This window comes from Castor canadensis, chromosome 9 (genome assembly GCF_047511655.1).
Source record: "Castor canadensis chromosome 9, mCasCan1.hap1v2, whole genome shotgun sequence".
Classification (NCBI taxonomy): domain Eukaryota; kingdom Metazoa; phylum Chordata; class Mammalia; order Rodentia; family Castoridae; genus Castor; species Castor canadensis.
Genome location: NC_133394.1, coordinates 135,194,443 through 135,338,621, shown reverse-complemented (window position 1 = coordinate 135,338,621; position 144,179 = coordinate 135,194,443). Strand labels below are relative to the sequence as shown.

Below are 144,179 nucleotides of genomic sequence, written 5' to 3'. Positions count from 1 at the left end.
TCCGGTGGCTGAGCAGGAGAATCACAAGTTCAAGGTCAGCCTGGGCTATATAGTGAGTTTGAGGCCACTCTGGGATATATAGCAAAATCCTATCTCAAAAAATAATAATCTTCTTGCATTTCCTTTAGTTGAGTGGTTCTTTGAACAGAGAACCAGGCTCTTGTTGTAAGAAGCAGGCAAGCTCTGATACAGTCTCCCAAATGCCCTATGACCCCAGGGGACAGGAGGAGGAGGGGACAGCCCTGGAGAGATGAGAGTTACAGTGACACAACTGGAGATGGATTATGTTTCCTGCTGACTGGGGAGTGGGGGAGTTCCTGGGCACCCAGACTGTCCAGGGCTCCCTCACCCAATCCAGGGAGCCCAGGCTGGCTAATAAACTGACACCCTGCAGTGTGAAGATGCAAACCTACGCTTTCTCAGAAGATGTGTTTTGGAGTGATGGAAAGGTCTGGACCAGATGGAGCTGGCAGTTGTACAACATGGTGAGTACACTGAAAGCTGCTGAATTTTTCACCTTAAAATAGTAGTCTCTTCTCTTCCACAGTTGAGCCAGTGTGATATAGAAGGGTAGAGAGAGATGGAAGCAGAGGACAGACAGAGGTCTTCAGCTTCCCATGTGTCTTTCCTGGCCAATAGTTTAGAACTCCTTTCAAATCAGTGGGTTAATGTAACGAGACGAGGTGACATCAGGTTGGTCCCAGTCTGGTACTTGGGATTAATGTATCGTGAAAAGGATAAAGGATATGGATGAGGCCACTCAGAAAGTCAGTAGTGTTGGGGTGCCAGTCAGTCAGCTGGGTTTGAGTGGACTGTCTGTTTGTCCAGCTCTGACTTTCTGGCCACTTGCCCCGACTCCTGCCCCAGTCCAGGGAGAAATTGTGTGCAGAACAGTGGGATTGGGAATTTTGGAACAGCAGGATGTGAGTTTTAACTCTGGATCTGCCACTATCTGTGAGATATGGGTCAAGTTATTTGACCTCTTGGAGCCTCAGTTTCCCCAGATGCAAAATGGGGACTGTGTAGCTACTCAGGATGAATGGCTAAACGGGGTAGTGTTTGCAAGCTCTGGCAGGTAGATTCCACCTAAGTTTGTCAGTCGTACATTAGTTTAGTGTGTCTTTATTTGGGTGGGGATTGTGTTGGGGTTTGAACCCAGGGCTCATGCTTGTGAGAAAGTACTCTACTGCTTGAGCCATGCCCCCACTCTTTTTACTAGAGATAGGGTCATGCTTTTTGATCAGGTTGAGATGTTATCTTGCTAACTACTTGCCTGGGCTGGCCTCAAACCACAATCCTACCAATCTCAGCTTTCCAAGTTGCCAGGATTATAGGCGTGAGCCACTGGCACCTGACAAGTGTGCCTTTTTTTTTCTGCCCCAAATGAAGGATTGTTGATTTTTATAATCTTAACAGAAATGGAAGAAGTGATTATATTAGAACTTTATTTTTGTGGTACTGGGGTTTGAACTCAGAACCTCATTAGAACTTTTAGAGGACGCTTTCTAGTGGATTTCTCAGGCAAAATAAAGAAAGCACTCCTAATGACCTAGATACACAGAGCATCACCATACGTGTAGTCCTGCTTCCCGTGGACTGACTCACACATTCCTGCTCTGCAAAGCAGGACCCACTGCCACCTCAGTTCTACAGATGGGGACACCCTCATATTGCCTAGAGAGTAGGTTTACCTTCCTACCCCTGCCGCAATGTTTGTTTGTTGAAGAGCCCATTTGTCCCTCTCCTGAATTTTTGAAGAATAAGTTACTGAAGTGAGCTTCCCATAACATCAAATGAATGACATGAAAGTGAAAATTTCAGTAGTATATTCACAATGCTGTGCAAACGCCACCTCTCCTAGATCCAAACACTCCCACCCTCCAAAGTGGACCCCTTTACCCATTAAGCAGCATCCCCCACACCTCTTCAGACCCTAAGACCACCAGTCTGTCTTCTGTCTCTATGGATTCGTCTATTTGGAATCCATATTCGTCTTGTATATAAATGGAAAGATAAAATGCAGCACTTGTTTCTGTGTTTTTCCCCTCTGCATAAGGTTTTCTAGGTTCCTCACATTGTAGCACATGTCACCATGTCTTTAAGGCCAAATAAACACTCCATTGAATATGGCAAGCACAACTGAGTCATCCATTTATCAGCTGGTGGACATCTGGGCTGTTTGCACCCCTTGGTTGTTGTGAGCCATTCTGCCCTGAACACGTAATGGTTCTCAACTCTTTTGAGCATACACGGAGGAGTGGAATTGTAGGGTCATACAGTAATTCCACATGTAATGTTTTGAGGAGCCACCAATCTGCTCCCCACAGAGATCGACCCACTTTACATTTCACCAGTAATGTGTGAGGGGTCCGGTTTCTCCACATTCTTACCAACGCTTGTGATTTTCTTTTCTTTTTTAAAAAGTCTAATCCTAACGGGGAGGGAGTGGATGCTCACTGTGGCTTGTGCCCTAATGGCTAACGCCCTTCAACTTCCTCTTCTCCTGACCTGGTTGGCCATTTGTGGGTCTCCTGTGGAGAACGCTATGCAAGTCCCATGCCTATTTTTTAGGTTGGGGTGTGTCTCAGTCTGCTTTGTGTTGCTGTCACAGCAGGCACAGACTGAGCAACTTCCAAAGGTAATGATTTATTTGGTTCAGGGTGCTGGACACTGGGACAGCATCTGCTGAAGCCCTTGTGCTGCATGGTGACATGGTGGGGGCTTCACAGAGCGAGAGGATGTGCTGAGACACAGAGAGAGGGTGGACTCAACTTACCCCTAATCAGGAGCCCATTCCCTCCATAAGTAAGCCAGTCCTCAGTGACAGTCCATTCACAAGGTCAGTGTCCTCATGACCTAATCACCTCCCCCCTGTTACAATGACAGTTAAATCCCAACATGAGCTTTGGAGAGGACATTCAAACCATAGCCAAGAAGCCAAGGCTTGTTTCTAAGGTTGTCTTTCTTTCTTTTAAGTTATGACAATTCTTTATACAGATGCTCTTCAACTCACAATGGGGTGTATTCAGATAAATACATCATACATTACAAAGATCATAAATTGAAAATGCATTTAAGACTCTGGTGTCACGGTGCACACTTGTAATCCCAGCACTCTGAAGGTTAACACAGAAGGTTTGAGAGTTTGAGTTCAACCTGGGCTCCACAGCAAAATCCCATCTCAAAATAAACAAAGAAAACAAACAAAAATGTTTGGAATTCACCTAATGAACTGAACATCACAGCTTAGCAACACAGTACCCTGTAAATCCTTTCAAATATAGCAGAGTTTGTTCATCCTGCTGACTGGGAGGCTGCCCGGCCTTGTGAGAGAGTATTGCACCATGTATTGCTCTCCCAAGAAAATACCAAAATGCAAAACGTGAAGTATAGTGCATGTTGCTTTCGTACCATCATAAGTCAAAAAATCTGAAGGTGAACTGTCCTAAGTGGAGGTCTTAGATATTACACCCTTATCAAATATATGACTTGCAAATATTTGGCTGTATTTTTGCTTTATTGAAATGTCTTTTGATACACCAAAGTTTTGGGGGATTTTTTTGGCAGCACTGGGTTTGAACTCAGGGCCTCATGCTTGCTAGGCAGATGCTCTTACCACTCGAGCCATTCCATCAGCCATTGCACCTAAGCTTTTAACTTTGGCGAATCTTTGTATAGGGGAGGTGCCATGATTTCCTGTTATTTGAGTAATTTATTTCCTCTATTTGCCTTTCTAATACTCCTGACTGCAAAACCATTGTCCAAGCCGGTAATTATAGAAGAGAATTTTACGGTGTTTGAACCACATTCACGCTCTACTGCAGTGCGTACTTACCCTGAAATAAGACGCCACTCTAATTCAAGGTGGTCAGTGACCTTGAAACAGTAAATAATGCACTTGAGAGGAACTCCATGTTTACAAAGTATGAACCTTGCCAGATTTGCTGTGGAGAAGAGGAAAAGGATGAATGTTTTCTAAGCATTTCTAAGTTTGGCTGAATGCAGAAACTTTGTCTTCTCACTCATTTCTCTCAAAAGCCTGGGAATGGAGCAGGGGTTCTCCTCGCTTCACAGATACAAAACGGAGATAAAACAAGGCCAAGTCTCTTGCTTAAGGCAGATTTTTAAGAAATATGGAAGTCAGGGTCCGAGCCCAGATTGCATGGCTGCCAAGCTCACACACTGTCTTCTAGAGATGAGCTATCAGCAGAAACACCGGGAGACCGGGTGCCTGGGTCTCCAATAAGTTAGAATAGTTTATTTAGTTAGTTTTTTGGTGGAACTGGGGTTTGAAGTCACGGCTTTGCACTTGCAAAGCAGACACTCTATTGCTTGAGTCACACGTCCAGTCCCAATAAATTAGAGCAGAGCTAATTTCACTCAACTCCTTTATTTATGACTTACAGTCTACTTGGGTAGGGTGAAAATGTACAACATGTTCTGATACTTAGGTACGTAGTGAAAGAGTCACAATAGGTAGATAAGTTAACACGTCCCTTACCTTCCACAATTCATTGTTTTGTTGGTGTCTATTAAAAATTTTGTTTTGTTTTTTGGGACAGGATCTCCCTATGTAATTCTGGCTGGACTTGAATTCATGATTCTCCTGCTTCAGCCTTTTGAATGCTGTGATTCAACACCCAGCTATCATTACCCCACATGGGCGTGGACGTGTGTGTGTAGATATGTGTGTGTGTTTTAAAAGCACCTAAAACCTTCACAAAATTTCAATATACAGTAAAATATGGTTAACTCTGACTTCCTTATTCAAATCATTGATTTTCAAAGGCAGTTTCATCTTTTTCTTTCCACAAGCAGATCCCCAAGAGACTTTTAGAGTTGGAGCTAATGTGGGACTGTCAGTTCTCACATTCAGAGGGCCACCAGATTTGCCTCTTCCCTCCTGGCATCTTCAGGGTTTGGCCACTGATGAGGCATTGTCTGTGCAGATGGCGTGGGGTGAGCCACCTGTATCCTAGAACGTTGCTTTGCCCCTGGGAACTGGAGTGGCTGAGAAATCACCTGAAATACAATCCTCTAAGGTCACCAGCCTGCCTTAGGTGCCAAATGGAATCGTCTTCCCATAATGTATCAAGGGAATCAATATGGAGACTGTAAAGATTTGGTTTCAAGGATGGTCTCCCCCCTCCTAACCCATTATAATAGCCAAAGATTAGAGCTAACATAAACTTCCCACATGAAGGATTGAATAGACCTCCCTCTCTCTCTTTCTCACTCTCTCTCTCTGTCTCTGTCTCTCTCTCTCCCTCCATTTCCAAAGACTGAAAGCATAAACCCTACTAGCAACTACAAGACACCAGCTATGGGAGGTTCTGAAGATTTTTGTCCTTTCCTGTATTCTTCCAATTTCCTGTAATTAGCATGCTATTTTTGTGAATGGTAAACACACACACACACACACATCATTTAAACAATGTATAGCTGGCTCTGTCTGAAGAAGAGCATCTAGTCTGTGGGCTTCAATCGAGCTGCTTGCAGAGATGAGACTCATGACACCGACATGGAGTCACAGTCCCTCCTCTTCCTGGGACTCAGAGAAGACCACGTCCTAGCTCTGATTCTCTGCGAAGCCTCTTTATTAGGACCACTACCTCTTATAGCGTCAGGTCCCTGTGACTGGCATGTCCCACGGAAGCTACAAAGCAGGTGTTGGGCAGCCCAATGCATGGGGGAGGTTCTAGTTCCCATGCATGTTTGTTAAGTGACTGATGGAGCCTTGACTGCCCCAAAGTCCTTCCAAGAGCCAGCAGGGAGGTCTACCTACAGCCTTCACTCTTCATTAACCTCTTTATACAGTGAAGGTCTGGCAGTGCTTTGAAGGTATTCAGACAGATTTGGCACTGAAGGCTCTGTGCTAATTCACATTTGGCATTAGAGGGCTGGCGTTGGTTGAGGCTCCTACCCTTGAATCAACATGGAGGCCACTCTGGCATCTTAGTATGGAGGACTGCAGGCTCACAGCTCCTCACAGGCCTGGAGGAGGGCAGGGCTCTGGGCACATCACGCTCAGTGTCCAGCCTGTGAGGAATCCATATTTATTCAATACGATCAAAGTACCAAAAGTGTTACAAAGAAATATACTGAAAGAAACATTGTCAACACACATAACTGGGAAAAGATTACCATTCAGGCTTTCAAATCAATAAGAATAAACAAACCAATGTGGAAATGGATATCAAACGTGACAGAAGCATTCACGGAAGAAGAAATGCAAACGGCCAAGGAGCAGAACAAAAGATGCCCGTGTAACAGTCAAGAAGCTGTCAATGAACATGGCAGCCACGTGCAAGAACCCTTGCCCCTCCCTGCTGGTGGCTGTGTCCCTTGATTTTCACCACATTGCTACACAGCAATGAAGTAATTACACTTTTTGGTATGATTCTAGAAAACGTCTAGCACGTGTGTATAAGAGATGTACAGAAAATACCCATGTGATTGACGCTAACACAAATGATCGAAAATGAAGAACTAATGATACTTAACTGCACTGAATTAGAAATGCTAAATTCAAGCCATGGTTACCTTTGGGCATAGAGCGAGGGTGATAGGCTTAGGGAGGAATGCTTATGGGATATTTCGTGTTTGTAGAATTTTAGTTTTGTTTTTTCTTAAGCAATCATTGAAAGAAAAAAGGGCAAAGGTCACGTTTTACAAAATTGGTTGGTGGGCACACTAGTATTTTGTGTACTGTTTTATGTTTGCAATAGGTTATTAGAGTTAAAATGATTGTAGTAGAGACTCAGCATAATAACTACAGAGTTTGGATTATTTTTCCAGGCTTTGTTTCCCAGTTCTACCACTTGTAAGCACTGTGACCCTGAGCGAGTCACATCAACTCTTTAAGTATCATTTTTCTTAGATGCAAAATGGCTATAATTACACATAGTTGCTAGAAGATTAAGATAAAGATTAAACAATGCTCTGAATGCAGGATCCTTATGTACAGGAAGTGTTTAGTAAGTGTGAACCATATTAGCACCCTTTCTGTTTGACTAGGGAAGGACATTTCTCAATCACCTTGACTCTCAGCTCTTGACTCTGTTAGGGGAGACTTTGAGCTCAGGTTTGGATGAGAAGTAGCAGAAAATAAGGATAAAAGCTTAGAAAATTCTCTCTCTCTCTCTCTCTCTCTCTCTTTCATCTGGCTTTACTAAGAAGTTGATTTCTGACAAGGAGCTGCTAATGGAGTCTTCAAGGATACAGTGCTGATTAATCTAGCCATACTTGCTCATCTAAGAAGCTCCAAACTAATGAAGAGCTGTCCACTTCTTCCAGCGCTGTGGGGTCCCAGTCAGGTGCCCCACTCTTTTGAGATTGTTTTCATGTAATCTGCCAAGAAACCTACAGTGGCACTTCTTACAGGCTTCTTGGTAGGAAGGTAGGAAAAATACTCTTGACCAGTCCTTCTGCTATTATGGGCAGCTCAATGGTAGAGTGTGTGTTCCCCATGCATGAGACACTGGGTTTTATCTCCAACACCCCACGAAAGAAAGAAAGAAACAATACTATTGACATTACAATCACTTACTGTGTGCCTTCACTATGCCACAGTGTACAGGGCCGGGAGTGATCCAGAAGTGCCCTTGCCTTAATAACTCAAAAATTCCATTGGGAAGTCAAAGCAGACACCAAAGAACTAAGCCCTGGGTGATGACAGAGGTGTGTAATGAACTACTCCACTGAGTGATTACGAACCAGGGGAATTCATAGAGGGGCTTCCATGAAAACAGCCCTAAGCTGTACACAACCCCTCCCACTGCCAAGGGAAGCAGTCACTTGACTTGCCTCATGAGTTTGGCTTATTCATGTGACTTGCTTTGGCCAAGGAAACATTACTGGGAGTGACTTGAATGAAGGCTTCAAAGGTGCTTGCTCTGTTGTGCTTTTGAATCTTTTTTGCCATGAAATTTTTGAGGAAGAAAAATCCTTTTAGGTTATTCCTTGGGGTTTCTGAGTTAAAGAGACCAGCAGAAATATAATTTTTATGAATATGTCGCATGAACAGGAATTTACAGGAACAAAAGTGAAACTCAAGTGGTTGTCTTGGAGCCTAATATAGTCCATTTTAACAAAGGAAAGAAGGATTGGGCCTCAAGGAAGAATAAGTTTTGGGGCAGCGAGTCGTAAATATAGGGAGAAACTAATGGATAAGGGGTTATTTTAGTAAGATTGGTTTATGTGGGCTCAATTAGGAGCTGGCTGTCTATTTCTGCTTATAAGAATGTCTCTCTTCTTCCTGGTATGGGAGAGGGGAAACTTTCTCAAGAGAAATATGAGCCCAGCTTCTAAAAGAAAAGTAGACAGAGAACACTTCTGCCTCTGTGATTCTCAATAATGCTTATGACAAAGTGGCCCATTTTGGCATGGCATATCCCGATCACGTTTAAGATGAAGATATCCCCATCACTGTTCCCCCACCCCCAGTCTCAGAAGAATAAAAGGAACATAGAGCAAACCTGGACCCCACCCACATCCTGGAACCACATGTAACAAGTCCAGACTGAATCATCTGAATGACAGCCAACCGACAGGTACCTGGGTGAAAAATAAATGCCATGCCTCCAAGATTGTGTGATTGATATCACTCAGTATTATTGGAACAATAGTTTATTCATCTGTAAAATGGGAGAAATGTGTGTCTTTTAAAAATGAGCATATATGTTAGCTGTACAGAGGAGTTTCATTGTGAATCTTCCACACATGCATATAATACACCTCTATCAAATTCACCCCCTCTATCCCTCGTTCTCATCCTCCCCTTTTTAAAGCAATTTCAATTGGTTTCATATTTCTGTTTTCATATATGGTATGAAGTACTTTGACCATATCTCCCCACCCTTGTCTTCTCTTTTCACCTTCCCAGGGAAATGTGTATCATAACTTGCAGTGGTATTTACTGTTAGAATTAGTGACATATAACCCCAGTGTCTCTGATTTCGACACCCTAGTATTGCTACCTTATTTGCAGTGCTTCTTCTACTCATGAGGAAAGTCTCATCCCAGAGGAGAGCTCATGAATAGAGCTGATGCTGCTCAGTGTTATGCTCCCCCACCGGACCCCCCACCCCAATGGGCTGCTGGTCCTCGAAACTCCCCAGGTTACCACTCCAAGTTTGGGTTCCACATCTTTGGATGGACTCTGCAGGTCATCTGGTAGAAGGAAGTAGAAATTCACCTCCAAACAGCAAAGCACTTGAGCTTCACAAAGCAGGACAGTTTGACTCACTTATTACTTCACAAGTATCTACCTCATAGCAAGTGCGTGCCAAGCAGTGTGTGTAGTGCACACTAAGCCAGAATTAGGAATTGTGGTAATTGCCTTAACAAGAGGAAGGAAAGAAAATATTCTTCCCTCATTTGTACTCAGTAGTGAACTCCCAGCCCGGCGGGACCCCACAGAGTCAGAATTTAGTGAAACAGCTCACTTTTGAAATGCTACAAGGTGTGGTCTTTTCTTTTAGATCCTCTGGCAGCAATACCAGTAAACTCAAAGTTCTCCCCTCAGTCCTTAGGGGCTGTGTTTGGACCTGGGCTGCAGCATCCTAGTGTTACCGCCCAGCTGGCACAGTTCTTTTGCTCCATCTAATTAGAAATCATGGGTAGGCAAGAAGGCTCTTCTAACGCAGGTAACCCCCGTCCCTTGAGTGCACAAGGCCTAGGGGCTAGACTGGCAGACCCAGAAGCTTACAGTGACAAACTCAGAATGCTAGGAGTCTATTGCTCCAGGCTTTAGAAGCAGAGAATTACGGTTGTAGCACTTGGGATGGAGACTGATTCCTCTGGGCCTCACCCACAGTGGCCCTAGCACTTTGGAGCTATTGTAATCCTTGGCTTCCAGCAGCAGCAGGCAGCAGCGTCAGACAGCAGGAGCAGGTGACATCTAGTGTTACAGCCCTCAAACAGGCTCCAGGTGCTGGGATCCTTACCCTATAGTGACAAGCGTTATAGCTCTCAGGCCTGGGTAGCAGGACCTTCAGCCATTGACAGTGGCTAGTGTTACAGCTCTCTGGAACTCCTGTAGTGACCAGGGCCACAATTTCTCATCTTCAGCTCTTCATGGCCCTCTTTGTCTCCATTGCCTCTGCTTCCCAATGTGTCTGCTCGAACCACTCTGTGGACCTCTTCAGCTGACCTTTCATTGTGTGACCACTGCTGTCACTGCTGCTGCTACCACTCTGCTGCCACTTCTTCTATCCTCTCTTCATGTTATCAGCTCAGCCTACAAATGATGAAGATTAAAAGTAAGAAAGAAAAGACCATTTCAGAGAAGCCTTTTATTGGGCTTGATGTTGAAACACCAGATGGCAGCCAGAAGGGTGTCTCCTAGTTGACTCACAGAGTATACCAAACAGCCTGCTTATATAGCCAGAAATAGAGCATGATCAAGGTGTCTGTACCAATTCTAGTAGTCCTTCATGCAAATGAAGGACTCTGTTCTTCCCAGTGACGTGTTCTGCTGGGCTTCTAGGGGAGTACCTACTCCCTCTCTGTTCTGTGTGGAAATGGCTACAGGATCATCTAGAGTTCACCTAGGCTTATGATGGCACAATGCCTGGCACAAGTTGTTTGAAACAGTCATGGCTGGGACAGTGCCTTCTGGAGCTGGAGTTGTGCTTTGGCAGCAAGGAGCTGTGGTTGTCATGTAGCTTCCTCAAGGTGTCCTTGGAGTTTTCAAAAGAGGTCATGGCATGAGGTCAGTCCAGCTGGCTGCTTGGCTGATGGTCCTTTAGTGAAGGCAACTGGGGCACCAGAAAAGGGTCTGACAGCTGTCAATCAAGGAGTCAAGTCATATTGATTCCTAGCATCTTAGCTTATTTAAAGGAAACATAAACACTAAATGGAGTACTTACAATAAAGGCCTATCAGTAACATTAGCAGTACTTAACAGTCCTCAACCATGTTTAACTCGTGCCCATACCCAAGGTCTTTCTAATCTGTCTCACTAGGACCCATTTCCCCCTAGCCCCTGTGAGAGCTTCTCCATCAGCAGCACTCAGATCTGTCAGGCTATCTAGACATTCTGGGTCCCAGCCACAAACAGTAGTCAAGATATTTTCCCAGAGGTTATTCCAGCCTCCACTCAACTGGAGTCTCCAGATGGCTGCTGGAGAGGTGGGGTGTCCTGTGTATTCCCAATCCACACAGGGGGTCTTGCAGGAATCCTGGAATTGGAGGACAGAACCAGGAATGGATCTGGACACCAGCCTTTGGAGTTGTATGATGGGTAGGATAGGCCGGCATTCCCTATGTGGGGTGATTCAGACTCTCTCTGGATGGTGATATTATTACAAGGCTTCCCAGAAGCCTATAAACATTTCCTAAGTCATCGTAAGTACTACTTTCCTTACATTTGTGACTCTTTGCATTAGTTAGCTATGGCTGCTATAACAAAATGCCACAGACTGGGTGACTTAAATGCCAGAAATTTATTGTCTCACTGTTCTGGGGCTGGAAGTATAAGATATAGGTGTTTGCAGTTTGTGTTCTTCTAGGCTTATGTTCTTCTATGTTGCCTTGGCTTAACACATTCTCTCTGTGTCCTCCTATTGTCATCCCCTGGTGCTTGTGTGCCCCAATTTTTTTTCTGACAAGTCTGTGCCATTGTATTGCAGCCCACTCTAAGAGCCTCATTTGAACTTAATCCCTTTTTACAGGACCTGTCTCCAGGTATAGTCACATTCTGAGAAATGAGGGTTCAGATTCCAACATGGAAATTTAGAGGGGACACAGTTTGGCTCATAGCACTCCTCTTCAAGTGTGAATCAACACTCCATTCAAATGGTAGTGACCTCCACTAACTTTTTGTTACTGCATTCTTGTTGGGGGTTAATGCAGGACCCTCGCACTGGCTTGGGATCCTTTTTTGCTTCCTGGGTTTGTCCCAGCTGGCTTCATTCTGAGACCTTATCCAATAGCTCTGCTGCTCTTGGAAGCTGTGAGCCTGGCACTTCTCAGTCTCTGTAGAGCTGTGTGAAGCACAACAGTAGGAGTGGGTTTGCAAACTAACTTCACCTCTGAGGCACGCTTGCTTTCTGCCTGCAGATAGGTCTAAGGTGCAGCCCCTGATGCACCGAGAGATGGGTGCCAGAAAGGGTCAATTTAGCAAAACAGCTCTAGAGTAGGGAGGGGTGGGCTGAGCCCAAGCCTCAGAACACACTGACCAGCCCTCTCCTATTTAGTGACCCCCCCAGAAAAAATGTTCTGCCTGGCTGAGAGGCTGAGCTGCAGAGGTGACAAGGAAAGTGACCTTGGCTGGTTCTGGAAGATCGATCTAGTGCTTCTTCCTGGAGTGAAGAGAAAGTGGACAATAAGCGCTATTCTGACAGGGTGCCAGCCAGCTTGGTTCCTTGACCCTGGTTGCTTATGCTGCCTCGCCAGGAGGGACCTGACCTTTGGCGTTTCTAGTGCCTCAGACCTGCCCCTCAAGGAAGAATCTCGTTTTCTCTAAGTGATTCCTGGATGCCGTTTGCAACTCTGTAAGAGATCAGGTGGCCACTTTCAGCTTCTTGACCCATGGAGAGAGCTGCTAATCCCCAGTGGCCACACTCTCTGGCTTTCTTTGCAGTTTCCAGAAGGCAAGTCCAGGCCTGTGGAGAGCTCGCCTTTTCTGAGCTCATGCACGGATAAGTTTCTGGGTCGTTTTAACCAACGGGGGCATGGCCAGCCTTCCTTGTCAACAGGAGCCCTCTGCTCCCCTGTCTTGCTCCCTGCTCCCTGCAGTACTGTAGGTACAGCCTCAGCAGTGTGACCTTGCTCAGGTAGCTGTTCCCCTCTGAGGTGTCCCCTCCTATCTGCCTGACCAAAGTCCTGCAAAGCCCTGTTCCATCATGAGTCAGCTCCCACCTTGGGAATGTCTTGCACTTAATGACTGCCACTCATCTACTCACTGCCACTGAATGCCTTGAAACACTTGCTATGTTATCTTGGTAGCAAGGTTGGAAAAACTATTTACATTAAACTCAGATATGCATATGGAATGTATTTTATTTATTTATTTATTTATTTATTTATTGGTGATTCTGGGGTTTGAACTCAGGGCCTACACCTTGATCCACTCTACCAGCCCTTTTTTGTGTTTGGTTTTTTGAGACAGGGTCTTGCTAACTATTTGCTTGGATTGGCTTTGATTCGCCATCCTCCTGATCTCTGCCTCCTGAGTAGCTAGGATTGCAGGTGTGAGCCACAGATGCCTGGCCCTGCTCAGTTTCTAAATGTCAATCCTCTCAGTATCTCTACACGCATACACACACACACGCACATACACACATGCACGCACGCATGCACACAGAAATTCTTCTGCATGTTGGTGAGATGGTGGAGCTTGCTGGATGCTTGTGGGGATGTGTACAGTGTCTTCACACTAATGCGAAGTTGTGGGCTGGCCTCTGGTGTTCACACCTGCTTTTGGGAAACGTGTGGTCCCTTCTCTTGGTTTGAACACTCTCCTCGCCACTCTCACCAGCTTCCTCTCACTGAAGGACCCTGCTTCTGGCTTCAGTGGTATTTGAAGTTTTCCATAGATGCAGCCTTCAAGCCATATAAAAAGCCAGGAAGTCTCAGGGACGGCAAAGTCAGGTTCTTCCCCTTTCCTACAGCTAAGGCAGTGTCTTTTCTGTTGCTATAATAAAATACCTGAGACCATGTAATTTATAAAGGATACAAGTTGATTCAGAACATGGTTTCTGGAGGCTGGGAAGTCCAAAAGCATGACTATGGAATCTGGTGACAGCCTTCAGGCTGTATCACAGAATGGCAGAAGCTGTCACAGGTGCATGTGCTAATTCAGGTCTCTGTATAAAGCCGCTACTTCTATCATCCCTCATACTATCTGAATTAATTCCCAAAGGCCCCTCATCCAAATATGAATTTGAAGATTAGGTTCCCAATACATACAGATGTTAAACCCAGGTCTGGGCAGGGAAGTCAGTGGTCTCGCTTCCGTGAAGAGGGCAGATGTTCTATGCCTGGAGCTGCTCTGTGTTTAAGTTAAATTTTTCTAGGAATTAAGAGCGGGGAGAAGACATGGACAGGATTCAAAGAAAAGAAGAAAAAAGATAGAGAGAGAATCTTGTCATCTGCTTTCATCTTCTGAGCTCTGTTTTTCTGACCCTCTCCTCCATTTTTCAGGCTGGGAGAAATAGTTTTTCTCTGATTTCCTTTGAACCATAATACTAGATGTCACAAGCAAGAGTGTCTATACCAGTGTAGAAAAGCCCACAATCTGATCTTCCAAATCTATCCCTTGATATGCAACAGAAATGTAGGCAATCTGCTTTCTCCACGAGGCTCCTTGCAAACTCACTACCCTGCTAATGCATTTGAATATTTACTCTCTTGGGCTCCCTGGCTGTAATTTCCAGGGGGAAAAGGCCACAGGGACACAGTTAAAAGGCCAATTAGAATAGTTGCTTTACGATCTATAAGTATTATCTTTCATTTCATCGTGTTAGCACTTGCACTTTTATTTACCTTTGTATATTTTGTTGGTCTTATCTCTCAAAATAGGCAAAATGCTTATTTTATCTTAGAGTTTTATAAACTATTATATTCAGAGGAAACTCACACAAGAAAATTAAAAATGAGTTAAGAAGGTGAATATTATTGATGTACGTCCTATACGAGTATGAATATAGAATTTTTAAACCTGTTGAAATCACTATAAGAAGGGGACTATATAGAAAGGAGAAAAATAGAGGGGATGAGCCAATTCAGGTTGTAATACTTGCATACATGGAAATGTCACATGAAACTCCCTGTACAGCTATCTCAAACAAACAAAAATGTTTTGTTTTGTTTTGTTTTCAAAAACAGAGAATAGGAAGGCAAAACAGGTCCTGTCTGGGGGCTGGTACCAGTGGGAGGAGGAAGGACATAAGGAAAGGGTGTAGGAGGGTGAATATGGTGGAAATACTGTGTACTCATGTATGTAAATGGAAAAATGAACCTGTAGAAATGATTTCAGGAACAGGGGAAAGGAGGAGAAAGGAGAATGATGGAGGGGGTGAATTCGGCCATGATATATTATAAGAACTTTTGCAAATGTCACAGTGTACCCCAAGCACATTAATTTAAAAAAAAGTACAGAATAATATTCCATATTCACTTTAGAATATAGATGCAAATTTTCAAAATAAAATATTACTGGAAATGCAAAAAACCATCAAATTATGGATACCTTCACTGAGGTACAACTGTAATAAGCTGCAGGCATTTAAAGGGTACAATTTGACGGGTTTTGACACAGGTATATACGCGGAGAACCGTCACTACAGTCAGGTACTGAATATATGCATCACTCCTGGGAGTTTAAAAAGCGTCTTTCCTTCCCCGCCTTTTACCCCACACCTAACAAAGCACAGGAAATCGTGTGTCAGTTTTCTGTCGCTATAGATACTTTGCATTTTCTAGAATTTTACTTAGGTAGAATAATTTGATGTTGTACATTTAATCTGGTATCTTTAACCCAGCCTAAACACTTCTTTGTGTTATGTATTGTTTTAGCCCTTTCTCTCTCCATCCATCCCTCCCTCCCTCCCTTTCTTCCCTTTTTCTCCTTCCCTCTCCTCTTTTCTTTCTTTTGGTGCTGGAGGTCAAACTCAGGGCATCACACATACTAGACAAGCGCTCTACCACTGAGCTGGACCCTCAAGTCCTGCCTCAGTCCGTTTTTGAGACTGAGGATTCTGTACAAAAGAAGTGTATTTAGTCAAGTTCTGGAGGTGAAAGAGCATGGCACCAACATCTTCTTGGCTCTGGTGTGGACCTCATCACAGTGGCAAGAGGGCATGGGACAGTAGCGAGGGTTGTATATAAAAGAGAGTCACAGGACTTGACTGGCTCCCTCATAACAAACCGTTCTCAAAAGGTCCAATCTAGTCCCATGAGACCTGCTCTAATCCCTTCTGAGGATGCTAGGATTACAGGTGTGAGCCACGGGCGTCCAGCTCTTTTATAGTTCTTGAAGTTGTGTGTCCCATTCAAAAATCCTAGCCAAGTTTGAGGATAGTATTTACCACTAGAAATTTTACAATTTTAGCCTGAACACTTAGGTCTGTAATCCACATGTGTGGATTATCTGGAATATCTATTTTGTCTCATTTATCTACATGTCTAGCTTTTTAATGTGTGTGTGTAGGGATGGTACTGGGGTTTGAACTTGGGGCTTTGTGCTTGCAAGGCAGGCATTCTACCACTTGAACCATACCCCCAACTCTTTTTGCTAAAGTAATTTTTGCCCATGACCTATCTGTTTATACTTCCCACAGAGCTGACATGACAAGCATGAGCCACCATACCCAGCCACTGGTTAGGATGGGGTCTCTTGAACTTTTTGCCTGGACTGGCCTTGAGCTCAATCCTTCAGATCCACCTATGTACCTAGGATTACAGATGCGAGCCACTACGCATGGCTTATCTGTCATCTTTATGCCAATACCACATTGAGTTACTAATTGTAGTGCTACAGTAAGTCTTGAAATCACAGACTATTAGTTCTCCACCCCATCAATTGCTTTAGCTATTCTAGGTGCTTTGCATTTCCACACAAACTTTAGCATTGGGTTGATAATTTCTACAAAAATCAAAGTAAAATCCTGCTGGGATTTTGATTGGGATTGCATTAAATCTACGAAATCAATTTAGAGAGGATTTACGTCTTGAAAACATTAAGTCTTTTAATCTCTGAATACAGTACATTTCTCCATTTTATTTAGTTTTCTTCTTGTTCCTCACTCCTGCTTTTAGTTTTCAGAATGCAGATCTTATAAATCTTTTGTTAAATTTGTCCTAGGTATTTCTTATTTTCAGATATCTTGTAAATATTTTATCTTGTCTTTACATTTCAGTTGTTTATTGCTTATGTATCAAAACATAATTTGTTTTTGTCAACAATAATTGTTGACTTTGGGTTCTGCAACCTTAATAAACTCATTTAGTTTGTTGTATTATCATTGTTTGTATATTCCTTAGGAAGTTTTTTAAATACTAAATAAAACTGATGAGAGTAGATATCTTTGCTTTGTTCTTGTTAAAGATTGGCTTTATTTATTCATTTTTTTTCCCTGTGCTAGGGATTGAACCCAAGGCTGCAGGAATGCTAGACAAGCACTCTACTATTGAGCCACACCCCCAGCTCAACCATTTGGATCTTGTTTGTTTGTGTGAGACAGGGTCTCACTATGTCACCCATGCTGGAATTCGCTGTGTAGCCCAGGTTGGCCTTGAATTCACATTTCTCCCCCCTCCACCTCTTGAGTGCTAGGATTACAGGCAAGCAGCTCCAGGACTGGCTTGGATCTTAACTGTCTCCCTAGGCCATGTTGTGGAAGATTTGGTCACCATCCTGTGGCATGATTGGGAGGTGGTGGGACCCTTGAGGTACCTAGTGGAAAGAGGTTAGGTTATTGGAGCACATAAGCAAGCAAGCTATGAGAGAGCGAGAACAGGGCTCCTAGCCCATATGCACTGAACCAGGGGTTCTTTGGGTTCCCATTGCTTAGTCCCATTGCTTGTGGCTGACTGCCATTTATGATTACAGCTCCAAATCTGAGCAGAGAAGCATCCTGACTTTCGCCATTAAGTACAATGTGGTCACAGGCTTTGTGGAAGGTACTGAAAACTTCCTTTTCTTCTCAATTTGTGGTATGTTTTCATCATAAAGGAATACTGGATTTTGTCAAATACTTTTTCTGTGTCTATTGAGATGATCACATCATATATATGTATATATATGTGTGTGTGTGTGTGAATATGTGTATATATATATGTATGTATATATAATGAGTTACACTTATTGTTTTCAAATGTAAAATAACCTTGCATTTCTGGAATAAAAATACTTGATCTTTTAGTTACTTGCGTGTCTCAATTTGCTAATATTTGGTTAAGAGTTTTTATATCTGTTTCTGTGAGGGCTATTGATCTAGGCTCAGTTGCCTTTTTCTTATAATATTTTGTCTGATTTTGATTCCAAGGAAATGCTAGTCTCATAAGTTGAAGTATTTTCTTCTGTTTTTCTGCGTGTCAGTACTGTACTTTCCTGAGATGTTTGATAGAAGTCACTACTGAAGCTATCTGGTCTTGGAATTTTCTTTTTAAGGTTTTAAACTATGAATTTCATTTTCTTAAAACTATAGACTATTCAAATTATCTATTCTTAATTCAACTTTGGCCATTTATGCACTTCAAGGAATCTTCTACTCTAAGTTGTCAAAGTTATTGCCATAAAGTTTTCATGAAAGTCTCTGATTAGTCTTTTCCTATCTGTAGGATCTATAGTGATGTCTTCCTTTTATTCCTGTGGTTAGTAATCTTTGTCTTTCTTCTAAAGCTTCATAAATTTTTATTAATTTTTTTCCCCAAAAGAGCCAAACGTTTTTGGTTTCATTGATCATCTTTAATGTTTTTCAGGTTTCAGTTTCACTAATTTCTTCTCTTTATTATTTCTTTCCTTCTGCTTACTTCAAGTTTAATTTGATCTTTCTCTTTCTTTTCTCTCTTTGTTTTCTTTCTCTTTCCTGGGACTTAAACTTGGAGCTACATTCTTGTTAGGCAAGCACTCCACCACTTGTGCCACACCCAGCCTGCTTTTAGTGTCTTTGCTTTGGATTGCTATTCTCCTACTGTTGCCTCCGGGGTAGCTGGAATGGCAGCCTGGGCCAACACACCTGGTCTTGATCTTCTCTTTTCTTATGATTGAAGTTTAGATTATTAATTTGAGATCTACCTTCTTTTCTTACAAACATTTAATTCTTTACAAACATTTAATTGCTACCACAAATGTTGATATGTTGTTTTTATTATCATTCAGCTCAAAATATTTTTTATTTTCTTTTTAATTGGAGCAGTGGGCTGATTTCTAATTTATTTCCACTGTGGTGAGACAATGTATTCTTACATATTTAGAAATTTAACGAGCCTTGTTTTAGAACTCAGTGTCTGGTATATCTTGGTGAGCATTTCATGTGCCCTTGAAAAAAATATGCATTTTGTAACTGTTGGGAACAGTACGTGACAGGTTGAGGGTGTTGATAGTATCATTCAGGTCATCTATATTCTTCCTGAACTTTTTCTGTTAGTTGTTTTATTACTGAGAGAAATATGTTAAAATTTGCAGCTTTTACTGTAGATTTTTTCATTCTTCTTATTTATGTCAGGTTTTGCTTCACACATTTTCCTCCTGGACATATATAAATATTAAGGTTTTTCTAGTTTCCAAATTTACTGATCTTTTTTTCACTTATGATAGTCCCGTCCCGAAGTCTATTATTCTGATATAGTAAAGCCACTCTAGCTTTCTTATTCAGCATTTGTATAGTTTAATAATACCTTACTATTACATAACAGAAGAAGTTTGCTCGGGTTTACCCGAGACTGGACTGCTGAAACAACAGAAATTTATTTCTCACAGACTAGAGCTGGGCAGTTCAAAAGAAAGGTGCTGGCAGGGTAGGTTTTATTCTCTTTGAATGGAGGTGGCTGCCATCTGCCTGCCCTTCTTTATGTACATAGGGGAGAGAGCCAGTCCCTGGGATCCCTTCTTCGAAGGCTTTAGTCTTATCATGAAGTCCGCCCCTGTGATCTCAACTACCCTAATTACTCCCAAAGGCCCTAATCCAAATAGCATCACATTGAGTGTTAGGGTTTCAGCATACGAATTTTGAGTGGACACAAACATTCAGTCCACAACAAAAAATTACATATTTTCATTATTGTTTTTACTACAGAGATGGAACTAAGGGTCTTATGCTTCTTACACTTACCACTGAGCTACATCCCCAGCCACTCTTTCAGGATTTTTCTAATTGCAAAGTCCAGGTAAGTTCAACCAGTGTGACCTCTTCTCACCAGATTGTTCTCTGCTTTGTTATCTCTGCAGCATGTTTGCCTTTCTGATGGTTAATCGGGTTCACTCTTTCTGACAATAGAGCTTTTGCAACCTTCAAAGGATGCTTCAGCATGATGCATGAAGAGAAAAAATGGTGTCTTTCACTGGCAGTGAAAGGCAGAAAGCAAGAGCTCAGATGGAGCACTGAGTCTTCTTGTTTCCAAGGGTCCTCAGGCTGTGACTGACTCAGCTCCCGCAGACACCTGGCAGTTCTGAGAACTGAGGTCACTTTTTGTTGTTTTCTTGTCCTTTGTTTCGGTTTTGGATCTCGGGCACCCATAGTTAACTGTCCTCAGCTTTGTGGCACATCACCACTGTTGTGGGCAGGACTGTGCTCTTGTTATTTTAGTCTTTTCCCTTTCCCCATATACTCCCTTTCCTAGTCACTAGTAGTCACTCTAATACATTTGACATGATTTGGCTCAGTGGTTCTTAAGCTGGGAAATTTTGCTCTGCCAATTCCACTCCAGGGGACATTTGGTGATGTCTGAAGACATTTTTGACTGTCGCAGTGAAGGGGCTGCCATTGGGATGTTGGCTACTCAGGGTAGCTTCTCTAATGAGGATGATGCAGCCCCCATACGAAAAGCACCAAGGTTGAGAACCTCTGACCTAAAGCTATGTGTGTCCTGAAAGAACAAAGGATTTATGTGTGTGACGCTGGGGGCATGGCTCAAGGCCCTGAGTTCAAACCCCAGTATGGACACAAAGAGGAATGTGCTCATGTCTGCACAGTTACGTGTTTATATATGTACTTATGTGAATTCACACACATAAATCCATAGATGTGCATATACATTCACAATGGTGTGTATATAGTATTCTTCAGGGATTTGGTTTTTTATTTTTTAGTTTTTTTTTTGCAGTACTGGGGCTTGAACTCAGGCCCTACACCTTGAGTCACTCTACCACCCCTTTTTTTTGGTGATGGGTTTTTTTGAGATGGAGTTTCACAAACTATTTGCCCAGGCTGGCTTAGAACTGCGATCCTCCTGATGTCTGCCTCCTGAGTAACTAGGATTACAGGCAGGAGCCACTGGTGCCTTGCCTATTTTTTATTTTTAGTAAGGGTCTCCCTATGTAGTTGTGCCTGGCCTGCAACTTGCAATCCTCCTGCCTCAGTATCCCAAGAGCTGAGATTACAGCTGTGCACCACCACACCCAGCTAGGGGTTTGGCTTTTAATCAAACAAACAGTACTGGGATATACATCTGATTTAATGTCTTACTTTTTATTATAAGCATATTTTTAATATCTTTGTTGTTATTATAAGCCTAGTTTCTTGCTTTCTGAAAGGTGCATCATTTTCCATTCTATCTACCTTGTCCACTCTTACTGATGGACACCCAGAACTGAGGTCACGCCACCTCCTTTGCCCTTTAAACAGTGCTGGGCCATCACCCTCTCTTGTATGTGTCCTTTATCGGATCTGGGAGGAGCCTGTGACACCCAAATTTGGGTCATTCACATTCAGTTTCCCTAATTACTCCAGTGCCACACTGTTCACCATGGAGACAGCCAGGCAGGAGAGGTCTATCCCCACTTCTGGTGGCTTCATCTCTATTTCTTCTTCCTACTGATGTGATGGGTGTGAAATGTCTTCTTTTGATTTTAATCTGAATTTCTTTGACTTCAAGTTAGGTTGAACAGATCATCATGTAAGTCGTCAGATTTTTTTTCCTTCTGTGAATTTCTTGATCATAGCTTTGAATGTCTTTTCTGGTCTCGTTATGTAGCTAATTAATGAGCTTAATACATTACAGGTACTGATCTTTTGTGATTGGATGTTGCATGTGCCTTTCCCCATCAGTCACTAATTTACCAGAGTCTATATTTTATTTTATTTTAATTTTTAGGCAGGCTCTTGCTATGCAGCCACCAGGCTGGCTTAAAACTCACTATGAACTTGTGATCATTCTAGTTCAGTCTCTCAAGTGCTATTTATTGAACAGAAATCCTTCATTTTGGGGCTGGCACAGTGGCTCAAGTGGTAGAGCATCTGCCTAGCAAGTGTGAGGTCTTGAGTTCAAATCCCAGTACTGCAAAAAAAAAAAGAAACCTTTCATCCTTAAAGAAGGAAATCTATTAATTTTTGTATAATGCTTAAGAAATTTTTTTTCATTCAAAATGTGTAATATGTTCTCTTACATTGTCTGCAACTAGCCCTGTAGTTCTACCCCCACATCCAATCCTTTTATTCATATATATATATATAGTAATATATGTTTATATATAAACTTATATAAGAAGTTTACAGATATAGAACAGGATATATATCATGATATACTTAATACTGATATAGTTTCAACTTTATTTTTCAAAATATAATTAGCCAATAAACTATCTACTAGTCCACTCTTAACCCAACTAATCTGTGATTTCAGTTTGGTGTGAAGTTTCAATCGTTGTGTTTCTGGGCTCTCTATACTTTTCCATTAAACTAGCTGTCCATTCTTGTATCACCACAAAAGTGATACTGTTGCTGTTACTATGGCTTTGAAGTACAATGATATGTGATAAACCTGTTCTTTTTTTTGATGGGACTGGGGTTTGAACTCAGAGCTTTGCACTTGAGAAGCAGACACTTGCCTTCTACCACTTAAACCAGATCTGTTCTTTTTACTCAGCTTCCCTCAAACTTTCTGTAGCTTTTCATGGACTTTTATTCTTCCATATAAATTCCCAAATCAACTTTTCAGTTAGTGACACATTTATAAAATCAGGACTTTGGTTAGGACATGACTAAATTTATTGGGTAATTCTAAGGAAAAATTTGCACATTTGTATGTCTTTATTCTATCCATAAACATGGTATACTGCTTCATTTATATCTTCTTATACATACTGTAAAAATATTTTAAGATTTTCTCGGTAAAGCTTTAAAGAGTCATTGTTTGTTTAATTACTGTGCACTATAATAGAGTGACTATTATAAATGAAACCTTATTTACATTTAAAATTACTTAATAGTTAATTTTCTAGTTAACTTATTGTTGGTGTAAGGAAACACTATTGATTGTTTTAAACAGACATTTTGTCTTGCAACTTTTGAACACTTTATTGGGATTCAAAGTGACCCACAGTTGGCATCTACCTCTACTTAAGGGTAGAAAGAAAGACAACTACTTCTTCAGCTCTCAGAGGATTGGCAGTAATCAAACAGTAGATGAATTTGGGGATCTCTCAGACTTACCAAAACGAAGTCATTAAGAATGAAGAAAAGGGAGTTCAAGACATGGATTGCAAATGCAACCACCTGCGTAAGGGAATAAGTGGTCTAGGTATAAGGCAAGAGGGAGTGGTGAGGACTGGGGCAAACCAGAAAGCACAACCTCTATATACAAGAAGCAGACCTATTCGGCCTTGCCTAGTTCTTGTCATGCAAGACAAGACAAAAACAAAAACATGTTTTTCACATCCTGACAGTTTTAAGGAGAATCCTCACATTCTGGATTTTAAGATGTTGGCAAGAAATTAGAACTTTTAAAAATATTGAGTGGCCAAAATAAAGTCACATCTATGGGTTGGATTTGTTTCACAATCTACTGGTCTGCATCCTATGGTCCAAGAATGTCCCAAGTGGAGGGGACAATAGGGAAGTAAATGAATATCACACTAGCACCCCACCTTTCCATTCATGTTTTCCTTTCCCCCTTCTCCATGTTGCCTTCACTATATTACTCCAGCCAATGTGGACAGCACCCTGTGAAAATTGAGCTTAGAACTTCAGGAGAAAAGAGAAAAGTCAAGGCTAGAGAAAGTGTGGGTCAGACCCAGAACATACCACCTTGAGAAGTCTCCAAACAACAGAAGCTTAAGATGGGGAATGAATTGATAATTTGTCTCCCAGCTTCACCTGAAACGACACGAACACTTCCCATCCTCAACTGGAGATGAGCAGTGTTTGGACATCTGTGTCAGATCAGAATGGCTCCTATGAGTCCTTATTCTAGATCAGAACCAGCCTCTCGTGTTGTCATAGGTTGGTGCAGTGGGAGAATTCTGTCGCTCTCAACATTCATATGTTGAATTCCTCACCTGTAATACCTCAGCATGTGACTGTCTGGAGGTACAGCCTTTAAAGAGGTGATAAAGTGGAGTGAGGTCAATATGACTGGTGTCTCTGTAAGAAGAGGTTAGGACATAACCACACAGAAAGGGAAGACCATGTGAAGATCGTGGAAGAAGGACATACAAGTCAAGGAGAGAGGTCTTAGAAGGAACCAGTCCTATCGACAACTTGTTCTTGGACTTCCGGTCTCCATAACTGTGAGAAAAGACATTTCTGTTATTTAAGTCACTCAGAATGTGGCACTTTGTCATGGCAGCCCCACCAAGAGAGGACATTTGAGTTTCTTGAAAGCTGAGGTACAGGGCTGAGTGTGAAAGTCTATGGGGTCAGTGTTAGGAAATCCTGTAAGAAAGTGAGGAGGAGCTGGATGCCGGTGGCTCACGCCAGTAATCCTAGCTACTCAGGAGGCAGAGATCAGGAGAACTGCTGTTTAAAGTCAGCCTGGGGAAATAGTTCATGAGACCCTATCTCAAAAAAAAAAAATCACAAAAAAGGACTGGCATAGTGGTTCAAGGTGTAGGCCCTGAGTTCAAACCTCAGTACCACAAGAAAAAAGTGAGGGGGGTAGAAAGGGGCAGAGTGAGAAGTGGGGTTACAATGAGGTGGATGGAGTTTGGAGCTGGGATGCCCTTCAGGGAGGCTCCCGATTAAGGCAAGGGAATCAGTCATTCTCATATAAGTGGGGCCTGGGGACAAGTTAACTCCCAAGGCAATATTTGACAATGGCTGAAGACATGCCTGGCTTTAATTACGGAGTAGATGGGCTGGTGTGGAGAGCATGTGTGCTACTGGCATCTCACAGAGGCCAGGGCACTGCTTAACACCCTATCATGCTCACGACAACCCCCATTGCTATCGCCGAAGAGCTATCACCCAAATGTCATTGGTGCTGAGGCTGAAAATCTCTGCCTTTAGCAATGAGCCATCGGCCAAGGGCTGCTTTTGCAAGGCTAAGACCTTGGGCAGGTCCCACAGGTGAGAGTGGCTCCCAGAGGGTGTAGCTTTGAGCACTCAGAAGCCTAAATTCCCAGCAGTTGGGGGAATGGGTGTGTTGGGGGATGGGTGTGTTGGGGGATGAGTGTGTTGGGGGATGGGTGTGTTGGGGGGATGGGTGTGTTGGGGGATGGGTGTGTTGGGGGATGGGTGTGTTGGGGGATGGATGTGTTGGGGGATGAATGTGTTGGGGGATGGGTGTGTTGGCAGCAAAGAGAAAATGGCAGAGCAGAGTCCACCTCTTGCCTGTCAGATTTCTTTTCCTACTAACAACCACAGCCAGCCATGTTCAGGGCACCGTCCTCCAGGCCTCACACACATGATGTCATTTAAGCCTCATGAGAAGCCCAAGAACTGGTTTTTCTCATCCCTATTTTATAGCACAGGAATCTGAGGCCCAGAGAGGGATAATCACTCTTGAATGCTACTGAGCTAGGAAGTTATGGAACCAGCATTTGCACCCAAGACTGTTAGACATCTAAAGTTTGCTCTTTTGCAAACAGGCAGGACATTCCTTGCTAAAAAAAAAAAAAAAAAAGGCAGGAGGAAGAGGGTGAACAGTGGGTTTACCCTAGAATTAACCTAACCTTGCCTCAGAGCAGCAAGAGGCCTCAAAACAAGGTGTAAAGCTGTGTAAATATCATGGGACCAGACACTGAGCTTAGGACCCCTGGAGAGGTGGCCTGCCACCTTTATATCCGCAGGTGTTAATGGGTTACCAGAAATAATCCGTGCAGGAGGAGGACTTTTTTTTTTTTTTTTTTGCCTCCTAAGGGAAATGCATGGACCTTAGCACTTTGTATCACAACCACGGTAAGAGTGGAAAAGAAAAGAAGCCACTTTCCGGTAGTCAACTGTATAAAAATAATTTTATTTACTACTGTAAATAAAGTAGTGCAAAGAGTAGTTTGGACCCACGATATTGCATTACTGATTTACTTACTACCTAAGCAGGATGCAGTCCACAGACGCCCCGCCCCTCCTTGCTTTCTCACGCACGCGCGCCGCGCACGCTCAGGCAGGCATGAGGGCTGGGGGGAGACTATGAGCTAAGGGCGTCTCTGCGTATTCCATTGCTGCATGGAGAAGACGCCACTTAAATACCAGGGGTTTTCTAGATGTTCTTTTATGGATTGCAAGTGAAACGTAAAAGATGTCCAACAATGTCTTCAAATGCTGTGGAAGCACTACGACCCTAGAAAAATTCAAGGAGAAAAATGTAAACCACTTTACACAGCCATCGTGTCCCCTGCATTTCCAGCTGTAAACTCTTGGGTTTGGAAGTCAGAGTGCAATCGGTCACCTGGGCTCTAAGAAGCAGGCTGTGGCCAACGCAGCAACCAAAAAATAATCTACCTTGCAGAGACATCTCCATTTTCTGTTCTCTGATGAAAGGGAAAGACCCAAGGACTAAGGCATTTAAAACACCTTCCTGTGTGTAAGAATCCTGACGTGCCACGAGGCAAACTCTGACTCCCCAAACACCAGAACAAAAGTGTGTGATGGCCCAGAAAACCTCCCCACACGTCCCTCTGATCAAAATGCTCCTTGAACTTGTTTGATCTAACCACTGTCTGCTCTGGGCACATCCTTATAGTTTGATTTAAAAAAGGAAAAAAATTTAAAAACCCCAAAACACCAAGTGCACAATCTAGCTGACATGACTTTTAAGGTGTTCATCACTGTAATGCCTGGCCCCCGCCTTCCAATACCAGCTGTGGGAAAGCTTCTCTGGTGTACGGGGAGCCCCGGATTGGACAGTTCACCCACGTGGCTCAAGGTTGTTAGTGGTGCTGGGCTGGTCCTGGTCAGACGCATCTGCTGCTGGAGGCACAGCTGGACTCGCTGTGGACGCAGTGGGGTCTGGTGAGGCCAACGCTGGTACCAGAGGGGAACCACTGGCTGCAGAGACACGTGCAAACAGAGGCTGGACGTTCAAAGCTGTGTACGGAGGACGCCCAGCCACACCCGATTCCAGCAAGTGGGAGATGCTTCTAGCTAATCCAGTGGCCCTGATGCTAGGTAGGCAGGCAAGCTTGGACCCCTTAGCTAGGTTCTTTGCACTTAGGTATCCCCTTCTATCAAATGGCAGGTTGGAATGGGATGTGCAAAGATCCCGAGGGTTCTGACATCCTGGGATTCTAAGTAACTGCATTTCTGCCAGGACTTGGAGGCAAAAACCATCTTGTCTACGTTTTGTGGGCTGTGGCCGTATCTTTTTTCCCAGGATTCTGATACAATGCAAGCCTTGTTGGCTTCTTTCACGTTCCTATTGCAATTGGATGATGTGCCAAAGTTAGGTTATTTTATTTAAATAAAAGTGTATAGGGGTCAGGAAACAGAATTACCAAGTTTAATTATTTATCAATCTATCTTTAGTTAAGGCATTTGGACCACCCCCAACTTTACAGGAGCTTACAGTGTTTTATTTTCAGGTGGCAGATTTCAAATGGGAGTGATTTTTGCCACCAAAAGGACCGTTGGCATTGTCTGGAGACATTTTTAATTGTCATAACTCCAGGTAGGGATACTCACATCTAATGGGCAGAGACCAGGAACCCTGCAAATTCCTACCATACACAGGACAACCCACGACAAAGAATGATCTGCTCCGATCTGAGCTGATCCACCCTATTTTATGTGCTAAGGCCCAGAAGGGTTGCAGTTAAGGCTCTGGAGCCTTTCTATTCTGCCCAGAAACAACCTTGTGACCTTGAACAAGTTACCTACCCTCCCAAGCTTCCCCGAATATGGAGACAATAAAAGCATCTCAGCTCACTGAGCTATTGCAAGGGTTAAAGGAGTTATGGTAAGCACGTAAAGTGCTTACCACAGTGCCTGGCACGAATGAGTACTCAGAAAATCTTACCCATTCCTGCAAGTGACCTGGTTACTGGGGAAATAAATGTGTCATGATTTGTTCCTTTCAGGTTCGGGGCTTACAGGACTGATAACACAGTCCATGCTGTTTCTGGGATACCTATAGTTCTCTTTGAGATCCCATGAGCCTGAGCAAACAGCATAAAGTTCAAAGCCAAAAAGACTAGGAGTCAATCAGCTATGATGTTTGTTAGCTGGGTAATCTTGAGTCAGTTTCTGAACTTCTCTGAGCCTTAGTTTTGTTATCTTTAAAATGGGGGTAGCAATTTGCAGAGCTGTGTGATATACGGTTAGCTCAGGGCCAAAGTTTGTACAAACAATTGTCACTTTGCCTTTAAGCAGTGAGCTTTCAGCAGTTTTTATTAAGTGGGGCTATTTTTTTTCTTTTTTTGAGACAGGGTCTTACTATATAGCCCAGGCTGACCTGGAACTCACGATCCTTCTACCTTGACCTCCCAAATGCTGGGATTACAAGCATACACCACACAGCCCTATGAGTGGGAGCCCTTTTTAAAGGTTCTGAAATGCCTATCCTGAAATGTATGAACTTTAAGAAGATCCACAGGGGGGAAAAAAAAAAACAAAGAAATAAAAGAAGATCCAACCACATGCTGACAATCTGACTTCTAGATAAAACCCTTTCAGAGTTCTACGTCAAATATCATGGTCGTCTCCAAAGGGCCGTCCCTGGAAGTCCAGGCCTGGACCTCAAAGTCACCAGCTCTTTAGGGTACATACAGGACTTCTACATAGGGCTCTTTCTAACACCAGCAGAAGATGCTGTAGAACCAGACACTTCTAAAAGAACAGGGCGGTGCATGGGGGAGGGGACCCAAAGTGGTGTACAATGCTGTACCATTACTAGGGTCATTAACGCCATCACTCCGACTGGTGACTTAATGACTAGAGACCTGGTGATGAGGTACAAAGACCATTTCACAGTACTCCGGAGACTGGGTCTGGGCAAGCGTCACTTGTCACTTATCTCCGTGCTCTAACTTTGGGATAGATACCGAATGGCGAGAATCAAGGGGCTTGGAGCACATGGCGTCTGGACCCCTTGCACCCGAGGCTCTATCTTTGCAGAAGTTAATGCAACACTAAGACATGGATTTTCAAGCTGAGGGAATGTTTAAATCACCATGGTAACGAGATAAATCAGCAGTTGCTTTTCTGATTAAAACAAAAAGTGTGTAAATGTAGAAGGAATGCCTAATTAGCCTTGCCACCATCGAAACCTTCTGGTAGGAGCACAATGAAGGCACTGGATGGCTCTGTAGTAAGTTTGTGATTATCCGCGGGAGAGCTTGCTCCCTTCCGTGAGGCTTTGCAATCACTGTGCAAGGCCCCCCACGGCCCGTCCTAATTTTAAAGTGGCCCCTTTGTCTCTGCTCACCTGGAATGCGTGCTAATTTTATTACTGGAGTAGAATGAAGGTAACCAGAAAAATCAGCGTTCTGTTTAAAACATTACAGAGCATAGTCCAGAGCCAAAGAGAAAGGACTTGTGGGTTACTCGCTGCCCAGGAGACCATTCTCCGTACATTAGTGAGGGCCATCAGGGGTTAGCCCATAGGCCAAAGGCAGCCACTGACTATTTTTATATAGTTCATGGTCTAAGAATGGTGTTTCCATCTTTACGCAGGGGAACAAAAATCCAAAAATCAAAAGATGAAAAAGCTCTCCTGACATGTGAAAAATAGTTGAAATTCCAATGTGTCTATAGAAAAGTTGTATTAGGAACTCAGCTACGATGGCTGTGTCTGAGCTCCAGAGGATGGTGGTGGGTGCTGACAAGGACAGCCAGAAAGCTGAAAGTGTTGATTATCTGGCTCTTTCCAAAGAAGCTGGTTGTAGACTGTTGTCTATGCCTGCTGGCTAGTTGAGCAGATGTGTGCATCCGAGAATAATGTGGTGAAGTATATCGGGTTAATTCTGAAATGGTTGAATGTTTGCACAAATGGAGTGCAAGGTGTGGAGAGAGCTGGAACTCTCACCCTCTGCATAAGACCTCTGGAGCTGGCAGGGCCCAGCACAGATACAAGATTTGTATCACTGCAACATTTCTTCTGAGTGGAGGTACTGGTGGGCGCCAAGGGTAACCAGCTAGGGAGAGACAGGGCGACATCACACTGCAATCTCTGTGACTCAAACACTGCTTTTTCATGAGCACCACTTTGTGACATTTTGTTGTACTTTTAGCAGAAACCTCACTAACTTGAAATGTAGAGGACAGGAAAAGGAACAGGGAAAAGTTTAATCAATTTTGCTCAGATGATCTTTTTAAAAGAACCTAAAACTATCCACTTAGCCAGAAAGGATGAGTTGGCTTACATAGTGAATGTAGTGACCAGTCCAGCCAGGTGAACTTAAGGAGCTGTACCCAGGAAGCTGGAAGCTCAAAGACCTTGCCCTATACTGTGCTTTCTGCAAAGCTGACATTAGAGCTGCAGGTTGAGTATCCTTAACTGAAATGCTTGAGACCAGAAATATTTCGGATTTCAGATTCTTTTGGATTCTGCGTACACATAATGAGCTATCTGGGCAGGGATTCAAATCTAAACATGAAATTCACTTATGTTTCATGTACATACCTTATATGAAAGGAAATTTAATACAATATATTTAGTGCACCTGTAGGTTTTTCTTTTCTTTTTTGTGGGGTTGGGGTTTGAATTCAGGGCTTTAAGCTCACAAAGCAGGTGTTCTACTGCTTGAGCCATACCTCCAAGTCCATTTTGCTCTGGTTATTTTAGATATAGGGTCTCAAGAACTATTTGCCCAGGCTGGCCTCAAACTGTGATCCTCCCACTCTCAGCTCCTAAGTAGCTAGGACTAAAGGAGTGAGCCACTGGCCCCTCACTGCACCTGCGTGTGGGCTGCTACCCATCACGTGAGGTCAGGCGTGGAGTTCTCCGCTGTGACTTCATGTTGGTGTACTACAGGTTTTAGAGTTTGGGGCACTTAGGGTTTGGGAGCATTTTGGAGTTTTCATTTTCAAATCAGGGATGCTCAACCCACAGTTTGTCTTTGAAGTGGCACTTTCTCTTCCCTCCCTCGTCTCTCTTCACCTCCCTTTAGGCAGCCAGTCAGGGTCCAGACTTTCTGTGTTTGTGGCAGGCAGAGTGGACATGGCTCTAGGTGTACTTCACTCTATTTCTTTTGTTTTGTTTTGTTTCTCAGAAGCCTGATCCATTAAGGTAATTACACTTGGTCTCCTTGATGGGAAGGGAGAGAGAGAGAGTGCTTTTGAGATGTGGTGAGGCAGGGAAAGAGCTTTCTAGAGTCTGAGGGGAGCTGTGCTTGTCTGTGGGTTGTCCACAGTGGTCCACCCCTGGCTCTACAGTAATCTGAAAAACAGGAAGACTCAAAGGCAAAGGCAATGGCGCTCAGCTTCAGCAATGACGCAGCTGCTGCTGACCCAGAGTTGCAAATCCAGTGGATCTGGAAAGACAGAGAAGGCCTGGGATGATGTGTGCTTTGCTCTCAGATTCGTGACAATCAAGTGACTCTAAGGCTACCCAAAACCCAGGGACCTCTGTACTACCCTGGAAAGCATTAGCCCCATGAAAGATGGTGCCTCGGAGTCAAAAACAAGGTTCCTTAAAAGAAATGCAAGAGACATGCCGCACTTGTGCATGGTCTTGGAACTTTCGCTAGCTTACTCCATGCCTTTGTTTAGATGATTTTTAAAAGAATCTTTGGTCTAGAAGGAGCCTCACAGCACAGAAATGCGTGCTAGGCTTTTTAAAAATAGCATGCTATTTAAGCACTGCTGACCCCTGGTGGCAGCTCCCTTAATTACAGGTAAAATGCCCCGCAGGACATAACCTCTTGGGAGTCACCGGTTAATCTTTGTGGAGCTCTAAGCATTCATTTAGTTCTCTTAACTACCATAAAAAATTGGCATGCTACTTCTTTACAGAAGAGGAAACTGAGGTACAGTAGGCTCCTCCTTGCTTAAGGCCACAGAGCTAGTTGTAGAGGCAGAATCACACCAGTCTGACGCCTGCTTTGGTACTGTTAATGTGTGCCCTGCGCTATCAGCCTTCTGAACGCAGGACAATTAAATGTGGCAGAAGCCGTGACATTCTGACTGTACATCACAGAGCACAAAACTCAGAGGGAAATGAAGGTTGTTGGAGCTGGAGGCAAAATGGACATCCATTGTAAGCTTGGTGATAAATCAGTAATTTTTAAAACGTCTGCCTGGAAAAAATGTAAATTGTGAAGTGACAAAGATCCTTAACTTCTAGTGATAATTTTTGCCCCAAGCTGCTTAGGAGAGGCTTCTAGCTCTCAAATCCACATTGGGTAGCACCCAGAGTTCATTACTGTGCTTGCTATCCAACCCCACAGCTGCCACAAACACTTACCACTGTCCCCCTCTCTGCTGTGGACAGGGCATGGGCCCTTGGGCTCTGTCAACTCATCAGGGAGACACGAGTGGCAGAAGCTTTGGCTTCTGGGCAGCTACTTCTCCTTACTCTTTTGTGCCCCTGTCACCTGCCCATCACTCCTTCAGTTACCTGCTCCACTGGGTTGATGGAGTTCCTTCTATTTCAGGATGACCGGCACACTGGTTCTCAGGATGAAAACTTTAAAAACCGTGAGAGGAATGTACCCGTGCCTTAATTTAGCACGGGTTCTACCAGAGCCAGAGGTACACCGTGGGGTCATGTTCTGTCAATGTGTGAGAGTTTTTAAAGAACACTTCCACCATCACTGATCAAAATATGCTCTATGGAACCACAGTGCGGGCAATGCCCAGGGAGCCCACTAGAAATGCCCAGCCCAGATCCACTGAACCAGAATCTGCACTTAATATGACCCCCGGATGACCTGTGCACATGCAAACAAAGAATCACTGCACTAGAATTTATATACGGAAACATATTACTTCATTATAATTTGTTTATTTCTCCGTTACCTTGATGTCTGGACACTCTATTGGTTTTATGAAAACTCTATTTTTTTAATGAAAACGTGATCCTTCAAAAATATTTCTTATGTGAGGAGGCAAAAGGTTTGAGATTGTGCACACAACTGGTTTGTAGTATTGCGATTTTTGAAAGAAAATTCAAAAATTTGGGCCCTACACCCCTTGACCTTTATTTCCTTATTTGGGCAGGCTATGTCACCTCTCTGGCCTCAGTTTCCTCATTTGTAAAATGAAGGGCATAGAAGTAAGTTATTCTTAAGATTTTATGCAGATGTAGCCTTCTCTTGGTTGATCAAGAGGGAAGGAAGGATGTGCTGGAAATGCAAAAGAAAAAGTTTGATAAAAACAAGGAAAATCTGTGAAAAAAATGAATGAAGGAGACATGGAGAGGGAAAAAAACATATCAACAGACAAGAGGGACAGAGAGACAAGGCAGAGGGATGGATAATGAAGATGTGAAGACGGAAAAGAGAGCTGACTTCTGATGAAAGCATTTCCACCCGCCCATGAATTTTCATGGCTACCAGCTAGCATAAAATCATCCAGGCAATTTCAGCTCCTCTAACAGAACTGCATTTGCAATAATCATAACAAAATTTCTACAGAGTGAAAATGACAAAGATAATTTGAAGTGGAAAACACAGACAAGATGCAAAATAAATGTGTTCTACCTGGTAACAAATTTAGTAATGGACTGAATTTGCATGATGGAGATTTATTAACTGGCAGAGGACAAGCCCTCAAACCTGGAAGGTCTCAGGATGGCCCCCCGTGAACTCCCTCAGGTAAATCAAGGGAAATAACTCTGTGTTGCCTCTCAAACATCGAATCCCTTCTCCCTGACGAAGAGAAGTGGGACTGACACACTGCTTTTGCTTTTCGTTATACATTACACAAATAATGACCACAAAAACACTCAAATGTTATACGTCTTCTGATCTGTCTATTTGTAAATGTCTCTGCTGGTCTTCCTGAGTTAGTATGCCAAGATGGGCATCCAAGATGGCAGAAAACAACAGTAATTTTCCACCAAGGGATGTTTATAGGTTTGAGCATCTCCTAAGTGTGAGTTACAGGGAATAAAACAGAACAGCTAACATTTATCCAGAGGGCTTCTTACGCTAGTAAATGTTAATAGCTGACATTTCACTACAGTTGTCATTCTGATAAGTATCTTATATGCAGCACTTTCACTTAACTTTTCTTTTTCACCCTATTATCTGGGGAAGTAGCTGCTCTCGAAACCTCACTTGATCATGTGAAATTGGAGATAAGGAATGTTGAGTAGCTCACCCAAAGTGACACAGTAATAAATGGCCAAGTCTGGACTCTACACCCAAATAGATGAGATGGGGGTGCTGATCTCCTTAACTACTCCCCTACCCTTGCTCAGAGGAGTTGTGATTCATGGGAACCAAAAGTGGGACTAACTCCATCTTGGTCCCTCCCGGGAGTCCGTGTGGCTGGGTGTGTTTGCTCTTGATGAATGTGGGAAGGCTTCAGCAGAAGGCTCTGAAACTGGGTTTGAAGCTCACAGGGGTAGAATTTTGATAGATGATGCATTTTCAATGATAGAAAACATTCCAGATCAATTTCTTAAGCTTTAAAACAATTCTTACTTTGGGAAATGCAATAGTTTTGTGGCCTCCTGGCAGGGATTATATATACCCCCAAGGGAGACCCCATCCTAAAGAAAGGAAGTAGCATGCCCAAGGGTGTGAGCCCTTTCTCTGGGAGGAAAGACAATCCCTACCTTCTCATCCTGCCTTGGCTTTTTGTAAGGCTTACCTGACATAGACTGGAAATACTGCACCATCCAGGCGATCAATATGGAGAGAAGAAAGGTTCCCAGAAAGTAGATCTGCAAACATCCAGAGCGTGCATCAGATGGCTGAAAAGGGCAGAGACCACGAGGGCAGGGCTGGGGATGGTACTTACCAGGGCAGAGTGCAGGATGGTGCTCCAGATAAGCCTCAAGTGCAGGTAAAGCCAGGCCAGGGAGCAGGGGCTGAGAGACTCCACGTTACCATGGCTCCAGCACCTGTGATCAAAGCAGGGGTATCTTGAGCATCAGCGGGCTGTGTGGCACCATGATGACCAGCTTTTCAGACCCTCCCATCCACGCTCTGACTTTTGCACACAAGAGTGGGCACATGACAAGGCAGAGAACAGAGCCAGTTCTAGGGAGTTTGGGCCTTACCTGGAATTTTGAGATCCCAGGAGGAATCTCCAAAAAAGGTCTCTGGTGTCCTTCATATATAGGAACTACCCTGAACCCAGGGCTTTCCAGAACAATATTTCTATCTGACTGTCTGTCTGTCCAAAGTCCAGATGTGGGAAGGCCTGCCTATCTTTCAGAAAAGTGTGGGTCAAACGGTTCATCATTTTTTTCCTTCATGAAAACTCTGGGTCAGCACTTGAACTTCAGATTAAGTACAAACTAGATCTTAAGCCTCAGATACTAGAAAAGGAAAACACATTAGGTTTGGGTGAGTGCTTTCTAAGGAAAGCAAATTTGGCCCATTTTCTAACATAGGACATCACAAAATAAGGGGGAGGCTAACTTGAACCAAGGAACAAACACCACCATCTTGGTTGCTGCAGACTCCACGGTACTAGGGAGGCTCTGAACTCACCTTTCGTACAGCTCTCGGAGAATAGACACGTTATCAGAGTGGAGTGTTGGGTCAATTTCCAAGAAATCCAAAATATGGTGTGGGATGATAGCACCTTCCTCAATTAGCAGGGCCAGATTAAAAAATCCCTAAAAACAAGCCACAGACCAAACCCATCAAGTCCTCATAATGAAACCCAGACACATGCCCTTCATCAGCATATAAACTTTTACAACCTTTAAAATTTTTTTTGCAGTCCCTAGAGCCAGATGGCTTTGTCATTTCATTGATGAATTGTTTCCCTAAATATATGCATCTGAGAAATTTATTTGCAGGAGAACCAGGAGGCTTTCAAAGATGCTGGGTCCCATCTGCTCAGAAGCCAGTCAACCAGAGACCTGTCCTTCCCTGCTCATGCTCTGAAACCGAACTCTGGAGAAAACATGCCCGTGGATCATCGAGAGAACCAGACCTCTGAGGCGAAAGCAATGTCCGTCACTCACGGACTCTGCCTGCGGTCACTATCAGCCCGTCAGAAATCTGACAAAATGTTTTGTGACTGGGCTGCTACCCATGGCTGATGGTCTAATGGCCGAGTGTCTCCTTTACATACAGAATAACAGATGGGCACTTGTCGCAGCTTTCCTAGATCTTCCTCCCGATGTGACTCTCCACAATGGGGCATTTTCCTGCCTCTTCCTTCTACACCTTACTCTTGATCCTCAAAGGTAGAGCCTACCTTGTTAGACTGTTCAGGGCCAATAAAGGCTGTGGCTCAAGAGCCTGACCGTGGAGATGTGTCACAAAGGATGGGTGAACCTGGGGGACCATTCCCTCCATTGTGTGAGCATGCAGCTGGACCAAGAAGCCAGTGAAAAATGATGTAGGACTCCCCACTCCAGATCTACAAATGAAACCAGACTGGTACCCTTCAGAGAATTCCTGGATATGTTCTAAGGACTTCTCTCTTCTCCCCCTTGCCCTTCTAGTGCCAGTGACAACTAAATGAAATCCACCAGGTTGCACATGCCAGGATTCACAATCTCCCTATGATTAACATAATAGCAGTAAAAGTGTTCTGAGCACTTGTCCAGTGCAACGTATCGTGCTCTTCTATGTTCACTTACTTAATCCTCACAATAATGAAGAGAGATTAGTACTAAAATAGGGAGGACAACCTCTCCACTTTTTACAGATGTGGAAATGGAGGCACAGAGAAGTTAAGGAACCTGCCCAAGATCACACAGCTGGCAAGTGGCAGAGCTGGGATTCAAAGGCAAACAGAGTCCAGAGTTTCCACTCCATGTCCACCAGGCTGCCAAATAGCCTTGAATCTGATTAAAGTGCTAAATCTCTTTAAGGCACATGCACACGGCAGCAGAACATAATGCATTTTTCTTCTCTTTGAAAGGAATGTACTGTTACCACTTGAGGACTATTCGAAGAAAAGAGGGAAAACTGTAAAACTGTGAAGGTTCCAGTCAAGGGAAAATAGTGTCAAAGTCAGTGGGGAAATAGGCTAGAGGGATGTTCATACACAAGGCAATGGCTTAAGGTTCTTTATCTACCAGGCAATTAGATAAAGGACTAATTATGACTTGAGTAAAAAAAGTAGCAGAACTCCAATAGACAAACAAAGAACAAGACAAGAGAATTCACAAGAAAAAAAACCTGAAGGTTAAATTACCATCAACAAGTGTAGATAAAACTATTCATCCTCACTAGTAATTAAATAAAAGCAATTTCAAACAAGGAAGTATTAAATTGCACGTATTCAGTTAGCAAAATGAAACCATCCAGTGTTGACAAGATTGCTGTCACCCTGTCTACCTCTCCATTGCTCAGTGCCATAACTGGAAAAACCTTTCAGAAAACAGACTAGCACTATGCTACCATGAAGTCACAGATGCTTAGCACTCTGGATCAGTAACTTAGAATATAACTAAATTATTCAAAGGAAGGAAGAGAAAAAATGGAAACCGTACTAGTTTTGATTGCAACAGAACAGGAAACAAACTATGACTCTTCACTGGGGGGCTACAGCCCCCACAAAGGCAAGCATCTTGGTTTTTTCCTCATGTCCTCTCCACTAAACATTGTCTAAGACGGGGTAGGATTGGATTAGGGCATGTTGAATCAATGAGTAAGTTAGCAAATAATAGTAACAGCATTCATCAATGGGTCAAGCTTAAGAATCACAGTCCATCAGCTCAACAGAATACAGGGCAGTCAATGAGTAACAATTATAGACTGTAAAATAAAATATACACAGTGCTACAATTAGTGATAAGACAGAGTCCATCAATGACACATACACGGCAGACAACATTACAGACACAAGTGGTGGTGGGTAGGGACCAGGAAGACATGAAGGAATTGCTGGTACATTCTTTACTGTTTTTTTTCCTTTTAACATTATCCTTTTTGTTTTTGTAATATTGTCATTCTTAACATTAATTCAAATCGAAATCCATATTATCCAGGCCTAATTTTCAATGACAGCTGAGATCTCTTGAGGGAGTTTGTTTCTGCCACAAAACTCTTTTGCAGCAACTCCTACTTTGCTGCAGAAGAAGCAGTAGCAGCGTAGACGAGGTTCATTAAGAGGACTTGGCACTGGGCTCAGAGCTTTATACCGAACACCTATTTAATCCTCATATTCGATGGGGTAGGTGCTGTGATTACCCCAGGTGACAGATGAGAAAATGGAAACTCAGAGACTTAGGGACCCAACTCACCGTGAGATCCTCACAGGGGAATTCTAATTAGCAAATGGCGAGTGGATGAGGGGAGCAGAGAATTATCACTAGATCCCCCCACTAATAACTGGTGCAGGAAGGAGCTATTAAAATTCACGGGCAAACTGTTGAGGACAAGCAGGATATTCTGAATCATCACAAAGTAAGCTATTTGGAAATTAGAAATGTAAAATATTAACTTTACAGTGGACAGATCCCACAGAAACCTTAGCCAGGTGATTAAATTAACCTCACCGGTGATAAGACACACTGACCTCATGCACCCCGATCGATGCACTGAGAACCTTTCACTTCTGTACTGTTCTTTTTTCTTGTGTGGGCAGGGGGAGCGATACGGGGATTTGAACTCAGGGCCTTACGCTTGCTAGGCAGGAGCTCTACCACTTGAGCCACCCTGGCAGCCCTTTCTTGTATTGCTATTTTTGAGATAAGGTTCTCATTGTATGCCTGGACCAGACTGGACCACAATCCAGTTTATACTTCCCAAGTAGCTGAGATGACAAGTGAATGCCACCATGCCCGGTCATTGGTTGAGATGGGATCTCTGGAACTTTCTGCCATGAACCACCATCCTCCTGATCTCTGCCTCCCAAACAGTTAGGATTACAAGATTGAGCCACTATGCCCAGCCACTTCTTTAGTGTCTTGCCCAAAACCTGTAATCTCAATCTATTCATAAGAAAACAGAAGACAGACCCAAAAAACAAGGAACCAGCTACAAAACACCCAACCAGTATGTTTTAAAGTATGAAAGTCATTAAGATAAAGAGAGACTGAGGAGCTCTCACAGGTAGAGAAAGCTAGAAAGAAAGATGACAACTGTCATTCAGTGTGACCCTAAAACAGAAGGAGGGTATTAGCGGAAAAAATGGTGACATCTAAATAAAGTCTTAAGTGTAGGTAACGATCCTGTCCCAGTGTTAACCTCCTCATTCAAAATGACCTCATGGCTATGTGAGCTGAGGCAAGGGACTCTCTGGATTCTTTTTGCAACTTTTGTATAAATTTAAAATTATTTCGAATTAAGAAGTTTCAAAAAAAAAGTCATTGAAAAAAAGTACTGTCATGAAAGCATGGGCTAGACTGTACCACAAACCACTTCCTACAGTGGTCACATTTTTAGGATCTCAAGTTTTTCCCCTATAAATTAGGTTGGTGGAATTTGGCAAAAATACCCTCCATTTTGGCAACAGAGACACGGGTGTCTCTGGCTGCTTCGCTTACCATTATGGACAAGTTATTACCTTGTTGTATAAAATTGTTACAAAGTCTCTGGCCCCACTGGATTGCTGGCAAAATGGTGTACATGGGGAACATGGTACGTGCTCTCTAAGGCACACCATTACAGTTCAAGTTGTGAAGTGTGTGAAAATGACAGCTGCACGTGCATGGAAAGATGGTTAGGGCTGGAGTCTTTAGAGCCAGTAGCTGTCATTGCTTACCTGCGAGTCTCCATCAAGAGCTGCTTGCGCGTACATCTGCACAGACAGCTCAAGGTCTTGGGACTGGTTTTGGTGGCCATAATAGTAAAGATCTCCCATTTTCAGATATGCTGCAGGACACAAGACACACAGCCACTTGTCAAGTGGTTTTATCCAAGATGGACACAGTGAATGATCAGCCCATTCATTCAATGGAGAGTGTTTCCTGTACGAGTGGATACAGACCACCTATGTTCTGTTTCCTTGACCCAAGCACCCCTGACTGTAGATAGCTCCCCTGAACAGGGCTGTTTGGGAGAGCCTCAGTTGGCAACCTCACAGTCCATCAATCTTTGGCTCTTTATTTCCCATCTGAAATGTCACTGCCTGAGCTGGCCTGCCTCTTGCATCTCTTTACTTTGTTTTAGCTGTGTATTTCATTTTTACTTAGAGAAAAAACATTGGTTTGCATCAGTCAATGTCCAACTAGAAAAGCAAAATCCATCTTGGGTAGGTCAAAAGAGGGATTTTATCATATGGAACTGGTTGCCAGGTGTTGGGGCCCAGAGGGTGGCTGTCACACACCTAGAGCCTTATGGTCCTGTGGGAGCAGAAATCAAAGAGGATAGAGTCGCCTGGGGAGCTGGAACCACAGAAAGGCAGCCATTGCCAGCAGCTAGGTACAAAGGGGAGGGATGCCTCCCTCCTCCCATTGGCAGAAGCTCCTCAGAAGCCCCTGGGCACAGGAGTCTGGGCACTGTGGTTCCTGAAGGCCCACCCCTGCCATAGAGAGGAGAGCAGAGGGACCAGGGAACCCAGCTGAGGGCAAAAAGGGCAAATTGACCAGCCCAGGAGATCACTCCACAATAGCATTCTTGTGGTTTGGAAGAAGTAGTGGGTCCCAGCACACCAAGGGACAGGGAGCAGGAAGCTGAAAGCATTTTAGCCTTGACCTTAATAGCAGAGAATTTTCACTTTCTTTCCTAATTGTTTAGAAAAATCACACTGTACACAAAGCTGTTAGGTGTTCCCTGTTACAAGGCTACAATTTAGCATGTTTTGCTATACATACCAAATGAAGGAGCATCAATTTGAAAAACAGAGAAATTATAGTATCTCCAGACACAATTAACGCCCAAGTATCTCCCAGCCAGGTCCTAAGAGGTAGAGGGGAGAAAAAGCTAATTCGTTAATATTTTGGCCAACCAGCTAATTTTTCCTCCAGAAAACTCAATTCATTATCCTTAACCTTAGAGCTGCCATTTGAAGAAGAAGCCACTACTTACCGGCCTCTCCTCACAGATGTGGGCTAAATTTGTTTGTGACACTTCAATTCCAGTTTCGGCTGCTAACACATAATACAGCAAAGCTTCATGCCTGAAAATAGATGATTAATAATAAATTTCACATAGTTCTTCCTAATATTCACAGAGAGCTTTCTATTCAAACACAAGAGGGCACAAAATAAGCAGTTTTTTTTTAAAAGCACAAAATCATGAGTTTTTTTTTTAAATAAATAATGTTGTTAAAAATACTTCATGCACTGATTCATATTCTATCTCACAGGCTGAATTCCCAGATAAGGCTGGTGCAAGTCGATACAACAGCTACCTCTACTGGCTGAGTGCGCTGGCTGGGGACTTGTCTGTCAGTGCTAGGTTGAATCCTTCCTTCCTCGCTTAGAGGAGATAAGTGGTATTAGGAAAAAACCCTAAGCTTTACAGTCTTCTGTTTTGTGAAAGACTTTCTAGGCTTAAATTCTGAACAAGCTTAATTAAAGCAGTGCCTTTGTTGTGCATTAGAAGTTTGGCAAAGGAGAGGCAATTTTCACAGGCCAAATCATATTATAAAATAAACGCTGGACACTGTTAGTGATTACAGAACTGCAGAACAATGAGTGGTCACTTTCACCTGCTGAAAGACCAGCAGAGGATTCCTGGATGCACTGATGAGGGCTTGGGGAAGTGGACAACTCCTCCATCCCCCACCAACATGGCTCTAGAGGACAAGGCGTCATACAAACATGGGGCGTCTCAAGACCGCGTGTATGATTTGGCTCTACCTTCTCCCTCACGAGGTTTGCTCTAAAAGAACAATCAAATGTATGTGTAAAGATCCCGTTGTTAAGGAGCTGGTGGTAGAACAATAACGACAAAGAAAGCAGGGGACAACTTCAATGTCTACAACATCAGCTCAGTTAACCTGCAGAGAAGCCACTTCCGATGTGGCCTTTAAGAATGATGTTTTTGAAACAGAAAGATGTTTATGCAAATTTTTCTATTCAGTGCAAAAAAAAAAGCAAAATATAAAATAGTACATCCCATTTGTACAAAATGAAAACGAAACTGAACATGTATGTGTGCACACACATACAAACACATATGTACAGAGAAAACCTCGAAAAATTATCCACCAGGCGCAAGAATATTTACCTCTACATGATGAGAACCAAGACATTTTTATTTTCTTTTTTACTTCTCTACTTTCATCTGTTTTCTATGTTATCCAGTTTGTGGGTACAAATTCATTTTAAGCATAACTGGTTGTTTCTGAAACTTACTTTCACTTTAAGTAGCTGACATTAATGACATTAATGATGCTTTTTTCATTTTAGCTCCATCTAGGAACTGGCTTTGGGGAGGATGGGGGTAGTTCTGGGTGAGGAAAAATCAGGTAACTGGATTCTGAAATTGTGTTTTCTAAACTGTTAAAAGCTGAATTTTGCAGACAGTCTGTAGGAGCGAGAGGTGGTTGAAGATCAAATTAGGCCAGTCAGTCCTTCGGTCTGACATGCCACAGGCCACAGGCCACATGGAAACTAGTATACTAATTCCTAGTCTGAGGGATACCCAGGCTGCTGACCAATTATGAGGGACAGGTCAGCTAAGCAGTGTCCCCTGCAAAGATAAACCAGATAACTAGCCCACAACTGCTGTGGCGAATGCCACCCCCAAAATGCCTGGGGACTTTCTTATACAACCTGCAAAAACCTTGTTTGGGTAACCGAATCCTCAGAGCAGATCTAACTCCAGACTGAGGTTAGATCTGCTGGCCACCAGGGAGGCCAGCAGAAAGTCCCCATCCTTCTGCTACAAGGTCCTGTTGCTAAGGTCGTGCAATCTCAAATTTGCTCAGACACACTGGGCTTGTACCAATGCCTCAGTTTCCAGCAGGGATGCATGAAGCAGGGATGGTAACAATAGCAGTGCCTTCTGCTGCCATGCCTGGCTGGAATGTGGCTCTCTGTGATACCAGGAATCCTTCTTGGACAGGAGAAAACCAGCTGGTTGGCTGTTAGGACTGAGGCATGGGAATAGACATGGGGTTGACTTTTCGTAAGAACACTTACTAAGGGAAACTTTATAAAGATAATATTTTATCTCTAAAGTTACCTTGGTGGTGGTGGAGGGAAGAAAGGAACATGTTTTATAGGAAGACTCCTACCGTCCAATTATTATACAAACTGAGAGGAAATTTATATTCTTAAGCATATCCATCAAGGAAGAACCAAAATCCATCAAAATGAGATGTCTAAAAGCACCAGTGTCAAGAATGGTACTGAACAGAAATTCATGTCTGTCTTCCATCTGGCAGAATCAATCAACCAGTGCCTGTGCACGGTGAAACTGTCACCATTTATTTTGTATATGGAATCGTGAACTCTACAAGTGGCTTAGACACTGCAGACCAGCCTTTCCAGATGATTAAAACTTTAGGGACCTGGCACGTGGACCAAAACCCCTCCCACCTGTAATCTCCCTGCATTCACCAAACTAAGTTTCAATGAAAGCCTTCCAAGTATTAATTATAGCCATTTCTACACTCAGATTCCAGAACAAACATATACTCAGCACTTGCTGATTGCAGGAAGCCCAAACACAGGCCAGAAGTCTCCTGTCCTACCCTGACTTCCCTCAAGTTTGGAGAAGACCACCAGAGTGCAAGATTTATTTGTAATGCACTCCTGTGAAATTGTCCCCAGACTTGTCACTGTGACGGAGATGGGCACAGGGTGCAGAGAGAAAGGGATTCCCAGAAAAGAGATACCCTCTCATTTCAGACGGACCTAGCACAGACTTTCTAGCACTTTTATAATGATACATCTTAATAATCAATTCTTTGGCTCCTTGCTGTGAATTGTGAATTTGAGTACCTCTGAGCAGTTTCTTAAACAATTGTATGATTTCCTCTGTGCTCTTCTCAGCTGATGCCTGCAGTAGCTCAGACAGAAAAGATGAAGAAAACAACAACAAAACCTCTGGGATCTCAGTGGAATCCACTGCTCTACTGCAAAAAGGGGAATCTCTTTGAACTGGAACTTTGCACTCTCTCTGTCTTGCCTTAAGCCTGCTCTACCCTGGCTAACCTCCAAGGTTAAGTGTTCTGGGTATGTTTAAGACAACAGACAATAAAACATGTAGCTCAAAGATAAAAACATACATGGGGAAAGGTGGAGAGAAATGAAACATGACAACTGGACTTTCTTTCCTAACTCCTCCTGGTGTCCAAGGACAGCCCGGGGCACGACAACCTTATCTTTGTACTACAGCAAAAAGCCCATTTATCCACCACTTCTTTTTAAAAGGATCCCACATAAATCTTGGAACAACACAAAAAAGCACAGGCACGTTGAACTGACAAGTGTAATTTGGAAATAACATTCAGAGTAAATTCACTCAGGCAAAAATGAGAAAGGTGGATGGGCCAGGACATTAATGGATGCCTCAGTTCTGTTACAGCAAAATAGATGGTACCAGAAAAGTCACACTGCAGTGCCACAAGGCCAGCCCACATCTATTTCCTATTTGCCCTCTGGGGAGGGCTGGGAGGCTGGGAGAGTAGGAAGTCACAGAAGCTCTTTGCTTCAAATATATTTTGGCAAAGGTCTTCCCATTGTGGTGGGTACTAGATGTTTCTGGCTGTTGAGACCAAGAGGTCTCAATGCCAAACTGACTTATTTTTACCCATATTTAGTAGCAGTATCAAAACTGGCAAGGATATGGAGAAACAAAATTTGTAGATGGTGGGCAGGAGAGTAAACTGGTAAAACCATTTTGGAAACATTTGTCATTGTCTTGATGACTGAACAGGTGTCTATTCTGTGACCCAGAGAATATTCTTCAGCAACTCCTGTGTGCCAGGAGACACACAAAAAATGTTTATGGCCACATTGTCCTTAAAACAACCAAAGGGGATCAAGACAGATATGCACTTTCATGAGAATTGGTAAATAAACTGTGGTGTATTATAGCAGTGGATATGAATGAACCAGAGGTGCAGACATCAAAACGCATGAGTCTTAGAAACATGTTAAGTTTAAAAGCAGTTGAAGAATTACATATAATATCATTTTAATAATGTAAAGGTCAGACATAAGCCAAACCAAATCCCTCGCACAGGGATATATCTATATATAGAAAGCGAGTGGTAGATGAACCGGAGGATTCAGGGTGATGGGCACTTCTGGGTAGGGGGAATTTAATCGGGGCACAGACATGCAGGGTGAGGGGATGGGCACACCAGTATTGGCAATGTTCATTTCCCTAAGTAGGGTGGAAGGTTTACATTTTATTGATATGCTTTGGAAGATCCATTCATATTATATATTGTAAAATATTATTATTATTATTATTATTTCACAAGTATCATGATATAAACAAAGAAAGACCACTTGACTGGCTCAAGCCACATCTGCAGTTCAAATGTTCACTTCCTTTACCTGAATGCTAAGCCAGCCCCCTTTCTGGTTCTCCCTTATCGTCACTAATTAACTAAAAATTCAGTAAAAAGTGTATAACCTGCCATTCAAAATTCCATAAAGTAGTATTTCTTTGGTTTCACTATGTATCATTCTCAGCTTAGTCTCATGGCAACCCAAATGGTTTTAAATTTTTTGGGCTTATCCAAAGCATTCCTATCTCCTTGCTTTTGCTCCTGCAATTCCTTTACCTAAATGCTGTTCCCTGTATGGCTAAGTGGGAGTTCCACCCATCCCATCCTCTACAACCACACTGTCTACTGCCTCCATCATCAAGGCTGTCCTGAGCCTCCCAAGCCAGACAGCTTCTTTTCTTCCTCCAAATTCCCAGTGTTCCTTACAGACGGCTCGTGGCCCTTCAATTATGGTTGTTCTGTCTGGTTGTCTTAGTTCATGCATTCTGAACACTTCCCAGGTGCCCCAGGGGTAGGGTACTGGGATCCAAGTCACATATAGTTGACAAATGAAGAGCAGTCACGATCAACTTTTGAAGGACAAAAGGAGTAGAGAGTTAGCCAGGACTCCAGGGTAGAGGAAAGAGCAAGTGCAAAGGCCCAGATGTCAGATCAAACGTGGGTCACACTGCGTGTGGGGCAGCAAACGTCCACAAGCTCCCCACCCCCACCCCCACCCCTGACATCCCTGTGGCTCACAGCCAGATACACAGCGAATCCTCTGAACTGGATCAAAAACACACACACAGTGCAAAACACACTTCGTTCTCCTTTCCTGCTAGCAAAGGGCAGGGGATCCCATGTTCTGGTTAAGAGTTCTAAGAAAGAAAACAGGTCACACACATCTTAATTCATCGAACCCTTCATGGTATGTTTTAAAATGCATTAGCTGAAGTGCCTCGTGAGGTTAAGTTCAAAAATAGGTAAGACAGCTCAGCTATTAGCAAACATTCTCTATGAAAAAAACAGGCAGACATCTTAGGGAGTGTGTGTAGGTGTGAGTGTGTTTATGTACCTGCTCCTCTGTTGGAAAACCCCACATAAAAACACTGTGCTACTAATGCGTTTCCTTTACCCTAATAAGTTTATGGGAAGCAGAGGGTGAGCAGTTGGGGCAGAAAGAATAATCATCAGATTTGAGGGGTGGTTTTGTTTGTTTGTGTTTTGGATTGGTTGGAGAAAGGTTTTGGTATGTATCCCAGGCTGGCCTTAAACAGTTCAGGTCAGCCTCAAACTCACAATCCTCCTGCCTCAGAGTTCCAAGTGCTGGGATTACAGTTGTGCATCACAGCATCCAGCCCCAGTTTTGAGAGTTTTACAAACTAACATTCACTTGGGAACCAAGATGACACAGCAGGAAAATGGTAAGGCCTACTTATAGTTGGGAAACAGTAATTTCATTTAAAGAAATTTCTTTCTGATTGTGCAAACCGAGGCCACAGGAAACAGATTTTCACAGAATATTAACCAGCATTTATATTGTTCCTTCTTCATTGAGCTCATTTCTCCCGCATGTCAAATTGAAGATTCCTGCTCACTGAGATGTGTTCTGTTCTTTTGGACTTGTGTTTTTATTTTTAGTTAAGGTTCAGATCAGGGTGTGATCAATACTACCTCTGGCCTAATGTCTTTGAGGCAGTGGACCGAGGGGATATCTGCTGATTTGCATATCTTTTTTAGTTATTATGGAAATACCCAGATCATTTGGGTAATAAACCAGTCAAGCAAACGTGGCCCAAGGGAAAACAAAGATGGAGTGCTGGGCCTGACAGAAGAAAATAAAACAAAAGAGAAGTCAGGTAGCATTTGGAGAGGTGTCTGCTCATTGGTAAAATCACCAAGCAAAAACAGAAGGTTCAAAAATTCTGTGTGCAATATCTCATCCCTTACCGGACAGGATGGATATGCCAACTTCAAGAGAAGGGAAGGGGGCATCTGCCTGGCTGTGACACGAAACACTGGTGAGTGGCTTCTAGAAATCCAGGCTCCTGGTCATGACAATAAAACTATCCATGAAAGGAGGCAGATGGGGCCTTAACTTAAACACAAAGACTTCTCTTCTTCCCACAAATAGTCAGACATCCTGGACTTCCTGTGTCCTGGGAGGGAGGGGCAGAGGGCACTGTCTAAGATCCTCTGTGCTGTCGCCAAATCTACAACCAAGAGGAACAGCTTGAAGGAAAGAGACGTCAATTTATTTGTGTGTCTCTCAACTTGATGAATGTGGACACTCCCCCCAGAGAACTAATTTTTGTGTATAATTAAACATGGAAATGCTATGTTTTCTAATCAACAGCCAATCAGTCTGTGATAGTCTGAATATCATTACCGAAGGTTGTGATTTCCCTGCAAATTACTTTCTCAGTTGCATTTTAAGATGTCATCTCCCAAGACTACACTGAGAGTGCCAGGCAAGGGCTGAAAGGTTCACTCTAGGTGGGTCCCCACTTACCACGAGCCCTCCAGGTAGGCGTTGAGGCCTTTGCGAATGACATGGCCCAAGTAACCATTTTTCTCAGCTACGTGCTTTGCCCACCTGAAAAGGAAAAGGACGGAAGTATGCAAACTGTGGTAAATCACATAATCATTTTTTTCTCCATATGATCTCAATAAATCCCATTTGGGGAATATTTTGCTTGTTAGAATTTTTATAAAGCAACAAAGCAGAACTGAATGTTAAGAAGGAAAATGCATTTGAGAGCTTTTCATTCAGCACCCTTACTTGTGAAGGCTTAGCAGTCGTTGTCTTTTATGGGAACAAGGACATGTGACATACATGATGAGAAGTGGTTTACCGCCATGGAGGAAATAAATCATCTCCAAGAGTTCTCATTAAAATCCAGTGACTGGGGCTAGAAGAGGAACTCAGTGGCAGAGAACTTTCAGAAAGGGAGAGGGAAGGGAAAGAAAGAAAGAAGGAAGGAAGAAAGAAAGAGAGGTTTAGTGATTTGTTACAAGCCTTCCCTGTTTTGTTTTTGTCTCGTAATGTAACCATCAGGGTTTATTGATAATGAAATGGTGTGTATCTTTTAGGCTTACACCACTAAAGAATGCTATAAGAATGTATAATAACAGAAGGGGTAAATATAATAGTTCTTTTTTAAAAATACTTGATTAATACAAAGGAAGGGCAAGAAAAGAGAAAAATTCACAAAACAGAACGGATGAGACAAATAGGAAATAAATAGCAAAATAGTAGATCTTAAAACCAAATGCACCTCTAATTACATTAAATGTAATTAAAGTTAGCCAGGCATCGGTGCCTCATGCCTGTAATCCTAACTATGAAAGAGGCAGAGATCGTGGTTCCAAGCCAACCCAAGCAAATAGTTCATTCATGAAAACCTATCTCAGAAAAACCATCACAAAAAGGGGTTGGAGGAGGGGCTCAAGGTGGAGAACCTGAGTTCAAGCCCCTGTACCGAAAAACAAAAAAACTAAAGTTGTCAAACTAATTTTACAAAAATTCAATTATATGTTACTGACAGGAGACATGCATTAAAATGAAAGGACAGAGAAATACAGAAAGTAAAAGGATCTTTGTACTTAAGACAGAAAGTATAAACGGATAAAAAGTAAAAGAGACAAGGCAAGGACCGTCAATAGAGATTAAAGAGGACACTGTAAGATGATAAAAGTATAAACTAGAACAGGCAAAAAAAACCCCACTGTGTAACCCAATAACATAAATTCAAGATATACAATGCAAAACTGACAGAGATGAAGGGAGAGATTAGCAAGTCTACACACACAGTAGGGGATTTTAACATCTTTCTTTCAATAACTGATAACACAAACAGAAAAAGAAAAGTCCCAAGGGATACAGATCTGAATAATATGATTAATGAACTTGACACACTGAAGCATTTTCAGGCATTGTGCCCATAAGGTTTAGAAAACAAACTCTTTTCACAAGACCAGAAAGCATCTAGCAAAACTGATGCCATTCTAGTCATTGGAGTGCCTCCACAAATTTCAAAGTATTGAAATATGGCCTTGGAACGTACTGGAATTAAGCCAGAAATCAATAACAAAAGGATAACAAGAAAATCCCTGAAACATGAATATTCACACCAAATATTCTACATAGCAATGATAAAAAGCTTCAAGTCAGTCTACATTTTATCAGAGTTCAGGTCAGAATGGTTTGACCCCAAAATTCTTATGAAAATAACGTTTATGGAAAGCCAGGTTGTAGGGGTAGGGAGACTTACAGGATAGGTCAGCAATTGTTTGTTTTCTGTAAAGGGCAAGATGGAACTATTTTAAGCTTTGTGGGCCACACATGGTCTTCATTGCACGTTCTTTGTTTATAACTCTTTTAAAATGTAAAAAGCATGTTTAGCTGTTGGGGCCACACAAAACAGACACCGAACCACATGTCATCTTTGAGTTATAGTTTACCAACCCCCCATGAAACATTTTCAGTCAGGTAAGACCTCAAAAATGTGTCTCCTGTTCACCATTCTTCAAGAAGCTACTGCAGGATGTGCTTAACTGAACCAGGAGCAGACCAGAAAAGATGAAGAAAGGAGACCAGCAAGGAGAACCAACCCCCCAAAAACAGATGGAGGGAAAAGGGACCCCCACCATGGTGACAAAAGCAGGGTGACAGCAGTGTCCTGAACAAAGGACACTGGCAGAAGCTTAACAGAACATGTCGTGGGGCTGCACACACTGAGAGGAGGCTGGGATGTGTGCAGGAGGGTCTGGAGATCAAGCACATAGAAAATGACAAGTACACTGTCCTAAGCAAGCAGACAACAATAAAAACAGGATATCAAAACCAATCCTGGCATACTACATGGCTCAGCTGAAAATAGCATTTATTGTCATGGTAATATCAGCCCAGACACCAAATCTAACCAAGACGACATGCTTATTGAGAAGATGAGAGCACACAGAAAGTGTGACTGAGTGGGGATGGAGGTGGCAGAGATCCCCAGGGGACATCACTAGATAGGGCCTATGAGGAAAATACCAAAAACAGTGACACAAGCATGCTATTTGGAGACAGAGGCAAATAAAGAAGAAATAAAGTGAAAACAATTTAATCTAGGGAGTAGAAATAAAGTCTGGAGTATGGGGGGATAACAGGCAAGAGCTGTCTTCTTTTCCTTGTTGACCTATTTACTTTATTTTAATTAAAAATTTTTAGCTGGGTATGGGTGGCTCACGCCTGCAATCCTAGCTACTCAGGAGGCAGAGGCCAGGAGGATCACAGTTTGAAGCCAGCCCAGGCAAAATAGTTTGCGAGACCCTATTTCGAAAAACCCTTCACAAAAATAAGCCTGGTGGAGTGGCTCAAGGTGTAGGTCCTGAGTTCAAACCCCAGTACCACAAAAAAAAAAATTAAAAATTAAAAATTGCCTTGTCAATTATTTGACTCTGAATTAAATGCTTGTATAACTGAAAAAACTCAATTTTAAAATTGCAGAGAAAGAGAAGGAAGGAAGGAAGGAAGGAAGGAAGAACGTCCCCTTTCTCAAGCTTGGGAATAGAAGATATGGCTTTTCCATCACAGGTGACATTTAACAGGCTCTTACACAACAGCTTTCTCAGGATCTCTGGGGAACGTCTCCAGGTTGCCCGTGATATAGTAGAGAGAACACCACAAGGTCCCTTCGATGTGTCCTCCCTGTGCAGCCTTGTGGAAATATTCACCAGCTAATGTCTGTAAAGAGATATGAAGACTGTCACTCTCATTAGCACCGAGTCCTGGCTGGGCTTGTTCCACCAGAGCCAAGGTCACGAGATTCTTTAAGCCTGATATTATCACAGGCTTATAACTTCTGATACTTTAAAGAAAACCAGGTCAAGCAATAGCTCCAGGCAGACATCACAGGGGCCAGCCTCCAGGATGGATGACCGCTGAAAGCTATTCCGCTGATTATGTTTACTCAATAAATAAGACCATGTGTGGCCATGAGCACCTATGCCATCTTTTTCAATCCTCACATGACCCCTGCACTCTAGACCGTGGCCCACACAGAAGCCACACTGGGCGAAAATTCAAGTGTTTGCTATCCTAACCTCACCTAATACCTTTCTTCAAACTTGTGCACAAAAACTGCGTTTTCAGTAGGAAGGTGAGAATTAGAATAAGACGATAAAAAACTCCAGGCTCACAGATGTGTGGGAGGGTTACCAGACACTTGTGATATCTAAAAATATCAGCCATGAGTATAATCTGAGAGGGAGAAGGGGAGAAGAAACTTACCCATCTAAGGGTAAGTGTACTCTCATTGATTGCCATTGGCTATTGTTTGAAAAGCCTAGGCTCTGCAGGCAGATGGCCTTGAGTTCAAATCCCAGCTCTGCTCCTGACCTGCCATGTGGCATTGGCATGTTAGTTACTCCCTCCAAACCTCACTTTCTGCAGCTGCAAAATGTGATTTCTGACAATCCCTAGCAGGAAAGGGTGGGGCGAGGATGAAAGAGAGCACATATCCTCAGGTTCAGCTCCAGGAAGAATCTTCCAACTTGCTCTCCTATCCACCGGCCAAATCTGTGACAAGCTGCTTCAGTCTTGCTTTGTCACAAGAACTGCTACCTTCATTCTTCCATCTCTACAACTCCAGAGGCTTCCCTGACCCCTCTCCATCTTTTGCACCCCAAATCCAAACCACCAGCAAATCCTGTTACCTCCATCTTCAAAATGTCTGTAGACTCCAGCTCTATCTCAACCCTCTAATACTGCCCAAGGTTCCCACCATTCTCCTGCTTCCTCCTCAGGGTTTTTACCCCAAATGCTGCTTCCTTCTGGAATGTTCTCCCAGATATACACCAGACTCCTTTAGGAGCTTGCAAAATCTTACCTTGTCAGAGAGGACTTTCCTGGTCTCCCTTATAAAATAGCATCCCTAAATCTCCTCCCACCCTGTCCAACTTGTCACCCTTGCCGCCACCTGTGCTTTTACTAGATATTTGTTTATTGTCTTTCTCCCTCACAGAAATCTAAGCCTCACCAGGACAGGGACTGTTTTGTCCACTGCTGTGTCCCAGTGCCCGGAAGCACGCCTGGCTGAGGAGGTGTTCACTAGGTGCTATTGTATGCAAGGTGCTGGAGTCGGGATTACTATGAAAAGAAATGGTTCATGTTTCCCACCAGATCCAGGTCCTGACTCCACTAAGTGCACCCACTGTTACATCCCTCCGAGACACTGCCACCTGCACAATCACAGCAGTCATTTTAGGGGGTAGGCTACAAGCCCGCACTTGTTAAGTGTTGGGCACCGAGATAGTAATCAACACTAAAGATGGCTCCTGACGCTGCTGCTTTCATTATTATGCAATCTGGCTGCACACCTGCAACCCCATCTGGACTTAGCTCTCTCTGCTTCTAGTAAGACCCTGGACCATCTCTCGCTGGTCCCTTGCCTTGTGTCATTTCCCACTTCTCCTCCAGCTCAAGTCTCCCTCCTCCATGAAGCCTTCCTGGCTGCTCTGACCTTCCCTGATTCCCCTCTCCAGAATTGCTGGGTCCTGCCACTTATCTCATTTGTCCCTTGGCTAAATGCATCCTTCCCTGTTCACCATCCTGCCTTCCTCACTGGATCCTGAGCTTTGTGAGGGCGGGGCCGGAGAGGAGGGTAGGCTAGTGAAGAGCAAAAGGATGTCTGAGGTTACATCCTCATGTTCTCCCCATCACCGTGCTTAGTCTAGGTTGGCACACAGCACACCCTCCATAAGTGCAGATTCAATGACTTTGAGCGCCTCAAGGTCACTCACTAGATTCCTTCCAGAGACTCCTGGGAAAATGCCGTCCAGGTGCAGGACTCCGAGATTATATGATGCATCTGGGTTCCCCATTTCTTCCGCTTTTAGCCAGAACTTGGCTGCTTTGGTATAATTTTTCTTGAATTTGTGATAATACCATCCCAGGCCATTGACTGCCTGATGCAAGCCCTGAATGTGAGGACAAGAAAGAAATTACTTTTGTTTTTGTTTTGTTTTTAATGAAATCTAAAGAGACCTGGAAGCAGTTGCTATGGGAGCATTCTGCTTGAGTCTAAGCAAAGCCTTCCCTTTCTCTTTTTGGGGCAGATGGCACTAAAGAAAAGCCAAGTTTGAGGAAACAGTAGCCAGCCTGAGAGACTTCCCAGGTGGATGTCACCACACTGCTGCTGGGATTTCTGCCTTCCAGATCAACAGTGACGTGGATCCCCAAATCACTGCTTGGCGCCTGCGGGTTCTTATGCAACACCCTCGTCTACCAACACCTCTTCTGGCCCTGCAGAATCAACAGTGCCCTTGAAATTCATGAGCACTCAGCTGCACAGGCTGTCTGGAACCTGCCCTGGGTGGGACGGTTTCTAGGTGACCCACCTGCCCATCTGTTGATTCATCTGCCTGAACTTCAACAAACCTCTGAAAGAAGCAGCTGTACAGCCCACTTGCAGAACCCTAGTGTTTGGTGATGGCCTAGCATCCCCAGCTCCGACAGGGCTCGGAGTCTGGCAGGGGCTGAAAAGTGTTGTGAAAAAGGAGGCTTCAGGACAGTGTCTGAACCTGGAGCTGGTCTCAGGCAGGGGTCCCTACATAGCACTCCATCTTTGAGCTTCCTAGTGCATCCTAGTGGATACTGTCTTCTGCTTTACACAGGTGCTCATGCAGGGACCCTACAGGCTGTGTGCATGGTCCTGATAGAGCCTCCTGCCCTGCTGTAAGACACCTGTGTGCATACCTGGGCATACAGCACTCTCATTCATCACTTCCTGCCTGACCCACAAGACCAAGACAAATGGCAGAAAAAAGACATGAGAGGCAAACAGTGCCCTTGCATCTGTGGACTTGTGAAGGCAGAGGCTAAGTGTAGATGCAAATCTCTTAAGCCTCCTCTTTTACCAGGGAAGAATGGTGTCTCTTCCCAGGAGATGCCAAGATCTCAACCTGCAGCCTTCCCTGCCATGGTTCTGCCTCTTAGTGTTTATGTTGTAATCTTTGTGCCAGGAAAACCTGGAGAAGAAACCAGCAAAGCCCACTGGAATGGAAACTCCAAGATGGCCAGCATCTTGGTTTTTATCCTAAGCACAGAGTAAGCACTCAATAAACTTGTGCCAGGTGAATGATAGCCATGCTTTGAATGCTGGTGCAAAGCAAAATGGATCCCACATCCTCCACTTTCAGGATTGAGAAAAGGACTCACATCCATAGGCCACCAAGACACCCAACCTGAGAGTGTCACATGGGGAATGTCAATGCTGTGGATCCAATCATGGAAGCTTTCTTCTTGAGCCTGGAGCAAGCCAAGACTGTGTTTTAATGAAATACTAGACCAAGTCATACTACAAGGTGACAAAAGCCCGCTTTGGGACACTTCTACAGAAGGGACACATCAGATGACTCACCTGGAGAAGGCCATAGCCTTATTCAGATGCACCTGTCATTTGCCAAAGGCTCTTCAGAACTGTCCTCTAGGATTTGCCTTGGACTCAGTTCAGGAACCCACAAGAAATCCTGCCTTATTGCTTAGTACTGAAACCTTGTGCTGGACATTTACCCAGCTGCTTCCACAGATCTGCTTTTGTGTGACTTCTAATTCCAAAAATCAAACTCTAGGCAGTCTTCATCACAGGACCTGATAGAGTAGGGCTTTAATCTTTAGTATTTGCTGAATGGATGAATGAGAATCACATAATACGTGTAAGGATGTGATTATTCCAGGCTGCAAGACTGCATCTCCTCAACACTTGCATAAGCTTTGCAAAAATTCATTCACAATAGAACACATTAGACACGAATTCACCACTAGGGGGCTAAAGAGATGCAAATCTCACACCTGCCCAGAACCCTCAGGAGGTTTTGGCCCCAGTTTTGTTATCAGGGCAGCTCATGATTATAATTTTAGCCTTCAAACAAAATCAGCCTGAATTCTCTTGACTGGAAGGTGAATTCGGCTTTTGACCCCACTTGTGTTGGGGTCAGGAGCAGAGGCACATCAGTTTACAGAACCTAGGTAGAGGAATGCCTCGAGTGTCTTGCTCCAACTTCTGAGCTCCAATAAGGAAGAGAATGAGGAAGGACAGCTAACACTGTTACTTCAGGAGTCTTAATGGATAAGGCCAGTATCGGCAGCCTTGGGAACAGAGGCACTGCCAAGAGGTAAAGGGTTACCAAGTGCCCAGTTGAGGTGGAGAATTATCATGGCTTCTACAGATCTATTTGTTTGCAAATCCATATGCAGATACATGCATGTGCTCGTACCTGTGCTGGGGATGTGTTTTCATGTGGGGTAGCGTGCAAACGTGTGTGCCCCCTCCATTCTATAGCACTATAGAAACTAGCTGAATTGACATGATTGAAGTGTAAACAGTGACAAAAGCAGAATAATTCCTAAACCTGGTAATGACCTTGGTAAACAGTCCTCTATCAAAGCACAAGAAGCAAATGAGAATTGGTCACGACAGGGTTAATCTTCCAAGGGATTAGGCTTTTGGGTTTCCTAATTCAAAGGCATTTCTACCTATTCAATTGCAAGGAGCCCCACTGCTTGTTATCAGGGCAGCTCATGATTATAATTTTAGCCTTCAAACAAAATCAGCCTGAATTCTCTTGACTGGAAGGTGAATTCGGCTTTTGAATGTCTCTGTCCCATTATGGCAAGTTTCTGTATGCGTTGTAACTCACAAATGACTAATGCTGCATTGGGGGACCCCTCCCCACCCCATTTCCACCTCGGCTTTGTGGGAAGAGGCTGGCCACTTTCGTCTGGCAGACTTCTGAGAGCGTGGGCAGTGTGGGGAATGGCTCCCGCTGACAATATGCGTGTGTTACCTTGGAAGCTGCTTTCTTCATCAGTTCTAAGGCAAGCCGTCTGTTCTTTTTCACTCCTTGACCCTAAACATTGGTAAATAGCAATGATTAGGAGGAAAATGAGCCCAGAGTATACTTACAAGCATCACACAGGCACACCAGTGTTCAATGTAAAATACAAACCCCAAGCCTTCTTAATTAAAAACTCCATCTTAAACATTGCTATGAGCCGCACCATGCCATGACTTCATCACCATCCTCCTCCTCCTCCCTTTGCTCATATGTGTAGTACCGAGGCCACAAACCTCAACCTCACGACTGCTACAAAACCTTCCATTGATCACCATGTGAATCCCATTCCTCTCATGCCACAGGTAGCGTGGGGAGAAGCCGAGGTGGGGCTGAATGCGTTTGGTCAGTTTGGATGCTGTCCTCTGGGATGACCTAATTGGCTAGTCAAATAAAGCACTTTATGTGTGTCGGACAGTCACGAGCTCTTAGGCTGTTGCTTGCAGCCTCCTCAGTCCTGGCTTGAGTCCTCAGAGTAAAACACCGTGGCTTCAAAACCAGTTTGAGAACCTGCTATGAAGGAGATAGGACCCTGCAAAATCAGTTGCCTCAGAGGACAGAGAGGGAAACTAATAATGCTCTCCCAGCAAAATCAAGATTTTGCAGAAAAGATGGTTTGTCCTTCATGGAGAGAAATGGGCTCTGGGATGCTTGCTGCAAGACAGGAGCTCTGTGAGCCATGCTGAGGTGTTGGAGGACCCTGTGGGGAGACGGTAGGTCTGAGAGTGTGGCAGAAGGGGAGTCCTGAGGCCTCTCTTGACACAGGTGTGACAGTGAGGATGCCAGGCAAGGGCGGCCAACGGAAAACCCCTACTGCACCAAATTCATCTCTCCACTCTCCAGGTGCCTCAGGGGTCCTTAAGGACTCAAACAAAATAACAGGGTCACATGTGATACGACCTTGGAAGAATTCAGTTACGAGCTCTACTTTGATGCTTGGCCTATAACAAATGGAGATGGCACTAAGAAGCACTCCTGTGATGGCGCTAACTGACACTCCTGTGTTAATTAATTAATTGATATGGACCACGTACAGGCCAATCATACCTAACCACCACAACAATCCAAACGGAAGAGCTGCTGCCCTTTCTATTTGAGAAACTTCCCAGTGTCACATAGTGCAGAGGCAGGATTTGAACCCAGGCAAAGTAGACTTAGGCAAGCTTATAAACTACACTCTATTTTTCTGCTAAGAAAGTATAATAATTCATAACCTCCCACAGAACACAGGAAAAACACACGGGACACTTGACTTAAAATTTGTGAGTTGAACTAAAGGTTAACTTATATGTACCAAGTTTCTACTACACTTTAACATCCCTACTTAATAAAGCCGGTGGGCTGAAGCAAAAGGGATGATGAAGATATTTTTCAGAAGTGAACCATTACTTTATTTAATTAGAGAAGGAGAAGAAAGAGAAGGACATAGAGGATACTTGGAATAACCTTTCTGGACTGCTAGAAATCCAGGAATACTGGATTTGCAGAATGTTCGAACCTTACTGAACTCAGAATTTATCTTCTACAATTGTTTGTTTTGAAGGAATAAAATTGGCCCAGAGAGGTTGATTTAAGCGAAGTCTCACAGAGCTGTAACTATAACCCAGATATTCCAGTTTTAAGGAAGGGATGTTTCCAGTACAGCTGCTAATCCAGTACACTTGCTAGCTTAATCAGATAACAGCTTGCACAAAGACTGCACTATATCTGAATCTGAGTAGTGTCAGAAGCTGTTAAATGAGACATACTTCAAGTCCTGGTACAGAGAGAGTGCTTAGTAGCTATTCACTAAATGTACTGAGGAAGGAGAGTAGCTACAAAGACAAAGCTCAATTATCAGCAGTATGCAAGATGGGATACACTTGATTGCCTTGGGTAAACCACACCCATCATCCTGGCACCATCTTTGCACACAGGAAGTTGGGGGCTCCCCACAGCCAAATGCACATTATTGTCCTTTACATTTGGAAAACCCATTTTCTACACAAGATCCTTTCACACGGAATGCATGTTCTTAAAAAGACCCCAGAGGTGAAATCTTCAGAGATACTGGCGAAGGTCTTCATCCAGCCAGAGATAACTTACCTAGGATGCAGAAAAACTGGTGGACGGAAACCTGTAAGGTTTCTGAGGAAACATGTCACCTGCAGAGTTATTGATGTACGTACTTGCCTCTCCCTCTAGATTGTGAGCTCCTGGTGGGCAGAAATAATGCCTGATTCCTGCCTTTACCTTGTCCACACTTCGCAGAGTGACCAGCCCCAACCTTGGTGGACAGGTGCCTCTCCTCTGTGGCATTGCTGTCCTCTGTCTTCTCCTCCAGTGTATGAGCTCCCTGAGGCCAGGAATGTGACTCATGCATCCATATGTCCCTTCATCTAGCACAGAGTCTGGTATTTTGTCAGCCCTAAATGGATGCTTATTGAATAAACACACGGATGGAGTGGCATATGGCAAAGATTCAAATAATTTCTATGCTGATTTGATGCTTAGGAAGAGAAAGTCCAGGCTTTTGATTTGGAAACCATAACAACCAATGGATTGTCAGGCTTTGATGTGGTTTAGACGGTGGAGATGCAGCAAAAGGCACAGATGTAAATCAGTGAGTGGCCCCAGCTCTGGTTCTAGAGATAGGCCTGGCCAAGTGAATGTCATTCTTCAAAGACACTCATTGTGGGGGGCAGCTGTACTCTTTGGGCATGGATGTAAAGGTTCACAGGTTTCCTTACCAAAGCCAAAGCTTTTCACTTTCCCAAGATTGGTGAACTTGTGCCTCTGTGTTTGGGAGTGAAGAGTACAGATTGTGAAGCCAGTCTGCCTGGATCCCCATCCCAGATCTGAAATGCACCAGCTGGTCAACCTCGGGTAAGTGACAAGACCTTTCAGTGCCTCTGTTTCTACATATACACAGTGATCATAATACACTGAGGTTACACATAATACTTCTCAAAGTGGTTACGAGATTAAATGCCTTCATTTATGTAAAGCAGGGAGTAAGCACTCCATCAGTGTTACAATGATGCTTTTGTACGGGCACACACGTTTCATAGTTCTCAAAGCCCGGTGTTTACAACAGCTCATTCATGGTCATGGCCCTCATCCCATGAGACCAGCGGCTGTGGAGGTAGACTATAATACCTGTCCTCTATCTCCTGGGCTTATCCCAGCCCCTCTTCCTTATTCTCCCTTTGGCTCAAACCAAGATGGTTGTTTCCATCAGTGGGACTGTTGGGTTCTGGTCCAAACGTGTACTCTGTTGGAGCAGGAATTCAGTGAGAAGTCTGGCAGCAAACGTGCAGCACTTGTAGTGCCTGGTGGCTGTGGATCAACCCGTGAGATATGAGTGTCTCCTTCAGAATGCCACAGTTCTTGCAAGAGTAGCAAGAATCCAGCTGACGAACGTAAGGTTGACAATTAAAAATGCAAAGAGAGAAGTGCTTCCGATCTACCTTTTCCTCTAGCATCCCTCTCCGTCACAAGAGACGGAGCATGTTCTAAGTTTTATCCGTGACAGACTCCCCGAAGTCTGCACGCCCACAGTTAACGGCCCAGGATGTTTATTATCAGAATTGCACAATTTCAGTCCAAATTAAACGACTCTTACCTTGAATAACACGATGGCGTAGTCGTATATTAAGGCAGGATCCTCGGTCTCCAGAGCCCCCTTGGCATACCACTCAATGGCAGCTTCAGGGTTCTTGGCCACACCTTGCTGCCCCCAGAACAACATCTGGGCCAGTCGTTGCTTAAAGATAATAAAAGCAATTAAGAACAGTGACTTTTCTGTGTAAGGCTTAACGTAAGACTTTGCAAGGTAGGAGGACAAACCTAGTTTAAAATGTTTTATGTTGAGAACCAAGAATTAGACACACTTCATCTTCCAACAGGGGATCAAAGCCTGGAGGTGGATTTGTATAAATACCAGCCCTCAACATGAGAGTATGTGTGTGTGTGTGTGTGTGTGTGTGTGTGTGTGTGTGTACTGCACCAGAGCCAGAATTACACAGAACTTAATAGAACTTGGTTAACGACTGCAGGCTGGATAGAACTTGGTCAATGACAAATCGTGACTCACTTCTCTTATCAAATGCCCCACTTTTGGGGGGTATGACCCATCTTCTTGGCACAGTAATCATCACGGAGGTCTCTCTTAGGCATTCCTTTCCAACACTGATGGATGCATCATTTGTCTACATGGCTGGATCCACCATCAGACAAGGCTGGGGACTGACATGAGGTTCCTTCCTTGTGATGTTGACTTTACCTCCAACTCTTCAGGCCCACCCAGCAGAACTCAGTAAAGTTTCTAGAAACTTCTCTACAAAGACTTGCTGAAGGGAAATAATTGTTAGGAAAGTTAATGTAAGCTCTGGAACACCCAGAAAATGATGATGGTGTTTTCAAAACTAGACTTCCTTCTTGTACTCAAAAGACTACAGAAAGTCTCTCGGCTCCCCCTTGCTCTGTGGCCACGTAGGCTCAGGAACTTGGGGCCATTCAAGTCTCAGAGCCAAGAAAGTATGATGTCTTACCTCGGGAGGCCACTCAGGTAATAGCAACAATTAGAATAATGATGACCAGTATTTTTTATTGGAACAACTACGTGCTGGGCGTTTAACAAATGCTTTTTCATTTAATCCTCACAGCAAAGCTGTGACCCAGCTATCACTCCCCCAATTTATAGGCAAGGAAATGGATTTTCAGAAGGTAAAGGAGGCAGGAGCAACCTTTGTTAATACTGGGCCCCTTGCTGTCTTGCTTTCACCTTTCCTTCTATTCCCCTTTCCCGTCAGACACATAACTTCCAGCAAAGTATCCACTGGAATGCCAGGAAACGCCGAAGAGTGGGATACCTGTTCCCCAAGAATACCTGAGCGGTTCCTTTGTCAGTGCCTCCCATTCTTGATGACTTTCTTTCCCTTCCCATCTTCGCTCTTCCTCCTGTGCAGCAGTCCCCAAGGCTCCTCGTCACACTGCTGTGCTCGCTGGGAGCACTCAGCAAAAGCGAAATCCAGCGCCTGCACCCACACACACTGTGGGAGGGACGCTTCCTCCTGGGCGCTTGAGCCTCAGCAGGTCCCACCAAAGGCTTCCCACACTGAATCAGCTGGAGGACATCTCTCCAGTCTCTGCCTTTCTTGAGCCTCTAAAAGTCCACCCAAGACAACAGATGGTCACGGACATGGCTGAGCCTTTGTCCTAGACACCAGAAGTAATTTTCGATCGTTCTCCTGTGATTACACAGACTTCTCTCAGCGCCCATTTAATGCCTCCGAGATGCTTCTTGTTTTCTATCTGATGTGTGCACCAGAATACCTGACGAACCTTCAGGGCTGCTCACTAACATCGTGGTGCCTCTCCTTCAAGGTGGGTGGCCACTTGAAGTCGAGAGTGGTCCTGTGACTTGTTTTGAGCCGTGAAGTATTCGTAGTCACTTGGCCCACTTCTGGCCAGAAGTGCTATGAGCAGCGTGGGATCGGCGGGGCCATGGCCCTGCCTGGGTCTTTGAAGCCTGCGTGGAGAAGCTGCATCAGCCTGGGCTCCAAGGGATTGTGGGGACGGAGCACCTGCCATCCCCCATCAGACACATAGTGCAAGCAAGAAATAACCTGGCGTAGTTTTAAGCCACCACATCTGGGAGGTATCGGTACCATGTCGTATCTGGTCTGTCGTGGCTGACAGGCTCTCCAGCAGAGCGGGCTCATTCTTACCTGAGCTGCTGCATTGCCTCGGGCAGCCTCATGCTTCAGCCACATGAAGACGTCGCCATCTTCTTTGGTTTGCACCTTGAGTACTTCCTCATCTTTTAGTCTAATGGTTTCAACATATGCCTAAAAATTTAGAAAGGAAAGAATAAGAGAAGCAGAGACAGAGGGAAGAAGAGAGGGGAGGGAGGGAGAGAGGAAGGAAGAGAGGGAGGGGAAGGGAAAGGAAGGGGGGGAGGAAGGGAGGGAAGGAGAGAGGGAAGAAACGAGAAAGGAAGGAAGGGGAAGGGAAGGGAAGGAAGAGGGGGAGAGGGAGGGAAGATGGGAGGGAGGGGAGGGAGGAAAAATGGGAGGGAGGGAAAATGGGAGGGAGGGGAAGGACCCAAATGTTAGGTGCATACAAAAGACTAGACGTTATTTTTAAACCAGCAATTGCTGAAGTGAATAACTGAAATATGAGGCATGCCTGCAATGCCAAAAGATCAAATTCTTTTTAAACGAATGTACCACATCTTACACATCTACATGGGTGTTTGCTCTGATCAAAGTGTTTGCTTTGGGAGGCTAGCGTTTTCCACTTCTGCTTCTATTATTCAAGTGTGTTCAGAAGTCCACCTGCTGCCACTGACCTCAGAGCCAGATCACACACACAGCATCAAAAACAGTAAATCAATATTTTCTAAGTATGACCTTAATGTTTTTTATCCGAAGCACTACCGTCTTGCATGACTAACCCCTTTTATTTCACAGGCTCAGCTTCAAATATCTCTTGGCTATTTCCAAAAATATTTAAATCTACCTTGAAAAGAAGAGGGCATGTTAACTCTGAGAAATCAAGAAGGAATGTTTTAGAAGCTCTGAAGATGAACCCAAAAGGAAAGTTTACAAAGTATTTTGATTTTGTGCACAGCCTTCTAGATGTCCAACTCCTTTGAGGAAACTAAGATTCATTTTGGTATATAAATTCTGGCTGTTTATTAGAAATCCAGTCTCATTGTGTTTTGGTTTCCCATGATGAAGTTTATGGAACATGTCATAGAGGACCCTGGGGAGCACTTTCCACACCCTGTGCATGCCACAGGCAGGTAGGAAGAAAATGGATGGATTAGTTTGGAAAAGAAGCCTCAGAGAAGGAGTGGGGCCCAACTTCCCTTCTGACCGTCTTTGTTAGTCAAGAAAAGTATGTAGAGTGTCAACTCTAGTCTGCACCCTACTCCTTAGAACATCTCTTAGCTGCCTCTTGTTCTGTGCCCTTGTGGGGACTGGGGTTCCTTTCAGGGGTATTAGGCGGCTGAGACTTGGGGCCGTTCAAGGCTCAGAGCCCAGCAGGAGTGATGTCTCCCAGGTAATAGCAGGATTCAGGAGGCCACCCAGGTAATAGCAACAATTAAAATAATGACGATGGCCACCGCCTTTTATTGAATTAACTGTGTGCTGGGTGTTTAACAGATGTTTTTTTCATTTAATCCTCACAGCAAAGCTGTGACCCAGGTATCGCTCCCCCAATTTATAGGCAAAGACACAGAAGTGCAGAAAATGAAATCATGAATTTAAGGTCACATTGCATCACAGGCACTGGAAGTCAGGTGGCTGGACCCCAAAGACAGAGCTCTTCTGTGTGCCCACACGATGTCACCTGTCAGGCCGGGCAGAAACCACGCTGTCTCATTTACTTTTTGCCAAGTTCATGACCTGTTGCATGCCCAGGGGACACCGTGTCTTCTGGGAGGAGCCTGGGGTTGGGCAGAAACTTGAACGACCCTGATAAGGAATTCTCAGTGGGAAGTTTTGTGCTCACCTGGAGAATCTGAGTGTTTTGACTTCTGGTTTTCTTTTTCCTCTTGTTTTGTTTCCTCTTCCTTACTGTCATGGGACTTGGTTCAAAGGCAGGACTCATGACAATGGTTCCTAACCTCGTGGGATTTGTGCTCAGAACTGTGCCCTGTGCCAGCACTGGTGACAGACCAGCAAGACCCCCATGTGCGGTGTGCCAGGCACTGATCCAACTGCTTGCCCTGATGGACTCGTGGAAGCTTTGTAACCTGATTCGACAGTCACTGTCAGCATCCTGTGCCACACATGTGGACAGTGAGGCCCAAAGAGCTTAATTAACTTGCCTGACATCATATATTGAGTTCTTCAAATTTAGTTCTTCTAGATTAGTTAGGAGTCTAATCTAGACTGGCCCACACTCCTCACTCAGCCTTATATCCTGCAAAGACTCATGCCTCTGGGAAGAAGCAGGAGGTCAACCGTTCCGTTGTCTTCCCTTCTACTTAATAAACTCCTAACAGCACTGTGAGTGGAGTCTTAGCAGAGAGCATGTTTGGGGTGGGGAGGGGCAACCATGCATAATGGTGAAGAGAAGGAGCACCACTTCCCACTGGGTGGTGCCATTGAGCTTTATAGTAAGACGGGGCAATTACTAATTAGCAAGACTTTCCCATCCCACCTAGGGATTTGAATTCAAACTCACCACCGACTCCCAGTGGGCCTTGGGCCAGTTACTTTGTGTGTAAGACACTCATTTTCTGCATCCAGAAGATGGAGCTTAGCATAGTACCTCCTGTATCAAAAGCACTCAGGCTATAAGACATTATGTAAATATATATATATATAAGACATTATATAAATATATATATATATATATTTTTTTTCAGTGCAAAGAGTTAAAAAGACCTAGGTTCAGTTCTAGGCTGCACTCCTCATTTGTTGTGTGACTTTGGGCAATTTCTTTAACCTTCTCTGAGTTTCCATTGCTTCTTCTGTAAAATGGGCCCAATACTGATAATGGACCTCATGGGGCTGCACGGGGATTAAATGAGATAGCTATGCAAGGGCTCAGCAGCACGCCTGGCACATGGCATGATCTCGGTAAATGACCACTCATCATTTTTCAGGGTCCTACTTCATTCTAAAGTGTAAATGGCTGGCAGCAGTTTAGAACAGTAGCCCTCATGCTGGAACTTGTAGTTTTGTACCGCTCAGAGCCTTTTGTGAGGAGGTGAAGATTTACTCAAGAGAATTTTGTACTTAGAAAATGGAAGGGATACACTTTGGGGAGAGAGCAAAGCCCAGGTGTATTTCCAGGAGCTGATGCTATGCTCTGTCTGTCACATGACCTGTGGGCCAACTGATTTGTGCTGCAACAACCTTGTGACCTCCACGGTGCCCACTTTATAGATGAGAAACAGAGACAGAGAGGCCAGAGGATCATCTGAGTTTTCACACCCACTGAAAGCAGTGGAGCCACCACCATGCCTGCTGCCCTCCTGCAGGGGGCCCCTTGCCATAGTTCTGGGGACACCAAAACAGCAATCGGTACCACGGCAGAGCCACATGCCTGGGCCTTCTGTAAAAGCAGGTCACCTGCAAGGACCTCTGCAGACAGGATGACCCTAAAAGGAACAGCATTTGGTTGTTCATTCATTCAAACAGCATGTCATGGTTAGAAAAGGAGCTGGGCAGACAGAAGCAGCAGTGGTGGGGGTGGGGCAGGGCTGTGGATGCCAGCAGGAGCAGATGCCCCTGGCAGGTCAGTTCTGGGATCTTTCATGGTTTCCAGACAATTCCTTTGCTGCCACTTTCTAAAATCAATGTCTGTAGAATGAGCAGCTCTGAAGTTCATATCTTATATTGCAGGGTTAAAACCCACTGCCAGCTCCCAGGAGGCCTAGTGTCTGGAAGCTGCAGTCCTCAGGCCATCCTGGACCAAACGCCAGGGAAGGCGTCATGCTGTCCCAGAGATGATGGCACTCGTGGGCTTTCCCTTCTTGCCCCTGGCCAGCCTGCAGGCTGCCAAAGACAGTGTTCCTGTAAGAACAGTGCAGTCACTGATTTCAGGAAAGGCCAGAGAGGGAGAGTGAAGATAGAAGGGGACAAGAGAGAAAGGAGAGAGAGGGGGAGGGAGAGAAAGAAGAGGGGAGAGAATGAGTAGAAAGAAAAGAAAATGAGGCAGAGATAAAAAAAAAAAGGAAGAGAGAGTAAAATTGAGAGAGAGAGAGAAGGAAAAGAAGAGGAGGGAGAGAAGGGTATAGAAATGAAGAGAGCAAGGGAAACGGAGAAAAGGGAGGAAGAGAAGGAGAGGGAGGAAGGGGGAGGGAAGGACAGGAAGAAAGGAAGACAGAAGAGGTCAGGAAGCAAAGCCCTCTGGATCTGCAGGTGGAGAGCTCATGGTAGCCCCCCACCCTCCCCCATTTCCTGGGATCACCTGCCTGCAGCCAACTGATGAAATGTAACAGCTCAGCCAGCACCCAGGGACCCGGGGCAGCCGTCAAGAGGAGCGGGCAATCTCAGAGCCTCCACTTGAGTGCCTACCTGTGCTAACTTCCTGCAGCGCCTGTCGGAACTGCCAGGGGGAACCCGCCTCTGGTAGTGCTCAAGTCAGCTGTACTGTTTGGCTCCCAATGAGACAGGGTGCGTTTCTCTGTTGAAATGTAACATCCTAGGAGTTTTTAAGTAAGGATGGGTGTCAACTGTAACAGTGGAGAGACAGGGAAGCAAGAGTCCCCAAAAGTGAGATGTCACACACAAAGGCAGGGTTTAAAACTGAGTGCTCTGGGGACCTGGCATCAATGGTGAAACTCTGGGTGCATCAAAACGGCACCAGCATGGACAAGACATCAGTACCTGATGCTCAGCACTGGATGAACTCTGCACTCACACCCCACCCATCATGCCCCCAAGAAATACCAAGCACTAGCTACGTGTCAAGCACCCTGGATTCCTTGCCTCCTGGAACTCAGGCTACTAAGGGAGGCAGCTCTGCAGCTGTGGGCACAGCACCAGCCCAGGAGAAGTGCCTGGGGGTTGTGGTGGCAGCACAGGGAAGCTGGTGCAAGGCTCCAGGGGAGGCAGCATGGCTGCAAGGCGTTAAAGTAGGAGGGCTCCATGGGAGGTGGGGCATGGACTAGGCAAGGCCAGGACTGTGATCAGTATGGTGTGGCCAAAATTTGGTGTTGCCAGAGTTGGCAGACCAAGCCAGGATGGGTAAGAGTTGAGGGTGGGTAGAGAGAGGAAAATGAGAGCAAGGAACTCTTTTATGCCTCGTGACCAGTTCTTAGTACTTCCAGGTCATACTTCTCAAACCCAGCTGCAGATTGTAAAATCCCCGGATGATCATGTGTGGTGTTTGCATGTAACCTAAGCATCATAGCCTATGTACTTTAATCATCTCTAGGTTGTTATCAATATCTAGTACAATGTAGATACTATGTAAATAGTTGTTAGACTGTATTGTTTATGGAATAATGAAAAGGGGAACTCTGTACATGTTCAGGTCAGACCTAATTTTTTTCTCTGGACATTTCCAGTCTATAGTTGATTGAAGCAGAGGGCCTGGGACCCGCAGACATGGAGGGTGAACTGTATGCATATATTAAATACCTGAGTACTTTGCTTTTGGTGGGCTGGGGTTTGAACTCAGAGCTCTGCAGTTGCAAAGCAGGTGCTTGACCACTTGAGTCACACTTCCCATCCATTTTTGCTCTGGTTATTTTGAGATGGAGTCTCAAAAACTATTTGCCCAGGCTGGCCTTGAATCTTGATCCTCTCGATCTCAGCCTCCTAAATAGTTAGATTACAGGTGTAAGCCACAGGTGCTTGGCCACAGGTATGTTTTAGCCCTCAGGTGTTTCTGACACTTAGCTAGGTTGAGAGGTCTTCTGTCCTCTACTGTGGAGAGACACTTGGCTTTCAGGAGAAGAGAATGGGAAAGTCCAGATGGTTGCAGAAAGAGCAGTGGGTAGTGTGTTAGTTTACCATGGTTGGCAGGCCAGGTGGTTTCACAGTAGGAACTGATTTTCTCACAGTTCTGGGGGCTGGAGTCCAGGATCAAAGTGCTGGCAGGCTTGGTTTCTTCTGGGGTCCCTCACCTCGGTTTTCTCTGGCTGTCTTCTTCCTGAGACCTCACAAGGTCATCCTGTTGTCTGTATTTTAATCTCTTCTTATAAGGACACCAGCACTACTGTTTTAGGACCCCGCTTTAACAACCTCATTTGAACTTAGTCACTCTTTAAAGACCTTATGCGGGCACATGTGGAGGCACTGGAGGTCAAGACCTCCACATATGGATTTTGAGGGGACACAGCTCTGCGCATAAGAGGATGCTGTTTCTGGGGCTTGGGGAGAGATGGTGAAGGAAGAAATTAGCCAGTGGTGGCAGGGATGGAGATGGAGGAGAGAGGAGCTGGCGTGTAAAGCTGGTAGGTTGTTAGGGAAGAGGACAATGGGGGACCGAAGATGACTCCCCAGTTTCAGCATAGACAATGGTGCCATCTGTGGAGGTGTTAGTAGGAGGTGGAAGGGAGGGTAAGCACTTTCTTTGTGATATGTACAACTGCAAGTGGACTGTAAAGAACTCAGCCAGAGAAAGGTCAAGTGCCATATGTACAGGGAGGGCAACAGAAGTCAGGGGTGTGGATGAAGTCCTCACCCCTCCCCAAAGACACAGAGAGAACAGAAAGCTGGGGGTCCAAACCTCCATGGGGAGCAATTTCTAAGGAGTGGACTGAATGAGAGGTACTCGTTTGTGATTTAAGCCACCAAAACAAACAAACAAACAGAAACTCTACTCATCCTGGTTCTGTTCCATCTGAAGCTGAGTCCTACTCAATCACAAAGAAGTGACTGATGTGACCCAAGAGCACTAATAAAGAAGATGAATTGCTGTGAACCTCGAGCTACATGAAAAGAGAAAACGAAACAAGACTCAAGAAAGGAGTTATTGACAGATCCTTGGTTTGTTAATTAGAGGTCTGGCTTTCTACAGCACTTCATCTGCTACATTGTGCTGGTGAATTAATAGATAGTTCAACAAAAGGACATTTAAATCAACGTATGACACCTGCTTAAATTCTCAGAAGCCATTAATTACACATTCTTAAGAAAATGAGCGATGACACAGTTCGTCTAAGTGTATAATTCCTATCTGTGATTCTTCATCACACAACTTTTCAGCTGCAAGATGGATCTGTCCTGTTCCTCTCTGGTTCTGACCAATTAAACATTTTCTTTCATAATCAAAACACTTCACATGCCAAATCTTCAAAAGGAAAGGAGCTTGTTAGCAACATGCTAATTTATGCTGAATTACAAATCTTAAAAGTATTATACATACATACAGGACATTATTAACACACTCAGGCTTAGCAGAAAGACAAAGGCAATATTATTTTGTGGTTTGATTTTTGTAAAATTGTTTTTGCAAGCTGATTCTTTTTTAAAAAAAATTACTGATTAATAAATTAATTCCTGCGAAGCTGAGTTTTTTTGTTTTTTTCTTTTAACAGTACTGGACGATGAACTCAGGCTTCACTCTACCACTTGAGCTATGACACCAGCCCAATCTGAGGTCAAATTTTTCACATGGTTTATATACACTGAAGAATACTCAGTAGAAACAAATGATAAGGCTGCGTAAATTTATTTGAACAGAATCATTATTTTTTAAAGGAGTTAGAACATCTGTACAGTCAGGCTTTGGTGTTTCATAGCTTCACTCATGTTTAATATTCACTGACTGCCTATCTCTGAGTCATTTATTTCATAACTGTACAGCAGCCACTAGGGATTTCTTTACAGAAACCATCCATTCAAAGTGTTCATTTTCCACACTGTGGGTTTCTGGTGACATCCAAGAGCATGGCTGGTGACCAGCGATGTGGTCCTCAGTTCGTCACTAAGCTTGAGATTCAATAATCCTGGCCTAGCCAGGCCTCCCCCTCAGGCTTGCTCAGGAAGCAGGGAAAGTCCAGCTTAGGGCACAGAATGCAGCCAAAACCTGCTACGCAGTGTGTACTGTCTGTGCCACACAAACCCAGTCTCTCATTTGTTTCCCCATTCCCACAGCATAGCTGAACTACTGCAACTGCTCAAGAGGTCAAGAAAGCTTTCCTTGACACAGGCAAAGCCTAAAATATCTACTATCTGGTCCTTTACAGAAAAAAAAAAAAAAAACAAACCTATTTGCACTTCTCAACTCAACCTCCTTACATGTGATGACCTCAAAGCCAACCACCTCACCATCTGCTCACATGAGCTGCAGATTTGCACCAAGAGGCAGCTTTCCCTCTGTTCTTACACAACCACCTTTACTTACAGCCTTTTATTCTCTGTCCCTAAAAGAAGACTGGAAACAAGCCATCCAGGCATCTAATTTAACACACTGTGGCTCTGGGGCAGATATGAGCCACTGATTTCTTAATCCAGTGAGTTAATAAGATTTGGGGGCCTGCAAAACGAGGGACTGGAGTTAGTGCCCCTCATTCAGTGCCCCTCATTCAGTGCTGAGTACTCCACAGGGCAAAGTGTCCAAGCAACAAATGCTGTTGTGAGTCACCTGGGGAAATGGGCTAACAAGGGTCATGTGATGAGGACAGACACTTCTCAAGTGCCCAGCCCTGGGAGCCTAGCTGAGTATGGAGCTGGCTTCTGGGTCTTGGAGACCCTGTTTGCTCATTGTGTGGTATCAGGAGCCCTGGGAGATTTCAATTTGACTCAGTCCCTCCTAATGCCTCCAGTCCTCACCATCTCACACATCTTAGGACATAAACAAGATCCCTATGTTTCTGCAACACATTTTTCTGCAAAATCAAAATTTGTCCAGGGCCAAATCACCTCTTTGTATGCCAGTCCTCTCTCATGAAAATCTTCCCACACAGATGCAGCCAGCCTGAGAACACAGGCAGGAAATACGAACTGGAGAGGGCAAGGAAGCTTCTCTCCATTTGGCTACATGCATCCGCTGAAGGCCAACAAATAAGCCAGCCACAGGTGCAGACACTAAAATTGTTCCGGAAGCCCTGGTAAATAGATCCATAAACCATTCCCGGCCACTTCCATCATACCTGGTCTCCCTGCAGAGTGTGCTGGTCAAGGGGTGTCTTCGTGGCGATGTTGCTGTAGTAGGCATATGACAGTTCCCAGTCCAGGGGGTAGCTGTCAACACCTTGGTAGTGTTTGTACCCAAGGTTCATTGAAGACAGCCTCTCACTGCCCTGGCCTCCAACCAAACTATACAGCATGCCCTGTTAGGAAGGAATTGGCAGCGTGTTCACAAGATTGTGTATAGGCTCATAAAATCCTAACACTAAAAGGTCACGTAGCTTTGTCTACAGCCATCCCAGAAATGTTAACTTGCCTTTAAACCTTTAAAAAGAAGACAACACAACTTCCTAATGGCTTATGAATTCCCAGCTGTCTGTCCTTCCTAATGTCTAGTAGCTTAAAATGCCCTGGTTTTCATCTTTTCTTGGTAGAAATGGAGACCTTCCCTGACTTCTCTTAGTACTGTTTTGTGTCACCACCATCTGAACTAAAGACTCCTGTGCTGCTTCAGCTACAGTGTCCATGAAAACACAATTTGACTGGTGAAGCCATGCCCCAACCTTGCACTCTCAGAATGTCAGTGCTCCCAGGGTCCTTAGAGACTGGCTGTTCCAACAATCTCATTTCACAGTTGAGGAAGTTGACGCCTGGAAAGCTGACGTCACTTATCCATGGTCAGCCAGCCACTTTGTGGCACAGACCCGGCTAGATTTTCTACTCTATTCCACCTTTGTGGGGACTGCTTCAGGGTCTTGGGAAAACATCTCAACAATCAAGAGCATCTAGAAACCAGAGATTGCAAATGAGTCACTGAAAAGCAACATGGGAAAATCTGAAAAGTGTGAATTGCCCCTGCCCCAAACTGAGGATAAAAAAAAATCACATATGCAGATCTAAAAATAAAAGTGATCAGAGAACATGTATCAGTATTTCTTGTGATGGTTAATATTACTTCAACTTGACAATGCATCAGGTGCCTAGCTTAAGCGTTAGTTCTTGGAGTGTCTGGAAAGGTGTTTCTAGAATATTAGCACTGGCACCGGTAGACCTGTAAAGAAGACTGCCCTGCCCAATGCAGGTGGGCATTACCCAATCCCCTGAGATCCTAAGCAGAGCCAAAGGCTGAGGAAGTTGGAATTTGCCTTTTTGTGTGTGTGTCCTGCCTGCCTGCTTGAGCTGGGACATTGGTCTTTTCCTGCCATTGAACTATAATTTACCCTGTCAGCTCCCCTGGTCCTTGGGCCCTCTGGCTTTGACTGGAAACACATCACTGGCTTTTCTGGCCTCCCACTTGCAGATGGCATATCACGGGACTTCTCAGCCTCCATAACTGTGCGAGCCAATTCCTCATGATCAATCTATACAATCCCATTGTTTATGTTTCTTAAGAGAACCCTGACTAATGTACTTACGAAGATGTGATTCTAAATGTTAGGCGAGTGGCATAGCCAATTTAGATTCAAAACCAAAAATGAAGCTGTCTGATATGGCATTTTCTTCCATGGTAGCCGGCTGGCTGTAACAGTACTTTGCTTCGAGATCCAAATGGTTTCTCTTAGCTAAAAAGTAATAAGGGATAATGCTCTCCCAGTCAGAGTAGTCACACCCATCACCTTGTTTTTAAAGGACTGAGATTCTGGCAAGCTCTGCCCAAACTGTTGCTTAGATGGGATACCCACAGTGCCCCCAAGGCCAAGTGCAGAAACAGACGAGGGGCCCTTTTCACTCACTGAAAGCAGGGTACCCTATATTTCCACAGCCCAAGGACATTTTTTGCTGGGAATAAAGACTTTTAAAGGACTCCAAGGAGTTGTGACATGCAGAGTTCTAGCAGAGGCAAACACAACCCCAGCGATGGATGCTCCGGGAACCCATGAAATACTCCACCTGCAGCTGATTCCGAGGTACATTTAATCCAGTTTCATAGAAGACTGCGAGGTAGTAGGATGCTTTATGGTATCCACAGCAGCTGGAATCCATCAGAAAGGGGATGACAGAGCTAATTTGGTGAAGACCAGCAATGCTGGAGAGTCTCTTTACAGCCTTCTCAAATATCCTCCCACCGATTTCTAATACAGATTCATTTTGGCTCCTTGGCACTGTAAATAACACAATTCACAGCACACAAAATTAATTACCATGGGATCAACGTGGCTTGAGAAAGAAGAGGAAAAAGCCAATTAAATCACCTGAGTTATTGATATGGTTGGTCCTCAGTACCTTGAAATATACCACCTTCTGGGGAGGTAAATTAAATCCTTTGGGGATGCCTGGTGTCATTCTGTAAATAGCTTTTTCTTTGGCACTAAATGACAGCCAAGTATCCTGGGGAAAAGGATGTGCCCTGCATAGCTGGGAAAGGGTCTCCAGAGAGTAATTTACTCAGTGTAATTCACCGCCCAATCAGAGCCACTGAAACTTCCAGAGAGACTTTTTTCCCTCCAAGACTCTCTGAAGAAGAATGTATTTTACTGCAGAAATACTCTAAAAAGTTGGGCAAAAGAATCTTATTTTCAGAAGCATCCTCATCATTTTTTGCTTCAGGTTTTCCTATGGGTCTCTACATTCAATAAAAAGAATCAGTTAACTTTTATGCCAAATATGGGGTTAATTGACCTATGCGAATTATGTCATTTGATCTGTACAGTCTTAGGAGATCCAAACTATTTTTAGACTCCTCCTGACTTTTCTCATAAGGAGAGTGGGACCTGAAGATGCAAAATAACTTGGCTAAAGTTACAAAAGCTGGGCCAACCTTTGAACCAACCTTTGCAGGTCAACAAAGCCAGAACTCACATTCTACCTGCTGCACTCAGCCCCTGGGGCAGACAAGCAGGTGTCTCCACCGGCATCTTGTACTGTAGATGGGGACTTGTTCACCAAGCTGCTCTAAGCTACATAATCCTCCCAGGAATCTATAAGCTGACCACCATCTAAGCCAAACAAGCAAGTCTGATAACCCTGTGATGTTCGTGTTAGAGTCTCTAAAGTCTATCTTTGTTATTAATCTCTCTTATTCATTAATTCAGCCAATAAACTTTACTTTCTAAGATAGGCAAGGCAAGATTGCAGGTACCATGTTCCAAAAGATCAGACAGGATAGAATAGACATTATTTACATGTAACTTAGGGCTTAAGTTTTATGTAAATAGCGTCAGCTTGAATGTTAAGTTAAATGTCAACTTAGACTAAAATTTCACCTGGGTAAAAACTGTTGTACCCGACATTTTTATTGTCTTCATCCTATCCAAAATAAAAGTGTTATTACAAAAAAAAAAATGTTCATGAAGCAGCAAGCAGCTCACTCTTCTTAGGAATGAGTAGAAAAGAGTTGCCAATATGGGAAGGTTTGTGATTAGGTTTATTTGAGTGCAATTCCCTTGCAACGGTTCATGTTAAAAACAGAGGTCAAGATCAGAAAGAGCCAAGGATGAAACTGTGAGTGCTGACATGCTGTTTTTGAGCTGGTGCTAGTCCCTGTGAGCATCAAAGGGCTGGCTGTCCCTGAGAGGGGGACACTAGGCCTGCACTTACAGACCCCAGAGCTGTGAGCTCCTCCCCACTCCAGCTGCATCTGCTTTGGCTACCTTGATCTCAAGTACCCAGGACAGTTGTGGCTGAAAAAAAAAATCATCTTACTGAACAAAGGGAGTTTCTCCTTTTCTGTATTTTATTTTTACTCCCTAAAGAAATAGTTGTTTGTTTTCAGAAAAATCCAACAATATAAATTGATATGAAATAAAGACAGAAGTCTTCTCTCCCCCAGTCTTTCTTTTATAATGAAGATAAAAAATGTTATGAGCTTGGTAGGTATGCTTGAGGATTTTCCTTACATATACAATAATTCATATACACATTTATTTACATATATTCATATGCAATTTCTTTCCAAAAATGATATATTATGCCACTATAGATTCTGACTTTGAATTTTCTTTTTTTTTTTAAATAGCTACATATTATGAATAACTCTCCTTGGCTATCAGGAACTTATTCTTTCCATTTTTTTTTTCTGTGCTGGGGATGGAAGTCAGGGCCTTGCACTTGCTAGACAAGCCTTCTACCACTGAGCTACATCCCCAGCCCTTGGAAGTTCATTCTTTCAATGCTTCAATGATGCAGTTGTCCCTTGGTAACCAGGGGTGGGAGTCTGCATCCATGATGCTCTGCAGATGCCCAAGTCCCATCTAAGAAAGGCATTGCATTTACATATAGCACACACACATCTTCCTGTGTACTTCAAATCATCTTTAGATCACTAATATCTAATACAATGTGAATTTATATAAATAGGCATTGTACCACATTGTTTAGGGACTAACAACAAGGAAACGTGTCTGTACATGTTCATTTTCTTTGTCTAAGCTTTTTTCAGTACTGGGGATTGAACCAAGAGCCTCACACATTCTAGGCAAGCACACTATCACAGAGCTACATCCCCAGCCTGATGTTCTGAATATTTTTGACCTATGGTAGGTTGCAAATGCAGATGTGGAGCTCCTGGTTACGAAGGCCAACTATATTGCATCTGAGAGCTGTACCACTCCCAACCTACTTTCTGTTTTTAGCCTCTTGGGCAACGACATCCTTGAACACTTTCCCTGTCCACCTGTTGGGAGATAGCTGAGTGACAACAACCTTCCCCATCAGGAGTCTGCGGATCTCTTTTGGGATTTCCCTTTGTATCCTTGAAACAAGAATTCTGACCTGCTCCACCAGAAGCCATAATAAGAACCTTCTCCACTGGATTCCACACACACTGTAGCATTCAGACCAGGTCACCACATAAATCCTACTGCTACTTAGTCATATATTTGGTTGTAAATCCGTGCTCATTCCGGATGCCCTCTGTGCATATTCCCAGCAAAGCAGCATTAGCAGTTTGTTAACGATTCATCTCAGCCTCACCTGTCCTGCCAAGTGCCTAACTACGGTGATGGGTTTCGCCTGAGTACACATGGCCTCAGCTTTGTAGGCTCAGAGGAGGGAAGAGACTCCAAACCAAATGAAAATCCAAATGCAACACCTGCCCTGCCGACCCTGGCACTGAACCCCAGGAATCATTAGCATGAGTGCCCAGGTAGCTGCGGTGCTGGGAAAGAAGGAATAAAACTGAACCCTCCACAAAGCTTACATCCTTAGCACAAACAACTTTATAGACTGAAAGGGCTCCATTATTTCTTTGGTATATTAAAATTCTTACTCCCCCCCACATTGCCAATCAGTATTTTCTCTGCACAAGAACCTAAACAATTTTCTGCACTACTGAACTTAATAAAAAAATAATATTTCGGAGGTAAAATTGCTCATGTTGCACATTTGTTAAAGTTTACATTACAATTGTTGCCTAAAATCAAAGCTGTGAGTCTTTGTGATATTGCAAAACTGGCGATTTTCAAGTTGCTTTAATGAAACTGTTAATTCCACCCATCTGGTTTAGCATATGTATTTTTTCTAGTTGATCTGTAACTAAAAACATGTCTTGTTTATGGAGATTCATGGTATAATGAAGAAACAAACAAATAAAATAGAAGAGGGATCCATTTTTCCATCTGTTTCCTTTCTGTACCAGAAGAAGGAAGAAAAGCCACAGCCACCAATAACTAACCCTTAATATTTTCCATGGAGCACAGCATCATTTATTTCAGATAGCTGTTTCCTTTCTTACACTAATACCATAGGCTGTCATTTGTGTGCTCATTCTTAGAAGAGGCAAAGCAGAATAGAAGGTAGCCACTTGCCAAGGCCCCAAGTTGGAACCAGCATCTGATTGAGAATTCAGAAGGAGAAGGCACCCTCATCGCTTGAAAGAGGGATGAGACTTCAATAGAAAAGTCATTTTTAGTTTCAAGCTTTCAAAAAGTGCTTGAAAGTAGAAGTTTGAAAGAGGGAAAAAAAGAGGAGAAAATGTCGCTTAACCAGTGAAAGGAATGTTCTTCACCAAGTTTACTGATTTGAAAAAAACTGGCACATTTCTCATTTGCATTCTGATCTGATCAACTCCCAAATCTTAAGGAGCTGCCTCACATCTCTCTCAAAAGTAGAGTGTTGGTATTTTTCCATCCTGTGTACACTTTTATATTTGGCATTTCCCTGCCTTCCTTCTCTCCTTAACTTCTCTCTCTCTGGCTCTCCCTCAAGACTGTTATTTTCTGGGTGGGAAACCATACCCCATTCTTTGTTTTCTTCTTCATGCCTCTGTATATTTTTTTAAAAACTAAATATGTATGTTTTTAAAGTAATAATAATGATGATGGTTGTTCAGCAAACACAAGTGAATATAAGCCTTAAAGTGAGCAATACCTAGTGTTTTTGTGTGGGTTAGTGGAGTGATAGAGACACTCAAGTGGTAGAGCACCCACCCTAGCAAGCATGAGGCCATAAGTTCAAACCCCAGAACCACCAGAAAATTTTTTTAAAAGATGTCTGTGGCGACCAGTGAGCAAAGAACCTGGTGGTGGTGTGTATTTCTCCATGTTCACGCTCTGTGTTTTAGAGTCTCCAAAAACCATTGTGATTTTTGGCAAAAAAACAAAAGTAGTTTTGAAAACAAAGTAGTTTTGCTGGTGCAGCCGGCAACCCCTTGGCACCCTGTGTGGGGCCCCATCTTCCCTCCACAGCTCTCCAAAGCCTGGGGCAAGAGGGAGATAGTAGCCCTGCAGGAACAAGGCAGATGGAGGCAGCTCTGGGAGATGAGCCCAGCCTTGGACCTGGCCTTATCCCAGAGAACCATTTACTGACAGATCCTGGACTTCCTCTAGCCACAGCCACCAGCTCTGTGGGCTCAGCAGTGCTTGTGCAGGGTAAAGGGAGAGAAGAAAGTAAACATCTCTTGCTGGGATGAATGTCCCCAAGGATACACTGGGCAGCTCACCTGTCTCAGTCACCTGTCCCTCCTGGCTGTCGTATCACCTGCTCAGAGACCTAGATCCCACCTGCCTGTGCTTTGTGTGCTTCTTCACTGCTCCCTGCTGTCCCAGCTCTCTGGCCTGGAGCTCCACCTGCATTGCTGGCCCCACAGCTTCTTTGCAGCCTGGTCCAGCACCTCGCTTTCCTCAGTGCCAAGATCCCATTCAAAGGACTTTTGGTTTAAATCCTTCAGTTTTGACAAGGAAGGTATGACAGGAGAGTAAAAGAAGGAAAGGCCCAGAACCAGTCTTAAATAATGAAAACATGTGTACTAAACATTGTTCTGGCATTTGAAAATGCTCAAATGCTACTCGGATAATTTCCATGCCCTGGCCAGGACCATTTTCCTAGAGAATTCGAGGTCCCCAGGAAACATCCTAGAGGCTGACCTGAGGGCCTCCCTGAAGTCCTGTTGGGGTGGATTTCATATTGGATGTCACCTCAGAGCCTGGACAGTAGTGAACTTAGGGATAGAGAAACATAGAATTTCTAGGCCAAGCAAGACCATCAGCATGCAGAATGTGATTCTGGAGTGGCCAGGGCAGGAAGGGACTCCATATACCTCTATATGCACTGCAGTTGGGCACCCCAGGGAATGGTGCCATCTTTAATTCAAAGGCTTGTGGACTCTGGAGGTGGGGGACAAGCCCTGCTCCCCATCAGAGTGGGAGCAGCTGCATTTTATACCACTTAGCACATCAGCTGTCAACATTTAACAAACCTCCCCTTTGGCCCCTAGCACTTGGCAGAGAGCTGTGTGGGGGCCATCCCACTGTTCACTGCTGTTGCCCCAGGCCTAGCACAGTGCCAGGAAGTGCCAGATACATGGGGCCCAAATTGGGTTTGCAATGTACCTTGTGGCTGTTTTAGTTCTGGGCAACTGTATATCTCAGCCCCCAGATTACACAGGAAATCCGAATGGCGAGGACTGCATTTGTGGAATTCTTGAGCAAATGAGTTCCCACGGGCCTGAGAATGTTCCGGTCTGCCTTTGTGAAAAGCTGGGAAACAGGGGCCTGCTAGCCCTGGGAACCAGATCTGTGTCTACAGCATCAGGACAGTGGCTGCCAAGAGGGAACAGGCCAAGAGTGGAAGACATGAGCAAAACATGGAAGGGACAATGAGTCCAGTAAAGCCTGTCAGTTTGGAGGGGACCCATGACTTTAACTTGTGTCTCCTGGAAGTCACAGTCCTCATGCTCCAGTGAACCATTAATCCCACAAAGATGTTTTGACGACAGTAGGCACAAGATCCCTTATGCATTTGGAGTGCATTGAGCTATTCAACTGTTGAGGTGAGGATCTTCAAAGACACCCTAGAGACTGCTCCTATGTTTGAGGACTCTGAGCTGTTGGGTGGAGGCAGAGAGCAAATCCACCTTCGTAACATGGGAGAACAACCACCATAAAGGGGGTTCCTACAACATGGCGTGTGGAAAAGGGCCTGTGCACCTGGGGAGACAGGAGAGACGACATGAGGATGTGTATTAGAGTTGGGACTTAAAGGTTGCTTGCCAGGAGGACTAGCAGAGGGGTAAGTCATGTTCCTGGAAGAGTACAGGCACATATTTGCTATGCAGTGTGACATGGAGGAAGGGTGGGTCACTAAGCAGCTAGCATGTGCCCAACACTGTGGGCCTACAGACTCTGTGGGAGAATGAAAGAATAAGTTGGCTACTTCCACTTCTGTGCTGCCCTCAACGAGCTTGCAGCTGAGGGAACGACAGAGACACATTTGGGTCCCACAGTTGTGAATCAAGGCAAATTCTGTTCAGCCCATTCCTCATGGCCACATGGTATCTTTCTGTCCACAAAGCTCTTTTGTAGATACTGTTTCACTTTATAAATCATTACCTTCTTAATTCCTATGAAAGCAGACTTTCTCCAGTATATAAACTGTACCAAACCTCACAACTATCAGGATTACTTATCGAAATAAATGGGAACTAAGTGTAGGTGAGGGTTGGGGAAATTTGAACGCTGGTGCACTGTTGATGGGAATAGAAAATGACCCAGCTGCTGTGGAACCAGAATGGAGCTTCCTCAAAGAGGTAAACATGGAGTGGCTCAAGCAGAAGAGTGCCTGCTTGCAAGTGTCAAGTCCTAACCCTAGACCCACCCCCCAAAAAAAATTAGACATAGAATTACCATATGATCTAGCAGTTCTGCCCTGAATATATACCCAAAGGAATTGAGAGCAAGCATCTTAGAAGAGAGATATTTCCATCCTATGCTCAGAGCTGCATTATTCACAACAGACAAGAGGTGGAAGGAGTCCAAGTGTCCACCAACAGATGAATAAGTAAAATATTGTCCCACACACAATGACTATTATTCAGCTTCAAAAAAAAATTTAAAAGGAAGGAGGCCTGGGTGTGGTGGCTCATGCTTGTAATCCCAGATACTTGGGAGGCGGAGATAGGAGGATCCTGATTTGAGGCCAGCCCAGGCAAAAAGTTAGTGAGACTCTATTTGAAAAAAACAAATTTAAAAAAAAAAGCAAAAGGATGGAGGAGAACTGGGAGTGTGGCTCAAGCTTTAAGCTTTGCAAGCATGAGGCCCTGAGTTTAAACTCCAGCACTAGAAAAATGAATAAATAAATAAATAAATAAATAAATAAAAGGGAAGGAAATTTTGACACATTCTGTACAATAGATGAGGACATCCTGCTAAGTGAAATAAGCCAGCTACAAAAAGACAGAAACTGTATGATCCAACTTACACAAAGTGAATAAAGAAGTGAAACTCAGGAACAGAGAATGACACCGTGGTTTTCAAGGTCTGAGGGTGGGAAAAGGGAAGCTTTTTAATAAGTGTAAAATTGCAGTTTTTTGCTGGCAGTATAGCTCAAGTGGTTTAGCTTGCCTTGCATGTGTGAGGCCCTAGGTTCAATCCCCAGTATCACAAAAACAAAATAAAAAAGAAAGAAAGAAAAGAAATTTCAGCTTTTTCAGGAGCAAAGAGCATTGGAGACATGTTGCACAGCAATGTAAATACATTTAGTGCCACTGGACTGTACACTTAAAAACAGTCGAGATGGCAAATTGTATACTACATGCATTTAAAAAGTAAACAATAGAAAATTACAGTTGTCCAAGAGTACAGGCGTACATATTTGGCGGTTCTCTTGTGTGTTAGAAGTTACAGTTGCTCTGGGAACAAGTGGCAGGTGGTAGTCACCACTGCCCTTGCCAGGCAGGGTGCAGAGGCCACTCTTTGTGTCCCTCCTGCTTGTTATGGAAGCTGAGCCTCGCCACCCTCCACCCCTGCGACGCTGCCAGCTTTCCTTTGAAGTGTGCTGTTGGCTTAGATGGAAAGGAGTTGATTCATCCAAAAATCACACAGAGTGGGGAAAATCGCTCTCAAGTCTGAAACGTGCATATGGAACAGTCTGGAAGCAGTGTCGGCTGTCTATGTGAGCAGACGCTACCAAGAAGAAAAACGGCTCCCTCATAAAGAATCATAAATGCCAGGCCATCGTCTCATGCCACCTCATCTACTGCGAGATCCAGGAAAAATCATTCCACAAATTAATTCCCTTGGGGGAACTAAAGGATGCTGATGTTTTTCTTTATGTTTGGCCTAAATAACTTGTTTAAACACAGCCTTTGTTCATTCTTTGCTCTGTCCTGGCTCACGGGGTATTCAGTCCATGAAACGTTGTGATGACTTAACACTCACTCACTTAAATCTCATCTTTGCTATCACAACAGTTCCTGTTTCAATAGCAAGAATCCAAGCATTACCTGAGACAGGCTAACTTTATGAGGAAAAGAGGTTTGGTTTAGCTCACAGATCGGGAAGTTCAAGAAGTGATACTAGATCAGCTTGGCTCTTGGGAAGGTCTCATGGCAGAAGCAGGTGCATGACAGATATCACAGTACCAAACAGGAAGCAGACGCCAAGTCAGTCAAGGGTTGGGCTTACTCTTACAAAAGCTCACTTTCTTGAGAGTCTAAAGGTCCTATAAGAATGACCTTAATTCCTTGTGAGGGCAGCTCCCCCAGTGACATAAGGACCTCCCATTAGACTCCAACTCTTTTTCTGTTTGTTTGGTTTTGGTACTGGAGGTTTGAACTCAGGGCCTTGTGCTTGCTAGGCAGACATTCTACCACTTGAGCCACTCCACTGGCCTTAGGCCCCAATGCTTAAAGCTTTCCTTACCTCCCACTGGTGACCTAGCCTCCAACACATGAACCTTTGAGGAAACAAACTAAATCCAAAGTATAGCAAGAGGATGTTAGAACGAAAATGGAACAAAGACACAACTCCTATGGACTAGAGTTATCTGAAGCATGCCAGGGCCAGCTAGACACTACAGGATGAATGACCTTGGAAGGAAGGTCATTCAAGAGACCCACAATAAACAGCCATATCCAGTCTCCCTAGCATTCTTTTTGTAAGAGATCACAGTAAACATATTTGGTTAAAAATGTAAACTTATCTTTTACTCTCAATTTACAAAATCAAATTTTCTGCATCTTTCTCACCCTGGTTAAGAAGCAGGGAACAATGTATGACACCAATCTGTCCCCTGGCTCAGATGGAAGATTCTATTGTAGCCCCAGGCAAGAGCTCCATGCCAGGTAGAGAGATGAATTTGGGGAGTATGTGCCCTGCCTCTGCAGGAGGCTCCCTGGTCCATTCGGTGTAACTTAGAAAAACAGGTGTTGAAGCCAGAATGGGGCCTGGAGATTCACCTAACCTTCTGCTCCCCGCCCCGCTGCTCCTGTTCCCCATCGAGAAATAGGAGAGGCAAGCAGGCAGCTGTGTGGCCCAGGAAGGTGAAGGCCATTGTGGCAGGTACAGCCCCTGGGGGTGCTCCTTGGTGCTGTTCTAATTTGGCCCCAGAAGCACTGTACTAGCAAGTGTGGCACAAACGGCGGGTTGTAAAATGGCATATTCAATTTGGGGGGCCCCTTCTCCCCCCAACCATGGAGGTCTCAGAAGCCAAACCAAGGAATTTGCTGGAATCTAGCAGTTCTATAGCAATGATGTCCTGGAAGTCTTATGGCTAGAGAGCTCATGATTTGAGTTTTTAATTAGATTCCCTTCCCAGGCCTCGATGGAGAATAAAATAGCTCTAAATTCTCATAAACAAAACTTTGAGCTGCAAAAATCACATGAAAACATTCTTATTGGGAGTATTTCCTTTAAAAAGAATGTATTGTGAAAATGATTCACTCCTCTTCCCAGCCAGAGAAACTATACTTAACTATGATCAGAAATCTCACAGAAACAATTTTGAGGTGAATATGCACGTACCCCAATTCTCTGAAACTACTCGACATTCCACATGCATCTCTTTTCCTGTGGGAAGGTCAAGGGATGGGGGAGCTCCATCACCTCCCTTTTGGTCAAGGAAACCTGGAATCATCTCTGTCCAGTCACTATAGGGGAGGACAGAGGTGGTTCTCAGTTAGGGGTGACTTGGCCTCCCTAGGGATATTTGCTTTCAGCGGTGTCTAAAGATACTTTGGGAAGAAAGGAGGATGGGGGTACAATTGGTACAGGTCAGAGATGCTTGGGAACGTCCTACATAGCACACAAGCACCCCAATGACAAAGACTACTCTGTCCCAAATGTCACAGCACCAAGGGGGAGAAATGCTGCTTCTGGTGGGCAGCTGAGCACTGGGATGGTTCTAAGTAGTTCACACATGGGTCAGCTCACTGTACCCAGCACAAGAGAGAGGTTCCACTGCCACACATAGCTTGCAAATGGGAAAACTGAGGTTCAGAGAAATCAAGTCACTTGCCCAAGAGCACATAGTGAGTGTTAAGTTCAAATTGGAACCAGGCCACTCAGCTCCAGAAACCATTGTGTCTTGGGACGTGGCATGGCCTTCCAGCGCCTTGCTGTTCCTGCCCACACCCCAGCAGTCATGGGTCCTCCAGCGCAACCCTTTTTCACATCCATTGGCTCTGTGTCCATCGCTCTGTCCCACTCAAGTAGGCATCTTCTCTTTTTGGGACCATGGTGACACACTCCTTGCTTCAGGCTCCACGCCCTTCTAGCTCACCTCCCACACCCCACTGCTGTCTGTGTCACTTCCCAAAAACCCTTCTGGGCATACTTCTCCTCTCCCTGAGATCACCCATGAGAAAAAGGCAAAAGTCCTCAGGCTGGCATCTAAGCACAGACTGGACTTCTCACTCTCCAGGGCTTCTCTGGCCTCTAATTCCTTTTCCATCATTCAACACACTGTGCTGTGCTCTCCTCTCTGCCTCTACTCTGCTTCCAACACCCACCCCACCTTGCTTACCTGGCAAACAACTTCAAGAATCAGTCCCAGTGTCACTTCCTCCAGGAGGCCCTCCTGAGCACCTCTGCCCTTGGGCTGGAACCGACTACTCCCTTCTCTGTGCCTTTATTACAACAGCTTCTATCAACATGCCTTACAATTTGCCAATGCTGTCAAGTTCATCCCTCAAGAGCAAGGGCCTTGTATCATTACACTTATCTCTGAAGTTCCGCTAGGAGACTAAGCAGTCACTTAGCAAGCATTGCAAGAATAAACGATGAAACATCCGAATAGCATGAATTCCTCCAGGGCAGGGGGAGTCACTATCTGCACAGTGAACACTGTCATTCTTAGGAGGTCAATTTCTACTTCACTGTGATTTACGGTGCTGGTTCCATGCCCACGAACACCACAGTGCCCCCTTACCACCAGGACAGCTCTTACACCCCCAGTCTCCTCTCCCCCATGCAAATATCTCCTGCTCCTAACAGGCACAGTGTCATGATCCCTCGTGGCCCTCCAGTGTGACTGAATTACTAAGCAAATCCAAATCACAATGGGCCAGAAGAAGCTGGCTGTGTTAGGGAAAGATATGCAAATTCCCATGCTAGAATATATTCTAATCAGGAGTCCCAAGTTCAAGTGCCTAAGGGGTCCAACAGGTCAGATCCATGAAGGTAGGAGGCAGGAGGTGAGGAAAAGGCAAGTGGGGTCATGCATGGTCAGAGGATGCCAGAGGATGTCTGAGCCTCACTCCAAGACTGCTGCCTGTAGAAACAGCAGCCCAGGTTGCCAGATCTTTGGATTTTTTTTTTTTTAAAGAAGAGCAAGAATTCTACATTATTCCACCAGTTTTTAGATACTGATAATTAAATTCTTTTTTTAAATACACACCAACTGCATTTGGGGGCCAACTCTGGCTGTGGGCTGTCCATTTGTGTCCTTGGCTTTAGATGAAGAAATGCTTGAGTGATTCCTAAATTTAAGTTTTTGTGTTTAGCGTTGGAAATGTGCACATATATATTGAGAGTGGTGGACATCCAGGGCAAATTTAAATTTGAAATTAAACTAGAGCACTAAGGTTAAAAATAACACTGAGGCATAAATCACCATAGAGGGTGAGTGAGACTGAAAGAAGTGGAGAGACTTCCTACACTTGATCTTAGCCAAAAGGCCGAGAAGCAATGTGGAGAGACTTCCTAACCAGGGCCTAAAGTCAAGGCCAGGGCTCAGTTACCTGTCAACAAATCCATCTCCAGCAGCGCCTGGAACAAGCTGGGGTGTCTGTCCTTCAACTCCTTCTCCCAGGGAAGGGCTCTGCACGTGGAGGGTCTCCCATACCTGCGCCTGAGGTCCAGATAGGAGTTGTGGAGATCACCTACACAGAAGTATGAGACATCACACTCTCAGGAGAGGCAAACGTCACCCCTGTAAAACTGCCCTTTCCAAGAGGAGCCAGGAATAGGAGTTCAGATGTACCGTTACTGGATGTTGGCTCGGGTTGTTTAGGGATCTGAAATTGGCCGTAATGCTGCTGCCTTGAGGTCAGCTGTCAGAAGGCAATGTGCCAAAGTCGCTGATGGCTGTTGACTAATTCTACAGAATGAGCAGCTGGCCTCTGACTGGTCCCCAGGAGCCCAATATCTAGGCCATTTTCTTGGTACACAGGCCAAGTCCAAGGACCCCTCGGAAGGTGGGACAGTTTAGGACATTAGGAAAATCTCCCTGATGCCACCAAACAGGTTGACATGGCATGCAAGTCTGATCTTCTAACTCAGGGAATCTCTCCTGATACTGCGCAGGTTACTGCCTCAGTTTCCCTCTGTTTGGGACATTACTATTCCTTTGCATCTGACAGCCTTCTGACAGCAGCACCACAGTTCCTGGATGACTCAGTGCGGCAGACAGCAGCCACGACAATCTGTACTGGTTTTTTTCAGGAGAGGGGTTTTGAACTCAGGGCCTCAGCCTTGCTAGTCAAGCATTCTACTACTTGAGCCACACACCCCCAGTCCTTTTCTGTTTCAGTTATTTTTCAGGTAAGGTCTTGAGTTTTTGTGTAAATCCAGTCTTGGAGTAAGATCCTTCTACTTCTACCTCCCAAGGAGCTGGAATTACAGGTGAGCATATTCTTTTTTTTTGTAGGATTTGAACTCAGCATCTACACCTTGAACCACCAGCTCTTTTTTGTGATGATTTTTTTTTTTTTTTGAGATAGGGTCTTGCAAACTATTTTCTGGGGCTGGCTTGGAACCACAATCCTCCTGATCTCTACCTCCTTAGTAGCTAGGATTACAGGCCTGAGCCACTGGTACCTGGCAGGTGAGCCTATTCTTGAATGGAACCGCAGGAGTTTGGCCCTTCCAGCCATCTGTCACCCTGTCTAACCACCCTGTGACTCTGTCTGCAAGGCCTGGAACACTCCAGAGATGGTGAGACAATTCAGGCAAGATTGAAATAGACACTCGCTTTTGCAATGGCAAAGACCCCACAGGAATTTCTCAGCCAAAAGGACATATGTGACTAACTCTAGTGCCGCCATATCAAACAAGATCTATAGCCCCGAGAAATTTATAAATGGTAAATCCAAGCTGGGACCCTGGGAACCAAGACAGCACCAAATTTTGTAAGTGACTAACACCCCGAGTGAGAAAAAGGAGGTCGTGCAAATCTGAGCACTGTGAAAGCGGACTATTTGAGATTCATTCCTTCTGTTGAAATTTACCAATGCCTTCCTGGAGTCAATTTCAAGGACTTAGAAAATAAACAGGAACCCAAAACAATTCAGTCATTGTTCACCATTTCTAAAAGCTAATATTCAGATACTAATGGCTCAAGACAAACGTGTACTGACAGGGAAACATTTCTAATGATTCATTTTTTTTTCTAAGTCATTTTTATTTTCTTAGACTGGCCTTGTGGATAGGAATAATGGCAAGCGAGGCTCAGACACTCCCTTTCATTCGTGTTCACAAACAAGATTAGGTCTGGTGGGAGCTAAGAGACTCGTCTGGGTTCTTCTTGGCTGTGGCTGGTGTTTTTGTGGGATCCAGGTGGAAGGTGCTTTCATTTGCATTTACCTGTAGAGGGCTCAAGGTCCTACTTGTCTCCATTGGTGTCTGAGCCAAATGTGTGAGTACAGATGTACCGAGCTTAAAAACAACCCTCTCGGAGCTCCATACTTACATGCTTCCTGCCTCTCATGGCCGACCTGTGCTGTCGAAGTATGCACAGATATTATTTCTTGAACCTCAGCACACCGATCGTAATACAACTTGATTTGTTCAGCTAGTTGCTCCTCACGGAGGGGATTAAGGATCTACAGGAGCCAAGAAGATGGTGAACAATTATCACACACTCACTGACTGAGACCTGTGAGGATGTGACATCACCAGCTGTCTTGTTTGAATGCCTATCATCCACCTGGGTTTGTAAAGCAAGGGTGTTAGTGTGAATGCAAGGACGAGTCAGCTCGGGCTTCTTTTTGTGGCATCCTCTCCTGCCTTCTAATGTGTCAGATCTCCCAGAGACTAGGCCTCTGCCCTCTTCTTTTCTCCTGCTGTATGTTTTTCCTAGAAAATCACATTCCTCTCCGTCTCCCATACTCACTGAGCGATGCCTGTTCTACCCACACTGCCTGATGTCTGGGACTCCTCCTCCCATTTCCTTCTGCTTGGCAGGCTCCTACTCAACCTGCAAGAGCCAAATGCAAGAAAAAGCAGCAGTTGCTAGGCAAAGCCATAATTAGGAAGCTGCGTCAGGGCACATTTCCCTACAGCCCACCCACCTCTCGAGCATGATCACGTGCTCACGTGGGAATTGAACCATGCCATATGATCTTTCATGGCTTACAGGTCAAAGGCCCCTTAAGAGCAGGGGACTTAACTCAGTGTATTTCAAGTGCACATTTGGACCTAATACCATGAAATTATTCCACTGGGTTGTAACCAGCAGTGGTGTTGTTTTGGGTTTGCTAGGCAGGCGCTCTACCTCTGAGCAAGGATATTTATTCTTAGTAATGCTTTTCAGTTTAGACTACCTTCAAAAAAGTCGAAAGCTACCACCTTAATCCAGCTTGCTCACCCAGCACCTAGCAGACACTCAGTAAATATTTATTGCACAAATATGTAAATGAATTCCCCTTCATAGTGCTCTCTGAGATGTCACCGTGGGCGGAAGGGCTTCCCATTTGTCTTAATTATGGTTTTGCCTAGTGACTTTTGCTTATTTCAGAACAAACTCCACAGGGTCAAGGACAGGAGAGATTGTCCCCCTGTCAGGTATTAGGTGAGGTTCCTGATGTCCTTAGTACAACTGAGAAAACTCCATCTATTGACTGCTGTGAGGATCCTTTGGAGAGAATCCCCTCTTCCCCCAGCCCCCCGGAGAGTGGACGGTTCCCATCGTGGGTGGGTTTGGATGTGAGCACCGGGGTGCAGTAGAATCGGCTGGGAACACAAAGCCCCTTCTGTACCACTGCATCCAGCCCACCTCAGCAGGAAGCCAAGCCTGGGCTTCAGCAGAAAGCCAGGAATGGTATCAAGACTTTAATTTGCTGCAGCACCTCCTCCTCTGATACCTTAAATAATAGCGTATGAAAGAAGCTTTACCAAATAACTAAGATTCTCTCCTTTCATTAGCTTAATCACTGGATAGGCAACAGCCTGATAAAAATCTACTCTATAATTAAGCTAGTAGTTATTAAAACAGAGGAAGTAAATGGGTTCCATTTTATGAGTACTAAATGAACCAAACGTTCTCAGAAATCTATTATGGCCTTGGCTGGGGGGAAAGCCTTGGTATTAATTATGTTTGATGACTGAGCCCATACTTGGTCAGGTCTGCTTGGCTGAACCTTTTGTTTATAGTGGGCTCCCTGCCCCTGAGTGGCCCACCCATCACCCACACTCCGTGCAAACTTCTCCACCATCCCCTGGCTCACCTGTGTAGGGTGCAGACTGTGGAGGCGATAGTACTTCAGGGGTCCAAAAAACCCTTCAATGCCAGGCACATACCTGCTGCCTCCAATAATGAAGTACCCAGATGTGTCGTTGTAATAGAAATCCTCATGGAAGCTGGGGACACACAAAGCATTAAGAGAGCCCTGGGCTGAAACCAGAGTATTTCAAAAGAGACTTTGTCACTGACCCTACTTGACGTAACTCAGATTGCCTCAGCCCTTCACTCTGGTTTCAGCCCATGGGGTCAGGTCGACTCTGGCTAGGATCTCAGCTCTATTAGTCACCAGCTGTGCGACCATGGTCCAGTCACTTAACCTCTCTGAGATGGATTTCCTCTCTTATTGGATTGTTAGGATTGTTAGGATTGGGTATATATGTAAAGCAGAGGGCCCGGTCCACAATAAATGCCCATGTGTGCTGACTGTTGATATGGCTATCGTGTTTGCAATCCATGGAATGATTGAGAAATGGTGCTCTTAATTAGAAGCATCTTGCTTTTAAAAGGGGAAAAAGTATCAAATGAGTAAAAGGTGGCTGTGGGGGAAGACTGTTGATAAGGACTAAGGTAGAATTGGGTGAGGAGAAGGAGAAGGCTATGTTAAGGTCAAACAGCTTGGCCACAGACAAGAGGTCAGAACAGGCGATGTGACAGATGCCATGTGCACTGAGGGCTTGAAGCAAGAGGAAAGACCTGGGGAAAGTGGTTAGCAGGCATGTTTCTTGTAGCGTTGTTTATATTCACCGAAGATGGGAAGACCCCAGGTGTCAGTCCATCCATAAGCCCTGGACATGCAGCTTAGGAAGGGAACAAAAAGATCTGCCCTACCCAGTGTAGCTCTTACCTATGAAAAACGAGGATGACTTTTTGTACGTGCATAAAATCTAGAAATGCACACAAGGTATTATGTCATAAAGTGGGGAATATGGGATAAAGAGAATGGAGGTAGAGTTTGGAGCAAGACATCTAACTGCGTTTTCATAGTTTATTTTTTTCAGTGTTAGTCTTTTAGACTATGTGCATTTATTAGCTATTCAAAAATTAAAATAGGAATGGGTGGACATGGTGTGACCGACCAGAACATATGTGATGGGAGGGGGGTCAGAACAGGTGTCAGGTGAGAAGCCAGGCAAAGAGGAAAGAGCCAAGGATTGTAGAGGGCAGATGGAAGCACCAGGAGAGAAAAGAAAATGTCAGGCAGGCCACTAAGAGCCCAGGGAGTAAAGGAAACAAAGAGCCTGGATGACATAGATAGGACAGAGCCAGCTGCCTACAGTTGGATCAGGGAAGCCACACAAGTCAGGGTGATTGCAGGACTGGAGACAGGCTGACTGCCTCTTAGCAAAGACCCCTGCTCCTTGCAGGTGCTCTGGATGGAGAGGAGGCAGGAAGGGAAGAAGCTGGCATGTGCTGACAGCATCCACTGACAACAACAAGCGTGCGCACACAACCCCAGGAAAGGAAGGGCTTCACCTCCAGTATTTATCTTTTCAGAATCTCATCCTTGAAGACCTAAGAGATGAAGGTCCCTTCCCATTTTTTCCAGATGGACAGCAGTTATTAAATCAGAGTATGAATTGACTCTGTTTTTCATGACCTTGGAAAGACTGGAATATTCTAACAGTTCTCAGGAGATAGGACCAAGCACTCGATGGACAGGAAGCAATGTTTCCTGGTAAAAGCATTCTTAACGCCCTCCACTTAACCAAGCCTGCAGTTTACCTGAGGTCCCCACTCCTCTGCACACCTAAGGACGGATGGCTATGACACACGATGCTCCTTGGCCAGAGGCTGCTCTCTGGAGCCTTCATCCCCCCATTAAAAAATGGAACTAGTTATACTACTTCCCTCCATGGTCATTGTCAAGGTTAAATGAACTACAGATTGAGTATCCCCTAACTGAAATACTTGCAACTAAAATGGTTTCAGATTTTGGAGGTTTGTTTTTGGTTTTTGTTTTTGGGTTTTTTTTTTAATATTTCAATAGACTTTACTGGTTGAGCATCCCTGATTGGAAAATCCAAAATCTCAAGTGCTCTGAAATTTGAAACTGTTGGAATTGATGGAATATTCCAAAGCCAAACATGATGCTTAAAAACTGTCATCTTTCAGAGCATTTGGGATTTCAGGTTTTCAGATTAGGAATGCTCAACCTTTAACAAATAAACAAAGCACTTAGAGCCGTGTTGGCACATAGTAGGTACCCTAACTGCTATGAGTTTTACCTAGTCCTCTGCCAGATTTTTCCTCCCACCTTTTGAGGTGCATTCTTAGAAACACTAAGATGTGCTTATTCTCCAACTAGTCAGTAGAATTGCACAATCATTGGAATCAACGTCGTTTTACTTAGGTAGGTGATCCAACGAAAGAGGAGTTGGGAAGAAGGAGTTGTCCTTTCACAAAAGTCAAGCTCAGTACTTTGGGTAGACTCAGTAAAGAGGTTACTAAAGAATGGGTGTAGAATTATAACACAACTGTAAAGGAAGGAAAGATGCTGAAGAAACCTAGATAGGTTTGTCTTTAGCTGTTGCTCAAGTGTCTTTGTCTTCTTTTCATTTGGAAGAAACAAACTGAGTGTTGTTTATGTAGAAAAGACCACAGAGGACTCCAGTTTCCAGATCAAAGGAAAGGCCCAATCTTAAAGGCAAATGAGCAAGCACTTACACCACATTCCCTTATTATCAGGGGGGATATGTTCTAAGATCCCCAGTGGATACCTGAACATTTGGATGGTTTTCAGGATATATTTTTCTTCTCTATACATACTTATAATAAAGTCTGATTTATAAATTAGGCACAAATGATAAAGATGGAACAATTACAATGAAATACTGTAATAAAAGTTATATGAATGTGGCCCTTTTCTCTCTCAAATCTTACTACCCTGTACTCACAACTTGTGGTGATGTGAAGCATTTAACAGCTTCTCTGGTATTTCTGAATTGCCAGTGCCACTATTCTTACATTTTAGGGCTATTATAAGTAGAATAAGGGATACTTGAACGCAAGCACTCCAATCCTTAATGGATGATGTGATAACCAAATACAGAGTGATTAATAAGTAGGTAGCATATACAGCATGGATACGCTGAACAGAGGGATTTTTCACACCCCAGGCTGGATGAAATAAGGCAGCAGAATTCATCATGCTACTCAGAATGGTGTGTGATTCAAAACTTACAAACTGTTTATTTCTGAAATTTTCCATTTAATATTTTTGGGCTTCAGTGGATTCTGGGTAAATGAAACCATGAAAGGAAAACCTTTGATAAGAGAGGAACACTGTACCGTTTTTTAAATGAAAATAAAATGCCTAAGGTGAGGATCTTTTTACTGTGTCCTTGCTTTAACTGAGTCTTTTGACTAATAATAAATTACTCTGTCCCTATGGCACTGGGCTGTAATTTTCAAGTTATTGTTATCAACCATCAGGAGACCTTTCCGGCTTGGTCTCCATGTCCATCTACACACTGATGTTCCCACATTCTTGTCCTCTGAAATTCTCAGTGTCTGTACAAAGATGGCAAGAGATTCCTCGTACTGCACTGTTGATGGTTGGTCATTAATTTCACTGACATAAAGGCTGAGCTACACACTTCCAAAGCCCAAACCTGTCCCTTTCGAAAACCTCAAATGCACCCGGGTGCTATCTTTACTCTTATCTGGACACAGAGAACCCTGGTTTCTTACTGCAGAGCAACAGGGCACAAAGATTCATAGACATTGTTAGGCAGGCCCCCTCAGACCAGGAAACGGCTCCAGCTTGTAGATGGGGAACTTAGAGCCTCAAAATAGCTGCCCTTCCCCTCTGATGTAATTGTCATCTGCAGTGTGACTTCCTCAGGACCTGACTTACACTCTGACCATCTAGATAGCCTCTCAAGCTGCTCTCTCCATTTCCTTCCCAGCATTCAGCTTAACTTGTAATTTTTAATCTATTTATGTAGTATCTGTCTGTCCCATTAGACTTTGCAGCTCTCTGAAGGCAGGGACTGGATTCTTTCTGTTTATCAGTTTATTCTCAGAATCAAGCACAGTCTCTGTCATATAATACATAATAAATATGTACTGGATGGATGGATAGATGGATGGATGGATGAAGGGAGGGAGGGAGGCGGGTGGGAGGAAGGGAGGAAAAGATGAATGGATGGAGCACTGCAGAGGACTGAAGTTGTTCCTGTCACTGAATGTGACTGATGGCCTCTCATTTGTATGTGGCACTCCTGAGCACCTAATTCCTGGTCATCCAACAATGCCTTCATGGGGTACAGCAAACATGATGCCTTCTATTGCAAGAACAAAAGAGATCAGGAGGCTTTCCTTGGAACACCTATAAGGTGACCTGAAAGATTTGGTATTCACTTCACTGGCTTGATCCCCTCTGAAAGTGGGGCTGAAATTCCAGATACCTAAGTCCAAGAACCCCAGGACAGATATGCACCCCTATAGGCCACTAGCAGTTCTGCTGGTGGGGGAGGGAGGCCCCAGAAGAGCAGGAAGGGCCCCTGAGGTGGCACTGAAGCACACTCGGGGCTGGCACTGCTAATATCAATTCTGATGCTTTAAATGGAATGAATTGGTACATACCTCAAAATCAGTCCTGACCCTTGAGGTCTTATATGATCATATCGAGTCTGTCTTATCTTCAAAGTTGGATGTTTAATCATCATGGATTCTTTGCCTCTCTTTTGGGGTTTTTATAAGATTGTATTAAACTATTTTGTTATTATGATTCCTATTGAGTTAAATTGTGCCTCCTTCCTGTCCCACATGCTGAAGGGTGAAACCCTGTACCTCAGACTGTGATCTTATTTGGAAGTAGGGTTGTTGTGGATGTCACAAATTAAGGTAAGGTCACGCTGGGGTCAGTTGAATTTATAATCCACATCTGTATCAAAAGGGGGACATCTAGACATAGACACACACATGGAGACACCACGGGTTAAGAGTGGAGTTACAATGCCACGACCAAGGAGCCAGGAGAATGGCCTGTAGCCAATCCTCCCCTAGCAACTTCAGTGGGGACAGTGGCCCTGTGAAATGCCTGAAGAACTGAGAAGACAAGGTTTGGTTGCTAAAGCCACTCAGCTTTGGGACTGGGTTCCAGCAGCCCACACTAAGCTTTTTGGTGCTCAAGGCAAGTCCCTCAGTCCCCTCCCCCTGGTCCACCCCATATCACATCACAATCTCTGTCCACCTTCACTTGTGTTGGCCTCCAGATTTCTGGGATTTCGGAGGAAAGGAAGCCCTTATGTGGGAAACGAAAAGGAGCCTGTGAAAGTCTGTTGTCAAACAACTCCAAGGTTGGGGTAGGTGACAGGGAAGAGGGGAGAAGCTACTCTATTAGACTTCACAGCCTGAAATTAAAACCCTATTTCCCAGAGCCTGCTTCCTAGATCCTGGCGCTAGACGAGCTCTAAAGAGAATGCTCCAGCCTCTCTAGTCTTGAACTTGTCGTGGAAGACGACAAGCCACCTACAGAACAACAAGCTGCTATGTGTTGAATGCTTTCTGCCAACCTTGGTGCTCCTTAAGACTTTCCCTCTATCCCTCATCTCATCTTCTATGTGTCGATATCAATATAGCTATCAAGCCACCCCCTGACCTCTCTGTGCACGCTAAGTAATAATACTTCCTTAACCCTTCTATAAACCTTTAATCCTATAATCCAGCCACGAAAATGAGGATTGTTCTAGGCTTCCAGAGCCAAGAAGAAATCTGTTTGACTTAAATGTAAACAGCAATGGTTAAAAAGAGTGCTGCCCCTTCAGTCTCATCTCATGCCATCACTCCCACTTTTCACTTTTTTCTTAGTAATCAGTTTCTGAGAGAATTTGGGTTGGGCAGGGACTCATTATCTCAAGCCTGTCTATCATCATTGCTCTTGCTACAGTGAAATGATGGAAGACAGAACCATAAACCTCCCCACCCTGCACAAAGTGCCTGTGTGACACGCTTTTTTAATTATACATGAAAAAAACTGGTAATTTTAATTTCTGATCTTTACACTTAAACATTTGTATGTTATCTAGCTGTGATGGGGTACCCCAAAGTCCTAATGAAGGTTGTCTCATGGTTCTGACTCCATAAAAGCCACCATTGAATGCTCAGATAGCAGAGAATTAAAAAATTATGGAGTTTAAGGTGAGGAACCCAGTTTTCAGTTTCCGTAAGTCTTGTAGAGAATGGTTATGTAAGGATGAAAAGTTACACCAATATCAATAGCCGCACACACTTCAAATCTAGATTACGAACATAAATATGATGACTGTCTGCTTTTATGTTTTATACCAAGCCAAAGCTACCAGCCATTCACAACAAGCAACATTAATACTTTGATTTATTTTTTCAGAATCCTTCATAGAAGATAATTTTCAAAGAAAATGAAATATGAAGTGCCATGAAAGGAAGAATTTACAATGAGATCTGAGGGAGAGGACTCATTTCCCTTGCTTGGGGGGAAAAAAAGTTTCGGGGAAAGTGAGGGAGAGTTTGTGCCTAGTTAAAAAAGAAAAAAGAAAAAGAAAAAAAGGAAGAACAAAGACTAGCTGTGGGGCAGAGAACAGTCCATGCTTGGAAAAGCTGAATGAGGTGTGTCAAACTAACATGAAGATTGAACTAAAGATTCCTTAACCCTAATTTTGAATAAAAACCACACTCACCTAAGAGTCTGATTATGGTAACTTTTCAAGTCCTGTCCAAGACTGGCGATCACCACGATCTATGTGGGGAAAGAGATACAAGAATCCATTATGCCTCAACATCTCACATTATAAATATGGTCTTTGATATAAATTACTCACAAAATGTACTAGTCTTGCTGGCACCGATGGCTATGTCTATAATACTAGATACTCAGGATGCAGAGATCAGGAGGATCACAGTTCAAAACCATCCCAGGCAAATAGTTCAAGAGACCCTGTCTTGAAGAAAACTTATCACAAAAAAGGGATGGTGGAGTGACTCAAGGTGTGGGCCCTGAGTTCAAATCTTAGCATTGCAAAAAAAAAAAAAGGTGCTAGTCTTTCACCTGATCAATTTCTACAAACATAAAATTAACAGTTTCTGTTCCTGTGTAGTATAAGAATAAATGCAGTGTGGTTAAAAATATCTACAGCACAGTTTCTGCCAGGGAGTTTCGGATACTTTCAAATTCCAGGCCAAAGGTTCGTTCGATATGTCTGTGCTTACAGGCTTGTTGTGTAAAAAGACAAGGAAGTGTGTCTGACTTGTCTGGTCACTTTACTGATTCCATGAGAGCCTTAGGGGAAGTGAGTAACAAGATCAATGCTGTATGTTCTGCATGCCCTGCTGTTCCCACCTCCCTGTCCCTAGGCACTGAGAATTGTCACTCATTTCAACAGGGACAGTATTTTGTCATGACTGCTGCGTGCTGTCTCAGGGGAGGTCCTCCGGTGTTGTAGACTGTAATGGGAGCCCCCAAATTTAAGAGCTACTTTTCTTACCCTGCCTACCCCGTTCCCCTGCTTCTAAGAAAATACTTAGCTGAGTTCTGCTCTCTCCCTAGCACCTCAAAGATGTGGAAACCACACTGTCTCTGCAGAAGACAGATGAACTCACTAGAAAACGATCAGATCCAGCCATAAAGCTTGTGAGTAAGGAAAGGGGCTCAAACCAGTGGTTTCCCCAAATTGATCCATTCAGTCCAAGCAGTGTGTATGACAGCCCCACCACACAGGTGGATTTTGTGTGAAAAATCAGGTATTCTTTGAACAAGGGTTTATTACAGAGAGCAGATGAAAAGAAAGAAAGACAAATGGGTAAAAGTCACATACCCAGAAAGATGCCTTTGTGGTCTCTTTACCTATCTGGCCTCCCACTTCTTCTCTTCTACTTTACCCAGCATGCACTGTGCCATCAAGCTCATCTCTTTACCAAAGGGCGAATTTGTTCTTCTGCTCAAACCCTTTTTTGATGGTACTGGGGTTTGAACTCAGGGAGTTGTGCTTGCTAGGTAGGTGCCCTACCACTTGAACTACGCCTCCATCCCTTTTTGTTTGGTTGTTTTTTTAGATAGGGTCTTGAATTTTTGCCAGGGCCAGGCTTAGACAACAATCCTCCTCCCAGTGTCTCTTGAGTAGCCAAGATCACAGGCACCCACTACCACACCTGGCTTGTTGGGTGACATGGGATCTTGCTAACTTTTTGCCCCAACTGGCCTCCAACCATAATTCTCTCTCAATCTCCACCTCCAGAGTAGCTGGAATTACAGGCGTGAGTCACCGCAATGAGCCTGCTCAAACTTTGTCCGTGACACCCTACTGCCCTGCAAACTGAAGTCCTAATTCCCTGAAATCAAGATTCTGCACATTCTAGCAGAATCTAGTATATATACTAGCAGTATATATACTAGATAGCAGTATCTAGTAGATATACTTTTTCTTCTATTAGTTTTCTACAGTGTGCAAATACCTACTCCAGTTGCTATGGTTTGAATGCATTCCCCCCAAAATTCACTTATTAGAAATTTACTCCCTAAAGTCACATGTTTATGGCATTGGGTGGGGGAGGCTTTGGGAGGCACTAGTGTTTGTTCAATGAGGCCATGATGACATTAACAGCTTTGTAAGAAGAGGAAGGGTGACCTGAGCTTGCTCCCTCCTGTTCTCTGACATGTTGGGATTCGGACCCTCCCCAGATACCACGTCCAGAACTGTGAGAAATAAACTCCTTTTCTTTATAGATTATTCTGTCTTAGGCATTGTGTGATAGCAACACAAAACAGAAAAGCACCACTCAAACTGGTGTATCCTTTAGCCCCCAGCGATGTGCTGAAATGCCTCCTCCTCCTTTCTCCATCCAAATTCCACCGAACGTAAAAACCTTGTTCGTGAAACCTCCCTGAGCATCCCAGCATAAAGTGCTGTCTCCCCTCTAGAAATCCATATGAATCATTTGGCAATTAAACTTGCCTTGTGACTTCTCTTCACGTGCTTAATGTTATTTCCATAAATAGTCTACAAGCAACCGGAGCCTAGTGCCTTCCATACAGCAGGTGCAAAATAAGATTGGTGAATTCTCTCTGTGGATTTGATGCCTGTCTCGATGACACAGAGCCCTGCGCTGACCCTCTTGGGAGAAAACAGCAGCCATTGTAAGGCTCATGAACTTGGGAAGGGAAGACAGGGACCACAATTGCCATCTAACGTTTCTAAGGAAAAAATAAACATACAAAAACTCCCAGCTAACATTTTACAGAGTCTTCTCAGAAAGGCAGCAAAACCTAACCTGATTCATTTTCTCTTCAGAAAAAATGAAATATGATCAGCCTAAACACCAAGGAACGGCTATGTGGCATATCTAACGCAAACAAAATGCTTCTTCTAGTTTGGTCACAGGAAAATCACAAATCAATAAGAAAAGCTGATGAGAAAATAAAGTAACCAGAAAAAGGTAGCACTGAGTACAGGGAGAAATAGGGTTCTCTTCAATTACAACAGATTTACCATAATCCATCAAATCTGTATGATGAGAGTCTGAAATAGTTCTGCACAATGTTTTATGTGCAAAGTAGATAAAGCCAGAATTATCGTTTATGTCTGATGTTATTATGGGGCTGTCTAACACCGAATATAAGCTATTGTTTCAACTGCCAAAAACAAGTCAAACCATCTCTTGAGCTGAAGGGAGCCAGTGAATTTCCTTTTTTAAAAAAATGAAAAAGTTGCCGATCTGATAACCCAATGTAAACATGGCCGATGCAGTTTTAACATTTATCTCCACCAAGCCTATCTTCCCGAGGGGAAAGAGACTGAGTTGCTCAGATAATTACGGCTGTAGAGCTGGCTATATTATTTACTCATTCACGATCTAGTGGAAAGAAGCACTTTAAAAGTTAATTAAATGGGATGAGCTTCTTATGATTTAAACTTCCGTCTATAAAAGTTTGATTCAGCAAGTGCATAGTTGTAAAAAGCCTATCATTTGCCACAAATTTGCTTGCAGACCTATTTGCTCTCTGCCTTTGCAGCAGTGCTTAACTTTAAGTGAAAACACTAACAAGATTCGGGATGGGGCACACATGCAGATACCTGGCCTCCATTAAAAGAGATATCAAGTCGAAACCACTCCTTCAGAGGTATGGTGAATTTAGTTTTTACAGCAAGGTCTTCTCCTTTGACAAGATGCATTTGAATATGCAAATGGCCTGAAAGGAAAATTAAAGGTCACAAAAATGACCAAACTAAACACACAAACACACACACACACACACACACACACACACACACACACGAGTAAAGTAAGTAGCTACGCCTTCTCAACCATTGTCCTAAGAAACTACAAGATTAAATCACTTTCCTTTTTCTTTTCAACAAAAACAAAGCAAAAGTCAGGTGCAGTGAGGCATACCTATAATTCCAGCACTTGGGAGTGTGAGGCAGGAGGATTGCAAGTTCCAGACCAAACTGGGCTATATAGTGAGACCCAGCTCAACAACAAAGACAAAAACAAAACAAACAAGCAGAAAAAGCAAACCAAAAGTGTTTATAAATAATACATTTATTTTAAGCTTCTAGGGAAAAAAAAAGGCTTCATTTGAAGCTTACATTTGGTTTCCTGTGGTCTGCCTTGAATAAACAACACCTAATTTCTGTTGTTTTTCCAAATGAAAAGAAAATACTTCTGAAATAATCTGAGCCCAAGACCCATCTAGATTTCCTCAGCTTATTCCCCCAACCTTTCCCAGTTGTCTTAATTCCCCGACCATTTTTCAGTAACTTCTCTTTACTGAGTCTACCCCCAAATAATCTATTTGGTGTTTATAGAAGGAACAAGTCTTTCTCCCCACTCCTATCTCATTGGATTACATATTTACACAAATGGCACGATTATGATGACCAGACAGTTGCCACTGAGTGGTTTAAGAATAAACACATTTCGCTCTTGGCAAGGAGCTGCTACACTGACAATGCCTCCCTTGTTATACACGGCGTCTAAGAAAATGACACTCTCACTGTAAAGATTCCGTTTATACTCACCCTCATCAGTAAGAAATACAGAAGGCGTGCCGTACATCTCATTAGAATCAACAAAGTACAGAATGCCACAGAGGCTGGCCTTGCAATGATGAAGTAAATAAAGCCACAATGAAACAGTAAACCTGAAGGAGTGAGAGGGAAAAAAAATTCTGCAGATTGATATCATCCTAAAACAAGCAATTAGGGTTAACAATGACCGGCTAAATTGCTTTCTTTCCAGTGGAGGGATGGATTTGCTTTACTGCTCACTCATCATGGGAGATCAGCTTGTAAGGCCTGATATTTTGAGACAAAAGAGGTAGTTATAGTAACTGCAGAGACAGGAGTTAAGCTTCATGGTACAAAGCTAGCAGACATTCTACCTTGAACCCAAAACTGTTTTGTGACTCTTTGAGGATCTCATGGGCCTACCATCTGAATTCTTATAAGGCTTATGATTCTTCCTAAGACTTATAACGTCAGACATTGAATCAACAATATGGATTTTGATAAAAGGTGATTTAATAAGAAGCTATTCTAATAGGTATGATTAAAAGAAAAAAAAACACAATTAGGCCTTTTTGAACAATTTTGTTTCTTTCAAAGATAAAAGCTCTAAGGTAGCAAAATGCAGTGCTGTGCAAATGGTGTCACCGTGAGGTGACGGGATACATGTATACTGTCTTAATGGTCATGTTAGGTTGTTCCATCCCCCCGTTCTGGCTGACCAATGTGAAATGCTCATGTGATTAGTCTACTCCTGGATGGAGCTACTTCAGTTGAGAAAATGGGATTCATGTATCATTTGTGGGGTGAGAATAAAATAACAGTAGCCAACTTAGCTAGGACACATTTAGTGTCCTAGTATGTGATCCAGCAATCACTCAGAAAATATTCCCAAACACCTGCTTGGAGCCACGCATCATGTTAGTGACCAGTAGTCCAAGATGAGGAACTGGAAACAAATGCATTTTGCACAGGAAACGGGGCTCAAGGTCAAACAAGTGCATCCTGTTCTCTCCGTCTACCCCAAGGGCCAATTCACAGTCTGGAAAGAAGTGGCAATGGCTCCAGGATCTTTGGGGATGTATCCGAGCAAGTCCTTTAGAATATTTTGGGCTTTATAATCCGGCCTTGAAATCGGTGGCACCAAACAGATGGTGTCACAGAACTCCCTCCTGGCCCACCCAGCTGAGCAAGTACATGAAGATAAGTTATTACAGGCAAGATTAGCGAGAACATACGCTCTGCAGAGTGACTCAAGATCCCTCCACAGCCAGCAGCACAGGAAGAATTAAATCACTCTGCTAAGCCCATCTGATCTGAAGTGGACCAGGAGCCATTTTCAGCATCTTTAGATGTAGTTGGATTTTGCCCAAATCAATGGAGGAGATCAGAAGCTGTGAGATTTCTGGCAGCCCATCCAATCTTCCCGGACAGAACAGGCAAAGCCAAGGCTGCAGTTTGTGCTTGCTTTGGCTGATTGCACCTGAAACCTCACAAATCCTGGTGCTTCAACAACTTGCTGCCTGCTCACCTCATTGCTGGGACCCACATGGAAAGACTAAGGCAAATGGAGGGCTCCCCTGTGCAAGAATAACTCAAGCCTACATTGGGGTGTCCAGGCCCACAAATTCTGTCTAAGCCAAGTAGATGTGAACACGTGTACAAAGCACCTACAGAAAGTGTGTCCTCCTAAGGACTTCCTGCACTAGCCCACCCAGATGCTCACATATAAAGAACCCCACCCCACCAGCCCTGTGGGCCATCCACTCTTACATTGGGTAGTCCACGCGCTGGTGTCGGGTGGCCTCCAGCTCTCTGTTCTGAAACCTTAGGAGTTTCTTCACGACACCCGTGTTTTCTCCACTCGAGGCATAGGGAAAGTCGAGGAAGGCAACCACATCTGCAAACAGCAAAACAGCCACCCCTTCGTTAGCTTCAGGAAAACATGCCTTTCCAAACTTCACCCTCTCAGCACCCTCTACCCGGCTCCAATCAAACATAAGTGCCATCACTAGAGATCCAAGCAAACATTCTTGGAACTTCAAATATATGCCAGGTACAGACTATCTTCATTAGCTTTTATAACAACCCTATGGTTCTAGATCCTATTATTGGTTCCATTCTACCCAAGGTCAAGTTCACAATATTCAGAAGTGGTAGAGCCAAATTTCAGGTTTCAAACTCAGGTATCTATGTTCTCAACCATTATACACAGTGTCCTCTTCATGCTAAGGAAAGCAATTTGAATTTGGGTTCTAAAGATAAGTTAATACTTCCATAGAACGCACGAGGATCCAGACACTGCCGTAAACATTTTATATACCTTAGTTCATTTAATTCTCCTTATTGTTCCTGGTTTACTGATGGGGAAACAGTCAGTTTGCCAAAATATTAACTAACACTTTGTGTATGACAGGCATCATGGTAGACACAATTCAGGGATAAGCTCACTGAATTTCACAATAGACTATGAAGTAGGTTCTTGCACTATCCCCTTTAACCGATTAAAACTGAACCTTAGTGAGGTGAGGGTTGACTAAAAAAGAGCTGAGAATGAAATTCAAAGTGAAACAATTTGGCTAGAATTTAAACCTGCACTGTTTCTTGTTGTTTTGGTTTTGTGTGATGTTGGGGATCAAACCCAGCGTCTCACCCATGCTAAGCGCACACCCCGCCACTGAGCTACATCCCCAGGCCTGTTTTGGTTTGGGTGAGAAGTTTTTATATCCTCAACACATTACCCTACACAAAAGTGACTAAGCACACTCCTTGAAGCTGGGGAGGTTCTACAACCGTGAGGGAATTCCTTTCTGAGGCTCCCGAAAGCATAGGGATGCCCATAAAAAAAATGTTAAAGGGAAAACGGAATTATTTCAGTTCTATATTTAATACATCCTGCTTTAAACAAGGCTAAGTATAAATTTTCTGTTTTCCGTATTTCCCCCACCAAAGAAAAGAGAATTCACTTAACTCAACCCAGCATTTCTTAAAATGCTCTTTAATTTGAATATCATGATGAAATGATGGGAACAGTACACTTTCCTGGGCTTCTTGGAAGGGAGAGCTGACAATCGTGACAGTCACCAAATACCAATATTGGCACAAATCATGGGGTCCTCAGCCTGGGATGCAGGAAATTGCAGCCCAGCTGTCATTTCCCAAACGGTAACAAACACTTTTACTAAGTAGAGCAATACCTTTGCTTTAATGTAATTTGCAAACCATCCAAGCCATTTTGAGAATCCCAGGCCCTTGGGTTATATTTAATAAGATTAAATAAGCCCGTTTTCCCTCAGGGTCCATAAATGTTCCTAGAGATGTACTTGGAAACCCAAAAGGATAGAATTATCAGTTCCAACAGAAACACTTAAGCTTTTGTATTTTTTTTTTAAATTTGAGTTCAACTTGTATCCATTGGACTTGGGGTCTGTTGTGAGAGTGGTGGGGGGATTAGAAATGGAAATACTGCAAAGGTGTTTTTGGAATCGGAGGGAAAAATTCACCAAAGAGGTTGATGCCAGCTCAACCTTGGTTTGGCTTCTACTGTGTTGAGTGAAGCAGAAGGGACCAGATGGCCACGTCAGACCCTAGGAAGCCTTCTGCTGGTGGTTGGTGTTACTTAGTGCATAGTAGAAACATCTTTCAAAGCAAATGGGATTTGTTCTGGCCAGCCTTACACTAGTAAAAAGAGACTGCATCGAGGAGGCTCCTTAAGTGAAAGGCGTTAGGAGAGAATGTGGATGGGTCTCTCCCTTTCCCAAGGTTCCAAGTACAGCAGGCCAAACAGACAAACCTTTAGCCAAAGACTGCAGAGGGAAAAATCTCAGATCCAAAGATCTAAAACAATTTTACAAAAACATCACCTTTTGAACCCAACAAAAGACATGGTCATTTCCTTGTAAAATCTACAGCTTTGATGGTCTACAATTTGGACTTCTGTGGTAGTTTTTTCCTCAGTATATTATTGCCTTTCCATTATAAATAGAAGTAATTCACAAAAATGAAATTTTGGAACAGGATGAATTTTAGAATGCATCTAACCCAGGATAAGATAATAGGCTTATTGTCTATTAGTTGAGCATGGCTACTAGAAATGCTAACACATAGTCCTTGACTTATGGTGGGGCTATATCTCAATAAATGTCAATGGCAAAAATTAAGTATCAAAGTGAATTTACTACACTTAACCTACCAACCACTGTAGCTTAGCCTAGCTTACTTTAAAATGTGCTCAGAATACTTACTTTTGCCTACAGTTGGACATATTCCTGTACCACAAAGCCTAGTTTATGATAGAGTGTTGACTATCCCATATAATTTATTGAATACTGGACTGCAAGTGAAAAACACAGTGTCTGTATAGGTAGGTTTTTTCTGCCACCAGCAGCTGAAAAACCCTAAGTTGAACCATCCTAAGGCAGGGGTTATCTGCAATTGATTTGTGATATCTATCATGGCAGTGGAATGGGGAAATGATGGTACACCTGCCATTCACCATTAAAGAATTTGCAGGTAGGAAAACTTAGGTCCAAGGATATTCAATGGCTTGTCCAAGTACTTCTGTGTATTCCATGACAGCAAAGCCCTTGATTCACTCACTGCCATCCTCAGAGCCTGACAGTGAACAGTGCTAGATGCGAATTCCATATGTAATCAATGAACAGATGGATAAAAGTAACTGTAGGGAAAGCAGGATTTAAACCTGTCTTCTTTTCTCCCAACACTTTCTACAATGCTCTAACATGCGCCAGGCTACCTAAGTCAAATAAATGCCTCTGTCCTTTCTAATCCTTTCCTCAAATCCCTTTCTTTGGTGTTTCTTACATGAGGAGGTAGGGGGAGGGGTATCATTAATACATAAAGCATTGCATGTTTGGAACTCTCCCCACTTCACTGTTTTATTTCCTTGAATCTGGAGTAAGAAGAGGCACTGAGTATTCACTGATGCAGTCCCCTTCAGATGAAGACAAGAAAAATGGCTGTGTCTTATCAAAGGTTGTGCAGCTCATAAGAGGCTCAGCTCTGACTCAAACCTGGGCTCCCCACTGCACTCCAATGGGGTTTCTATTAATCACACCATCTCACAAGCACCCCCAGAGGTTACTATGACTGGTGTCCAGCTGGCATATGACTGGTGTCCTCCCTGTGTGGCTACTGGCTGCTGAAACGCTAAAACATCTCTGTGCTGGTTAGATAACCAGTGTTGCCTTGAATTTCCAAGGCTCCACTGCCCACCCTACCCCCACCTTCAGGCTCATTTCCAGTGCCACCTTGCTTCAGCACTCAGTGTACCACCCTGTGAGGCCGACTAGGGTCCCCACCCCTTCCTGGTTGTTTACTTTTAATCGCATCCCAAGAGGGTGGGGTGGAATCGCACAGCACATTCTCAAGTTCAGGCAGGGAATCAGAACCCTGGACATGGGTGCTGGGGAAGGTCCCTTCCTCCATGTGACACAGGCAGAGCAGGCCTTCTTCAGCTTGCATGCGGAGAAGTTAGACAGTCTCCCTGCAAGGAATCACTATGACTAAAAGTCTGTGAGCAGAACCTGGGGGAAAAAGAAGTATGATTTTCCAACCTGAGAAGTAAAGCCAGAGAGCACAGGTAACTGAATAACACTTTCCAAACATAGGACATTAAAAAAAAAACCAGTCACAATCAGGTGTTTTATTTTCTTTAGAGCCAAAGCGTGACAATAAAGATGCTATATACTAGCAGAGATGATTTAAGTCAGAACTTCTCCCAAAACATTGAGCAGTGAAATGGGTTACTTGGGAAGTTTGTGGAATATTCACTCCCAGGAGTTCTGGGAATAAAATGAATCTCACTCTTAGTCATTTACCCTTCAATATACTTTCATGTGTGCACGAGGACACCTGCAGAGGGTTTTCTGGGAAGCCTTGTTGTTTAAAGCAAAAGACTAGAAATGACCTGCATGACCACCCACAGAAGACAGGTTAAATGAATTATGGACCATCAGACAATGAAATGCTAAGAATCTGTTGAAAAGAATAAAGTCAGGCGATATGTACCGAAAAAGAAAAATCTCTCCTGTCTCACTAATGAGGACAGGCATACCTTGCCAGTCTTTTCTCCTTTGCTTGTGCAAACAGGGGCTAAACTTAAGGCTTCTATGTGCACAGAATATTTCTAGAAGGAGACACAAGAAACTCTTGTACCAAGTTTGCTTTTGGGAGAAGGACCAGAAATAGGGGTGGGCAGAACATATTCTTCCTCCAAACCATTTTACACAAATTTTTTACCAGGTACATGTATTACTTTGGCAGCTAAGGAAGAATATCTCCATGCAAACAGGGAGAAGAAACCAGCCACATTCCACAGCCTCCCCGTCCCACCCCAAGCCTTTGTGTCTCTTCAGCGCAGTCCAAATGGGCTTCAAAGAGGCAAAGTCCAGTGGGTGAAGGAAGCAGAATGAGTCACGTTGGTAAAAATTCATCTTTAAAAAAAGTATTGCTCCTAATTTAGAGCCCACGTTAGGACTGTATTAGCATATTTCAGAGAGGCGGCATAGCAAAGTCGAAAGAATCATGAAGTTTGGACTCCAGTTAAAGAAACTCCCCAAATCTCACTTTTCTCCTTCGTTAAGGAGAGGAGGAAAATAATTCTGTCTTTCTCGTGGGACTATTATGGGGATCAAATGACACAACGTGCATGAAAAAATGTTTTGAAAATTGTAACGGCCAATGCAGACACTAGGCACTAATTAGTGTTATTACTGAAAACTTCAGACTACTGTGATTAACTGGGGGAAGAAAAAACTAGGCCTGTGTGTGTGTGTGTGTGTGTGTGTGTGTGTGTGTGTGTCTTAAGTACCAAATATATAGCTTATAATTAGAAAAAGGATCGTGTGTCATTGGCTTGCATAGGCTAGCTGCATAGACAGTTTTTTTCACCAAGAGTAGTCAAGCCTGCTCCAATGTTTGACTTCACTTTCGATTATCTGGTTGTAATGGAATTTTGTTCTAAGAAGTCATATTTCCAATCCATCGGATGTGAAGATAAGAATGAATTTTGAGTGGGAGGAAAGAAGGAACCTGCCACATTCCCCAAGTTTCTTCTGTAAGAGGAAGGACAGAAGAAAGTTTCATATAGGCAGATAGTAGGGTGACAAGTTTAATACCTCTTGGCATGGTATTGAAGAACTTTCGCAGAGTAGTCTTACCTCAAATTGCCTGTCTCACTCCTGAGATTCTGCCTTCAAGTTCAAAGACATATTTCAAGCACAGAGCAAGTGTGCTGCTGGCCCTTCCCTCTACTCCATGGTTGATGGTGGTAACCGGTGGACATGGCGCTCTTAACACCAATGCAGACTCAGCCTTGGAACCCCTCTCAACAGAGCGTGAACAGTCCAAGTGGGCACGTGAGGTGACACCCCCTCTGTCATCCGCACATCAAGGGAAGCAAGGCCTGCCCCATTCCCCCACTGGACTGCATGCTCTCCTCAGCCTGCTGTAGCTCACTTTCCCTTCGGCCTGAATGTCCTTCTCTCCTTTCCTTTTAACTGTGAAGACTGTGCTCATCCTTCAAGTCTCTCCAAAGGCCACCTCTGTGAAAAAGCCTAGCAAGGTGCCTGACACATAGGGCTGGCTCAGAAACTTTGCCAGAGGTGAATGACTTCAAATAAATAAATAAGCAGCTTTATGATTTCATCCAGCAGTATAGTCTCATGGCCAAGTGTGGGGTTTGGGAACAGAATTATCCAGGTTTAAACAGCAGCTCCATCATTAAGAACTGTGTGGCCTTAGGTCAGTCACTTTACCTCCTTGAGTCAGCCTCCTCTTCTGTAAAGATGACAGTAAAGGACTGAGAAAGTTCAATTCGATCTGTATGTGAAGCACTTCACACAGTACCTGCCCCAGAAAGGACTCAGTAATGGAAGGTGACTGTCACTGTGGGTGGCTGTGTTTGCCTGCCTCATAGACACCTTACAGAGGGACCGAGTCTTTATCCTTGAGCCTCCAAATTTTAGTGAAGACACTGGTACATAGTAGATATTCTATATTGGTTTCATCAAATTGAAATGATACACATCATACCAGAGAGGGCTCTGGAAGGTCAGAGGTTACATTTCATTTCTGATTGTGGAAATTAAATTAAATACACACAGAGAGTGGCTGGAAGTAGTGGTTCATGCCTGTATAATCCCAGATACTCTGGAGGCTGTGATCAGGAGCACTGTGGTTTGAAACCAGCCTGGGCAAAAAGTTAGTAAGACCTCATGTTAACCAACAAACCAGGCAAGGTAGCGTGTGCCTGTGTTCCCTGCAGGAGGCACAGGTAGAAGAATCACAGTCGGAAGCTAAGCCCAGGCAAAAACATGAGACCCTATGCAAAAAACAGCAAAGCAAAAAAGGATTGGGGCATGGCTCAGTTGGCAGAGCCCCTGCCTACAATTGAGTTTGGCCCAGTACGGCCAAAAAAATAATAACACATGTACACATGTAATATATGTATATGTACATATATGCAGGGTGGAGCATGGGAAGATAGAAATTTGAGCAGACTATTGAAGGAATGGCACGATTTTGCCAGGAAGACATGGAAGGTAGAAGTGGGGTGAGGTTGGTCTGTAAGGTTGGGGCTGTTTTGGGGCTGGCGGGGGAGTCTGGGATGGGACTGTGTGAATAAAGGTGTAGCAGTGGGGCTCACAGGCTTCACCTTACCAAGATGGAGCTGAGTTCATGGGTTTGCAAAGGGGAGTGGTGACAAGGTGCCTGCAGCCTAGCGACGATGCTCAGATGGTCCCTCAGGGAAGCTGCAGAGTGCGCAGGGAGGCCTGAGCCAGCTTCCCACCTTCCCACGCTCTCCAATGCCATACGCAGCTGCTGAGAACATTAGCACGCTGTCACTGTGTGGTGGTCACAGGAAACAAAGCAAAGGACCTGGGCCTCGTGGAGCTTGCCCTCTAGTGTGGGAGACAGTTGCCGGGCAACTAGCACTACATTTAATCACTGTGCCCAATGGTGACGGGCTGTGGAGGAGACTGAAGGTAGCAGAGACAGGGTGGGCTGCTGTCTCTCACCAGGTGGTCAGGATTTGAGCATAGGTCTGAAGGTGTAAGAGGTGGAGCCATGCAGAGATCTGGAAGAATAGCATTTGATGGTGAGGGAACAGTCACCCAGATGTCCAAAGTGGGAATGAACTTGACCTGTTCAGGAAAAAACAAGCTAACCCATGTTGCTGGAGGAGAGCATGATAGATGAACCAGCAAGGGGACAGAGATAGAGCTGCAGGCCAGAGTGAGGGGTGTGGGCCTATCCTCATTGCAAGAGGAGGGGTGAGAGCGGACACATGAGGCAGGGAGTGAGGCGACCAACTCGCCCTGGCTGTTGGAGGCAGGCAAGGGTGAGGGCAAAGCTGGGAGGCCACTTGCAGATGGTGGCCGAGTCCAGGGAGATGGTGACTTAGACAGGGCACCAGCAGTACATGTGACCAGGAGGGATTGAACATGTGATCCACACAGGCTGAAGCTGCAGCCAACAGCTCTGGCTGATTGTCACCAGAGCGTGTGACAGGAAGAGAAGTCCAGGAGGCCCCAGGGCGGGTACGTGTCACGGGCCTGGGTGGTTGATTTCTTTCTTTTCGTGTGTGAATCAGACACACATGTGACTTGTGGAGGACAACAGATAACACCTGTCCCCTCCCCCAAGGAAATGAACAACAATGAGTGGAGATGCAGGCGTTGCCTGCCTAACCACCTATGGTCTTCATGCCCAGAACCCAGCAGGGACAGGTGCACTGAAGGGCAGGTAGCCAAGCCTTGGCACACACAGGTCTGACCTGGGCTAGGCCAGACAAAAGTCTGCTATTTCTCCATCAAAAGTCAGACTAGTGGCCTGGCCCAGGTCCTGGCCAAGGAGCCAGGCTGCTAAGGGTTGTATCTGGACGCACGCAGCCTTCTCCTAGGAGCTAGGCTATGCCGGTGGCAGAGGACACTCCATCTGTTCTGCAATAGCGTGCATGGTAACTTTACCCTTCTTCATAAACAAAAAAGAAAGTGAAAGACATTGCATTCATGTCAACTGATGGGCACCTCAGTCCAGAGGCAGGGCCATCAAAGGACACCAGATGCTTGACACCGGAAATTTCCCCAAACCTGCATCAGTAGAGGCTGCAGATCGAGGGGGGACTAGATGTGACAGGTGCCTCTGCGGCTCAGTTCTGTGCCTCTCCATGCTATCTTATGTTCTCCTATGACTCTCAGTCATCAAGAACCAGGTAAAACACCCCTGCTAAGAACAAGACAAAGGCCGACGCCTCCCACCCCCCAGCCACATCCAGAACAAGGGTCATGGGCACTTCCCACAGGCTGCTGTTCTCGCTCTGTCATTTGTCTTTTTGGTAACTAAATCACAACTGTAGGAACAGAGCTGGTTTTGACAGTGCATGGAGCTCCCCACACCATTGTCAGTGATTTTTAACTCTTAGCAAAGGTTTCCCTCTGCCCTGTGATTTTATTAGATTGGTTCTCACACCAAAAGTAATGCTCTGAAGAAGGCAGGGAGAAAAAGTCCCACTGTGCCATTCCTGAACCTTGCGAACACAGCAAGGAACAACAGAAGAAAGAAAAGATATTTCACATTTTAAGGGCAGGTTCAGGTGCCTTAAGAACTGAGCCAATTCGTAAATGATTTCGTTTGGAAACTTCCAGCCTGCAATTCAGTCATTCTTCAATGAGAAATATGTGATTTGCCAAACATGAAATGGAGTCATTAAGCCCTGACAAAGTCAGAGGCAAAGCAAAACTGTGGCTGTGTGTGCCCTGCGCTCCCTTCTGCTCCACAAATTAGCCATCCCCACGGAAGGCAGTCCAGATAGCTGCTAGCATGGGGCTCTGCCCGGAGGAAGGCTGCACACTGATCATGGAAATGCATGCAGCTCAACTTCCTTCAGACGCCTAATTACCACCCTCTCTACCCGCAATGCATGAATCCCCTCACTCAAAGGGACTTTGCCTCCTTCTACATAGCTTTGCATGGAAAGCACCACCAGCATAAAACTGTACAGCACTGCACGTGCACCCGCACACAAGCACGCACACCAGTGAAGGTGAAAATTTGTGACATCTGAGTTTGGTCTGTAGTCTAGTTAGTAGTAATTGGTCAATGCTAGCTCCCTGGTTGTTCTGTGGTTACAGAAAACAGTGCCATGGGAGAGCCGGCTCAGGATACACAGGACTCTCTCTCTCTCTCTCTCTCTCTCTCTCTCTCTCTCTGCCATTTTTGCAAAATCCTGTGACTCCCTAATTATTTCAAAATAAAGAATACTAAGGATGTGAGTGCAATTGGACTGCTCTGATCTGATCCGTCACACCATTGTGACAGATCGCCAAGGTTGAGTCGGTTGATCTGGGTGGCTAGATGGGTGCCCCCTTTCCTCCCTCGCCAATTCATGCACGTTCCTCCTGAAGCAGCACCGTTGGCCAAAAAGGATGACCATCACCATTAGAGGAGAACCCTTCTTTGGTCAAAGGTATATGAGTAGCCGTGCTCCCCTGCCAGAACCTCCAAACGAGCTCTCAAGAATATTAAGATGAACTGGTTTGATTAAGTGGCCTGGGACCAGTGGAACTGTGTGACTACACGTGTCCTTTAACTTTTCATTATATGCAGAGCCACTCTGGGGAGCCAAGAAACCACCAGAGTCATTGCTTCCCCAGAAATCATGTCCCAGAGGTGACAAAAAGTTGGTCACTAGAGGAAGAGCATGAAGCTTGTGTCCCTAAGTCAACTTTTCCCACACTAGTCCTACTGAAAATTAGGAGGTGTCACACATCCCATGGAAGAGTCTGTAGTGAGTGACAGGCCAAGGATTCCCTCTACCTGCCAAGCCTGCCTGGGAGTCCAGCCACAGTCCTAATAGGATCCAAGACCTGCCAACTCCACCCCTGGCCCAGAGGTTCAAGTTTTAGAATGCATCAGTCAGCTTAAAATGCTGATTCCAGGCCTCCCCAAATCCTGAGTAGGTGAGTGATGGACCCTGGGAATTTGCATTTACAACAAGAGCATGGGACGGTCCTGAGGGTCCTTTGGGAGCTGTTACCGTGTAGCACTCAGGATGCCTTATTTGGACTCTGTCATCATCAGCGCTACTTGTCACTGAGTGCTGAAGAAGCACTAAGCAAGTCCATCTAATTTAATCTTCACCACTTTGCTCTGATAGAATTACTCATTGTCCCATTTTACAGATAAGGAAACTGACACCCTTAGAGTTCCCTGACTACAAAGGAGGGGCAGAGCAGGGGTGGACCAGGCAGGAGTTGGTATTCCGAGCAACAGCCTCCCTTCTGACACAGAGACTCCTTCAGGGCCTCCTTTCCTCTGGGATAAAACATTCTGTTGAAAAATAACAGAAATTTCCCAGGTTCAGGGGTGGAGGGTGTGTTGTCAGGGGGAGAAGCAGGGACAGGTTCCAGTGGCCTTAATGCTGCCTACCTACTGAAAGCAGATAGAAAGCTCCCTCCATGGTCCCTTAATGTCGCCCTGTCTTTCATCTTCCGTCCTGTGTGATCCTAATCTTTCTCCTCTCTTCCCCAAAGTCCAAAACAACAGTGTCCTATGTCCCTACATTTTCTTTGTCTCCCAGTGCTAATTCCAGCATTTTCTCCTGCCCTCCTGTGACAGAGGCTGACCCAGGAATGTGATTTCTAGTGAGGCAAATGACCTACCGTTCTCCAGAGGACACTGTGGGATCTTGTTCGCCCAGAGGTTCCAAATGTAGTCTACGTCCCACTCCAGGCACACCTGATGGTCTTTGAAAGGGCGCTGGAAAGGCGGCACTGCCTGCAGCAGAGTGTAGTTCTTTGCCACAGCATGGAGCAAGTTCTCCTCCCACGTAACCTTCAGGTCCCCACCACGGTGTCTGTGTGTAATCCAGGCTCGTAGTATCACTGCGGATACGGAAATGGAGTGTCTAATGAAATAATCATCTCTGTACACCATGATGCTTGGAAATCTCACATGCACGACTTGTGTCCTGCTGGTGTGAAGATGCTTCTCGTTCTTCCACCTTTTTTTGTACACGGGGATGCTACTTCTGAACTCGGACGAGACGACGGCTTCCACGCTGACAACACAAGGCTGAGAGCATAAATACTCCACCGAGACTTGGGAGATGTTGCGCACGCTGCCTTCAAAGGCAGCGAAATAAATAAAGTCTTTGTAAGTCGCGCTCTGCTCTGCTTTGGGAGTCACCGACGTAGTCATGGAAGTCTGCCTACCCAAAGACGGTACAACATTCTGCAAAGGACAGAGAAAAAAGCAAGACATCTAGAACGTTTAAAAACTGTCATATGAACAAACATTTGAGTCATTATTTTCCTGGATTAAAAAAAAATCCCAATCTCTATAAAAAGCAAACCAGATGTGAAAAGTACTAGTGTACAATTGGAGAAAAGCCAACACACACACACACACACACACACACACACACGTTCGCATGCACCCACAAGGATTGGGCCACATTAAGTTCTCTCCTTAGGCTGCATAGCATCTGCTCATCAAATGTGACTTTCAGAGAATGCAGCAGTGACTCCAGAGCTGGCTTCTAAGTGGAGGAGCTTATCCACAACAAATCCAGAAGCCAAGGGACCCTCCTTAGACTGAAAAGAGACACTATTGTCCTGACTTCAAATGGTGATCAGATGTGCCAAATCAAAGGGTGGGAGAAGAGTTCAAAGGGGACCCATGAGCGAACGGAACAAGGATGCCAGCCTGGCCCTGACATCTCCTGGTAGTGTGGAGCCAGGACAAACCTGTGTGACAGTGGACCAGCAGGAGGTTTCTACTACTCCAAGTCACACTCAGGCAAGTTGGGATCGTGAGCTGTGCCATCTGAGCACTTCCCCACCAACGACACTACTGCTGTGCAAGAGAGATTCCAGCAGTGTGTCCACCTGGTTGGTTCTGTAAATGAGCAAAGTCCTTTCACTGTGCACACTTCTTCCAGAAGAAATCTGGGAGGCTTGCTGTGCAATCAAGACAAGGTTTTGGCATGAGATACTGAAGTATGGCTAAGAGCTCTTGTAAACATGATTTTGGGATTCCAGTACCCAAAGCACAATAGGAAAACGGTCACACAGGATCACTTCACACCCACAAGCATGGCTACCATTAAGAGAAAAAAAGAAAAGTCAAGAAGTACTGGTGAAGAGATGTAGAAATCCAAACCCTGTACACTGCCGATGGGAATATAAACAGGTGCCCTTGCCATGAAACAGTATAGCAGTTTCTTAAAAATCATTAAATATATAGATACATACGATCCAGTCCAGCAATATTTAATCCAGTCCTGGATTTAAACCCCAAAGAGTTGAAGGCAAGGATTAGAAGAGATATTTGTATGCTTATGTCCATAACACCATCATTTCCAGGGACGGAAAGCAACTCAAGAGTCCATCAGTGAGTGAATGGATAAAGAAAAGTGGTATAAGCCAGGAGCAATGGTACATGCCTATAATCCCAGCTACAGAGGAGGCAGAGAATCACAAGTTTAAGGTAACCCTGGGCAACTTGGCGAGACCCTGTCTCAAAAACAAAAAACAAAATGAAAGCATTAGGAAGTGGCTCAAGTGGAACAGTGCTTGCTAGAAGGGTGAGGTCCTGGGTTCAATTCCCAGCACACACACACACACACAAAAGTGGTGTATGCTACAATGGAGTAAGTCTGATATACCATATAACATGGATGAGTCTCGAAGACATGACAAGACACAAAAGAACAAGTGTCGTGTGATCCACTCGTACACCACGGTACAGTCGTCGAATGCACAGACTGAACATAGAGGGGTCTAGGGAGGAGACAAGTAAAAAGGGGCCAGGCTTCCAGGGTGGGGTGATGAAAGCGTGCTGGGGTGGGAAGTGGTGACAGTTGTACAACGTGGGTTCACTCTCACTACTGAACTACATACTTTAAAATGGCTAACATGGAAACTTCTGTGATTACTTTTACCACAACTTTAAAGAAAAGGTTACTTCGCTCTCCCCAGAAGAAGGAAGGAGTAGGGATTCCTTTCCTCATTCTGCTGCAGCTGTGGAAGGCCAGAGTTGGATGGGTGAGACATGAAGTCTGGCATTAGGGATCCTGTGTGGAGGCAGAACACGGTCAGTGCTCCAGTGACAACACCTGAGCTCAAAGCAGTACAGGCCAGGAGAAAAATTCTGCCAGATGAGGGGTGGTCTGGAACAGGCTTTATGGAAGAAATGATATTTCAGTTGGGCTTTGAGGGATGAAGAGAAGTTTTTCAGGGGGTGATACAAGGGAAAGGAATGTAACTGGTGTGAACAGCAGGAGCCAGACAAGACAGCAGAGACACAGAGGTACTCAGGGAAAACGCAGCAGCTTGGCTTAGCCAGAGAACAGAATGGGGGCGGCAACACACAAGAGCCCAGGGAGAGATGGAAATGAAAGATAGGTCCTGGCTCTGGAGAGCAACTGATCCCAGCCCTAGGAACGTGGACTTCCATTGACTGACAGCAAAGACTCAGCGGAGGTTTCTGGATGGTACTTCCCTTCTGAAGAACTGAAGTCAACTAGGAATGAGGTCATGATCCTCTTGAAAAATGAACAAATGATACAGCTCATTCATAAGTAAGTTCTCCCTCAGAGAAGAGAAATGCGAATTAAAACTACACTGAGATACGGCTTTTACCCTTAAACTCACAAAAGTCAGAAAGTCAGATCTCACGTTAGGCGGGCTGGCGTGTGAGAAGTACACAGTCCCTCTTCTGTATTGCTGGTGACAGCAACCTCTACCAAAAAGTATAAATGTACACACCCTTTGGCCCAACACTTCCACTTTGAGGATTTTACCCTACAAATAGACTCAAATCTGTGCAAAATGATGCATGCACAGATATTTCATGGCAGTACTATTGTAATAGCAGAAGATGGTAAGCTTAACTGTCCACCAAGAAAGGGCTACTTAACTACAATGCATTCACCCCTGGAGTACTATACAGCCATGAAAGAGGAAGATCTTCACATACAGATAATGGAATGAACTCTAAGAGGCCTTTGGGTTTTTTCTTTATCTTTGGTTGCTGTTTTTTAGCAGGTTTAGAAATACCATATTGTGGTACACAACACACAACACAAACACACTGAATCCACTGTAATCCACGTAGCACGGGTTGCTCACATGGAACATGTAAAAAGATGAGTGACCAGGACTTCTAGGGAGCTATGCATTTTACTATATTGTGCCCCATGAATACCCAAAAAGGGTGGCGAGCAACCACCACACTAAAAGGTGAGAACGGAAAGTATAGTTTCTGGAGATGGCACAGAGAGGATGGAAGGGCCAGCCGCTTCTATTGACTAGTCATGGGAAACTTGTGGGAATAAATACGAAAAGGGCTGGCATGATCCGAACTGTCCAACCCCCAGGATGGCCTTCACTGTCTTCAGCTCTCATTTTTACTGACAAATTACAGGGAGAAAGCAAACATAAAACATAATCTTATAATTTGAAGTGGAGAGTCCTCACTTCCTGTGCAATCAGGAAATGGTGGCTTGCAGAGGCAAGTGCAGAGCCGGGCTCCTTTTCTTCACCCGCACCCCTCCCACTGCCCACCCTGGAGCACTGCAGCAAGGTGAGGAGCTTCGTGGTACCTGGGAAGTCCAGGCTGCATTCAGCATCGCACAAGCAGAGATGCGCCAGGCGCTGTGCACAGGCTGCGTTTTACTCATCCATAGTCATTGACCAGATGTGCCAGGCCACAGCACACAGGCAAGCAACAAGGTGAGGCAGCGTTCACCTAAAGCCAGCAATCACCGGTGTGATGAGAGAGGAACTAGCAGAGGATCCCACTGGGCACTGTATGCCACTTCAGGGTCCCAGATGCTCCCACCAAATCCCACGCAAGGAGAATCTGACTTTTCAGTGAGACCACAGGGAACAGAGTCCACGACACACCATGTATTTTAGGTAGCACACTACACTGTGCTTCTTCCCCAAAGAATGGCTCCAAACCTCTTCCTCATTGTTTTTATGCATTCTTGAAAAATTAACCCAGGCCCAATTCTCTCACTTTTTCTTTTTTCTGAACGTTTTTAATGTGATGCTCTGAACTCCAAACTCCAGTGGCAACCTCTTCTAAATAGAATGCTGGAGAAAGACCATTTGATTCCACTAGATTCCATTGTAAAGTGCGGTTAGTAATAACCATATTCATTATCTTACATCTGATTGCTAAAAATGTAGCAGCCACACTTCCCCGCATTAATAAGTGGAACGGGCTGGGCACGGTTTCAGCTCTGCCTGATGTGTTACACACCTCATCCTCGCCCTCTTCAGGGCCTTCCCTCCAAATTCTGTTGCAAAGACAGTCTCTGTGTACTCATATGAAGACTATTTTATCTTCACCTGGCTCAGAGTCTTGAATGCAAACACAAACCCAAGGGATCCAGATTTTAGACAGACACTATCCAACAAATCAGATCAGCCACAGTAATGCATGTGGCTGAGGTGTGCGGAAAGTGCGAAATGCCCACTGGATCTCAAAGCGTTGGTAGTTTTCTTTTTAAAGGCTATGAAAGATCTCATTAATTTTTAAATTGATTGCATGTCAAAATGATAGAATTTGGCTACATCAACTTCAATAAAATATATTAAAATTAATACTACCTGTTCTTGTTTGCTTTTTCTTAAATGTGGCAACTACTGAATATAAAATTATGTGTGTGGCTTGAATTTCCTACTGGATGGCTTTATTCTAGATTTGAGATTGGCAGACCTTTTTTGTTAAAAGAAAAAAAAAAAGATGGCCAGATGGTATGGTCAATACAGTCCTCACCTGGTACTCACGGGAACGGGTTCCAGGACTCTTGCAAAGACACCAAAATCGTGGATGCTGAAGTCCCTCACACAATGTGGACTTTTTGTGTATACACACACTTCTGCATACTTTAAATCACCTCTATTTGCTTACGATGTCTAAAACAACATAAATGCTGTGCACGTAAATTATTGTACTATATCATTTAGGGAGCAATAACAAGAAAATCTATACATGATCTGTACATGTGAAAATATTTTTTGAATATTTTTTGGGTTTTTTTTTTTTTTTGTCTTTTTTGGTGCTGGGATCAAACTCAGGACCTCATGCGTGCTAGGCAAGCGCTCTACCACTGAGCTACATCCCAGCCCTATTTTTTAAACATATTTTTGATCCTCATTTGTTGAATCCAAGGATTTAGAACACAGATATGGAGGACTGACTTAGTTCAGGTGTTTCAGGCCACTCAGCTCTGTGTAGTGTGCAAGCAGACAGAGGAGCAACACAACGGAACAGAGTTGTGGTCCTACACAACTTTGTTTACCCATACAGCTGGTTAGGCTGGCCTGTGGTCCAGGGTTTGTAACAACTGCTCTAGTGGTTACATCACTACTGTTATGGCTATTAGGTCATCAAGCTTTTAGTCTAAGTGGAGTTCTGAAGTACAGAGTGACAAAAGATAGCTGTGTAAAGAGCTATCACATAGGAGGAATGGGATGAAAACCCCAATTAGGCACAATCTCATATTCGTGTAATCAATGAAGCCTGACACCATCGTTTTCTAAGTTCCCAGGTGGTGGCTGTTGACGTCTTGCTTTTGTTTATCTTAGGAAAGAGCCAAGTTGGATGACAGCTTCAAGCAAGGCTGGACAATGAGATATAACTTCACAGACCAAGATGGATTATTCAAGAAGTAGGAGAAGCCCTAATGACAGTTCAAAAACAAGAGAAGAGCAACTTCAGGGACTGGGCAATGTGTTTGTAATGTAACAGAGCTATGCAGACCCCAAAGAGAGCCTCAGAAGCACCCTATGTGGCTTGTGCAGACCATGGCCTGAAGCCCCCGAGCAGGCCTTACGGTCTTTGGTCTTTGGGGCACCTCTATCACGAAGGAAGCTGGCATTTTTCGAGCTGGACCAGACCCAGTGGGGCAGCTGCTACCCTGTGAATTGTGGATACCTCTGTTATGTACAAAACCAACACCGATTAGCAACACATCACACTCTAAATATTGATTAAGCCAAAGCTGATTTCCTGGCTCAAGTCATGTGTGTGGTTACAAAGCTGCTTCCTGCCAAGAAAATAAGGCAATTAACTTGAAGAGTTCCAGCTACAGGCGTGACATGTGTCCAACCTTCATAGGTATTTTCACATGCCAGGTCACATTAACATAAGTTAAAAAATTACCCAGACATTCCTTCATCTAGAAATTAGGAAGTCAGAGTCCATGTCATTGTTAGGTGTCCAGTTTCTAGGACAGAGTTTGGCACACAGTAGGAATTTAGTGAGGTTCTTGTTGAAATAAATTCCTACGCACGGATCTTTGTACCAGGTACCTCAGTGCTCCTTCCTGTGTCACTGCCTCACAGCCCTGGGGTACCCGCCTCACGTTGTTCTTCTGGGACGGGGCCACCACATTTACTTTCCACCCAATCTTATCAGCTCCCTCCAAAGAGCCCTTATCTTTGGCATCTCAGGTGTGTGGAAGGGGTGGAGTGGCATTTGCAGAGCTGTGAAGTCCAAGAAGGTGGCACTCTAGCCCCCACCTTACTCATTTGGAGTAAACTTCTCCCCAACTGTTTTGTCCCTCCAGACCCTTTCAGATGACCAACCTACATTCTAGAACTTTCCCATTTCTCCACAGCAAAACTACATATTAAAATTGTAAAATTTCCCATCCTTCTGTCCTCTGCTAGACTCCTGCTCTTCTGTAAGTTCATCCATGTTAATGGGATAATGAAAAAATCCTGAGATAATGTCACATATCTGCATCTCTATGCCGGCTTGGTGAGCTAATGCCTTAAAAGCATAGCTTGAACGCACTGTAGCTCTAAGCAAGATATTTGGGGTGAAAGGGGGCATCTCCATTTCCGTGTGTCTCAAATTAAGCCTTTTAGGCAGCCACAAAGATGGTCCACCTCAGAAGCTATTGGACCGGCCTGCTCTGGACACTTGGAGCTGAGAGCTGAAAGATGCCTTGGCCCTCATATATCTGTGAAAGCAGGCGTGAGCTCTAAACAAAGTCAAATTTGACGACATCATGCACAGTCACAAAACAGAGACTCCTTTGCCCTTCTGTAATTGTGTATGTATTGTAATTCTGTCTTACAAAAAAAGAGAAATGGACCAGCTAATGTGTGTGTATGGTAGAAGGCCTGAATTTGAAGGGCTAAATGCATTAATTCAGCCCTGGGAATCAAGAAACAGATGAATTCATGTATATTCTGTATGGAAAAACCCAAAATTATCAACACAGCCTAGACTTTTTTTAGGATGACTGCATTTGGTTCCTTTAAACAAAGTCAATAAGGAAAGACTCCATTCTAATGGGCTTGTTCTAACAAACCTGGGAACTCTCTTCTCTACATGGTCCACTTGGTATTGAAGGAAGGAATAGAGATTGGAAAATCTGAAATCATTCATGTCTTGCTAGGGGAAGGTCATTTCATTCACACATGCATGTGAGGAGATGCAAACAATAATTGAGTCTATTTCCCTCACTTTTGCCCATTTTGGCCCATCAGTCACCTAAGAAAACCTTGGCACTTCCTCTCCAAACTGGCTGGATCAAATTTCCCATAGGTCAAAAAGGTAATTATACTGGCTTAAAAGGCCTATTTTTCCAATTTCTGCTGACTAGATGTAAGCAAAAATTCTGTTTATGTCAACAAAGCATGCAATTAAGCAGAATGGGTGATGATGTCAATATGGACTTAAAAATCAAGATACGCCTGGGGAAAACATTTCCCAGTTGAACTAAGAGCTAGCCAGAGAAACATCGTCACAAGACGGATCAATATTTCTAGTCGCATACAATCTACCTCACACACCACCCCACACACTAATATACTTTCTTCCTAACTCAAATTACACAAGGTTAACTGAGGTTGGTTTTTAAATTTTTATGGAGGACCTACTGTGTGCCAGCCATTAGCTTTCCTTGCTCACTCCATCCTGATCCTCTCACATACAACATCATAGAAATTCTCAGCTCCAACCGAATCCTCACAAGAGCCCTGTGAGGGAAGCAGCATTTGTGGTTTACAGCTGAGGGCATGGGATGGATTCAGAGTCAGTAAATAATTTGCCCAGGGTCAACCAGCTACTAAAAACCAGAACCAAATTTCAACTGCACACTTGATGACATAGTGTGCCTTTTGCATTCCAGAAACACCCCAAACAATGCCTTCCACTCACTCCTTTCTCTGACTATCATCACTTTCTGACTATAAGTGAGGGAACCCAGAGGCTTGATCATTTCCATCTTGAAAGGAAGAGAGGGCTAAAATTCCATCTCATCAACACACCTCAAGTCTGGGGGATTGGGAGGGCATACCTAGTACCTTCCATACAGACATGTACCTTGGGCAGAGCCAACTCACCAGCCTGAATAAGCCCTTCTGGGATGAGGCTGGGAGACAGAAATTGCTCAGCAATTTCTCACAGTCCTCCTGATCCCCCAGTTCCTTTCTCGAAGGGACAGGACGAGCCGATTGACAGGGTAACTGGATTCACTTGAGGCTATTTATGGCACACCTGAGTCTATTCATCTTCTCGGCTGGGTTCTTTATTTCTTCTCTTGTACCTTTCCTTGGCCCCTATGCTCTTGCCAACAGCCAGCCAGAGGAAATAGAAGGCAAAAGGCAGACACCTTGGCATGGGAGGTTTTAGGAGCTGTGGTCAGGATGAGCATGCAGGCTATTGAAGGACATGAGGTTTGGGGACAATCTCTGTATTTCAAATGCCCATAATCACGCCTCCCCAGAGCTGAATAACAGGGGTCTCTAACCTGGGTTTCATCTTCCTCCATCCTTCACTGCAAACATAGTAAGGGACTAATGAATAAAGAGACCCCTGTGCAAGACTCTCACAGCCACCATCTGCTAACGATCTCTACATACATCTGAGCCACTAATGTCCTCTTATTTCTTTGTCACCTAGTTGTCTAACAAGCTCAAATATCCACTAGGAATATTTCAACTCTTCAGCTGACATCATCAGTTGACAGTGAGATTTATTTTCTCACTTAAGAAAAAAATTATACATTCAAGACTAGAGTCTGGAGCGACAGAATTGCCTTCTAGAAGCTCAGCTGTCACAGGTGGGGCTGGAGCAGCCCCAGGCAGGTTATAGCCAGGTGTGTAGGAACGGAGTAGTAATGGTCTAAGAAAATGGTAAGAGGATCTGTTGGGCGGGGAGCCCTGCGTGGAGCAGCAGTGACCTCGGTGGAAGCAAGTTCCTTATCCTTTGCTTCCCAGGCCCCTGCCTTCTCTGAGCCCTCTGCATCTTGACCTTTGGTGACCTCAGAATTTGCTGGCAGTCGCTGGAATCAGGGACCATCTTTTCAGAGACTAGCTTGGCATCATTCCGTGACTTATCTTTCAGGCCGCATCACAATTATTCATGCTTTGGCAGAATCCTAGCCACAGTCACACTACTCGTGGGCTGATATTGGAGGTGACTCTGACCCAGCAGCTGGAGAAGGAAGGTGCCTTCCTCAGGACCCTGGACTCCAGAGACCACGCTCCCCATGAGGACAGGGGCTCAACCCCATCTGTTCAGAAAGCCACATTCAACCCAGCCCTTGTGAGCAGGCTAACACAAAGCAGGAATCAAGAATGGATCCCCAAATCATGGACAAGTTGGCTTTGGAATCACTTCCATGCACGATCACTGTGCACTTGTGGTATACTTCATACGATCACATGTGCTAATCCTGCTAGCTGCCTCCAGGCTATATAAAGACCCAGTCCTTTACCTCCCCATGACCATGACTGAGGGCAAATTTTTTCTGGTTTTACTTCTTTCTCTCCCCTCACCACCCCACATCCTGCTTGTGTTCTGTGGCCTGCACTTCCTGCTTTGTATATTCTAGGTTACTTTAAAATGACCTTACATCCTGGCCAATTGCACAGTAGCTACTAATTGCTCCAGCCTTCCTAATGGACTGCACGTTTATGCACGAGAGGATGGGTTACAAGCAGCAAAATCCAGAAGGCGATAAGCTGGCATGGCTAAAGCTGGATGTCCGAAGGGAAGATGACGGGTTTAATCTCAGACTGTGTGGCCTGGGGCAACTTACTTACTTAACCTCTCTGAGCATCTGTTATCTCATTTGAATGGGGCTCACAACAGCTCCTACCTCACAAGGTTATTGCTAGAACAGTACTGGGTAATGCCCATAAATGACTTCGCACAATAGAAGCTATTATTATGACTTCCAAATTATGGAATGGTTTTCACCCTCTAGTGTCTACATAGCTGAGATCCTGCCTAGCTGTGACTGGTCTGGCCCATCCACCTGACCAGTCACCTCCTTCAGGAAGCATTCCTCCATTGAGCGGAACTGACACAATGATGTATTTGCATTGGTATGTGGTCTTTTCATGGTTTTCACCATTTTTCATATGAATGTTTACATCTCCCCCAGTTCACACACTAAGCTTCGTCAAGATTAAAAAGCCTTACCTCTCAAAAATACCTCAGGTGTAACATACCTGGAGAGCAAAATCCCCAGCACGTAGCTAGACATTCTGAACGATGTGTGAAGATGGCATTTGCTTCCTTGGGTGTGCAAAGCCTTCCCATCCCATTATAAGAAGCGCTCTTGCACAGCAAAGCCTCTCCCTTGCTGCAGCATAGCAGTGGTCCATCAGAAGGAAACACAACTAGGGCAGGGCCTTTCCATGGTGTTCCAAAACCCATCCCTTCCCTGGCTGCCAAGACATTCACCCACGTACTACTTATTTTCCTCACTGTAGTATTTTCTAGAATTTCTCTTTCCCAAGCTCTACCTTGCCATTTCCCTCCATCATTTCTCTCTATCCTGGCATCATCTGCCCCTCTCTGGGATCTGCTCTGTTCAGCCCTCACCCCCACCCATACAGAACTTTTATACTTTGCTCCATCTCCTGCCTTTCAGTTTTGCATTTGGTACTCTGTCTGCTTGAACCATGACGCTCTTGAGAGTCCCACGTGGAACTTTCCAGACCAGCTCTATGTGAATATTTCACACACTATTCAACGACATTTCTGCTTCTGTGGGGAACCAGCAGTGCTGTGTATACAGGGATCATCTGTTTAAACTGAAACTCTGTCATTTATCATAGCAGCTTTATTTATAAGCCTGTGTTCTATAACCCTGTGGCATAAATATTAAGTAATAATATCCCTTAGGCAAAAAAATCATTCATATTAACTGACAACTTCTTATAAAAACATGAAGTAAACTCAACCACAAAATTTGGTATCATCTAATTTCAAAACACAAGTAAAAGCAAGGCTTGCTCAACAGGTAGATGCAAAGGCAGAATTACAATGTGCCTTTTTACACTGTCTTGCCTGAAGAAATGAAACATTCAAGAAATAGAGTATTGAAGAAAAAAAAAAAAAAAAAAAAAACTTGGGCCGAATGGAAAATTTCTTCAGGATCATCCTAATTTCTGCCAGTATCTTCTAAACAGTTTTTGGCTTCTTAGAAGAAGAGTTCAAATAATACCAATACATAAATGAAAAGGTTTCTGAACAATGACACTGCTCATTTCTTTTTTTTAGCATTCTGTGAATTTCCTATTACATCAGTTTCATGATTCAGCATTTTCGATTTCATTTATTTACAGTAATATATGGAAGATAACACAAGGCTTCTGGAGGGTCCTGGAACATGAGGTAAGCTGGGCCGCAAGGGTGTTGCCTTGTGTAAATTTACTATTGTTTAGAAGAATTCAAAACCAGGACATGGCAAGCCACCAAAGGAACTGAGAAATACTTCTCTACCCGGTTCTGAGGGTCTCAGTTACTCGATATTTAAAATGAGTTGGTTCTGAAAACTAGGTTAGTGCCATTTAGTTGCTAAGTAAAACAGAAGCCAAGAAGTGTGTGAATTTGCAAAGTGACATGCATAATCCAAGCCCAGCCTCTGAAATGACAATGTTCAAGGCGCAGCGAAGTCACCACTCTGGCGGCAAGCGTGTTACCGAGAACTAGATTTCTTTTGGCACCCGCAACTTGGCTGGAGTGACCAAGAAGGAGTTGAGCGCTGGAAACGCGAGGTGCGTTGGCACAAAAGCGTCCGGGCCAAGGAGGGACCTCATGGAAACTCAAAGGAGGTTGGAGGTGGGTGGCAGGTACAGAGGGAAAGAGGCGAAGTCCGGCACAAGAAGGAAAGGAGCTTGAGAAGATGAGAGGGAAGCCCAGGAGAGCTGGGGAGAGGACTGGAGAGCAGTGCGCCGCGGGGCGGGGAGCGATCGGGGGCGGGTAGAGGGGCTCCCAAATGGAGTGGGGGACAAAAAGGGTCTCCAGGGGGACCCGACCCGGGTCTACAGCGACTCTGGGAGGGAGAGGAACGGACACGAGAGTAGCTCCGCGAGTTCGGTCCAACGCTCCCCTCTCCGCGCCCTGGGTACCCATCCCAGGTGCCGGGAGCGCCCGGGGCACAGGAGCTAGGAAGAGAGCAAACTAGCAGCCGCGCCCCACCTCCTGTGGCGGGGGCCCCCGGCCGCCCCCACCCGCGTCCCCAGGGTCCGCGCGGAGGGAAGGACCCGAGCAAGGTCCAGTGCTCACCAGGTAGCAGAGCAGGAGCAGCGTGCCGGCAGGGCGGCCGCCGAGGCCCGGGGGGATCCCCCCGCTCGTAGGGGTCATGGCTGCGGCCCGGGAACCGATCGAGGGTGGCGGGGGTTGCCGCTGCTGCTGCTGCCGCCACCACGGCCACCAAAGCCCCGCGCCGCGCCGCTGCATAGCGAGGCCGCCCGGATCCCGGCCGGAACAGGTCACCTGGTGCAGGGACCGGCCCCCGCCCGAGGCGCCACCTTCCCGCCCGCCCCCGGCCGGGCCGGCCGCTGTGCGCGGGGCCACCTGCCACCACCGCCGGACCCGCCGCCGCCACCGCCGCCGCTCCCGCCGTCACCGCCCCCGCAGCCCCAGCTGAGCTCCGGCTCCTCCCCGCCTCCCAGTCCCCGTCCCCTCCCTCCCCTCTGCCTCCAGCCCAGCCCGCCTCCCGGCCGCTCCTTCCCTCGGGCTTCCACTCCTGGGGGCAGCGGGCGCCCACGCAGGTGGGGACAGACCCGGGTCCCGCCCCCTGGCCGCGCCGCCTCCCGCCCGGTCCGCTCGGATCCCCGCCCGCTTCCCCTTTCCCTTTCTTCCCCTTCCTTCCCCTTCTCGCCCCCCTCCGCGCCCTTGGTCGGTGCGCTCTCCCTCCTCTCCCTTTCTCCCACTCTCACCTCTCTTGCGAGCTCCCCTCTTTTTTCCACTTTCTCCCTTTTCCCCCAGCCCTTTCCCCTCAATTCCGCTCCTTCCTCTTTCTTTCTTTCCCTCCACTGCCCCCCTCCCCGCATCCTCTCGCTCTTTCCCACCCACCCTCTTTGCCCGCCGCGCAGCAGCCCACTTCCCGCCAGTGCAATGGGTTTTGTTTGGCTGCTTTGGGGCCAGGGCGCCATTCCCGCAGGCCGAGTGTGCCCCCTGGAGTTGTGCCACGCGGCTTCCAGTCCTTAAGGACGGATTTTGACTCCTGCCAACCTCCACCTGTCCACCTGCAGGGCTGGGGCCGCCTTCCTGGCCGCTCGTTCCCAGCGCTGGCTGCGCCCCACCCTGCCCGCCGATTGGCGACACGTTCTGGATGTTTCCCGAGGGTTTTGTGCTGTGCCGCCGCCGCTGCCGCCGCGCTCTTTGTTTTAATTGTGCAGAGTATTGGCGCCCAGAGCGGGTTTGTGTTTGATTTGCATCCCTGTGCTCCGGCTTCCACTTTGGACGGGAAAAAAATGAATTAATTAGGCCAGGACAATCGTACTCAAGCCCCAAATGAAAGGGGTGAGGCCTTTCAAAGTGCGCAAACAGCTTTTTTAAAAATCAGGACACATCCTCGGCCTTGGGAACGCAGGTTGGGACTGGCTGCGCGCCGACCCCTGTTCTGCAGCCAGGCGATGAGGGGCCGCGGGGCGACAGGGCCACCAGCTCGCTATGCGCCCTGGCTGTGTCTCGCTGTTCAGAAAACTGCTTTGAGGGTCCGGGACTGCTGCTCTGAAACAGTTAACCCACATTGGAAAGTTCGCAGATTCCCTTTGGCACTGATGGATGTGTGCGGATTGGAACTAATAATAGATTGGAGGTCTGCGTGGACACAACTCTTGTCCTGTGGAGATGCCACTGCTGTGGGTCAAGTCGCGACAGGCCTGGGGAGAGGCCTGCGATGACACGGGAGGGCCGGGGTTGGTTAGCCCCGCCTCCTGTGCCTGCACCTGCCCTTGGCCTGGCCATACTGGGGATGTCAGCAGGAAGCTGAGTCATCCCTTACTAATTTTTAGGTCACTTAGGGGCGGTACCCCTGTGTGAGGCCTCTGCCCCTCAGTCCTAGGCACAAGCTTCTCAAACCAACCTCGTAGGAAACGCCTGGAGGGATTGTTACTGCAGGTGGTGTTGTCGCCCTTGGAGTTTGTTTCAGTGGGTCCTGGGCGGGGCTGAGAAGCTGCCTGACAGCTTTCAGGTAGCACTGATGGGACTGAGCCCGTGTCCCCACTTCCAGAACTATTGGCTTACAGGGAAGAGCCCCCTGCCTCCGTTAGCCAGCCTGCCACCACTTTGAAGCGTTCTGGGGCTTTGACAGATGTGCCACTACCCCTGTGCCACTTGCACAGACACAGGCACTTAAAATTCTTCTGTGCCAGGTAGAAAAGTATTATTCTATTGAGTTCAAGGGAACAAAATATGGGGTGGCTTTGTCCCAGATTCTGACTGTATTTTTTTCCATCAGGTCAAAATACAAACTATACTTTTTTTTTCCTTTGTTATTTATTATTTTTTTAAGACAGTGTCTCCCCATGTAACCCAGGCTGGCTGGCCTCAAACTCATGATCCTCCTGCTTCAAGCTCTCCACTGCTGGAGATTACAGACATGCATTACCACGCCTGACCAGACTATACCTTTAATGTGTATGCAAGGGAAATCATTAACTGGTTCAGGAGAAGGGGGCTTCAGTTGGCATGACAGAATTTCTGGGGTTCCACCTGTCTTCCTGGACCTTTTTTCCAGACTTTCTCTCTTCCCTTGTTGCACCCAGAAGTCCTCTGTCTTCAGGAAAGGGAATGGTTTCCTCAGGTTGTTTTAACCAGAACTCACAGTTTTCAAAGCTGTGCATGTACCTAAGTGTACCGTGGACAGAGGTGCTCCTTAGGTGCTGCATTTAATCAGGCACTGTATTTCCAATTGCTTGCTCATTTATCTTCTACTATTTTCCAGCAGTACCCGCTATCCGACTCTTGGGGGACCCAGGAGTGGATAGGACCATCTGTGTGTACCAGGAACAACAGGAATGCAGAAAACTGATCAAAACACAGTTTGGTCCTTTTGGACTTTTGGAGAGCTTGTGCCCAGGGCAGCAGGGGGCAGGACCCCTCAATGAATCTGGTACTGCAGAGGGGCAGAGAGAAGTCAGGATTTCCTTTCACCATGGAGTGTGACATTTTGGTCCAGAAGACAGAATCATTTATTACCCTTGCCTCTTCTCTAGCAGATTATTTACAAGGTATGGTTTGATTTCAGGCCCTTTATTTTTAAATGATATCTTTTCCTCATTGCCCTATAAAGGGATTGAAGTTCTGTCATTACAATTCATTGGTTTGAATTAAGTTTTTCTATGCCACTAAAATCCTAAGGCCCCCAGGAGACCATATGAATCTGACCTCCCTTGTACCTGCCTTAGCGTGAGTTAGGGTCTCCCATTCCCTTTAAGGAGACAGGGAGAAGAGAGCAACTCCACACCCAGCCAAACACAGAGCGGGAACAAGGCAAACTTGCCAAGCCTAGGGAAGTCTGGAAGGAGGAGCAGCCAGAGCCAGAGACCTGAGTGGAAGGGAGAATGAAGGCCACTTGTCACTGAACATGCTCACTTGTGTGGCACCCCAGACCAGTTGTCCTCAGACTCTGAGATGGTTTCAGATCAGCGAAACCTCAGGAAACAATACAGTTGGCCAGCTACGTTAATACACACCTGTAATCCCAGCACTGGGGAGACCTAGGCAGGAGGATCTCCAGTTCCAGGCCAACCTGGGCAATATACAAGTCCTGTATCAAGAAAAGAAAATTAGGAAGGACTCAACATCATAATAAATAATAGTCCTTAGAGTCCTTAGACAGCACGCGATTTGCTCATGAAAAACTCCAGACTTGTCTTTGTGTCCTTTTACTGTGAGCCAGTAGAAACTTGCATTTGGCCTTGCATGGTTCATGTAGCCATTGGTGACTTCTGCATCAGACTTCAGTTGTTTGGGTGGCATCTTCTCCTCAAGTAGATGATAAGCTCTCTGAAAGCAGGGCAGTTTCCTCACCGCCTCTGTGTGCCCACCCTATACTTCGGGCACAGGAAGTTCTCAGACAGAATCACTGAATCCAACATTTTTCATTTTTTTCTTTTTGCCTCCCTCCCTTCATCTACCCATCCATCCCTTCTTTCCTCATTCAGCATTATCTCCCAATCTATTTCCACACTCAGGTTTCTGTGGGATTGACTTTTGCCTCATCTACCCTCTCCTCCTTTCAGTAATTTCAGTTATTCAAAAGGAAGATGAATGAACTGCAACATCTGCCTTTTATATCAAAATAGAAGAGAAGAAAGCAAAAATGGAAGAGAAGCTTACAATCAGGCGACACCCTCCAATCCCAACAGGGAAGCCATGGCCTTTTCTCCTGTCATAGATGAGCTCTGGAGACCCAGCTGAATCCTGCAGGCCTTTTTTGAATGTTCAGTAGTTAATTTTCTCATGAGCCCTAGGCTTTTTACCTTCCCCGGACCATTTCCCACCTGCCTTCTTTGTTTGGCAGTCCCCCTTGTCCCTTCCTTAGAACATCCCACCACATCCTATGCTTGGCTCTTCATCCTCAGCCCCATCTCCTGAGCCTGGAGACCTGTAGGTTCTTCCAGGGGCCTCAGAGAAGCTGTAGCAAGGGGCACAGAGTGCTTGTGTAACCTGATTTCTTTCCCAGGGTTTATGTGGGGATGCTGCAGGTCTTAGAATCGCTGGGTCTATAACCCTGACATGCTCCAAAATAAGCTCTATTTCTAGGCCTGTCAAATGAAAGTTATTTTTGGCTTTTTGCCCTTCTGAATAGGTGCATATTCAGCTCAATTCTCCCCCTCCCCGAGCTGGGGAAAGCAAGTAGCTTCCCTTATCCAAGCCTTAGCCAAACCTTAGCCAAGCACTTGTGCCCTTAAGCAGCAGCTAACAACAGAAGCTCTCCAGGCTGTGCACAGGCTATTTGTACAGTGGGCAGAGGGCAGCTGGGAAATCTGTTGTCTGGCTCTATTGGACCACTGCTGGAGAGCTCTGTGGGCTGAACATCCCTGGGCAGTGGTCCCAGGTGTCCAGAGCCTCCTTGCATGCAAAGGTCTGATTCCTGCCCTGCTGTACATAGTTGCAGGAACTTTGGCCATCCTTGCCAGGACTTGGGATGGAATGAAGGAATTTTAGGCTTGGGCCCAGAAATATCTGTGGATCTGAGGAAGGAAGGTATATGGGATTCAGAAGGTCAAGGGCATGTATCTTTGGGTGAGTATATGTGTGATAAAAGGGGTACAGTGAATGGAGCTGGGTGTAAAAAAGATCCATTTGGGACAGAGTGAGAAGAGAATGACTGGTACCCAGGGAGAAAATGTCAGTATAAATCACCGAAAAGAGAAAGCGTGTACATGAGAACGTGGAGGAAAAGCTGGTTGTACCTAGAGGTCCCGAGAGCGTTTTATTAATGTATCCTGCAGCCAAACTTGTGATACTTGGACAGGCATTAGCATCAACTTAGGGCTTTTAAGCCCTAAGGTACTATCAAGCAAAATGAAATGCCATGATCAGATAAAAATCAAGAAAAGCATAGACAAGGGGCAAGGAGACCAGGTCCTCTTAATAGCTCCTTTCTCTCCAGCTTTTCACTGAGAGCTTTCTTTTTAGAGTTCTTATCAAGTATTGCTTTGATGCATTCCTTCAGTATAGTCCTCATGACAACTCAAGAGGTAGGTACCATCACTATCACCAACCTGTTTTACAGATAAAGAAACTGAATCATGTGTAAGTCCCAGGCCCTCAGCTGGAGTGGCATAGGTGATCAGGAGCAATTTTGCTTAAGGACTAGTGCTCATCAGTGCTGTCCCAAACTCCTGCTATGAAGAAATGATGGGGAGGCAGCAAGGCATTACACAGTATGTGCAGAGTCCCCCTTGGCCTTGGACTCTCTGCCACCAGGTCCTTGAGAACATAGGTAACCATGTTAGGCATATTTGTCTAGGGCGCAACCCTCCCCTTCCTGGCTATGTTACCTTGGCCAGTCACTAATACTTTTTGAAACTCTGTCTGTATGTGTAAACATGGGCTGAGGTTGCTAATGGATTCATTTACACAGTGTTATAAAGGTCAGGTAAGGAAGTATAGTGAGGGTGGTGCATGGGTCATGATAAATTGTCAGGCACAAGACAAGGGGAAAGCATCATTTGTGTGTACTCGTATCTTCCCAAACAGGAAGATACATCTCTTAAAAGACCCTGGAAAATAAACAATGGATAAATACCAATGGTAGCATGTCCAATGCTGACCCAACCAATGAACTACACATCCATTATGGCACACTATGTCCCCTGGGAGAAGCCAGCTACAGTGTGTGCGCTATGACTCCCTCCATGCTGTGAGCCAGCCTGAGCCGGCCATGTGGAAGGAGAGAGAGAGATGCTCAGCCGGCCTGGCCATCGCAGCCCAGGTGCCCAACATGTGAGAAACAAAGCAAACGCGTGAGAGTCCCCATGAGAACTTCTCAGCATAGGCCTGTCAATGCCCTGAACCATAAAAGGATAAAAATAACTTCTTGTTTTGAGTGACCAGGGTTTGTTCACAGCAAGAGATCAGTGCAACTGTGCCCTGGGCTATTATTAGCATTTTTTACTGAACAGTATCATTAGCTCTGAGCTTCCTAGCATTCAAATCAAAAAGGGGAGCAGGATGGATTATATGCACCTGTTATCTTGAGGTACTGTGATTTACCTGAATGGATCTATCTATCTTCTTGTAGTCAAATCAGAATGAAAATTAACCCATCTACATTACACAAGAATCAGTCCTCTCTTTAACAAAATGACAGTCTTACGAATTCTGTAATCTGCCCTGCTAGAGCAAACCAAAGAATTGCAGTTATCACAAAGAAGAAAATGTTCCTTGTATCTGGCCCAAATCTTTCAGACTGTTTGTTGCTCAAATCCATTTTCTCCTGTTTGGTTCTCAGTGCAGCTAGCGCCTCCTGCCTCAGTCTCATCCCAAATTAAGTCACACACGGGCTTGGTGACTTTGGGGTCCTAAGCAGGCAGAATTAATGGTTAAAATAGAAATGCTGAAAATAGTTGAAACTGAAGCAGATTGGATGATTAATTCAAACCTTCAGGAAAAATTACTACTCAGCCTAGAATTGAAATTTAAACCTGAGCTTCCTAATCAACTGGGATGCAACTCTTGTCTGACGCTAACCCCCAACAAGTAAAAGGAAGAAATGCATGCACTCTACACCTGGTGTAGGTTCTGGTGTCCTTCAGAACCTGTGCTCCAGGAGGGCAGTAACCATGCCTTATGGGCCTCTGAACAGCACGGTGCTTATGTGGTCCTGGTGTTTACTAAAACTTTTCTTCATTAAGTGACCTTGGAAGTCTACAGTAATAAAAGACATAAAAATGAGAGGGAATGAGTGATTTTTATTCTCCCCAGTGTGGCTCTGGTGATGGGGGTTCCTTGCCTGCTGGTCCCACTGTTAGAAGTCTATGTTGTCACATGGGAGCATTGAGGTCATCCCTTTCTCTCCAACCTGCACTAGGCCCAGGGTACCCTTCTAATGTGGTGAAATTGTCTTTTGTGACTCGATCTCATTGTCTATACCTTCCCCTTCCCCACTGGTCTTCATCCCCCATGAAGGGGAACCCATGCCGAAAGCCTTCATGGGTAGATCACTGACCGGGAGAAAGAGCCAGACTCAAATCCCGCCTGAGTTCCTTATTGTACCTTGGGGTAAGTACTTTCCAACTAACAAGATCTTTCAGATCCGTGTTTCATTTTATTCTCTCTACAAGTCTATGAAGTAGGTTGGTTGTAGCCTACTTTGTAGGATGAATTATGAGTCCTAAAAAGATATGTGGAGTCCTGACTCCACACCTGTAGATGTGACTATACTTGGAAGTAGGAGATATGCAGACACAATCAAGTTAAGGCAAGGTCATCACAGGCTGTGCCCTAATCCAATGTTACTGCTGCCTTGACAAGAAGAGGGGAATTTGGTGGGTAAAGTGGCACACACCTCTAATCCTAGCACTCCCCTGAGAGTGCTGGATTTGGCTGAATGGGGTAGGGGGTTATCATCAGCTCAAGGCCAGCCTGACCTGTCTCAAAAATGAAAAGAAAAGAAGAGGGAAATCTGGACACAGGTGCACAGAGGGTGAGGGGTGACAGTGTGAAGACAGTGGGTGGGTAGGAGGCTACAGGCAAAATCAGAGTGATGTGACCACAAGCCAAGGAATGACTGGAGCCCCCCGATTCTGCAAAGGTGAGCAGGATCTTCTGTGGAGGTTTCAGAAGGAGCATGGCTCTGCCAGTACCTTGGTTTTGGATTTCTGCCTTCCACGACTGTAAGAATATAAATTTCTATTGTTTAAAGTCACCCAGTGTGTGGTACTTTGCTTTGGCAAAGTTAAAAAACTAATACCTAGCTGGGTGTTAATTTTCCAGGCTATTTTTCCCCCCCCAGTGTTCGGGCACCTACTGGGTACTAGACTCTGTGCTAAGCTCTGGAACCCAGACCCAAGAGTACAAAACAAGCCAATGTCCCAGAGCCTCCACTAAATTTCCATACTCATTCCGACATGTCCAGGCTCCCCCCAGCACACTCACACCCAGGCACCCTTGCCCATCGCCCCTGTCTGGATCCATCCCATAGCTGTCTTAGACGTAGGTAATGCTGGGGCTGGAAGCACGTTGGGAGGTCTGATGGGCTGCTGGCTTGGCAGGTGTGCAAGCTGAGGTTGGAAGGGGCCATGCTACCAGGAGAAAAGCAGTACTGGATTGAATACACACCACCTCACCCCTGACTTTCCTAATTCATGTTATGAATAAACAAAATATTTGTCAAATAAATACGCAATCATTCAGGACCAGTAAAGCCAACATGCCCTACTTCCCAGAGGTCTTTGAATGGAGAACAATACCTTCATTCAGAGAAGTGACTTTCTAATCATGGGCTGTCAGGCAGGGAGACGTGGGCGCATGCACAGGGTTGCTCCTTCCACTGACCCTTTACCTCACAGCCCTACAAAGCTTCCCAGTCTGCTCTGGATAGCATGGCTCCTTGGAGAATTCTGGAAGGGAGCTGAGAAGAGCTCGCTCTCCTATGTGCTTTGAAAGGCCACATGGGCTGTGACCAATGTCCTCCCAGATGCAAAAGGAGACACTGACCTCATTATATGCTGTTTTAAACTCCAATACTGCTGAACAATTCAGAAATAGACCCATTATAGGTCTGCTTTAGCCCCAGGGCTTTAACACAGGTCACTAGAAAATCCAAGATTTCACAGTAATTCAAACTCTTAAGAGTGAAAGGAAAGATTCTCCTCAGCACTTCTGCACCCCTCCACCCCCCCACCTCATTTCCCTAAGTGCTTTGGATAAATAGCCCTTACGTGGAACTTGAAATCTAAATTTTTCCTCAGCTATTAATTGATAAGAGCAGCTCATTTTACCTCTCATGCTCTGAAGTAAGATTATAGTGTAAATAAACTGGGTCAGGTTTAGCAGGGCGGACGTGAACTGTTCTCTAATTCCTTTTAATCTTCAGAAAGGAATAACTAGGATCTGGGTGTCAACATTCAATAAGCAATTATGTCGCCTTTCCTTCTTCCTCCATCTCAACAGTCTCCCGTTCCTTCAAAGAGAATTCCGCAGACATCCAAAACTTGCATTTAAATCTCAATCTCTTGATGTTTTTCTAGCTGATGAGGGAATGAGTTGGCGAGGGTGATGATGGGGGCGTTGATTGGTTGTATATGAATTTTTTAGACTGTCAAGGATCTCTTGCTGGACTTGAAACCAATCTGGGAAAAGGGGTCAGTAAACTAGAGTTTCCTCAGCTACTAAAGCATGCTTCACTCAGCACTCCCTGAACCTGGCTTCTGATTTTCACAGACATTAGAATCATTATCTATTTATTAATCTCACCCTGGAGCTCTGAGGAGCTTATGCCGCCCATAGAAGCTAATGAAGGCTTTTACCTATAGATCTGGTGCGAAAGCACTGTGATTGACTGAATGCCCACAATTCAGTAGGCACGGCTAGCATTGACGGAATGAAGGAAGAATTAAGCAGAAGGAAATTAAGGACAGGAAGAAGAAGGAGCTGGAAAGGGGAAGGGGAGAAGCCAAAAGTGGACTGTAACTTCAAAACATCGCATTAGGAAAATGGGGCTGTTAAGGAAGAGCTCACCAGGTAATCTTCTTACACTTTAATTATTCATTTCTATATATTTATGTGGCACACTTTCTCTAGGGAATCCAATGTGTTTTGCAAACATATTAAATAATTAACTCTCTTGAATCTGAGTGAAGTGGAGGGAGACAGCGAGATGACTCCATAACTGATGAGTAGTTTGGAAAGTGACTGATGGATGTCCCTCTTGGGAGGGGTAATTCCATGTGCCCAATCTAGAGACTTTGTGGCACTGGACTTGTTCTGGGGGCCAAGGAATACTGGGAATATCTGTTCTGGTACCTGCCCAGTGAAAGCAGTTTTGTTTATGCAGATAAATGGTGATAGACAGACAAATTGACACATAAATGGGTATGAATTATTTTAGAAACCAAATACATTTGGAGGGTGTTTTTAGAAGATCAAATAGAGTACATCTGAAAAAAAATACTGCCCTCAAGACGAAAATAAAAGTTAGGAATTATTTCAAACCAAGACTATTGATTAGAATATCACATGAAATGAAATTGCAAAGGACAAATGTCAAACGATGAGGAATAACATTTACCAACTTGTGTTTAAACAGCTTGAATTCCTGAAATTGTTGACAGGATACCACCTTAAAAAAAATTACCTTTAACATAGTGGTAAGCATCCCTCCTGAAACTTTACATGTTTGCTAAACCAGTGGAGGGCAAAACCACAATTCAAAAAAACAAAACTTAGTAAATTAAAAAAGAAAGAGAAGAGGAAGCCAAAGGGACAGCTGCTCAGACACAGCAAGTGGCTTAAATTAGGACCACCACATACTCAACAGAAGACCCAGGCTTGCTTAGGTTAAGTCCTCTCCATCAGTTACAGCAACAGATTTTTGTTGACTGCATCTAAAAACTAGGAGATTGGGATCCAAACACACAGGAGGACAGACATGGTCCCTGGAGAGACTGTAGTAATTAAAACCATGACTTTCATTTGGTCACACGTACATTGCTAGGAGACACATTGTCTGGTGCCTGAGGCTAAGGTTTAGCTAGATAATCTATAGATGTTCCAGTGTGTGGGGAGATGATGATGAACAGGGAGAGAGATTTTCTTATCTCTTTGGAATGAGAGATAACCTTAAACCAAGATCACTGCTGGGAAATTAAGATTAAAAGGGGGAAGGGAATGGGTTGGAGGGGTAGGAACTTTTTAAAAAAGCAAACAGAATCACTCTATTGATTCTCAACAAACCACTTGGAATCGTGGCTGCTTTCAATTTGTATATGATTTTAATGGTAAAATCTTTTTCTTTTTTTAAGAGAAGTCATTTGGCATATAGGATAGATTGGTTTTAGCCCAGACCATACCATTTGAGCAAGTGCCTTGACCTTCTGAGCTGTCCTAATGCATTGAAACTGATGGCTGCAATATCTAGGATTGTTCTGAGGATTGTATGAAAAGGTGGCAGCTGGGCTGGAGACACAGCCTTGGGAGAGCACTTGCCTGGCAAGCACCAAGCCTGGGTTCGATCCCCAACACCCTCCCCTCCAAAAAAAAAGTGGCCAAGAAAGTGCTCGGTACACTACACAAATGTGTTGGACTGTTAGTGTCACTGTTGATGAAAGTCTTACTAGTTACATACTTCTTCCGCCCTCTTCATGAGACAGACATCCAATCCTGCTGCCACTGGACTGTTCCAGAATCATGTTCCAGTTTAAAAGATCTTGGTTTTATTTTATCATTTGATTTACCCTTTGGACTAACCCAATTCTAGTTGGATAATTACCACATTAGTCAGGGATCAGTCTGTAGCCTTAATATAAACCAACCAACATTGTCCTGCCTAATCCTCTACTCTGAGCAGCACAGAACAGGACACACAATCTCTGTATCCTCCAGGGGCTGTAGACCAAGTCTCCTTCCCAAGATGCACATGCAGGCTGCCCAGGTGACGTCTCTTTAGAACTTTCCCTATTCATGTTCTTAGTAGATGCGATGGTCTGTATGTGTGTTCCCCAAATTCTTAAGGTTGAAACCTAATCCCCAAGTGATGGTGTTGGGTGGTGATTAAATCACGGGGGTAGAGCCCTCATCAGATTAGTGCCCTTACAAAAAAAAGAGACCCCTGAGAGCTCCCTTCCACTCACTGAGGACATAAGAAGAAGGCACCATCTATGAACCAGAAAGTGGACCCACCACACACCACCTCTGCCAGCACACTGAGCTTGGACTTCCCAGCGACCAGGATTGAAAAGTAAGTTTTTGTTGTTTATAATCTTCCCAGTCTGTGGCATTTTATTACAGCAACCAAAACTGAACAAGACTAGTAAATATTGGTTATATATTCCAATCCAAAATACCGAAAGCTTTTTCAAATTGTAAAAGCCATTGTATTACTGATCATTTTAGGTAGTACTTCTTTATTCACATTATGAATCTATTCGTGGATATTTTCTGCATCTATTATAGATTATTTTTCTATATCTATCTATCTATTTATCTATGCATCTGTCTGTCTGTCTTTCTAATGGGCTCAAACTCACCTACACCCAATCTCAACTCACAATTTATGGTGCTAACAGTGCTTCTGTGACTCTTCTAAAGTCTGCATCTCCAATTATATAAAAGAATCACCTGCCTACTTAACCAATTCAACAAAAAGAAGTAGGCAAAAAATGCCAGGAAAGGTCCGGCAACCTGAAGGTGGCAAAGTAGTGCCCCTCAGATGATAACTCTGGCTCCTCCAATTGAGATCTCATTAAACCCTGAGGGTGCTGGCGAGGGCCTTGGCCACAGCTTCTAGTTTTATTTTCAGAAAGAGGATAGTGGAGATCCAAAGAGATTTAACCATTTTTCAAGGTCACACACAAACAGCATGGTGAGAAGGCAGCAACCCAACTGCTTTCAGTCCACATGGCTGTGTGAGCCCCAGCTGGGCAGTGATTTCTGTTGGAACGGAGGACACCAGGCAGCCGACCCTTGTCACAGTTTCACTCTCCTGGGAAATGTTACAGAGCTTTTCCAATTCCTCTCAACTACAGTTAAGCATCCAAATGATTCTATTGTGGCTTTTAATATTTTTCCATCTCTCACCAAAACAGAGATGGGAGAAATATTTAAAGTCTCAAGAGCACCGAGAACAAACAACCATTTCCTTTCTTATTTCTCTGCAAATGAAGAAATTGCAAAGCTGTTTTTGTATTTCAGACTTTAAATTTAAAACTCCACCTACGGAATTCCAAGCTCAACTCTTCTCAAAATTTCGGATGGGAGCTGTCCTAGTTGGGAGTTTAGAGGAAAACTAATGTGGAATCATTTTCACCTGCATGTTATGTTGCTAAATCATTTGAAAAATAAAGTTGATTTTAGATTGGAAATCCTGTAATCACATTCTCTACAAAAAAATACAGACAGATAGATACTTGTCACAAAACCTTCCGCACTAGGTACAGTAATTATCAATCCTCTAGTACACCGATTCAAGGGGGGGAGGGGAGAGGCCACCTAGGAGACATTTGTCAAGGGAGACATCTAGTTGGCGGATGCCAGAGTTGTTGTTAAACATCCTACGATGCACAGCACAGTACACACGGCAGAATGAGCTGAACCAAAACAATGCCGAGGGTGGGAAGGTGGCTTTGTGGCAATTACACTTAGCATGTGACAGTTAGCTCTCCGTTTCCTTCTCTCTTTCTATCCCTCCACTTCTGTGCCTCCAAGATTGATGGTTACAGTAGTGTGCTTTGCATTCCAATATCTTAAACCGAAAAGATTTTTTTCAGATCTTCTAAATCTCTGGATGTTGAATACCTGGAGTGGGAAAATGCCATCAGCATGTATTTTGCTGCTAGCATTACACATCGAGTCAAGAGTGCTTCTATTTTGAATTTGTCTATATTGAATCTCGGTTGTTCACGGAAGCCCAGGTACACGAAGGCTGCACGTTACCTTTCGGGAGAGAGATTAAGCCAATTGGTCGGGTGCCTTGTGTTTTATTACGGTGATGCCAGCTTCCCTGTCAGGCTGATCCGACTAAGCACACTGAGACCTTCGAGCAGCAAGCCAAACTTCAGCCCAAATGGCTCATTTTGTGCAGAGGAAACAGCGGATGCGGACCACTGGAGCACATCCCTGGCCACCCTTAAGCATCCTCGCAGTTATCCACTCGGACCTGGGAGATCCACCTGCCCGACAGCTAACAGTCACCAGGGGACACCTGTAATTAAGTCGAGAGGCTGACCTGGGGCTATGTAGAGACAGATCCAGAAGTTAGTTCTAAAGCCCTCTTTCTGCTTCACAACTCTCACCTCGTCGGAGCCCTCCCTGCTCCCCACCTGTTCTTCCAGGTGTGCCAACTTTGCTTAGGACAAGGACAAAGCTTCTTAAGGGTCCACAAGGTCCTGTGTATCCTGCCCACACCCTTTGCCCTCTCCAGTCTCGCCATGTTGACCTCCAAGTCCTGGTGTGAGTCATTCACTCTCTCTCACCACAGGGCCTTTGCACAAAAGCTGTTCTTGTTTATTCCAGTTTCTGTTCCTGCTCCTTTACCTTGTTAACTCACCAGCTCACATACAGCTACCAGCTCAGTTATCACTTCTTCACAAACACTTTCCAGGCCTCCTTGAGTCCAATTCTCCACCACACCATCCCATCGCTTCAGTGCATGCACGCTGATGTAATCTACAATCATTTATGTATTTATTGAAACACAAATCTGGCTAGGATACATCATATTCCAAACACCAACCTGAGCACTTGGCTTAGAGTAGGTGCTAGGTAACTATGTGTTGCCTAATTTTTCTTTTCTTTTTTTTTTTTTTGCTGGTACTGAGGTTTGAACTCAGGGCCTTGCACTTGCTAAGCAAGTATTCTGCCACTTGAGGCATGTCTCCTTTTTCCTCTGATTATTTTGGAGACAGGATCTCTTTTTTTTTTCCCCCCAGAAGGCCAACCTGGACCGTGATATTCCTATTTTAAGCCTCCCATGCAAGCTGGGACAGCAGGCATGCATCACCACACCCAATTATTGATTGAGATGGGATTTCTTGAATTTTTTGCCCAGGATGGCTCTAACTAAGAGCCTCCCTATGTCAGCCTCCCAAGCAGCTAGGATTACTAGCATGAGCTACCCTGCCCAGCATAACCATTGAATTTTTAAAATGAAGAAATAGATGAAAACGCAAATGAATGAAACCATGCTAAGATCTAAAATAAGGGAGAGAGTCACAGCTATGAAGTTGTGTGTGTGCTGAGGCCCAGGTGGCCATCTGGAGGGTGAACATTTGTTATTTAAAATATTTCAAGGAATAGAAGAGAAATCTTCCCACAATACGTGGAACTCAGGAAAAAAAAAAAAAGCATACCTCACTGAGAGCATCATTAAGTTCAAGAGCAACTCCCACTCGCTCTATGAGGAAGCCAAGATCCAGATTCTCACTGCAAAGCTGGCTCCCTGAGGAGTCTCCGTTTCTCCCTCCATCTCGTGGCTTCCTAAACATGAAGTACGCACAACCGCGCCATTTCCTTCCATAGTTTTCTGGCGAGGTGAACCTCCTTTCTTCACTTGTGTGTAGTGCAGTATTCACAAGACCAGCACTGCTGCTGGAGAAAGTGAAATACGATTTTGAGAAATGAGTCTGTCTTCGACAGAAAAGCCTATAGTCACCATGATGAACACGAAGCCACGTCTAAAATCTCTGAATAAAGAGAGGTAGCACTTTCTGCATATTCACTGACAAAACAATGAATGCCTCTGAATACAGCAGAAGGAGAGAATCTAGATTTACTTATTTTTATCAATGAAAACAATCGCACTTGACCAAAGGAATAATTGTTTCCTCTGGTGGAAAGAGAAACTGACTTGCAGAAGGCAGCTCTATGTATTAGTCTCTGAGCAAAGCTTTATTTTTATATTATTGTGTCATTTTATGCACAGTCCCCAAGTGCCTTGTCCATGACAGGCACTCATTAAATCATTTAAACTATCATATAAAAATCAAGATGGATTTTAAGCTATACGGAGCCAGTCAGTCGGTTAGCAAAAACTGAATGCTCCCCACGGAGTTCCAAGTGTTCTTTGAGGTGATGGAGGTATGTATGAAACAGGTACATGACCCCTTACCTTGAGAGGACTTAGGGACCAATCAAAGTGACAAACAGACGAACCTGCAATCAAAATTAAGTTATTCAGATGAATACTGTTTTTGCAGATAGGCGTGAAGGTCAGTTGTGGCTCAGTCTTCAGACCCAGCCAAAATGGTGACAGGTGCTATGACTGGCTGAGGAGGAATCTGGTCCACAGGTGAAAGGTTAGAAAGTCATGAAACAGAAGATGCTCCAAGAGGTCAACTTAGTTCATAAGTGGTAGTCTTCCTTCAATTGAGGCCAGACAAGCCACAGGACAAACTTGGAATATCTTCCTCCTTTCTGGCCAAAGATGAAAACTATTTCTCTATCACTTTGGAAAACCGTTCTGCAATACCGACTAAGTTAAACCCATTAACCTGCGATCCACCTCTAGATATAGGCAATCTCAAAGTCCTATTCATGAGGACCAAAAGATAGTTACAAGAATGTTCACAGCAGTATTATTGATAAGTAACCAACAACTGCATACAATCTAAATATCATGGAGAGTGACACGTAGCCGGTGGAGTGGCTCATGTGGTAGAGCGCCTGCCTAGTAAGCGTGAGGCCCGGAGTTCAAATGTCAGTACCACCAAAAAAAATAAAGAAATAAAGAATGACATGTGTAAATAAACTTTGACGTAAGTAATGCAAAACAATACAGCATTGAAAATCAGTAACCTAGAACTATACAGAGCATCACAGATGAATCTCATAAACATTGAGGAAAGGAATTACAAAACACAAAGGAATTCACAGTGCTTGATGCTATTTACATACAATTTTAAAACTGCCAGAACCAAACAATAACATCCGCAATCACAATAAGGGGTGGTTTCCTTTATAGTCCAGTTAGGAGGAGTGGGGAACTCCTGGGACATTTGTTTCCCTGATACTCATGCTTTACGATAAGTCACTAAGCTGCATGTTTATTTTTGTGTGCTTTTTTGAAATGTGTATTACATAAATCATATTTCAATGATCAATACTTTTTGTTTAAAGCATCTGAACCACTGAAAATAAAAAAATTCTAAAAAAAAAAAATATATAGTTCCAAGTCATGCCCAGCTTCTGACTCCCACTGCAGCTGAAGGATGTGTTCATTTGCTGTGGTTAAGTTCCAGAGTCACTGGCACAGGTGCTGGTACTGTTGGGGGAGGGCAATAATCATATAAAACCCAAGAGCTGTTCAGCAAACTTTCTGTAAATCACCAAAACACAAATATTTCTGGTCTTGCACATCGGTCTCTGTTGCAACTATTCAACTCTGCTGTGAATCAGCCATAGTGCAATTGTTGGGTATAGACAATACTGAATCAAATGGACATGGCTGTGTTCCAATAAAACTTTATTTACAAAAATAAGTGATGGGCCAAATTTGACACGCCAGCCATGGTTTACAAACCTCTATTCTAAGATGTAATTGTTCCTTATGACTAAGTAAAGAACATCAGGAAATGGATTTTCTGAGTCAGTGATAAAACTGTATAGTGAGTGCACTAAAGGGGATCCTCACTGAGTGGTTATCTCTTACAACTCAGAGGCCATCAGAGGCATCATTGTAAATCACCAACCTCCTTGTACCTTTCCCAGCCTGGGAACCTTCTTGGCTCCCATGCACCCCAGCCTCTTCCCTGTCACTGCCACATACACATGCTGTCCAGTCATACAAAGTTCTCTGTTCTCATTAGTGGTATAGAGCCATGCCTCCTGCCCTATCCCTGCTCCGCCCCTCTCCTGAGAACACACCCATTGTTGCCTTCAATCTCTTTTCTCTTTGTCCAACTCATGTATCTCTGCCTTGGATTTTCCCAGGCATCCCCGGGTTGCGTTAATGTCCTCTCCGTGCTCCCAGAACACTTTGCACAGAACAGTACTTCATCAGTACAACTTCAGAGTGGCCTCTTTTCATTGTCTAATGGCTCCCTTATCCTGTATGGTAGGTTTTTAATCTGCTCCTTCCTCACTGGGTTGTGAACTCTTCAAACACAGGCTATGGCTTATTAATCTTTGTTTACTCAGGGTTAGCAGAGGCTCTGGCACCAAAAAGCTGCGAGCACGTTAGCACCCTTGTTTAACTCACTGCAGAATCTGGTTGAGCCAGGGCCACCAGGGCTCAGTGGAATGAGTCACAGTTTAGACTGTCTGCTATTTTTGTAAGACACTTTTAGTGACTTAATAAGCAAGTCTTCCTGACAAGGCACTTGGGAACTGTCCATAAATGATGGAATATTAAAATCAAATCAAGTTCAGAGGTAAATATACAAAGCTCTGTTCCACGTAGGTCCTCTGCTTCCTCCAAATCACAGCAAAATAATTGTTTTAGCTGATACACTGTCGTGTTCTATTGGGCATGTGCATTTTCTCTTTCAAAGATGTCTCATGAAAATCTCTTCCTCATATTGGATATAGAACCATGGTACATTTTTAAAGAAAATTCCCTAGAGCTTGTCAATTTGACTCGCGCACTACTCAGAACATGGAAGGGGTAATACACTCGGTGAACCCCAGTGGCCTCCAAGTTCAGCTGCAGTTTTCCCAAGTGCCTGCTGGATGCTTCCTGCTAGAGTTAAAGCCAGGCAAGAATAGGGCTTGTAATATGACAGATGTCCCCAGGCCTACTTCTGCTCTGTTACCCAGGAAAGGGCAGAGTGAGATGACACAGGAGGTTGTTAGTTGACCCTGCTGTGTCATCTATAGCATTTGTTTCTGGAATCTTGTTCTTTCTGCAAATGAATGAATAGGCCAAATAAGGCCTATTCATTCAAATAAGTGCGGGTGGGTGGGCACTGCCCACAGCTCACCCCCAAGGTGAGCTGTCTACCTCCCTTTACCCCGTGGTT

General features: G+C 44.5%; 1 protein-coding gene across 1 annotated transcript; it reads right to left on the bottom strand.

Moving 5' to 3' along the window:
• Window positions 1-25,811: 25,811 nt before the first annotated feature.
• Sel1l3 (SEL1L family member 3) lies at window positions 25,812-125,569 on the bottom strand. The gene is made up of 25 exons (XM_020188434.2): window positions 125,329-125,569; window positions 112,437-113,007; window positions 101,524-101,650; window positions 99,766-99,887; window positions 98,818-98,933; window positions 95,428-95,486; window positions 88,749-88,881; window positions 86,993-87,125; window positions 85,044-85,184; window positions 72,542-72,753; window positions 70,675-70,854; window positions 61,835-61,954; window positions 59,728-59,868; window positions 56,076-56,138; window positions 53,031-53,207; window positions 50,846-50,973; window positions 47,752-47,835; window positions 40,874-40,964; window positions 40,660-40,744; window positions 39,609-39,718; window positions 35,429-35,556; window positions 34,731-34,833; window positions 34,581-34,653; window positions 26,742-26,873; window positions 25,812-26,166 (listed from the first exon to the last, which is right to left on the bottom strand). Exons 1-25 carry the CDS (start codon window positions 125,500-125,502, stop codon window positions 26,159-26,161), a joined length of 3,411 nt encoding a protein of 1,136 aa, XP_020044023.2. The 5' UTR covers window positions 125,503-125,569; the 3' UTR covers window positions 25,812-26,158.
• Window positions 125,570-144,179: the final 18,610 nt, after the last annotated feature.

Bases quoted from the DNA above. Each gene is read 5' to 3' on its own strand.
- Sel1l3 (XM_020188434.2), bottom strand. From the start codon at position 125,502: ATGCAGCGGCGCGGCGCGGGGCTTTGGTGGCCGTGGTGGCGGCAGCAG. The intron at 56,139-59,727 runs GTAAGAGTCGTT...ACCAATGTTTAG, and splicing joins ACGCCATCGTGTTATTCAAG to GGTCAAGGAGTGAAAAAGAA. The intron at 40,965-47,751 runs GTAAGTGGGGAC...ATCTATTTTCAG, and splicing joins GCCTACCTGGAGGGCTCGTG to GCATGAAGCTTTGCTGTATT.